The 132,432-nt window shown below is 42.6% G+C and overlaps 2 protein-coding genes across 2 annotated transcripts; one reads left to right on the top strand and one right to left on the bottom strand.

Moving 5' to 3' along the window:
• Positions 1 to 16,719: 16,719 nt before the first annotated feature.
• Positions 16,720 to 87,113, top strand: tmtc2a (transmembrane O-mannosyltransferase targeting cadherins 2a). The gene is made up of 12 exons (XM_083757921.1): positions 16,720 to 17,150; positions 46,230 to 46,917; positions 58,689 to 59,538; positions 60,268 to 60,382; positions 61,349 to 61,434; positions 62,438 to 62,622; positions 63,627 to 63,705; positions 66,644 to 66,765; positions 71,174 to 71,255; positions 76,155 to 76,269; positions 79,514 to 79,577; positions 84,129 to 87,113. Exons 1-12 carry the CDS (start codon positions 17,068 to 17,070, stop codon positions 84,399 to 84,401), a joined length of 2,742 nt encoding a protein of 913 aa, XP_083614047.1. The 5' UTR covers positions 16,720 to 17,067; the 3' UTR covers positions 84,402 to 87,113.
• Positions 74,701 to 75,720, bottom strand: LOC310853554 (L-lactate dehydrogenase B chain-like; the record flags this gene model as incomplete). Its single annotated transcript, XM_083757934.1, has 1 exon — positions 74,701 to 75,720. One exon carries the CDS (start codon positions 75,718 to 75,720, stop codon positions 74,701 to 74,703), a length of 1,020 nt encoding a protein of 339 aa, XP_083614060.1.
• Positions 87,114 to 132,432: the final 45,319 nt, after the last annotated feature.

Here is a 132,432-nt window from a genome sequence, read left to right as displayed (position 1 = left end):
TGAAATACGTATTTGAAATACTTTTTTGTATTTTGTAATTTGTATTTCGATGGGGATGGAAGATGTATTTTGTATTTTGTATTTAGATACATTTTTTGACCCAGTATTTGTATTTTGTATCAAAATACATTTTCAATGTATTTTGCCCATCTCTGCCCTGGCTATGCGTCGCGTACCCCTAGGGGTCCGCGGACCCCACTTTGGGAACCGTGAGTGAGAGAGAGAGAGAGACGCTCTTCTCCTTACAACAGTGTTTCACCGGATTTTACTGTTAAATAAATAAATAATCTCAGCGAAAAGTTCAGACAACTCACTTCGCCGTCTCAGAAAGTGAAGACAACTCACCCCGGTGAGATGTCTTTACTTTTGGTGAGTTGTCTGGACTTTTGGGGTGAGATGTCTTCACTTTCCAGGGTGAGTTCACTTTCCGGGGTGAGTTCTCTCGGAGAACTCACCCCGGAAAGTGAAGGCAACTCACCAAAAGTGAAGGCAACTCACCAAAAGTGAAGACATCTCACCGGGGTGAGATATCCGGTATTCATGCAGACATGTAGGCTACCGTCAATTTAGCTGTAGTTTGTTCTGGAAAAGAGGCTTAATAAATACAATTCACTTACTGATTGGACACACTCCCTGACTTGAGTAAGATTAATTGAGTTTTAGTTTTTAATTGCACTAAATTTGTCTTGCATATTGTGCAATTAAGACCAATTTGTGATATAGTATTGTACATCATTTGATATTTAAAGATGTCCTCTAGTGTGATTTTTGCTCTGCTTGTCTCCTGTGATTTTAACTTTGCTCCAAAGTGCCAATACATTTGTACTTTTACTCGTCCATTTTGAATTCCAGACTTTTACTTGTATTAAACACAGTATTTCTACATTGCAGTACTGATACTTACATAACACAAAGGATGTCATTAAATTGACTGCTGCACTTCCAGTGAAACACCACTAGAGGGCAGTGTCTATACATCTTGTCAAAGGGAGGCACAACATCTACCATACTATACCAACATAAAGTGCTTCATATTGTATCTACAGGTCAGAGTACAGTACAGGCCTTTTTCCATTGCATTTGTTGGGATGCATAGTATGGTAAACACGGGTGTTAATTAACTAATAATTACCAATTAAGGTTGGGTTCCAGTCAGGGCAAGGAGTCGCGTTGCTGCATGTTGGCTGGAAATTACAATAAATGTAACAGAGATGAATTGAGTATGATGATTATTTAATTGTATTTAAATTGGTAATTAAATCGATTAGTTCGGACATGGTGTATAAGTAGCCTAAAAGTATTAAATTGGAAATACTGACATAGCCCTGGTACCAGTGTGCTAACGAGTTCTGGACATGGGCTAATGATCGATGTGTGACAGGGCTACTCAACTTAAGATGACTCAGGGGTCATGCACCAAAATTCCAAAAGTCCAATAAGCTAAAAATGTCAGTATTATTTTGGAAACGTTTAGGTTACGCTTTGTAACAGAGACTACACGACTAGTCAACTAAGGAAACACAGTAAAAGCCTCAATGAACAAGAAACATTGTGATAATGATGAAGTTACAAAACGAGGCTTCATTCACAAAATGTGAACAGAACATGTAATGAACAGATTTTCACAGGTGAATAAATGTAAGTGGTTAATACTCAGCTGACATCAGGCCATCCCACGGGCCGGGGGCTGAGTAGCACTGCAGTCATTGTTCTTGAGTCTAGAAGGACTCCTCGCTCTGGCCCATGTCTGTCTGTCAGCAGAGTGACCTTTGACCTGTGGCGTTTGTTCACACGGCCAGCCGAGAGCCTCATCATGACATCATTGATGACATCATTGACAGCTGATTGAAAACATTCTAGGGGAGCTACTAGTCCCATTGCATGCACCTTGTTCTAGTGCTGTTTTAAAGCTACGGTCTGGGACCATTTTAATGAATAAAATGTTACCGTATTTTAACCTCTATATGGTAGAGTAGGTTTATACAATAATTAACTAGTGCATCTGCAGTGGTCAGATGTGGTCCATTGAGACAATGTAAAATACTTAAAATAAAATGTATTTGTAATAGACGGTGCACCGGATTGAACGCTACATTTATTATAGTATTATAGGTAGCTCTAAAGAGACTTTAAATTGTAGCTTTAAAATAAAGACAAAATGGAACCTCTTTCAATGTTTTCCCGTAGAGAGGCGCTTGCACAAACACACACACAACACACACACACACACACACACACACACACACACACACACACACACACACACACACACACACACACACACACACACACACACACACACATATGCACACGCACACACATTCACACATGCACATGATTTTCTTCCTTCGCTCTTCTTTCTTAGCAATGCATTCTGGGATGCAGGCCAACGGCTGCGGTCGACCACCTCGCCCTGAATGTGAACCAACTCTCCGAAAGAGCTGAAAGGTTTAATTATGAGGAGGAGAAAACATACAGTAATCGGGTAATGACGCTATAGTTCTATGTCATTCGTGAATTAAGGTTTTAATTCATCACACCCATCTGCTGACTTATTTTTCTGTAAAGTTGCTTGTAAATTATTGGTAGTTTCTAAAGTGTAGTTGCTCGTTTGAGCTTGTTTCCTAATGTTTATTATACAAGATTTTCTTTTGAAAGTATCAGATCTACAAGCTCACAACGTGTTGCATCGCAGCGAGTTGTGAGCCTTTGGTCCGGCTATTTTCAAATATCCGATGGATATAGGTCCAAGTGCTCATGTGGCCTAATCACTTCTTTTGGGCTTGTTTTCATAGACCCCGTCACTGATTTCTCTCGCAAAATATGGCAACAGTGCACTTGACACTCGTCTTTGTGAGTATGGCAAGTATAAGCTGACAATGGGTTGCAATGCGACGCATTGTGAGCTTGTAGATCGGCTATTTTTAAAAGGCCGAAATAAAGTCTGTTAATGTATTGTTTTGTAATCAAAATCGAAATCTACCAAGTAACGAGTAACTATACGTTTTCAAATAAATATTAATGTAGTGCAGTACAAGAGTACAATATTTGGATCCGAGATGTAGTTGAGTAAAAGTATTGGAAATTGGAAATACTCTAATGTTACTTCATTAGGTACAGTACAGTACTTGAGTAAATGTTACTCTCCACACCACTGTCTGCTAGCCATGTGCGAAGGCTCAGCGAAGCAGAAGGAGAGCTGATGAGACAACATTAGTCTCGTCCAGAGTTGTTTGACGGGCCTCAGTTGGCTCTTCACATGATATGAGATGAATGGATGCTTCACTCGACAGACTACAGTCCCTTTGGACTTGTTGGGCCGTGATCCTGTCGACTGACCCTTTCAAGAAGGACATGCAACGGGATGGGAAGACTGTCAAGTTGTGTGTGTGTGTGTGTGTGTGTGTGTGTGTGTGTGTGTGTGTGTGTGTGTGTGTGTGTGTGTGTGTGTGTGTGTGTGTGTGTGTGTGTGTGTGTGTGTGTGTGTGTGTGTGTGTGTGTGTGTGTGTGTGTGTGTGTGTGTGTGTGTGTGTGTGTGTACGTGTGTGTACGTGTGAGTGAGTGAGATGAGGGGGGGTGTCTGACATGGAGGGGGATTTGATGTAGAATGATGAAGTTATATCTTAGAATGTGTGTGATCTGGTGATTCTGTATTTTGGGATTTAGATATAGGCTAATCAATGCTTTAGTAGGAGAAAAGCGCTGTTGTGTGTGTGTGTGTATACGCGTGTCATGTCCTCATCAGATGGTGTCAGCGGTGTGTATGGCTTCCCGATGAGTCAGTACCTCAGGGAGCAGTCCTGGTTCTGTGGCAGAAACGCCAGGATGTCAGCATGCTTGGTGAGTACACCATCAGCTGATTCTGCTTAGAATAGAACAAAAGGCCTCGTTGCATCTTGCTATGGAAATAGTATACAATAGTATAATTTCTAACCTCATCTATATCCAACGTTGTTTGGCCACTGGCCAGACAACTCACCACATTTGTGGTGGAAGGAGGGAGGTACAGTACCTGGAACTGCTACGTTAAGCATATAAGGCTGAATTCATTGAACCCCGGCTAGGCCTCCCAAAGCCATTTACTGCCACCCGCGCCACCTACTATGTCCCTCACGGATGTGTGATTCATCCCAATTAATCTGGCGATCATAACTTTGAATGTCATCAGAAGCGTGCGTTACTGTCTCTGCAATTCCGTGCTCTGACAGAAACCGGGATTACGCCAGATAACTCTGCATGCTATACCCTCTGCTTCATATAAATCCCCCCGCCCACATTACATGAGTTCAGTTCATGTCCCCCAAATTGAATTTCCGTGTTTTATAAATCTATCTCACCTTTCTCTTTCCATGTGTGTTAAATGTCATGCTATTTCAATAACACAACCGGTCCATCTCACCTGCATTTGATTGTATTATACATTGGATTTTCCTGCTTACCATAAGGCGCTCCGTATTGTGGCCGAGCTACACCAGGCTATTCAAAGCTACAATCTCATGAGCTTGTAGATCGGCTATTTTCAAATCAGCCAATGTATATACCGGTTGTGTAAATTGCACATGTGGTCTGTAGTCGCTTCTTTTGGGCTTTGTTTTCATAGACCTGGTTGCGTGATTCGGTGTATCTCTCGCAAAACCTGCCAACATACTGCTGGTACTCTTTCAGATAGTCGGAAAGCAGCTGTGTGTTTCCAGTGCTTCAATTAAGAGGTCTAGTCTGGTCTCTGTTGTTGCATCCTTCAGACTGGAGGAGGTCTAGTCTGGTCCTCGTTCAAAATGTTGACAGCCCAGTCCGCATAATGAGAACATCCTCTTCCTGTGACCTTCAGCTGTGTGTGTGTGCGTCTGTGTGTCTGATGTGTCTGCGTGTGTGCGTGCGTGCGTGGGTGCGCATCCACAGTGAGAAGTGAGTGGGGAATGTCTACGAGTTGACTACATTCAAAGAGCTTGATCGGTGTAAAAACTCCCTAATGCCCTACTTTGTCGTACGAGTGTTGTGTAAAATGGCGAGAATTGCAGATCTACAAGCTCACGACAATGAATAGTTAGATTCGAAAAACTGAGATGAACTGTGATGTGTTTCTACTAAACCCAATTTCTTTCTCCACCAGGCCGAAGGCATGGGGAGAGAGTATGTTTTTCACTCCGTCCGTCCGTCCGTCCGTCCGTCTGTGAACAGATAATCTCCGGCACCGTTAACCCGGTCGATGCCAAACTTTGCACACACACTCCCTGGATGCAAACGATGAACCTCTGCCCCAGAACTTCCAGAACGGCCTGTTATAGCGCCACCAGGAGACCGACTTTTGAAAAACAAATGTTTTGATATTACTCCTCCAGATTCTGTCCAAAAATCGTTACACACTATCTCTATAGTCATGTGTTCAAGATGGATATGTCTAATATTTCATATCCCATCCTAATTGGCTAACATTGGCTTTCAAAGTTTGCAGGATTGGCACTTTTGAAACAAAAAAGCCTCAAATCATGAACGCTCTGCCTGCCTGCCTGACTGCAGTAGTGGTGAAATGAAATGTGAGCCTTTAACGTGGTGATTGTGGAAATGAGCATCAATTGAACTGAGGCGTGTGCATGCATATTCTGAGGGGTTTGATGCCCACCACAGGGCTCCGGTTAGAGAGTTGCATGTACTCAAGAAGATGGCACAGTGATGGCAGTTTATGGGTAAATATGCAAAGATGTTGTCACACACCTACATACACTGTGATGAATGGTATTTAGTCGAGAACATATTATAAAGTGCATAATGTTTGTGTGTAGCTGCATAGTCACACCAGCTGGGAGTGCCCAAACAGAAGCCTCAACTAAAGTGCAAATGGGACCTCAGAATCACTAGAGGGTGCCTTGAAGAACACCTGCACTAAATTAATGAAGGCAATAAATGTGGCTATGGAGAAATTGATACAGTGAGTGCATGCTGCCTCTGAATGAAAAGGTATGAAGGTCTATAAGTCATCATTATTATTATGATGTGGTGAATAGGTTATTCAATTGCACTTATCCTGGGTTTAGATTCATGCAGCAGCTACAATAAGTTGTAATGGGCTCTGTATAAACTGCATTTTGCAGCTTCGTAAACCGAGACGTTTAATACGATCTAATTGCAGAGCATTAGAGGTGAGCCAGCCGTGTGTAGGAATACAGGAGTGTACATCAAAGTGAATAGGAAATAATCAGTGGAATTCAGCTCAGACCACTAATTGTGGTGTTACAATACCACTTTTACTTCATGGAATGAAAGTGTAGACCACCCAGGCACCCACTACCCACTCCCTAACCTAACCTACTACCAACTCCCTAATGGAAGACACTACTAACCAGTCTCGCTTTTCCAGTAGCTAAAGTGTGGGTTTTAAAGGTCTACATCGACACGTTGTGAGCTTGTAGTTTGGCTATTTGAGAGCTATTTTAACCATCATCCATATTGTGGGGAAAGCTTTCGCAGAAAAATAGATTAGGGCGGCAGTGGCTCAGGGATAGAGCTGCACTTGGGAACCAAGTTTGATCCCGGGCTCCCCCAGAGTTAGTGTCGAAGTGTCCTTGAGCAAGACGCTGAACCCCTAATTGCCCCCCGATGAGCAGATTGGTGCCTTGCATTGTTTCCTCCACCATCGGTGTATGAATGTGTGTATGAATGTAATGCACAATCTCAAAGATTGGACAAAGGCACTATATAAATGCACCATTTACCATTCATTTACCATTTGTCGATCGGCTAATTACACAGGTTTTCCCACAACAACACCATATGGAGTTTAAAATGGTTCAAAATAGTAAAACACTCCTAAAAGCTTTAAACATAAGGGGCAAGGTTTCTGCCCAAGACAGGGCCCCGGTTTAGTCGCTAAAATATCAACTATATTTTTGGCTAATGTTTCCTTCAGAATAGGGAGAATATGGCTACTTAAGCCTACTCAAGTATCAACAAAAAAGTTCCTGTACAGAACAGCAAGACATTCATATGAAGAATTTAGCAAATCCATTATTACTCAATCATATATTAGAATATTTAGATTTGGGCTCCGTTGGAAAAAAGAGGTCCCCGTTTGAAGTCACGTGAGTTTATCTAACACACAGCTTTGCACGCAGGACACTGCTATAGTTCCCTCTTTCACACGACGCACGTCATCATACTGACTTATGTTTTCAGTGATTTGCTTGTACAGAGCGTTGAAGGGAATTTGAAAGCAGTTTCTCTCGATGACGGATGTGAATCTGAGGGGGGGGTGGGGGGCTGGGGGGGGGAGGGGTGAAGCACCATATTGGTTTTATTATTCAGACCATCTTGAGTGTTGGTGTCGGTGATACTACAGTTGACAAGGAATTGAACACGCTATGCTAGGTTCAGCGGCCAAACATAACAAGCTAATCTGTATAGGCTGAGTGATTGTGATGATGAGATGTAAGATCTGCTGGCTTTGATGTTCTTGATTACATTTGATTATATTGTATATAAAATGGACTTCCTTAAGGATATTATTAAATGAAACACGTGATTGTCATTGGTTAGCCTGTGAGACAGGTCACATGTCCCGCGAGGGGGTAGTGCGCACGCGCGCCCGTGTGTGTGTGTGTGTGTGTGTGTGTGTAGGTGCGTGTGCGTGTGTGTTTACAGTCTATGTCTAAGCGATGATTCTGTGTACGTGTCCCAACTCCCCATACACATGTATTGTGGACAACTGGACATTATAAAACAATTATAACCATATAAAGCAGACTGCTGGTACAACACAACACAGGAACACCATTCTATTCCACCTGACTCAATATTTGCACAGATGTTCACTCTCACGGGGGTTTGTTAGAGAGTCGTTTTACAGCAATGTACTTGTATGCACGTGTGTCTTTGTGTCCATATTCTGGGGGGAGGCATTCGCTGAGAATACCCAGTCTATACAAGCTCACAACGGGGCGCAAACGCGGCACAGTGCGACACGTTGTGAGCTCCCTACAAAGCCAAAGTGCAGTAACTATTATGCACATAATTTAACTGATAAAAGGCTTTAAAGGGTTTCAATTGGCCAGCCAAATATACAATGATACAGTATATGACACAAATTGTATGACTCTGTTCTTGAGGTAATTGTATATCCCTAAAATCACAAAAGGCTAATTTGATCTTTGGGATACACAAATATGTCAGTGCACTGCAACCCCTACCGCGTTTACAACTATGATTCATATAGCTTACATTATTAGACTACAACCTTGACTTTGAAACACAGAAGGAGATGGTGATTTATACTGAGATTACAAAGAGGTCATGGGTTGCTCTTGCCCTCTTCTATCCTGCTCTGTACTTCCTGTGGTTTCAGAGGCTGGTGATGGACTTTCCAGATCTAACCCACCAGTGGGTCTCCCCCCAAAATCCCAAAACACCCCTTAAAAGCCACCCCTTAAAAGCCATTGTTGTCTTAAGAGCCACTCTAAAAGACAGATGGAGATGAATACCACACTCGTTCAAACAATTCAACGTCGACAGATGTTCAGATGTTTTTGAACATGTGTTTTCATGAGACGACGTGGACATTTATGAAGACAAGTCACTGGAACATCTCAATATTAAATTGAATTGTTATGTAACCCTTTAAACCCTGCGCACTTCATTGACGGTGGTTCCCCCAGGGCAATTTACTTTGTGTAGGACAAAAATAAGACGAAAATCTACACTATAGCTGAATATAGCTCAAAACAGTTTATCTATTGTCCTCATCACTGTTGTCACTGTAGCCATGTGGCATCCTGCCCATCTGTCAGCTATCCATTGGACTGTCTACGTCACTGTGGTAAAACCTTGGCCCAATGGTGCTTTCATTTTAACCTCGATAAAGACAGATGGTGAAGCGCACGTCGGTGCGTCTGGGCTGTGTTTGGGAATAGCGTTGTGTACCGAATTGACAGGCCGTTCCAGTGGCCAAACTGGACTGACGCCGCTCAAAGCGCTTCAAGATGTGCATGTGGCGTGTTGTTCTGACTTGCAAATTGCGCTTTGGGTTTGTGTTATGGCACACAGTGAGTCACGTCCTGCTGACCCGTCTCATCCTTGTTGTTTTGCTCGCGTTTTGCATGAACACACGTGTCGTGCACCTCTGGGCCGGACGGCCTACTTTACATTATATCCACTGAGAAAAACAAAACACCTGCCATCCCCAAGGCTACTGAGGACACAACCAAAGGAACCTACACACAGCTTATACTGCAGTGCAGAATGGCCCATTTCACAATTTCAAAAAACTTTTGAAAATAGCAGATATGCATGTACATAGAAATAGTCCTATAGGTCTACTAACACAGTGGTGGAAAAGTGCTATTTTTATTTTTTTACCTATAACTAAAAGCATCAATGCTGCAATGTAGAAACACTGTTACAAGTAAAAGTCTGGTTTTCAAAAATCTACAAACTACAAAATAATTGTAGTGGAGTAAAAAGTACAATATTTGCCTCTGAGATGTAGTGGAGTAGAAGTACTGAAAATTGGAAATACAAAAAACTAAATTTGACTTAAGTAGGCTACAGTTACTTTACACCACTGCAGACAACACAACCAAAGACACACACACCCTCACACACACACACACACACACACACACACACACACACACACACACACACACACACACACACAGCCTACTATGAATGGAATGAAAATGGGTGAGAGCCATCTGAGCAAATGGTGATGCATGCAATTTCCTGTCCTTGCATTTCAAGGAAGAGAGTCAAAAGGGTCAGGATATGATGATGATGGAGGGGGACGTACGTACTGTAGTTGAGAGACAGAAATAGACTGCATTGTGGGTAATCACGCCATGGCCGTCCCTCACAGTCTCTCCGCGGCGAGGTGGGAAAAGGAAACGGTGGGGAGTGAATGTCGGCGATGCATCAAACATGTCAGTCCTTCTCACACGCAGTCAGTCCCACATGCACAGAGTGTTTGGACACGGCAATTAAGCGCTTTCCATTTTAGCCGGCTGGTAAAACAAGCCGACACAATGATGCTGTCCTCCTGCACTTTGAAAGATCATCCCATGGTTCCTTCCTTCCTTCCATCTGCAGTGAGACGCAAGTCCAGACATTTGGATCCCTGTCTCATAAAGTATATAGAGCAAGAAGTATCAGGCGCCTGAATGGATCATAATCTATTCTATACTACTCTATACAATAATGCCAGAGACGGTTGCTGTGATTAGGGAATCTAATAGGCCTAGTAACTTGTATATTTTTGTAGTTTTCTTTTACTAGATTTTCAGGCCTTCAAATCCAGTCCTATATTGCGCCGACAAGAACAATGGTCGCCTAGTTATGGTGATTTGAAGTGTTGTGCTGTGTTCACATGCATGGGCAGATGCAAAAAGATACAACGATGCAACAGCTACACAGTGTATTTGTAGCTGTTGTAGCTTTTGCAGCCGTTACAAAGGTCGGAGGCATCTTTGCATCTTCATGTCGCTGGCTTCCATTAACGAATGGTAGAACGAATGAATGGTAGACTGTAGCTTTGCATCTGCCCGTGTGAATGCAGCATTTGACACTCGTGCCATGTTTGTGAGGATTGGAATAATAGTGTGCCTTACTGCCTGTGGTCCCCGGGGGGCCCAGATGTGGTCCTAGGTGTGACTATTTCCATGGCAGACCGCTGAACAGTGTTTATGTCAAGTTTGGTGTGGATCAGAGCAATGTGCCTGTGGCACCCAGGGCTCACAAGGTCTTGCAATGTTATATAGTACGGATTGCAACCTTTACGGCAAGTTGTGAACATCTTCATTTTATTTGCCAAATTAGCAGCCCTCACATCATGATTCATCATATCAAACAAACATTTCCCCTCACTTAAAATGACACATTCGTTTCACAACCTCACTCACATGGACTCACACATGCGTGTGCATACACACACACACATCCCATAGTGCCTTATGATGTCTTCCATAAGAATACAATGGTCATGCTGTCCGATTTTCATTGTCCGGAGAGCAAATTATTTTTTTGGCAGAGGTTGATGCCAAAATCCACGTCACTAACACCATATTCTGTCACGGGCAGTCCTTCAGTGCAGCGCGCCATGATGCCAGAAGACATGCATGTGTATGGGAGATATTACAACTGTAGCCTACTTCTGGACACTGGTTAATGTAGGCCTATGTTTTGTAATAATAATCTAAATCTACAAATTAACTAACTAACTAAAGTTTTCGAATAATTGTAGTGGAGTAAAAAGATGCTCTGAGATGCAATTTTCAAAAGCATTGGAAATTGGATATACTCCAGTCAATTAAAATGCAGTATACTTGAGTACATGTTAAACCAGATTAAAATAGCAGTCATCAGTGTATAAATGATCTGTTCTTTGTTCTTTGAACCACCACTCAGGCAGAAACGTGTACTTCACACCTGTCATTGATATATCTATGAATGTTTATCGCAGAGCGAAACACGCCATGTCAGGCCAAATAAATGTTTGAATTTGAGTTCCCGCTTAATATCAAATTAGAGCAATGTAAAACATCTGGAAGGAGAAAGGAGGTTATAGGAAATGATGAACATGCTTGCATGTCGCGTGTCTCACAAAATGATCAGTATACAGCAAATGGTATGATAATATTGAATGCATGAAACAATCAAATACACACTATCCTATCCACCTCTGGCGTTATCCACCTGGAAATATATATACTGTATATATTTTCACATTGTGAGTTGTAGATCTGCTATTTCTAAAATATATTTTAAATACATTTTATACATTTGAAAACTTGTGCATGAAAATGGGACATTCTGCATAATGAGTAGCCTACGTTCTACTCTTGGTACTTTAAGTGCATTTCTCAAGTAAAACATGAAATATCCATCATTGGATAATTCATGTTTTTACTATTACTAAATGTTTTACTATTTCTGTGAGGGTGGAGGAGACCCGGGCTGTGATTAAACCTGTTTCCTGTGTGATGTTTATCTGCTGAGGTGAAGACACAGTGGTTCCACAGTAAATAGCTCAGGGAAACTGGTGCCATTAGTCCATTTTGTTTAAAAGCTTAAAAGGGAGAGGAAATATCTCAATAATGAAATTTTGCCCGGAATGGAAATAGCCTTTGTTTGTCTTTGACAGTTTGAAATCTGGTAACAACAGCTGTTATGTTGACCAGCTTGGCTTTATGTATCAAAACACATCAATAATACTATGCAATATTTGTATTTATTAATGAAGTGATATAATTTGCTTACACAACTAAGCCACAGATTGATGCATGATGAATGGTGTGGGTGCAGTAATTTGTTTATAGAGTACTTGGTTTAGACTAGTCATTGGTTAGACCAGTCATTCGTCCTACAACTACAACCTATCTCAAACCCTTACCATAACCCTAACCTCCCACGGGGCAGCACACCTAAACCTAACCGCAACCCATGTTTAACTAATGACTAGTCTAAACTAATGCTTATGACATGCAGTGAAGTGACAATTTAAGGACTTTTAATACCTAAAAATAATAATTAAATTAAATTAATAAAGTCCTGCATCAAATAATGACTGCATCAAAAGTGGTCACCAACCAATACTATAAAAACTAGTCAAACATTGGCCAAATATTGTCAAATATCTGCTCCACAAGCGTTGTGAGCTTGTAGATCTGCTATTTTCACAATATTTATCTGTGGAACAGAGTCATTGAGTCAAACTAAATGAAATGTTCTCCTCTCCTACAATTCCAAGTGCTGGGTCCTCAGTTTAAATAGGATTATTTTAGGGGGTCACGGACTGAAAAGGTTGAAAACCACTGCTCAGCTGACCTGTTACCAACTTACCACAGAGGAGATTTCCCCTTTTAAGGTAAAGATTCTGATAGTAATCATCGCTATAGAGTGTTTGTTCAGTAGGAGTCTCTCTGTCTAACCAGATTTTTAATAAACAGAAAATACATTTGCAGGTATATATAATTTTTCAGGATATCAGCTTCATTTTTATAGTGTTCCAGTTCCAATTGTGTTTGCTCATTTCTTTGTATAATCACTTCCCATTTCGTCCCCCCTTTGCACTTTGTCTTATAGTATGTAGGCAGATGCCAGGTCATTATTGGTCCGGCATCCTAGTGTTTATATGTTCAATGTAAGGATTATCGTTTTTGCTTTCGATATTCTACTGTTAGACAAGAACTCTTGGTTCTTGGTTTACTTGGGAACCTAGATGACTATTTATATGCATTTGTATTGTATTATATGTAACTATCTACAGTATACAGTATAGTCAGAGTTACACCAAGCCAACATTTTCCGATGGGGTCATGTTGACAATATTGCACAATTATTGTGCATCAAATCTTGAAGAAAAACATAAAAAACAGGATCATAGTCGACGTCTCTTACATAAATACCCCTCCCCCACGCGTGCGCACACACACACACACACACACACACACACACACACACACACACACACACACACACACACACACACACACACACACACACACACACACACACACACACACACACACACACACACACACACACACCCACACAACCTACAGTAAACTCCATACAGCTTATCTGGACAAGGGGGATCTGTTTGCCGAGAACGAACAATGCAAGTGTCAAGTGATTAAGGGATTAAGCAGAGAAGAGAAGGGGGTGTAGGGGGTGATCGTGCTCAGAAGGTAAACAGGCCCGGGGGCGAAGCAAACACATTACCACCAGGAAAGTACATGTAGTGTTTCCTCTTTCTGACTGCATGATTACCATGCATACGTTCTCACAGTGTAGAATGAATATTTGACTACCTTTACGTCTAAACTTTCTTTCTTTCTTTCTTTCTACATCTTGTGTAGAGGTACATAAGAGTAAAACTTATTTTTGTTTGGTTTACTTTAGAAAATGCAGCAACAACAACAACAGCAAAAAAGATACTATGATAAAGAGAATGGAAACTATACCTTTAGTGCATTTCCAAAGAGTGTGTTATATCTCTTAGGAGCAGACTCAAATGTAATTATGAGCTCTGCTCACAGGAAATTATTTTATCTATTTAGATTTTTCAGATCACATTGAAACATTGAAACATATTATGTTCTGAAGGTATGTGATCTGAAAAATCGAAATAGATAAAACGTCCACAAATTATGTGGACGGCCCAAATAATGTCACTATTACCCCTGGAGAGGCTTAAATATGAAACGCAGAATAAGGCAGATGTATGGACCCCCTTTTTGGACTATATCTAAGAGAGCAGTTGATTCTGACCGCTTCAGGACAGACCACCCTCACTTGCACACATGCATTTACCACTATACTATAATTACTAATACTATTTTCTTCCGTTGTTTTTCATTTCTTTGTTTTCATTGTTTTTCTTTTTATATATATTGTTGTTAGTATCTTAACTGTATGATTACATGATCAAATTATATATCAAGTCTTGTAGGCTATATGCAAGTCTGTCTAGTGTTGTCCATGTCAGAAAACCCTTAAAATAAATGATGATAAAAAGGGGGGGAAATCATGATTTAACCAGAAATATCACTTTTAACTAGCAAATATCAATTACCCGATATTCCGAAGAAGGGAAAAAAATCTCAAATCTCAGAAGAAATATAAAATACATGAAGTGTGTAATAGCGACAGTTCCTTGGTCTCTTGCGCACATAAAGACATCAAATGGAATGGGAGTGTCTGTCTGTCTACAGTCAGTCAACAGTATAAACACTTGTTTCTGAGCAGGCACAGCACATGAGTCTGTTCCTTCCAACCCAAACAGGGACCCTCATCACTGATCAGTGACACTGAGGAATGCTGGGAAGGAGGAAGCACCACATTAGTCTCCTAAAAATAACACCACCCTCGTCTGTCCCGTTACAACAGTCCCAACAGGTTCTTTCCAATGCCCTGTTGGAGGAGGGTCAAGGAGGAGGCATGTTCAGGGTCAACGGATGATGATGGTTCTTACAAATGACCTTCTAACTTGGCTTTGTAACCTCACCTCTGCTTCTTCACTCCATGCCCTTCATCTCCATCATCTGTTTTTGTCTCCTGTGGTCCGCAGAGCACTGATCCACTGATGGACAGACTTTGGGGCCCAGCTGGTGCTCAGCGGGACCAGGACCAACGCTCTGAAAAAACATACGCCTCGATTATGCATGGATCCTCCTCACCATAGGGTGTTAGAACTCTTCATTAATCACCTCCTCTCTCTCTCTCTCTCTCTCTCTCTCTCCCCCCCCCCCTCTCTCTCAATTCACTTTGCTTTATTGGCATGAGACATATACGTTTACATTGCCAAAGCAAAAGTGGAACATAAGCATCAAAACAAAACAAATCAAAACAATGTAGCCTATGTACAAATACATTTTGAATAAAATAAAGGCGTAAACAGAGCTACATGTGTTACATTGCAGTCTGAAATAGTTATACATCCATATAGGAGGTTAGCTTGCCTTGGTATAAACTTTTGAAAATTGACAGCAGTATTTCAATGTTGTGCATTCACCTGGACGGTATACAACATTTTCGATAAATTGTAACTATACAATATTGATTTAATTCAGTCAGTATGGAGGACTATTTAAGTCACAAATATATAAATAGGCTAAATAAACATTTGTTTTTTTTAATTAAATTGTGAGATAACGATAGCAATAGGCTACATTTATTTTGTATTATGGGGTTGATAATTGGTGAACTACATCCATCAAATCAAGTACTACTGCTGAGTTTATCACAGGAGGAGGAGGTGTTGCCATATCTGCTTATTATAAGCGACTTTGTCGTTCCGGGGGATAGTTGCTTATTTGGGTGACGGCTCATAAATGTTCATGTTGTATTATATGTTTAAAAAAGATCCCACATTTTGCACTTTTCTTTCAAGAAGAAAGAAATGGCAGATCTACAAGCTTGTAAGATATTTTCAAATAACCGATGTAGATTAGGTTTAGAGTGCTCATGTAAGGCTATAGTCCAAACATGGGCAACTGGCGGCCTGGGGACCACCTTCACTTATTGGCCCACAGGTTAATATCCGAATACTGATATATTATTGATTTCAGCTGTTATAGTTCCAAACATGAAAACATAACCGTCTTTAATTACTTCAGTCTATAGTAGATTATAGCCTAGTATTTAAATTATATTGTCTTTTTATGTCCAATGTATAGGCCTATAGGCCTATAGTTGTATTTTAGTTCATAAAGTTAACATAAATATAGCTAAATGTATTTGAAACTAAATTATACTTTTCAGGATTCCAATTAAACAATAGCAAAACAGAGCCTATATGCAATGTGCCACCCTGGAGTGAGTGTGGGAATATATAGTGGCCCTCTTGAGTGAGTGTGGAAATTGTGTCCCGTCCCTTTCCATATTTCAAAGTTGCCCAGTTCGCCCATTCGCCCATTGCCCATTGCCCATTGCCCATTGCCCATTGCCCATTCGCTTCTTTTGGGCTTGTTTTCAAAGACCGCGGTTACTTGCTTCTCTCGCGTATCTGGCAACTCTGGGTGGAGGGGGGAGGTGGGTCTTTTTTGCGCATGCGCAAAATCCTTAACCCACACGCGGCTCTCGCCACAGTGCAATCCAATCTACTGTCAGTACTGTAGTAGTACTGTGTATGTATGCCTCCGCAGCGCGCGTGTCTCTCGCCCTTCTCTCTCACACACTCACGCACGCACGCACACGAACACGTACACACACACACACACACACACACACACACACACACACACAGGACAACAGGAGTCAGGACAGCCCTCCCTGTGCTCTCGCCTCTCAGCAGCAGCATCAGTCTGTCTCTCCACTAGACTCTGGCCGTCATCATGGTGCTCAGCCTCAGAGGGACTGTCGTAGAGACTCCTTATTGATCAACATGGGTTAAAAATTAAGAACATTACGCACGAGAACGATGCGTAAACTTGGACGCGCACTTTGATGCCGACAGAAGAAAATGTCCGTATTGTTGCGGGACGAAGACACGCGGTTTGAGTCGAGGACTACAACAACCCGAGGGAGAGACGACGGGACTTAGTGTTGTTGATTGTAATCTAAGTGACATCAATTTAATGAGAAATGCTTACGGAGCTGGTTTGTACCGCCGCGGCTGTTCTTCTCTACCTCAACACTCTGGACGCAGATTTCTGCTACGATGACAGGTAGGATATGGTCCTCCTCCTCCTGTGGACTGACCTGGGTCCGTTACCTATGGCAACATCATCAGTGTTCATCACTATTAGCCTTGGATCAAGACTACTATCGTATCTATGTATTTGATCAAAATAAATGGTAAAATTAGAAGGTCACCCAGGTCTAATATACAATTGCTACAAATTGCTATAACAAAACCATCCAGTCATTTGGATTTGGGGCATAAAAGGAAGGATAACATTGCATCTGATAATGATGTTTGTAGGCTACTGTGCATGTTCACATCTAGCTCTGGTCCAAACTTATAAGTAGGCTATAGAGTATAGTATATATATATATATATATATATATATATATATATATATATATATATATATATATATATATATATAGCCAATTTTACAGAGGTGCCAGATGCAGTCTGAACTTTTGCTTTCGTATACGTATTGCCCTTGTCCGTCACAAATGTTTGGTTTTCTTATTTTGATCAGAAGACTACATAATATTACTGAATGTCTTCAGAATATACCATGACACTGATTTACTATGCCACTATATGGCACAATAGGAGTCCACTGGTTCACAAACATTTTATTTCCAAGGACCCTAACTCTCCGAGTGTACAAATGGAACAAAATGGACCCACATGGGGTCCATTTGGTTCCATTTGTACACTCTCAGAGTTACAGACCTGCAATGGTCATTTAGGATAAATGGATAAATAAATAAACACAAATTGTCATTTAGCTGTTTGTGTTTATTTATTTGTATTTTTTGGACATTATGTCTATGGCAAAAAAAGACAATAATGTTCACCATGAACAATTATATGTATGGGTAGCCTATCTGCATCTACTAATACTATAGTCTTGATCCAAGGCTAATCAATCATCATTATCGTCTGAGATCATTCACATAGCATTTCTTCTTTAAACCTCAATTTATTACAAACAATATAGTGGCTTGCCGAAAATTACGGCTACATTATGCTACAACGTGTCCCAAGTTCATGTAAGCAACACCATAGTATAGTAGGATACTATTGTTGTTAATTAGTAAGGCTTTTTACACGTGGCGGGAATATTATGGAAAGGGAAGCGCAGGCGTGTGTCCTAGTTCTTCACTGCGTGGTGCCTTTGTTTTGTCTGTACTCTGTATAGCCTAGAATAAGAGTTATTTGTAGAGTAGCCTAGACTATGATCTATTCTAGTCCACCCTAGGGGGAGGCAGTTGCATCAGATGATGACCTGTGAATAAAAAATGTGTGAATTTAAATTCACCTTTCACTGTAAGGTGTTTTATGTTTTATGACTGGCTCTCAACTCACTGAACACTATACCCCAACCCTGGAGCTTTATTTGGATGGTAATCATTGCAGCCTAAGACTATCATAGATTTATTTGATTGATTTTTGACATTTGCATATAGATACGGAAAAAGTCAGACTCGATTAAATAGATCTATGATTGTGTGTTTGTTCAGTAACAGGGGTCTCCAGCTCTCTATTCAACAGAAAAATAGATAAATGTTTAGTTTGGAACACCAATTATATCCATTCAGAGACTAAACAGTAAACACATACCGTATTTATAGTCTGTACGTGGGTAGTCTCTCAAGACAGACTATAAGAGGGCGCTGTTTTTCCTTTGTTTGGCCAATGGGTATTGGGTACCCAGATTGGTACAGTATGTAGGTAAATTACTTTAGAAAATGCAATATGACAATGTCAAGTTAACTAGCTGAGCCACCAGTGTCTTCCAGTGCACAAGCAACAGGCTACATTTTTGCACGATTAAAACATTGTAGGGTTGAACAATACACAATTGTTAGGCTGTCACATCCTCTGCATTTAAAGTTACACTTGCGTATATGCTTAAGTTCAGTTTCAATAAGCTACTTAAGAGTCCTATGCCTGATGTACACGACTACACGTGGTTAAAATGCTTTGTGTGCAGCTTCCAGCATCAGCGTGCTACACTGCACTCTACTCAGGGGGATCAATCTAATTAAACGGCGGAGCATTGCTTTAAATTAGAATAATTTAAAACGCTTGAATGAATACATACATGAATATATCGTCAACAACACCATGCTTCCTATAGGGTCAATTAGGAACTCATTCTGGAGAAAATCTCCCTTCTTTCTGCCAGTGCTGGTTTGGTTGTCCTTAAAAGGATATAAATGACCTAATCGTAAGTCATCTTTATTTAAAAGCACTATACAGTGAAGTGGGGCGGCGGCGACATGTAAAATAAGCAATCGCACAATAACTCATGCACCCTGAGATATGAGCTCATTCCCTTGCTGCTGTGTTGTCGAAATTATCCAAACTGATATGAATTACTCCTTTGAGGTAGGCTAATTCATTGCAATTCTTTATCCCATATGATCTGTGTTAAACCCTGAGCTAATAATAATAGCCTACATTTTATTACAACAATACTACATTTCTGTATGGTTTAATCAGATGCATTGTTCTGCTGACATTGAACAGGTTGCCTTCCCCTTCGGGTTGAAATGGTTGTTGTCTGTCTGGTAGCTACTTAAACAGACATACCAGCGTACACCCTCATCCTCATCCATTTGTCAACGCTGCATTTTGACCTCTGTGAGTTGGATGTGATGTGTGAGTGTGCGAGTGCGCGTGCGTGCGCGTTTCTGTGTGTGTGTGTGGGGGGGGGGGGGAATCAGGGAAAGAAGGAAATGGAAAAGAGAGACTGAGTGCAGCAGGTATTTCAAAAGCTGTTTCGTCCTGCAGAACATTAGGCAGTGTGTCTGGTGGTTGTGCTGTGATGTGCACAGCAGCTCTCCATCCATCAGCATCGTCCGCTTCTCTGACCATGACACAGTGAAGCTGTCACACAGGTCCGCTCCTCTCCGGTGACAGATTGCTGTAGTGGCCTCTGTCCCGGCCGGCTCCAATCCCAGCCTAAGCACTCGATGGCTGCATCCCTACAGCGAGGGGTCACCCTCCACCCACCCAGTGGATCTATCAAAGTCACACTGATCATTTACACTCTGGGGACTCGACTGACGGACTCGGGGGTTGGAGAACTGGAGATGGACGAATACCAATCAGAGGTTTGACCTCGCCAGTCGTCGGTCAAACAAGTCTCTTTCCGGAGGTCAAGAGAGCGGCATGCTCTCTGTCTCTCCCCTCGGGGGTTAGGGTTAGGGTCGTTAGAGAGGGACGTTCTAGTTGGAGGTTTGCAACAAGGGGCTTCAGAAAAGATGTAGTAGCTTCACAGTTATGTGTAGCGTAGCCTATACGTCCTACGAGACTCCTGACACGACCAGCCACCAAAAACATCTCTATGGATCATGGGGTGTGTAATTGATAGAAAACTAGAGCGGTGCCCGTTGGGCACTGGCCTACTTGGAACGATGCAAGTTGGAAATGAATGCCCCACCCAGTTATTATGTCTGTGTCCCTTTTATGCCCATATATATGGAGTTCTTTGTCAGGCACTCAGGCATGCCCAAATATGGAGTCTATGCAGATGTCAGAACATCATTGTGATGAACAGGTCAGCTCCAAACAGTATGGAGATGTAGGGGTGTGGAATTTGAAGTCGGTGGGGCGAACAGTTCTAGAGTTACGTGAATTACAGACGTATACACAGAAGTACACGCACACAGAGGTGCGGTGCATTTATAGATAGATAAATAAGTCATTTTTGGGTGAAGGCTTTGATAGTCTTGTTCCAGGCTAATCTGATGATCTTCCCTGTGTCTGTGCTTGCCCTGACACTACAGCTAGTACTGTATGTTTCATTATTTATTACACGCCTTTTATCACCCTGGACCCTTTGGGCCTTTGAAGCAGAACAATGCCTCCCGTCTGGAGACTCAAAGTTCTGGGGATGTCCTGGCAAAAAGGTCTGCTTTCTCAATCATGTCAAGTGTTTTTCCTGGTCAGACTCAGACGCCGGCCAAGCACTCCATCAGCCAATGGTAATGCGTACCAATAAAAAATCTGTGCGTGAAACGACTGAATTTTACTGATTGTGAGAGAGGAAAGAGGGAAAATCCTGCTTTTATTAGTTTGTTAATAACTGGTGCTTTTAGAGTCATTCCTCTCAACATCATCGCCTGTCCCGTCTTTGTAAGAGTTTATCTCTGATAGAGGCTGTTGAGCTGTTTCTGGCTATGTGTCCATATCAGATACAGACATGGGGGATTAATGACAATAGTTTACACCTGTGTTGGTGACACAGATGTTTATGGGCCCATAAACTAAATGAACAGATGTGTGGGCCCATAAACTAAATGAAAAATAAAATAGTTACACACTCTCCAGCCTCGATGTAGAAATATATTTATTTGGGCTATACTGCCAACGTTTCAACTCATGCCCTGTGTGCGTGTGAGTGCGTGCGTGCAATCATTTTAGTTTTCCTTTTGCTTTTGATAGAATGTGATATAAGAGGGATAGCCCAACGGATATGGTTCTTAATTGATTAGAACATTGATTTGCTGTGAACTCTAAACTCTTGAAACCCTTGAATCCTCATCATCAAGTGTTGTGACAGGTCAACAAATGACCCTCTGAAAGATTGTGATATTTCAACGGCACTGGCTTTTAAACAGCTACGTTGTGACAAATTGATCCAGTGATAGATGTCCCCAACCAGAGGAGTAGGAAACCATTCAGCCAGACACCAATGTTCAGCACAGTAAGGACTCTTTAATCATATTGTCTCTTTATTATAAGCGACTTTGGGCGTGCTTTTCTGTAAAGTAGATGGTAGTTGTTGGATTTTTTGGTCATGTTTCTAAAGTGTAGTTCAATTTTGAATAACCCCCCCATCTAAACATATTCTGTGCCAGGGACCCCCTACCTGCCTACCAGATGTGTCCAAAAATATTCATAATTTGCCACAAATAGAAAAGCACTTGTAGATCGGCTATTCCATTGAAACAGAACACGTCCTAGCAGCACTTTTCAGAGCTGTGCGGATTCCTTAAACATCTTGATGTAACAGCCCAGAATTGCATTATGGATCCTTAGGGGTTCAGCAACGAAACCATCTTTCTTTCATACGTAGGAGAAAAGCTATTCCATCTTTGGGTGGGTGGGTGTCTGGCTATAGTTGAGATGAGGTTGATGTGGTTTGTTGATGACAGCAAGGACGACCACATTTCCTGCATATGCAATTCTGAAATTAATTTCGTATCCATAATCTTCTCCATGCTGCATCTCCTCCCTGTTAAAACCGTTTAAAAGTGTTATTGTCAGATGTGGAATTTAACTAAGTAGTACATGATTTATTCAAGTACTTTTGAGCTTTTGATTGTGAGCTCTCCAAGCTCGCAATGCGTCACTTAACCTGTGAAATGGGACATTCTGCATAATACGTTTGGTACTTTTAAGTATATTTTTATGACAATACTTTTGGTATTCTGAATCCAGGACTTTTACTTGAGTATTTCTACATTGCAGTATTGATACTTTTACTTAAGTAAAAAAAATATGAGTACTCTTACCACCATTGAGCGGGTGGGTGTCTGTCTAGTTGAGAGATGAGGTTGATGTGGTTCGTTGACGACATAAATGATGGCCACATTTCCTGCATATGCAATTATGAAATTGAATTCTGATCCATATTCTCCATGTGTTATCGCCCTCATGTGTGTTGTTTAAAAAACAAAGGCCTATGATGCAGTTAATTGCAGGCCACAAATGGCACAGAGGTGACACAGAGATGTGACTCTAGCTAGTCTAGAGTGTTGAGTCACAGCGGTGCCATCGATGGAGGCAACAAGAGTCACTGGGTTTCAACATCTGGTTCTTCTCTATGGAGGTTTCTGAGGTTGACCGATAAACATATCAATATGGGAGTCGTCTTTCAGGGAAGCGTCCTCTGAGGTCTGACTATCATTTCCCTGACTCAAAAGTGTTAAGGAACCTTCTTGCACACCCATGCATGTATCAATAACATACTCTAACATATTGACTTGAAATGAAACTCCCAGAAATACACAGTTTTCTGTTATTTACCGACTGTTATTTAAATGAAGCAGCGAAAGCCGACCAAGCTCAGCCCCGAGATGGGGGCACCACTGACATAGCAACACAGGTTTTTCAGAAAAATGTTAGGATTTAGAAGACATTTTGTAAAATAGGCCTCAGGGCTTATGGCTTAATGTTACATTTGCGCCATGTAAAACTCATGTTCACACAAAAGGCCCACTTTTCACGACACAACAACAACTTTGAAGAGCTACTGTATACCTGATCTTGGCTTACTATACAGGTTGACACCTCCCAAAGTCATTGTGATCGGTTTCGGGCCATCAGAAAATACATGTTAGTGGGAGTTTCTGAGCCTCCAGTGGAATACTATACTAGCAATTATCTAAAATAAGCAGCCTAGTTTTTCTTTACACTCTTTTAGTCGTATGCCTGGAAAAGATACCAGTAAATACAGTATGAGGGAGAAGTTGGCGACAGTGTTTCCATGTCTGCTTATTATAAGCGACTTCGGGCTTTTTTTCTTTTCCTGTGAAATTGTTTGTAAATTAATGGGGGTTATTATGCTTGTTTGTAAAGTGCAGTTGCTTATGTGGGCTTGTTTCCTAATGTTGTTTAAAAATGGAGTGCCACAATTTTTGTATTTTTGAGTGGTGCAACCACTCCTACAACCAGCAATGTCCGTGTACCTACCTGTTTGTATCAGTGGTCATGAGCACGAGTGGTGTGCGCATGCGTGAAATTGGAACACGGGGTAATGCTGCGTGCATGCATTTATTAATACCAGTAGGGGGTGCCAGAAACTGAGAGAGGGGTAGTGCTGTGAGAGAGAGAGAGAGAGAGAGAGAGAGAGGGGAGTTGCACCACTCGGTTCACACAGGTGTGATTTTTTGTATTTCATATGTGTCTATGAGGTGACAGTACTTCATTAGACACCCTGGAGTCGTTTTTATGTGCAATGATGTATTCCCTTTGTATTTAGGGTTTCTTCCTGGAGGCTGAACCCTTGACAGTCAAACGTGCCAATGAAAAACAGGCAAACCAGGCATACTTAATGAACTGGTGGGGTGCCCACATAAAAATGACATTTTAACAAATACTGTACACTTTTTTGAAAAACTTCTTCCTCCTGGACGAAACCATGCAAGGCACCAACCAACCAAGGACACTTCGACACTAACTCTGTTCAAACTGGGAACCTTGCGGTTCCCATTCGGCTGCTCTACTGGCCACTCACTCTACCTCTAGTCTACTCTAAACCACTGCCGCCACACAAGCTAAAATAGCTCTACAAGCTATTTTCAACTAGCCAATGCATAATAAGTGCTCATGTGGCCTATGGTCACTTCTTTTGGGCTTGCCTTGCTTTCATAGACCTGGTTGCTAAATCATAAATAAATAAATACATAAATCATAAAATCTGGCACCCCTGGTGGGGTGTCTGCCTCTGTCGTGGAGGAATTTTCACCAAGTCTGAGACATAAATCAGCATAAAGACAAGCAAACAAGAGAATTAAATTGAACAATTCGGTGAGAGAAACACTCAAATAAGTGTTTATCAAAAGAAATACGAGACGGCTTTTGAGGTGAGGGAGGAATTTCAGCCATATTTTGGGTACATCAGGGATTCTATGTTTTAGAGGAGAAACAGGCGAGGGCTGAAGAAACGTGTGGTTTGGTGGTGAAAGAGCGTTTTATTTACAGTGAACGGTCGCCATGGATATATTCATCTTAAAGGACCATGTGAAGAGTTGCCATAAATGCTCTAGTATTGAAGTATTAAGCATTAACATGTGTTTTTTACTCACTGCCCATGAAAATAATATTACCATTGATGTCTTCGCATTTGTAGTCCCAAGCTTTGGGAACGGGGGAGAGCAAGACCCATCAGTCAAACAATAGGAGGAGGAGGAGGGAGCAGACTCATCTCATTTTGATTACTAGCAGATTTAACTCTTATAATACTTTGTGGTCAATTTAAAGGAAATGTCAACAATCTACAGATGTTCTGGGACCTAAATGGCTTTCAAGCCACACATGAGTGTCAGTGTGGAGTATTATGTAATTCCTCATTTGATTTACAGTGCATGTCAGTCTCTAATGGTTTAGGGAATACAGGACAGTGTCTGCATGTGTTGAAACTTGTGGATGAAATGTTACAGACTATTAGTTGAGAGTTGTACACATTAAAATCCGGAGTGTTAATTAACTACTCTGTAAATTGACCTGCACGGGTCAGTGTTTACACTCCCTGAGTTCAAGTTTTAAATTGACCTGTGCTAGAGTGCGGTCTAGCCACCACCAACCGGCGGGGACTGAATCGCTGCTCTCCACACTCTCCTACCTAACATCTGAGCTCTCCGGTGATGCTAGCTAAGTGTCGCAGTGCGTCTACATAAGTGGTGGGCCTCTTGCCTTTCCTGGCTCCCACAGTGTCAGTTTACTTGCCACTAGTTCCAGGTGCCTGACGCTGTTCTTGCTCTGACTTTGTCTTTGACCGGTGGCATCCGTGTGAGACCTAGTGCCAATCCGTAGTATTCTTGGGTAGCCTCCATCCAGGGCCCTTTCCTGTTGTGCTGCGAGAGTCCATGTCTCAGCCCCATATAATACAGCAGTACTGACTCCATTGTGAGGGTCCATGTCTCAGCCCCATATAATACAGCAGTACTGACTCCATTGTGAGGGTCCATGTCGCAGCCCCATATAATACAGCAGTACTGACTCCATTGTGAGGGTCCATGTCTCAGCACCATACAGGAGGTACTGACTTCACTGTGAGGGTCCATTTATGTGATTCTTAGAAGTTAAATCTTCCGAAATAGATATTATTGTTAACTCAAATATATTGTAGCTCCATATATCCTGTATGTTCCACAAGGATGGTCAACAATTCTTTGACATGAAACAGCAATACATCTCCATCCAGACTCCCTCACCACAGCTGTCTCTAGTGTCTCCTAAACTCCTTTGGTGAATTATTGGATTCCTCAAACTGTCTGCCCTACATCCCGACCACAAGGACTAGACTATATGGTCAGGCTACTGCAACAGCATCCTCCATGGCATCACCTCCAATGCCCTCAATAAACTCCAATGTGTTCGAAACTGAAGACCCATCTGTCTTTGTTTAGTTTAGTTGTTTTCCCATATATGTTGTTTTCTTTCACCCTCTCCCACTGCATGGCTCCCACACACGCACACACGTGTGAGCATGCGCACGCACGCACAGCGACTTTGAGTACTTGGAGCGCTATCTAAATGGTTATTATCAAGGAAGCTAGCAGGTTAACATGGTGAATATAATGCTTAGTAAAAGTTCATAGCACCCTTATGTCTCAGAGGCCCAAAGATACACACATGGTGGCCTGGGGGGATGAGATGGTCTGTTCTCATCCCAGTGCGTGCTGCCTCCTCTAACCCTTGGCTGGCCTTTCTGCACCGTGAGCACAGACACCACACCGTCGCTCTCAGAATGCAGACCATCTGCACATCGACCCGTAACGCTGGTTACTTTACCACGGGCGATTGCGTTTCTGTGTGCACCGGCAGCGTCGCCAGATTCACATCCTTAAAGGTCACGCATGCTTGGCAGAGTCCAAACATAGATCAGCTGGGGAAACACAGGGAAGCTGTCAGAACCTTCCCTAAAACATGCGGGGGCAGCGCTCCACGCGTCCCAGACTCTTCTCCCTTCTGGCTCCCAAATTGTGGAACGAAACTCCCCATTGCAGTTAGAACTGTCTGCAGACTCACTCCCAAACTTCCACCGTAATCTGAAGACTCACCTCTTCAGACTCCACCTTAGCCCGTAGCACTTGCCCTAGCCTTGCCCTTGACGACCCTGCCTGCATGCTTATGCAAAGGCTAAGATTAATTTGTAGACCTGGTGTGTATAGTTCCAATGTACAGATTATAGATTTTTTTTAATATTATTTTTAGGTTTAGACCGAGGATTCTTGATTGATGATTCTTGGTTTACCTATGATCCTAGATGACTATATGCATGTGAAGTGTTTACCTTGCTTAATGTAAATCGCTCTGGATTAAGAGAGTCTGATAAATGCCTAAATTGTTAATTGTTAATGACATTACCAGATGTTAGATCAAAACCATTCTCTTACTGTACGTGTTGCTTATCTGACTGGCTGCCTGCATGTGATCTTTATGCTGTTCAGCTGGAAGTTGCAGAGTGTGTGTGGGGTTGAGTTTCTGCCACGGAGCATTAAAGTCTCACTCTGTAAGCAAAGCTCACTGTTCTGGTTTTACATTACACTTTGAAGCTGGCATCGTCTTCATCCAGTTCCAGCTACAAGGTGGACTTAAAACAGTCGTAGTGCAATATGACACCAGTCTTGGAATCACAGGGATGCCTGTGCTTTGCCTTTCTACCTCTTCTAGTCAATAGTTGTTGTTGTGTTTTCTGCACTTTTTCTCTGCGCAAAACATCGAACATCATTAAGAAATCAGACATGAGTGCGGCACGGTCACTCTGCACAGCCGTGGTATTATTGCTTTTATACTGTTTGTTTTTTAACATGAGTTGGTAGTGTTCAGTTTTACCGTTATCGCGTTGCTTTCAGCCCATTGTTTACCGTTGCTATTTGCAACTTAACTGCTTAACTTAACTTAACTTAACTTCAAATCCAATCCTCCCTTTAAACCCTGTTCTGTACCCATCATCTTCTCATAGTAGAACACTGAAGCTACTCCCAGACAGTCGCTTCAGGAAGATGCAAGATGCAGCTTACAGCACACGTCTCTTTCAAATTTTCCATGCATACATAGGATTAAAGTGCTCATGTGGGCTATAATAGTCGCATCTTTTGGGTTTGTTTTCATAGACCTGGCTGCTTATTTCTCTCGCAAAATCTGGTCAACAGATGCACTGATCACTGGAAGCAGTGGTAGGGTCTCTGACAGGTACCCAGAGCCAGTTGGAGATAAGAGTATTAGGCATTATAAATAAACATGGCAGTAGTGACCACATCCCACAGTGGAATGCTGCTTTGATAAATGGAATGAATCCACGTTTGATAATGGGGTCGGTTTCCTCCTGCTCCACTCAGTCCCAGATAAAGCAGCTAGCCGCCTTATTTTCACTGCAGAAAGTAATTTATTATTTCACCTCTTTGCTTTAATATTATTCATGGATGAATGGTCATGGCATTTTTTTTGTGATGGATTTATGACATAACTAATTTGTTGTTGTGGGGCCATCCTGTCACACTGTACAGTCTCCAGCAGGGGAGTTTCCCTCCCTTTTCAACTCATGATTTATGATTATCATCTTCTGCCCGCGTGCTTTTCCTCTAAATGTCACTGAATTATGCATTTCTGCCCTGTGATAAATTCGGACCCCGGATTGAAATGCAGGGCACATGGTCGTATATATTTTGTCTCTCAGCCACTGACCTTGTAGGTATATCAGTGTGTCTGGGTGAAGGTCACATAAGAAGTTTAACGTTTAAACAAATGTAAAGAGCACGTGGTACAGTCAGACATAAAGGCTAAAAGGATCATTTGTGGTCCTATGTATTCAGTTAATCAATATGGCATAAGAAATAACAATAATACGTGTCATCAACAAATACAGAACACATACAGTAGTTTATGATAGTAGGATAGTAGTGTAGGATAAAAATGAAAAACGACACCTACTTTCTATGGGAATTTGCATTTACTCCCCTTGTGGTCACCGGCATAGATGTTTTTGTTGTTGTTTTTTAGGCTGGTTTTGAAAGAAACCAGTGATTCATATCTTTGAATGGATGGTGACAGGGCATTCCACATGTTGGTGGTAGATTAGTAGAATGAGAATTGTCCCATGTTTGTTCTGTATTTGGGTGGTACCAGATCAGAGGGAGCGATCCCTCTAGTATTGTGAACAATGCACAGTGAGACATTTCAAGAAGCATGTTTTTTAGCCTGAAAAGGTTGGCAGAAGCTTGTAGCAATGTAGCTTATCCTTTGCTTATTCTTTTGAACAAGAAAGAATTTGGTGCAGAACAATTCAATCATTCTGTTGATTGACCTTCTATTGAAGGTGATACTGATACGGCCAAATAGCCCAACATTTATAATGTGATGACATTTGGGGTATAAGGTTTTCTTGATCTTCCTAAACAAATCCAATAATCCATCCATTGTCATTGATAATACAGCCGTAATACATTATCTACAATAGTTTCATCCATGACTGTGACACAACAATCCGTCCAGTTACATCCATCACTATGATAAGAAATCTAGTTACATCCATTACCTAACAGGACAGAGAAAAGTCCGCTATTGACTGGCCTCCTTATCAGCAGGAGAGTCAAGCAACCATGAGATGTGGAGGAAGGATAGTTAAGGGATTTCCTGGAAGTGTATGTCTCTCTCTCTCTCTCTCTCTCTCTCTCTCTCTCTCTCTCTCTCTCGCACGCACGCACGCACGCACGCACGCACGCACACACACACGCCACACACTCAAATGTATCTATAGTCTATGTATTTGGTTACAGTGTTAACATGTCAGGTTGAATGTATTCACTATTTTGGTTGCATTTCTGTGGCTAGTGTACATGGAGAACTTTGCACAATACATTTTATTACAAAAGCAAAAACCCAGTCGTTCATACATGATGTCATGACGTCTCTCGGCATGACATCACGTCTACTTGTCCCTCCAGTCCATCTCAGAGGGGACACATTGAACTTTATATGATGCGTTTTATGGCGTTCTAATGGAGTTTTCCCTCGGCCTATATATTTGTGGATGCCTGTTGATCGTTTGACAAACTGGGATCATTCCCCCCCTGTGGATTTCCTTTGACTTCCATTACACTGGATTGCATCAGCGATGTCATTTATTGGTTCCAGTCATCACTGGGCCTTTTTGGAGGGATTATTTTACTTAGGCTGAACTATATTTGCTAATTTGTTGAATGACGGCTATAGGGCTTGGCCGATGTGCATGTAAAATGCTTTATTTTAAACCATTGAGACCTGTTACACCGCATCACACAAAAGCAGATCCACAAGCTTGTAGCTCTACTACTTATGGTATTAGTATTTTTATAATTTGAACATTTGGACATACAGCATGAATTTTAGAATTGGCCTCAGGTCTGAGTAATTATGGTCAAATGTGCTATAGATTGTCTCTACTTTAATTGATGATGTATTGATAACTGTTCTACGTTTCTGAGTTACAGTACAGTATGTTTATCAGATCAGACAGCAGTGAGAGTCATTAGTTGGTTAAAGCATAGATATGGTTCGTTTGGGTCAGTTCAGCCGATGTCTCCATATCATGTGACAAGTGGTCTGGGCAGAATAAGAGGGGGTTTTTCACTCAATTGGATACCGTTCCGTATGGTTCATTAGTGCAGCATGCCTGCTGTTTAAACATGGTCCAAACATGACCATTGAAAGAGGGAAGTATCCAGATATTAGGCATATTGTTGTTGTGTTCTATCAATTCCAGGCCATTCCTGTATTGTACAAACTCGCATAAATCCAATTCTATCCACAAATAGCCCACGCTTTTTTTGTAACTTGTGCTCAAATTTCAGATCAATTGCGGTGGAGCAGAGAAACGAGCCTATTTGAACAGAAACAGAACACTGCTTTGTTCTCCAGCTGTTGCCACGGCGATGCCACGTCTTTCGGACCCGCCACTGGCCGTCTGACTGGTCATCAATTAGGACTCGTCCTTCATCTGACCTTCCTAACAGATCAAGCCTTATCTAGGAAATCTGCAAGCTCGACAGTGCGCGACATTGCAAGTCGCAGCACATTGTTTGTAGATCTGCTATTATTAATAGTGCAGCTGAACAATACAATAGGGCTCAAGTATTTAAACTGTTCCTCATTTTGCTGGCGGACCTCAAGGAACCCTGGGGGTCGCTTTGGGAATCACTGATGTAGTGTAGTGAATATAGTGGTCCTGTTGAGAGAGAGGGGGGGGCTCTGATTAATCGGACTACAGGCGGTGGGTGCGTTCTCACATTCATACTCTCTCCCTTGCTTCTCTTTGTGTGTGTGTGTGTGTGCACGTGTGCATATGCGTATGTGGACTATGCGCGCGCGCGTGTGTGTGCGTGCGCACGGTCGCGTGTGTGCGTGTGTGTGTGTGTGTGGATTTACAACTGTTAGACACGGATGGATTGAGGTGAAAAGCGAAGAAAGAACAGTGTTTGTTCACTGCTTCATCAACATGCGCGCACGCCTGCTACATTCTGTGCATGTTAATGATGCACAGTTACATATCTAGATACACGTTACCATACATTTACATATTTGTCAACGTTGTCTCTTCATTTAAATTAAAGCAGTGTGTGTGCGTGTGCGTGTGTGTGTGTGTGTGTGTGTAGGGGGGGGGGGGTAAAGAAGAGTACCTCAAGTTGCCATGTATTGCTGTACTTCTATATACCCGTGTTTAGTGATAGTGTAACAACTAATGTGTTTAGTGTTCTAGGGTTAATCAAGTTGTCATTTATTTCCGTGCATGCAGATTGCAGACGGCTTATAGGTAGTGACTCTAATTACACCTTCCCCCGATACAAAGGAATGTAATTAACTGGAGGAAGGAAGGCACTGGAGCAACTCAGACAGTTTAAGCCCTTTTTAATTCTCAGGGTGCAAGTAAAAATTGACAACGTTTCGATGTATGGGTCACATCTTCGTCAGGTCATAGCCCGAGGGGGCAACACAGTAAGGCTTAAGTATACAGGTGGTACAGGGGCAGTCCCTTCAATTAACCAATGTCACACAGCCAGCAATAATAGGTTCATACTTATTATTCACATGGAGCACTCAGATAAAGAGTGGTCCAGAGATTTAAGGTCTACATTTAAGGCTATACATGAACAATAGGAGGAAATTTGAACTATAAGAAAAATATGAAGATTGAGGCCTCATACACACGTATCAAACACCATCAAACCAAATGTTTTGGTGTGTTTTATTTTAATGGCCGCCACAGTGCTCTTCCAATGGGAGTCACATTGTTTGACCAAACATTTGTGTTTGATGGTTTTCTGTTCCCAATTGGAAAAGCATTGTGGTGGCCAGAAAAACGACCAAACTTTAGTTTGATGGTGTTTGATACGTGTGTATGAGGCGAAGAATAAGATATAAAACAGTACAAAAGTTTAAAAGACGACGATATTATATACGAATGTAATTAACTGCCTCGACCACAATCATTGATTTTTTAGATGGATTGATTTGCTGGTTACGTGTTTCTCGCATTGTGCGAGGAATGCTCAACACAGTATATACAGTATAATGTGTAACATCAATTGCTCCAGATGTCAAAAACACTGGCCTACTATTATGGCAGGTTTCCTGGTGGTCTTTAGTCTTTACTGTGTTATCGGAGGTGGTGGCGGGGGTTATGTGGACTGAAATCTAACACTTCAGCATCCAACCTTCAGAGTGTTTTTTATTTTTCTCGCTTCAATTTATTTCAAATCACGCCCAGAAATAAAATACTCAGGGAAATCTCATACCCCTCTCTGCTGCATGTTGTCGACATCTATATCGTATAATAATTTCTATTAATTTCCCCAAACTCTGCGAGGCGTGACGTGCTGTGTGCCGCCCGCACACATACCGCCCTCCCCGGGGAGAGAAAAGCTCCACTTTTATTAGACATTGATTTTCTATAGGCTCTCCTTGGCGAGGCTAAGGACTCGCCGCAAACACTTATTGGCACCATCACTCAGTGGAGCGGTGGTGTGTGTGTGTGTGTGTGTGTGTGTGTGTGTGTGTGTGTGTGTGCGCGTGTGTGTGTGTGTGTGTGTGTGTGTGTGTGTGTGTGTGTGTGTGTGTGTGCACGCGCGTGTGCATGCGTGAAGTAATTAGCTACATGTTATGATGTACTCAAGTACCGTACGTAAGTACAATATTGAGGCATTATTACTTGACTTAAGCATTTTCAGTACTTTTACTACTCCACTATATATAGCCTTTATATATGTCAAAGGCTAATATTGTACTTCTTACTCCACTATACTTATTTGAAAACTTTTGTTACTTGTTACTTTGTAGATTTTGATTATTATTACAAAACAGTGCGTGCGTGCGTGCGTGCGTGCGTGCGTGCGTGCGTGTGTGTGTGTGTGTGTGTGTGTGTGTACGCACAAGCATGCATGTGTGCATGTGTGTGTGTGTGTGTGTGTCACTAGCTTTATTGTCAGTTAACCTGCATTTTGTCAGACCAGCTAATGTGAGGCGATCAATCTCTCTGATGGAGACGAGGATGCAGAGTTCGATCTAGTGAAAATAGATGATGGGAGTGAGACTCTCCCTGATTGGGTTCATCCATTCCTGGTGATCCATATTCCATATTTCACAGCTGGTGTGGCTGGCTCCATTTAGGTGTCTGTGGCGTGGGCAAATAGCAATCAGTGAGTGATGTATTAATCATGACTTGTTAGAATGCAGTTGTTGGATAAGTAGTATGCCTTCTTTCCGAATAATTATGCGTAGGTATTTCTAACACTGTTCTGAAGCCAGTATTAGAATAGTTATTTATGTACTATATTTGCTTATTATCACAAATTATCACCAGATAACAGAAATGCGTTGGAAATACCCGTGTCAAACAAGTGTGTGAAATGATATCAGTCATATTTGAAATACATTTCATAGTGCCGTACAAGTTAGCCAAACACAGTCAAATCCTGTGGTTTTATATATTTCTAACCCTGACGTTGTGAGTTAAATGAACCAACACACTCACACTGCAAAAAGAAATAGTTAAAACGAGGCCAGGAAAGGCACAGGCGAGCAAGCCGTTCAGCCGTACAGCGAGCGTGTCGCCATGCAAACCTTTGCGACGTCAGCTTCAGCCGGCTCAGCGTTCGAGTTGATGTCTTAATGTACTTATAGGGACATGGTAACTCATATCCTTCCTACTCAACTACTACTACTCATGTGCGGTATCCCCCCGTCTAGTCTAACATTTGATTTCTTGGGATGTTAGTCTCAAGAACTCACCCGTTTGCCATCTTGGTACTGAGAATGGGTTGAATGAACACTGGTGATTTTTGAGCGGTGCCAGTGACTGGCTTTGTGTGTCCCTATTTCCCTGTGTCCCCAATGTATGGCTGTTTGGGGCACGCACCCCTGAGTGACCTTAAGTGTTGAGCAGCCTACAGGCCCATTCACACTGAGCACTATAAGTGTAACTAACGTTAAAACTACCGTAGGGTACAGTACAGAGTACAGTAACTATCACAATAAAAGCATATAGTTGCACCGCTCACATGGGTGTGATTTTTCTTTACTGTGCAGTTTGCTTTAGAGTATAATGCACATCCAGTGCCTGGCCCAAAGCCTGTGTAGAGCTTCTAAACAGGAAACTGGTTTTACTTTGGACATGAAAGCAACTAAACCCGCAGTTTGACAAAGTAGACAGACAGCCAACTTCCTGTGTCAGCCTCTTTGAAGCCCAGAGCCACCGGAAGAAATCTGTTAGTCCTGATTGGCTGTTTAGACAGATTGGTCTACAGGGTCAGGACTGGTCCATTCTGTGGAGTGGAGGGGGGGTGGGTGGCCTTAATCAGGTCAGTGCTGGGCTGCCTGATGAGGTGACATTGGGCTTCAGCGATGGCGAATGATTATCCGGAATTACTTTCTCTTGATTCTCGGAATTGCGTTATTGATATTGATAATGGTTATTAGGTTAGACTTTTTCCGCTGTAGGGCGATGTTGACAGGATTATTCACATAATTCATATTTCTCTTTAACCCATTTAGACCCGGAGGAAAGCCTATAGATATGTTTTTATACATTTCAATCCAGGAAAGTCACCACGGCGCAAAAAAATGACTTGTTTTGAGCTCGTATAGATCTGTAGATCTGAATTCTTGATCTTGAATTTGAATCCTGGAAAGTAATTAACAGTTTTTCAGAAGATCAAGGTGTTTCTTTTAATAATCGACCTCAGGTCTAAATTCTCCCCTTTTTAAAATGCTGCAGTAAAAGTGCATTAACTATGCCACCCTGTGCAATCTGGGACAAGGGACTGTGAGTGTGCATAATTGAGTTTGAGAGAGAGAGAGAGAGAGAGAGTGCATGTGTGTGGGGAGCATCCGTGCATGCGAGCACGTGTGGATGAAACACTGTAATGCATGTGGGCTTTTTGTGCGTGTGTGTTGCTACCAAGTGATGAGTCACCTATAAAGTCCTGTGTTAGCGTGTCATCACAAAGCTGTGCAGGGACCACGCTGTTATTCAGTCGACATAAAGTGTGTCTGTCTGTATAGGATCCATTCTCAACACTCCACATTTGATCTACCTATGTACTTTAATAAACATTTACTTGAATAGCTAAACTCAGTTAAAAGAAATCGCACTGATGAGTAAGCACTATAGCTGAGATAGTCGAACTTAGTCACGTGTATTTGTTGGTCACAAATACACGTATAGGCCTACTGCAGATTTTAGATGGTTGTGTGAGAAACAAACACAATACAAATCTTTACCATTTATTTACTTTCTTATTCATGTATTTATTTATTTTAGTTGACTTGAGACGTAGCGTCCCTATTTTGAGCTGGATATTTGGCAATCGTGTGAAGGTATTTAGTAAAAGGGGGGAAAGTAGTGATCCTTTCCCCCCCTGAGGGACTGGGGGGACTCGGTCAACTTAGTATACAGTCTTTGTCTGTCAAACAAAGAGAGAGGTGTGAAATGTGCTGTACGTATATCCATTGCCTGCATGTGAAAGTAAAACAAGTCAGTTCATTGATCCCATTTTGACCAAAGCTTACGTTGGTCCCATGAGGGAAACACAGGACCTGCAGGATGCTGCTATTTTTAATCAGAGGTATAAGAACAAGAGCGGAACCCAGTGAACCTCTTTGTACTGCCAAACGAGCAGCAGAGACAAAATGTCTTAACACTTTGAATACAGAACAAGCTTCACACACACACACACACACACACACACACACACACACACACACACGCACGCACGCCAATCAGAGATCTCGCCTACCAATCTTTCTTTTTATATATAATTGTCTGGGGACTTCTAGTCTGGCATAGCCAGAAGATCACAGATCTCTGCCGGCTGACTCATCTGGGGAAATAAAAAATTCAGTGAATGGACGTCACGGCAGAGTACAGAAAACCAGCACAGACAAAATGTATAACCGCTGCTTTGAACTGAAAACCAATCCAGATACCGTACCAATATCATATGAAGTGTAAATAGCACAAATAGCCGATCTACTGTACAGTAGCATAAATAGCCGATTGGTCACGTTTTCAGCTTGTAGATTGGCTATTTTTTGCTACTTTGTGTGACACTGTGACGAGTAGGATATAAATTAACCAAATAAAACGAAAAACATAAAAAGTTCAAATATGGACACAAGGGACCTGACAACATGGCAACATGGCAAGTTGGCAACACTCTTTTTTTTTCTTTCTTTGAATTGTTTCCAGTTGAGTCCCACTGTCCTAGAATTTGATTATATCACACACTGGTATCGGATTGGTAGGCCCTACTCTGTATCGACTGCTATGGAAGTTATCGGAATCAGTATCAGGAAGGAAGAAAATGGTATCGGAACATCATCAGCGTTTTCTATCAACACGTCAATGCAGAAAGGTTGAAAGACATCCAAATTACATTTTTTATCACTGTGTTAACACACTCTGTTAACACAGATGATGGAAAGAAACAAACAACAGCAATCTAAAGCTGGCATGATGAATATCAGCATTGTTCATTTCATATCAATCTCATGGCAGGAAGAGGCAAGGCTTATTATTTGCTAATGTAAACATTTAAATCTGTCATCGCCAGCTAGGCTACAGACTGTTATTAAAAACGATCAGATCCTTGCTACTTTTATTCATGGCTGTGTGTGTGTGTGTGTGTGTGTGTGTGTGTGTGTGTGTGTGTGTGTGTGTGTGTGTGTGTGTGTGTGTGTGTGTGTGTGTGTGTGTGTGTGTGTGTGTGTGTGCGTGTGTGCGCGCGTGTGCGTGCGCGGGGGACGCTGAGTGTGGGAAACAGTGTTGCCATGTCTGCTAATAAGCGACTTTGGGCTTATTTTTTGCTTCGTAAATATTGGTAGTTGCGGGTTGAATTTTTTAATATATACAGTATATTTTTTTGTTTAGCGAAAACTAGAGTTCTCAACAGGCCTGAAAATTTAAATCTTACCCCCCATGCCAAAGTGCTAGCGCTCGCCCAGCAGTCTGCTGTCACCAAGGCGGATGCGTGCACCCTCGCCCTCAGGCGTCTTACTGGTATAATAATATTTAATAATCATATTTAAATAAATATTTTCATGTCATGGACCCCCAAATTAATATGTATTTGTCCCCTAACCCCCCATCTGAAAATGTATTGTGCCAGGGAGCTCCCTACCAAATTTGTGTTGTTAGAATGTTTAAAAAAATCTTCCAAATAGTTTATTTTTGTTTTATTTTGACTATTATTATTATTTTAATAGCAGATCTAGAAGCTCACAAAGCGGCACATTGCGATGTGTTGTGCCCTGCCCTAGTTACTTATTTCTCTCTCTCTCTCTCTCTCTCTCTCTCTCTCTCTCTCTCTGGCAACACTGGTGGGAAAGTGACCGTGCCACTGTGTCCAGTCAGTCCAGGGCATTGTTCGGTGCTTTCGATGACGTGATGATGTTTGGACACACCCGCAGCAAAGCGCCGGATTCCTGAGACGCCAGCCAGTCGGTCGGTCCCGACGCAGAACTAAACTAAAAGCAGAACAACTCTGATAGGGATGTGATGTTTGACAGCAGAGATCAAATACTTTATCACAATCTGCCCTCAAATACATTGACATTTTGACGTTTGTTCTCTGTTACTGTGACGCTAGAAATATACAAAATGATGTGATGACAGGTTGTAGGAAAGAGAAAAGTGATGGCGGTCATAAAGAATACGGTGTGGTAATAACGTTGAAGCCAAACTAATAAAGAAGTGTAGAGAGAGTAGAGTGGGAAGTGAAGCATGGTGTGGTCTCTCTCTCTCTCTCTCTCTCTCTCTCTCTTGCTCCTTCATTCTATAGAGCTGAAGTCCTGATGTCACTCGCTCATCCAACCAAGTGTAAAATCAGGCATTGCGACGCCATCAAAGTCTGCAGAAATGCATATGTCGACAAAAACCAACTGTAGATTTAGTCGACTTAAAATCATATGATATTTAGTCGACAACAAAACTAGACTACGACATTTCAGATGAGTTAAAATATGACTAAAACTAAATTAAGTTTCATTCCAAAGTCTATGGCTTTAACTAAGATGTGCTGTCAAATTCAACACTGCTGACTCCACTAGCTATGCGGACAGCCGCCTCAGCAGTGCTGTGTGGACACACACTGGCAGGATTATAGTCAGCTAATAATCCAGCAGTGAATAAATGCACAGCCCTGCAGCCAGTCTTAATGCTTTTCCACATGATGATTCAACCCTGCATGGTGATCAGTGTTGTTTTTGGCAGCAAATTTAGATTTTAGTTTAGTCATAGTCTTTGGAATAAAACTTCATTTCGTTTCAGTCACATTTTAGTCATCTGAAATGTTTTAGTGTTAGTCTAGTTTTAGTCGACTAAATGTCATACGATTTTAGTCGACTAAATCTACAGTTGATTTAGTCGACTAAAATGTATTTCGGTGGGCCTTGATGGTGTCTTAATGGCTGATTTTACACCGGCTATTTTCAGCATGCAAGCAAGTGTAAAATGACTTGTCTTACTTATACTGGATCTCTTGTCCACTAGTCCCTTGCAAACATTTTAGTCACATTTTTATTTGTTTGATGAAATTGTCAATATATTTAGTCTAACTTTTAGTCATCATAGCTTAGTTTTCATGTAGTTTCCATTCAGTTTTCGTCAGTGAAAAAGCATTTTTCGTCATAGTTTTAGTCGAGGAAATCAACAGGTGATGGAGGGATGATCAGATCACATGGAGATGTTTGTCTCCACTGGTTGAGGAGTAGGAGGTTGTGGTTGTTTGTTGTATAGCCATGAGCCATGATGTCACACGTTTTGCACTTTCCCCCGTAATTGTGTGTGCGGCGTGTGTTGCAACACACGCACACACGCACGCACGCATGCACGCACACACACACACACACACACACACACACACACACACACGCTGAGGGAGCTTTAATCAGATTATGTCTTGACCTTTGCCCTCTGTGCAGGTTTCAGAAACACAATGGGGTCTATGATCACTTTCTAATCCCATCTATTAGCGTTGGATTAACACAGAGCACACGTGCATACCATACACACACAAAATGGTCCTCTGAGCCACGTGCTTGAGTTGGTGACACAATAATGAATTACGGTAATAGTTGGTTAAAATCAATCATTTCAAATGGGAAAGGCCCTTGTTGTGCTTGTAAAGGCTTTAATGGGTCTTGTCCCTCTCTTATCAATACATGTATTAACCCATTCTGACCTGAGATCAGATTCTAAAAATGTCTTCTGTCAGTCGTTATTCGATTTTTCAAAAATAGCAGACCTACAAGCTCGTGAGCTTGTAGATCTGCTATTTTTCAATAGCTAAAGCATAACATAATGCTAACACCAAAAGGGGTTCCCACCCAAAATGTAATAATAATACATGATGACCTCATATACTGCATGGTCTTGCATGACAAACTAGTCAATACTAATTGACAGATTCTTGATTAAATTTTTTGTGTACTAGGCCTATAAGGACCACCATAACTCAGAGACCATAAATAATAAATGTACACTTCTTTTGTGCAAAAACAATATTGTACATACAATATTGTGAAAGATTTACAGACCTGTAAGGGTCCATTTGGAACCCCCTCAAGTAACCCAGAGGGTCCCTGGACCTCACCTTCAGAAGAAGAATATGTATGCAATACGAGTATGAATTTGTGTTTATCAAACATTTTAATGAGTGCCAAAATTATATATAGGAGTAGCTTTTTTTGATTGATTGAATGCTTTATTGGACAGAAATGTAAACAGCTGAGCACAGAGGTACATTCAAACATTAAGGCATTCAATTCATCAACATAGCATAACAAAATAACACAATAATACATGTCATCAACAAATACAAAAACACTTCATAGGAAGAAAAAGGAAAACAGTGGCAGTGAATGACACCTCCTTTCGATGCATGAGAATTTCCTTTTTTTCCCCTCCTTTCCTCCTTTTTATTTCTTCCTCTTTTTTTTCCTCCTCTCCCAAAAGGTTTGGGTTGACTCTCAATAGATTGCGTTCATACAGCCGCTCTGCTACTTACAAGACCCTGACCCAGAATCAGGTCGTTTATGAGTCATTTGGCGCCAAGTTGTTCCTCCCCTTGGCTTGTGGTCTCCTGCATAGATGTTCTTTTTAATTAATTTTTTCAAGACAATTTAGAAAGAAACCGGTGATTACAATCTTTTAATGGATGGTCCACATTTTGGTGGCAGAGACAGAGTAGGAGAATCTCCCCGCGTGTGTTCTATAACTGGGGGCTACCAGATCGTTGTCGCTCCCTCTAGTGGGCCTGTTTATTGGCTGCATGCTTTGTGCCTCAGCTATAAATCCTCAGTTTGACTTTTAGGATGCAGTGGACGGTGCAAAGCGGACAGGCCGAAGACAGATATACTGCCACTCGTTTTAAAAAGAAGGACGGCAGCATCCCAGAATGCACTCTGTCTTCGCATTGTTGTTCTCACATCCACGGCAGCCTGAGGAGGAGACCTCACCGCAACACCATCACTGTGATATGGATTCCTTTTGTCAGCTCAATGCGGAGGCTTTTTTCATCGCCAAGGCTGCTAATCACCTGTAACCCCCCCCCCCCCCCCCCCCCCTTACTCCTGCACAAAGCCAGAGGCTGATGTGCATGCGTGCATCTGTGTTGCCATGTCTGCTTATTATAAGCGATCTTGGGCTTGTTTTGTTTTCTGTAAAGTCGCTTGAAAATGTTGGTAGATGCGGGTTGCTTTTTTGGGGAAGGGGTCTTGTTTGTAAAGTGTAGTTGCTTATTTGGCCTTGTTTCTTAATGTTGTTTAAACCAGTGGTTCTCAAACGTATTCAAATCAAGGACGACCCCCATATTGCATTTGCTCACGGACAATTAGGTCTGAAAATATTTTGGATTTGTGTTGTTAAAATGTTTAAACACATATTAAAAAGTTTCGCTTTTGTTTATAAGCTCGTTGTGAGCTTGTAGATCGGGCTATTTTCAAATATCCGGGTTAAACGTGATCATGTGGCCTAGTACAGTCGCTTCTTTTGGGCTGGTTCTCATAGACCTCGTTGCTTATTTCTCTTATATGTCAAAATATGGCTAAACTGCATTTCTTCCTGCACAGGGCCAGAGGCTGATGTGCGCGCGTGCACGTTTTCATCTGCTATCCTTAGATTAGCATTGTGTGAATAATATGCCTGTCCAGTCTGTGTGGTTAATTAGCACTCAGGTTTCTCAATAATAAACATAGCTGTCAATAGCTGTCACCCAGATAAGGGGGGAGGAGAGAGAGGAGGGGGGGGGGGGGGGGGTACAAAGGACTCGATGTTGTCTGGAGACCAGCTAGGAATCACTGAGTGAGATAGTAGGGAAGGGAGGGAGAAACTGTCTGTCTCTGTCTGGGAGGCATAAAGCAAGTAATGATTGAAAAGGTGAAATATGACATGGTGAAATAATTAAAAATATATATATATATATATTGCGACTTCTTGGGACAAATGTGACCAAAAATGTCAAATGTTTGACATATCCCCATTAGTCCACATGTGCCGTTTCAGCTCCCCCTTCTTCCACTGAAACGTTTGACATTTTGGACCGTCCGTCTCAAGATGTCACCCGTTTTGCCGTCTTGGTACTGAGAAGGCGTTGATAGGTCACAGAAGAGTGCCAATAGAACATGAAATAATATCCGGTGGTCCGGCATGTTTTGATGATGATGGTGAGCTATAATCCATCTCATTACCTGTCAGGGTGGAGCGGATGCTCTTTGACATAAAAGTCCATAATTTAGCCGGGGCTGATTACAAAAGTGTAAGCAGTTTATAGAGCTGAACCAGTAAACATGCTCTTCTAGACGGACAGGCTGGCCTGAAGCCCAAATATTTAGAGGACCCAGAAGAGCAACGACGTTCTGCAACGTGATGCTGATTAATGTTCTTGTGGTTTTCAGTAACAATGGAACCCATAAAATCAACGCACATTTCGTTTACAAGATAAGACCACAGAGAGAGAGAGAGAGAGAGAGGCAGCAGCCTAACCATGCATATACAGTACGTGCACAGACTGCACACACATTTCGGGTGGAACACTGTTACTTTTCAGGATTCAAATGCAAAAGCATCAAAAGTCACGCTGTGTTTCAAGAAGAAAAAAAACATCGTAGAATATGGAGATAAGAGGTTTTTGCCCGATAGCTACGATTTACATGGCTTTGGATTCATGAGCTTTATAGGGATGCAATTAAGGAAACAGCTCTTTTATAGGATGCTATAGGACTGTGGAGGTTTTTGACAGTTAAAAGATCTCCGCGTAGCCCTGCGGTCTCATGAGGGCTGATTAGGGTGATTATCACTGGGGCAGAGATGATTGAGTTTAAGACCCTAAATAAGTCCATGCGTTGTTCATGGCTCAGATACTACTGTAGTGTTGTAGAGAGACTCCATTAGCGTTTTAATGGCAGCACACACACACACGCGCACACACGCACGCATTACATGTGCACTTCCAAATTCCAATATAATGAAGATGGAAGAAAAAGGGGGAATTTAATGGGGAAAAAATGCAACCATTTAAATTGTGTATTCTCTCATTGCAGTGAATTGTAAAAAGTACATACGTCAGCACACTAAGTGATATCTGGGAAAGTGTTAGTGTTTTGTGATAGACATTGTTGGGGAACTGTGGAGTAGCACATTTACATTTTGAAAAGACCCCCACTGCCCCCAAAAAAAGAAAAAAAGGAGAAAAGGAAAAAAACAGAATAATCACATTTGGGTCTTAACTAAAAGAAGTGGACAGGTGAAAAGGGGTCTCAGCACACCACAAACGTCTCTCCTAAACCCAGCCCACTAATGTGTCCTTTCAGCCAATGATGGAGCCCCCCCCCATACCCACCCCACCCCACCCCCACACCCACAAGAGTGTGGAAAAGGGAAAAGAAAGGAACAAACCCCTCCTGTACTTAAGTTTTAAGGACAGTGAATAGAGCGAGAGCCCCACTGCCTGCCTGCCTGCCCCACATACGGTGGCTGAATACAAAAGACCCCCCTCACTATAGGAGACCACTCCCCCTCTGTAAGAGCAGTCACTATGGGAGACCACTCTATCTGTCTCTGCTGCAAGCGACAGGCCCCAATGAAGCCATCAGTGTGTGTGCACACACACACACACACACACACACACACACACACACACACACACACACACACACACACCTCCTGGCTAATGCATTCTTTTCACCCCTGCAGTGGTGAGCCGAAACGGGGAGGGAGGAGAGAGAGGTTTGGTTTTTTCGGCCCAATTTGAATATTTCCATTATTTATCAGCGCAGAGGATTGAGACCTTAGACGCGCCAAGTCGCTATATAGGGGATCAGGCTGTGTTTGGATTTGCTCTCTGTGCTGTGAAATTGCCAGAGGAACACGACGTAGATTATGACGCGAACACACGCAGCGGCACCACTGGACGTTGAAGACGGTCATCATTTTCAGTTCAATCATATACCTGTCTCATTCAAATGTCAGGGATTAGGATTGAGTGTATATACAGTATACTAAAGCCAGTATCGTATTGTGCACACACATCACCACCCCATTTCCGTTACGGAATTCAATACAAACATACAGTACATATGTACTATATCTAAAACAAACAATGTAAGTCTTCCTGCATTTAGGTTACACGAGGGAACCCTTGATATGTTTACCACAGTGAATGTGTATTAATAGTTCGTTAAGGAAGTGCAGTACAGCTGCAAGAGGAAGAGACATGATGTAATAGAGTTCCATGTCACTAGAGGGGGCGGGGCGTCTAGCCGAGCCCCCTCTGTCCCAGTGCTGCTGTGTACAGTCTGACTGACAGACACTTTTCCCATGCAGCCACAGAACAATCCTGGGAAATGCTAAGAGTTCAGTCCAGCTCACGCCATGACCCGGTCACTGACACTAGTGGTCACTGGTTGCACGGTGGACGACCTGGTGGTCACTGATTTAAGGCTGTAGGGTGGACGGTGAAGGATTGAAATGTGGAATGATGCACATGCACTGTCAGCACGCACGCAACGCAATGCACGTACGCACGCGCGCGCACACACACACACACACACACAGTGGTATTTTATAGCCTAAATAAATTGCAAATGGACTTTGACAATCAATTGAATTTGCACTCTGCATTGAAGTTATACTTGCCACAGAACTAACATATGTTTGCTTGTGATATTATTTACAGTGTAGTTTACAGTCTAGGCTGTTTGGTTACATTTTGTCCCTCACAGCTTGTTGGTGAATGTCATCAGTGTCAATCTGTCAGTGATGTCAAACCTCGTTCACACGTACCAGACACCAATCAAGCAAATGTTTGGTCGTTTTTTTTATTTTTTTGGGCCACCACAATTATTTTCCAATGGGAGTCACATGGTTTGACCAAACCTTTTTGTTTGATGAGGGGGGAGGGTCAGAACACCACCAGCAATCAGCAATCAAACACAAATGTTTGATCAAACCACGTGACTCCCATTGGAAAAGCATTGTGGTGGCCCAAAAAAAACCAAAAGCGACCAAACATTTGCTTGATTGGTGTCTGGTACGTGTGAATGAGGCCTCAGTCTGTTAGTGAACACTCCTAAAGACCTGCTAATTATGACATGCCACAATCAGCCTCAGGGGGGCAGCAGCACCACCACCACCACCTGGTCATGATGAGTGTGTAAGGATGTGTGTGTGTCATATTTGTCACATTACCCAGACTCGGCCCTATAGTGGACATCCTTTTATCTTATTTCACAGTCAATGGCTGTGGTGTCAGTCTCTGAAAAAGCTATGATCTTGCACATGGTCCACTGTATATACTGTATTCTATACCTTCGCACCTCACGATTGGACACTAAAAAACTTTGGGGAGGGGAAAAACGTTACCGGTAATTGCCCTCTATAATAGTACTCTTCGAACGACACTTTTTTTTTTAAATGTTTTTTTTTGTTGTGGCTTTCGCCTTTATTTTATATTTTTTATGGAGGGACAGACAGTACTGTAGGCTGACAGGAAATGGGGAGAGAGATGGGGGGAAGACATGCAGTAAAGGCCTTCAGGATCGGGAGTCGAACCCGCGGCACACTGCCAGACTGGATTACCAGCAAAGGTGCCTGGACCACTGAGCCATGGCCCAGGCCCGAACGACACTTTTTTACAAAGAATCGTGAGGAATACAGTTAGTGCTGAACAGAAAACACATTTGGCTCCTGGCTCTCCTCCTCATGTGTTTGGCAGGGCCATAAACACACACACGGCAGCTGCCCCGTGGGCTTGGTGACAGCTTTCAACATGGCCGCCTGTCACCCCTCCGTATAGTCCAAATGTTCTGGCAGTGATGCTCTTGGGCATCTATCTCTTCAGCACGGCCCCCTCCGTCTCTCTTGTGTCCACGCACACAACCTCTAGTTTTGTTTATTTATTTTCACAACTGCTTTAGCCCATTCAGGGTGGGAACCCCTTTTTGTGTTTTAAGTATTATGTTAGACTTAAAATCTTGATTATGTTAGACTTAAAATGAAGCGCAAAGCTTTGAATATATATTCTTTCAACGTTTTTAAGTCAAATCTTTTCTTCTGGGTGGTCCCTGGAACAACATATTTTGAGATTGTGGTCCGTGGCCAATTGCATATAATTCTGGGGGTCCTTGACATGAAAAAGGTTGAGCATGAGCACCACTGACATAGAAAAATAGGTTTTTCAGAAAACTGTCATGATTTAGAAGACATTTTGTAGAATAAACCTCAGGTCTAAATGGGTCATTCTGAGTCATTCTTAGTAGCTGTGACAGCGTGGCTGGTAGAGTTTCCATTTCGTCCGGTGTGCATCCATCCCATCACACAATGTGTTCACTGTGGTTTGCCTGTGTGTCTTTGCTCCAGCCGAGCCATCAAGACCAATCAGGACCTTCTCCCCGAGACTCCGTGGTCCAGCATCCTGTACGACGACTTCTGGGGCACCCTGCTCACGCACAGCGGCAGCCACAAGTCCTTCAGGCCTCTCTGCACGCTCTCCTTCCGCCTCAACCACGCCCTGCACGGCCTGCGGCCGCGCGGCTACCACCTGGTCAACGTGGGGCTCCACGCCTCCGTCACCGCCCTCTTCGCCGCCTTCTCTCGCCCGCTGCTGGGCGGAGCGCCGTGGAGCCTGCTGGCGGGCCTGCTGTTCGCCTCGCACCCCGTGCACACGGAGGCGGTGGCCGGCGTGGTGGGCCGGGCCGACGTCGGCGCCGCTGTCTTCTTCCTGCTGTCTCTGTTCTGCTACGCCAGACACTGTGGCCTCCGTGGGGACCCCCGGCGGGCCTTGCACGACGCCGCCGGACACTGTGGCCTCCGTAGGGAGCCCCGAGGGTCCTTCCGCGGCGGGTTGGCGGGCCGGTGCTGGGCCTGGACACTGGGCAGCCTGTGGTGCCGGTGCTGGGTCTGGATGCTGGGCAGCCTGTGCTGTGCAGCAGCCAGTATGCTGTGGAAGGAGCAGGGCGTCACGGTCCTGGCCGTCTCAGCCGCGTACGACCTCTTCATCTTCCAGAGGCTCTGCTTACACCAGACCATCGCCGTTCTGCTGGGGAAGGTAAGATATTATAATAATACATGCAATAATGACTACTGGTATACGGCACATCGGTACAGAAAATGCAGCCCAAAATGCTTCACATAAAAACCAGGGAGTGTGTGTGCAAAATTTGGCATCGACCGGGTTTTAACGGTGCCGGAGATTAGCTGTACACAAACGGACGGACGGACGCACACACACACACGCACACACGGACTGACGGACGGAGTACAAAACATACTCTTTTAAGATTAAAAGAGAAGGATTACACTGAATAAAAACACTAATAACACTAATTACACTAATAAAAACAGAGGATATATATATAATTTATTTAAGAAGCATATACATAAAATGGCACCAGAGCTCACCATTCCGAGTTCAGGTGGTAGGGTGTGCCACAATGTAGGGCCAGGGTTGACTCTCCAGTGTTTTTATTAAGCATTTTTGGAACATCTAAGCTAAGGGGAAGGTGGAGCTAGACCAAAGTGTACTGTACTCTAAATGGCATGCGTAGCCTTATATGGACTAATATGATTCTGAATTACCTGTCATTTTCTTAAAGAATGTTTTCCAGTAGGAGTTACAGTAATGAAAGCATATATTGGCATATTTTTAATGAAACGAAGGTCTGGGAAGATAACAGGCTGTTCTTGTTGTGACCTTGTTAAAATGAGAATTAAAAATTCGATCAGAATCTCAAATCACACCCAAGTCCGCACGCTGCAGGGAAAACTGTGTTGTGTGTATCCAATTATGCCTTCCTGCACAAACCTCTAGCCAGCTGTTAATGGTTCCTGCATGTGCATGGGTTAAATTGTGCACGTGTCAACATTTACATACATGGTTGTGTTTACGCCAATGTTTCTGTGTGTGGCTGCATATAGTTTGCTTTTCATTAAGAGCATGATTTGGAAAACTGTTTGCCTTGCATGGATAAGAGGGGAGCTGAAAACTACTGTGTTCTCATTTATCATTCTGATAAATTGGGAGACAATCTGTTGATATGCAAAGTGGGCAGTGATCCAGTTGCTACTGCATTCCCCACTAGCTGAAATAAATACACATAAACACAAGTAAATCCGGATTAGGCGGAGAAAGTATGGGGAATGTGGGTGATTACTCTTATGTCAAGGCGATGAAGGGTACCCTGCAGAAAAAACACCGGCCAACATCCTTATATATATATATCCAGACATTATCTGGTTATTATCCAGTCATGGTGTCCTCTGTCAACACGCAGTCACGCACGCACACACGTGCGTACGCAGTGCCATAGGGCGGCCAAAAGCTCAATGGTTAGGGAGCACAGCCCGCCAAGGTCCTTACCGATAGAGGGGTTATATACCCCTCTATAGTGTGGACTATTATATTATGGCTTCTCTGCTGTACGTGTCCAGATGCCAGTGTGCCATTCTCCGTCCACACAGTCAGGGTTTGGATGGGGAGCGACAAGTGACAAAGCTGTTCAGTGTTTGATCAGGAAGACGGTTCACACGGGGACATTGGATCGCAAAATGCCGCTCCTTCTTCAAGCCAACCGCCAGCTCTCGTTAAACAGCATTTAACTAGGATAGGTACATAGGTATATAAACTGAATTAAAATATGTTATACAGTATCATTATTTTATTATTTATTGTAAATTGTCAATTGTTTTAAATGTATTTCATCTTGGACTATAGTGATATTAATACTAAATCATGATCAGAGTAATATGTCTCTAATGTCTCTAATTTTTGTAATAATACTTTCACATTTTATATGTAATGTTTAATATGTGCTGTCCCGTCCAGAAAACGTACCGGTATACATTATTCAATTATATATTTCTCTCACAGTGCTTTAATATGAACCAAAATAAATAAAAGCTATAGGCCTAGTCTACCTACGTAATGCGAAAATGTACAAAAATATGTTTTGTTCTACCCAGTAGAACACAAACCACCAAGACACCAAACACAAGTTATTTTTTGCAACCACAAAGTATTGTTTCACAAGTCGAAAAATAAATTGACATTATATTTAAGCCCATACTGTAGCTCTAAAACAACATCACAAAAAGATGGGTTTATGGGTTTATAATTATTTGTGTAATTTGCGTGCATGCGTGCATGCGTGCGTGTGTGTGTGTGTGCGTGCGTGCGTGCGTGTGTGTGTTTTTAATTGCATGCCATGTCTATCTTTGCTGTACCCCTGGGGGGCTGCTTTAGCAGTAGTCTGTCGTCTCTGGCAACAATAACCCAGATCTGTTCTGAGAGACCCCAAGGGATGTGTGTGGGGGAGAGAGAGAGAGAGAGAGAGAGAGAGAGAGACTGGTGTTTTTGTCTGCCATATGTGTTCAACAGCCTCCAGAGTTTAGCAGATGCACACAACACCTGTTTTTTTAATTAGATGACTGCCGCAATGACAAGGCATCCATTAAGCTCTCTACAGCCACAGTGGAGGAATGTGTGTGTCTCGTACAGGGAAACGCAAGAAAGAAACGACGTAGGAGGAACGGAAATAGAGCATCGAAGTCTGACATAATGTACCTCATGTACGCATCCTACCGACATTCACATTACATAAACAGGCTGTATAGGCTACTATCAAATATGAGTTAGTGACAATTGTGCCGCCTCACTTACAATAGCCCTGGGACAATTTTGTTTTATTGTTATTATTATTTTTATTTACCACAATTCTTATATTGATATAAGATGACACAATGTTATTCTCATAGAGAAAGAACTTCCGTGACCCAGGTCAGGGATGAGCGAGGGATGTCAGGACTTTGGCACTCTAGAAAGTATAAAACCATAAAACTACAACCTAAAATGGTCATTGAATATACACTCAATGATACACGCAATTGTTACACAGGGAAGCAGTGATGTAGACACTAGACACATTTGGTGTGGATATCACCGTGCTGTGCCCAGTCAGTCGCAGGGCTATCGCCGCCTAGATAAGGAGCCAGACATGGCGCTACGCTATGAGAACACAGAGGGCGATGGAGATAATGCCCTCACTTCCTCCCTTTATCTGTTGTACCCTGCTTTTATCACCCACTGTGTCTGACCAACACCTCTGGTCTAGAGTGGCAGACATGAGCACACACTATGCTTTATCAGGCACCTTTATCACTGCCAGAAATAAGAGATTGCATACGGCAGGGGTGCCCACACTTTATTGACTTGAGAGCTACTTTCAAAATGACCAGCTCAACAAGATCTACTTGCAGAAAAGAAATATCATACCAATGCTGAAAGTGGTTTAAATAATTATGTACCCGAGGGGGCTTTGGAATAGCGGCGCTGGCGTTACATAAGACAAATGCACTTGAAATGGGAATTGGGGTTTTTTGTATTTAATTTGTAATGCTACCAACCTTTGTGTTTATCTATGCCTAATGTACCACTTAAACCCACATATCTGTTCGTTTCAGGAAGCGACACAATCATACAACAAAATATAATTGAGGCTGTATGCCAGCTACAGTAGGCTACAATTGCAGTATTAAGTATTTTCCATTCAAATAAACCTTCCCCGTGTCATTCTTTGAACAGTGAGCTATTGAAGAGGGGGAGGAAAGTAATTCTCCACATAATCACAAAATCTGACCACCTTCTCACTGCAGCCGTGAACAATGAGGAAATGCAAATCAGCCCCCATGTCGGAGTGGAGGAGACAGATGCGGTTGGACTCGCACTCTATCTCTCATCCTATTAGCTCCCTAATGGGACTGAAATGAGATGGCAAATGGGACAAGGTAGGACAGAGAGAGCTGGACATTGAGAGGCCAGGGGATTTACATTGCATTTACATTCTACTATCAGGAAGAACCCAGTGCAAAGTCAGTGTTAGGATGGCTCCATCTATGATTTGACTGAGAGCCTGCCATCGTGCAACCGCAGCTTGAAACTGCAGAGAAACTGAATTTATTTATTTTTTATCCAAAATGAGTTAATAGCACAGGCAGACTCCTCACATACTAGAGCATGTCTGAAATAAATATCAGAGCTGAAATTGACATGTAAATAGGAAATAAATGCTTAAACATGTAGCTAGGTGTAATGTTAGAGACCACAGAAGTGAACCTTTTCAAGCCTGTTTTCTCAACTCGCTATTTTCTGCAAGACATTATCTCCAAAACTGGTTGGTTTTTGGTCAATTTGAAGCTATGATTCCCTGCTTTCATATGACATTAAAACAATAAAATAAAAATAAAAATCCAATGGCAGTCCCTCAGTCTGTCACTAGACAATTTACAATAGGGATTTTAGCAGACGCTCTTAATTCAGAGTGATAATAATATAGGTCTAAACAGTATAATATCAATAAAATCTATAATCTGTACATTGACACTACACACTATAGGATCATGCCATGTCTACACATTTTGGGGCGTCAAAATTATACGACACAGGGTTAAAGATGTTTGTTTGGATATGAGCTGAGATTTTGTGCAGATGAAAGGACAAGGAATATTTATATAATTATATTTAAGTGTGGGATGATGGAATTGTATATAATGAGTTTTTGGAAAACTTTTTAGAAAAACTGTTTTTCTAAAGATGTTGTTTGTGTTCTTAATATAGGTGGAAACCTCTCATGTACAAAACTGTTACTTTTCAGAATGCAAATTCGAAAGTAGCAAAAGTAGCATAATATCTTCAAGCTCAAACTGTGTCGCAGAGCTTGCAGATCTGCTACTTTTGATGCTTTTGTGTGACGCTGTAGTAGTGTAGTATAATCTATGAATTAGAATGAAATGATTAGAATATGGAGATAGGAGGTTCCTGCCCTACAGTAACGATATCTGCAGTATCTCGTTCTCAAGCCAAATCAAATGTCATTTCACATAACAATTTGCAGTAAATGTCAGGGTTCAATAGTCCTTTGTCAGTGTATAATTAACGCATTTTGGACGGGAACCCCTTTTGGTGTTTTAAAAATGATGTTATAATTTAGCTATTGAAAATAGCAGATCTACAAGCTCACAAGCTTGTAGGTCTGCTATTTTTGAAAAATCGTGAAAATATTTATTTCAGAAAACTGGAGGATTTAGAAGATTTATTTTATTTAGCTCTAGTGCAACTACCCTCTGATTCCCGCCAGATGCATTGAGATTGCATTTTCTCTGAATGTGATTAATGTCTTCACTACACTTTATGACATAGCTGTAGATGTTTTTTCTTATGTTGATAACAAGAATAGCATTGGTTTGCAGTACAGAGGTGCCTTTTAAGTAATTCATGTTCTGAAAAACTCGGGTTTGGTTCTGCTTGCTTTGTAGAGACAAAAAAACAATTTCTCTGCATTTTTTGTTTTAGTTTTCTAAATTTAGAGTAGTAGCCAATTATTTATCCCAGTTTATTATCCGTTATGTCAATTAGCCTTCCCCACTCATTTATTTGTGTTGCAACTGCTATTGTACCCTAGCTACTGGCTTACCTGCCAGTGAGGAGCCCCAAATGTTGATCTGTCATTTGTCCAGCACCCGGACTACAGATTGGGAGATAGATAAATAGATACATTGACAGACAATACTACAAAACTCTACCTCCTGAGCCACTGCGGCACTGCTGAGCCACTGCAGCCCCTAAATACGCAGCTAGGAAAGGGTCATTGAGCAGAACAGATGGCAGAATGCCGAATACATCACATATATTTAAGTATTTAAGATCGCCGGTGAATACTTTCATTTCATTAAATTCCCCTCCGAGACACTGCTGTTATTTCATTATGCTGCTGATGCCAGACAGGAAGCACTCTAAAATGTGGGGCTGAGCAGCACTGGGTCCCTCAGTTTGATCAGCTGTCCTCTGGGATGCGTGGAGGGAGGGCTGGGATTTGAACCTGTGACCCATCTCATTGTAGTAGCAGGCCTTTCATGTAGAGTGGTGTTGGGTATAATTAGGTCACTTCATCAATGTCAGCACATTGAATGCCTGGCATAGTGCTTGTCTTGATGAGCGAGGGGCCAATGTGCCAAGTCAGCGCAATCCACAACACATTAGGTCTGAGAGAGGAGACACTTCCTCATTCTACAACTGTGTATACCTCATCAAACGTTGGCATGTCGACAGTAATGCATCAAATGGGACCTTGTCCCCAACAAACTGCATTGTCCAAGATGTTTTAAAGCTAATTGATTTGGCATCACCGCAGAGTGTGAGATTCAGTGCCCGTTGCTACATAATCACTTAAATGCAATTATTTGATATAATAGCAATTTTTGGAGAAAGTTACAATTATTTATTGTTTCCACCAGCCACGCATAACCGGTTCAAACTACCGGGAAGAGTTATAGATGTAGTGTAAACTGGACACATGACTGCAGGATCTCTCTAAACCCTGCTGGGTTGTGTCAGTCTGGTTTAAAGTGACTTTAATCCTAATGTTTCTACTAGTTTTAAACACTATGTATAATGTGACACTAAACAGACCAGACGACGCAGTGTTATGACTAATGAAATGATGATGACACTGGTTGGAGACCAAAGCTGTAGAGCTTACCATGTTTTATTTGAAGCGCAGCAGCACGAGGAAAATGACATACTTACTGCAACAAAACAATATTGATATGTTTTTCCAGTACAACCCACTGAATAAACCAAATAAAGTAAAGTAAAGCATTGGAGACAGGCATAGAAAATGAGGGTGCATTAACGTCAGTAATCTCACACAGGGTGTGTGACATGCAGTGCAGTACAGTATATCGAAGAGATGGTTTTCAGCTTCGAACTCTTTGAAGCGACTAAGCGAGCAAGATGTAAGCTTCGACAGCCATGGCAGCGATGGATTATAGCTGAGTACTGTTAGGTCTTATGTAGTCTCACGTTGCCTATCGCAATTTTCAAATGCTTCCGTCATACAGTCTGGAGCAATGGAAGTTCTATCATGAGTAAGCGTAAGCGATAAAGCGGAAATGCATAATCCTCCCCACTTCTGAAATGTATCCTAATATAAATAGAAATCACCTAAGCATATATATAGCTGGTTGCTTAGCAGAATTTTGTATAAAAAAATAAAATGTAAAGATACTGTATTTTAAAATATATTTTCTTGAACAGAAATGGCAGCTTCCTTAGTCGGATTTCGGGAGGTGTATTTCCAGACTATATAGCATTCAGAGATTGTGGAATAGTTGTCTGGCTACGCGAGACTAGGGAAAAACCGACACAGTGAAGATTAAGTCTAGACTAGATCAAATGAGAAAGTATCGATGTTTGGCCACAAACGGAGAACTGATCCATACTAAGATGTAAGTATAATGTAAGCAACTCGTCTCTGTCCGGTGGAAACCTCATATGTCCAAAATTGTTACTTTTTCAGGATTCAAATAAAACAAAACAGCAGATCTGCAAGATGACGCTGTAGTATGATCAAGCAGGGCGTTAATTTATGGAAGAAAATGGAGATTAGAGGTTTCTGCCCGACAGTGACGATATGAAGTGTGGAACCATTAAAAGACCCTACAGAAAAATGAATGATCAAGCAATGTGTCTTTACTTGATGGGAATCCTGGTCGTACTGTACATGTACATCACTGGTTCATCCTCCATTTCTGCTACAAAACAGGTCTGACTGATCACACATCTTGAGATTGCTAGGGATCGATTGCGTCTGTGATTGATTGGGAAGTCAATTAAGGAAGGAGTTACAGAGTAGACGGCTAGTGAGAGCTGGAAATTGAGTGATTTTCTGGCTGCAATTGTTGTTCTGCTTCTGCCAGCCTGTGCGCCATTGGATTTATTCGGGACAGTGTCCCTCCTCACTCTCTTGAGGAGGAGGGAGGAGGAGTGCAGTCTCATCCATCAGTAAAGCACACACTCACTCATCCTCACATCTTTCAGCATCCTAATCAATAATAATCCTGTCCTTATCTCACTTCGAGTTCACTAAAATGTTGCACTTAGCTGTAACTCTTATCTGCACCTATCCTGTGTTTCGATCTTTACTGCAATGCTACTTATAACATCTGAATTTACCCACAGGGATCAATAAAAATCTATAAATTGCTTTATTATTTTTTTGCTTTTTTCCCACTTTTTCTCAGAATTTAGTCGTTACGCCGATTCCTCCCCACACATTTCTGTGTCGTCACTGCCTCTGACTCACCTGCCAGTGTGGAGCCCCCACCGGGAGGACAGAGCCTCCGTCCTACTCCTTAGTCCTTACGCCCCAAACTCCTCGCTGACCCGCCCCAGCCCGTAGGATTACATGCAATACAATTATCAGCCTCCTCCCCCGTAGGCGCTCGGCAATGCCGGATGCACCGCGGTGGATTTGAACCGACAATTTCCGTCGTGGTGGAAGACTTAATAGCACTGCTCCACCTGAGTGCAAGTTAATTGCTTCTACTGACCATATTTCACACAACAGCCATGTTGCTCTGACCTCCCACCATGCACCTCTATGGTACACACACACACACACACACACACACACACACACACGGTTAAGATGGAGTTCATGTTGACCTGGTGAGTGGACGGAAAGTGAGAAACAAAAGCTCTTATCGTCTCACAGCTTGTAGAACATCTGGTCTCAGTGTCAGCACTCTCCTTCATAGTTATTATGATTAATACATTCCGAGACAAAAGGTCACCCTTATTGGTTCGTTCTTAGCACTGGACTATCAGCACTGGAAGAAACTCCCACTATACCTTCAACAGGAAGCCTCTGTAGACATTTTTAAATGCGCATCCACTTGCACACACACACACACACACACACAAACATGGGGGCACTAATGCTTTTCATGTAATGCTGCTGCTGTCTTCTCACACACACACACACACACACACACACACACATACACACACACACACACACACACACACACACACACACACACACACACACACACAACACACGGGGGCACTAATGCTTTTCATGTAATGCTGCTGCTGTCTTCTCACACACACACACACACACACACACACACACACACTCCGGCAGAAGCCTCGTTGGAAGCCACCGCCTCTGACCTCAGCCACCGCACTGTGTGATCTCTCGCTCCAGACAAACAGCATTAAAGGAGGAAATGTCACATCACGATTTTGCTTAGTCCTTCTAAATCTCTGTATATAAAATATAGCTTACTCTTAGTTACATCAATATTGTTCTTAGAAAAGAGTTGGTTAAGATTAAGATTATAAAGATCGCACATCGGGACATTCCCAGCCATTTCCCATGATCGCGGTGGTTTGACTCATATGGATATAAAGAATCAACTGACTGAGAGAAAACGCTAATGTTACTGCCGTCCAGATATTCCACATTTCTGAGACAGTTCATTTACAGTTGTGACGACACAAAGACAACTCCCTGACAATATTGCTGAGACAGTTTATTAGTGTGGTTGCCCTAAAGGGCAACTAGACTATAGTACTTGGAACACTTTATTATTCTTTCTAGAGTAACCTTTTTTTGGAAACGCTACTCCTCCCACCGTTTGGACGGCACACACCTGAGCCATATGTCACATAGACTGACTTGTTGTAGAGTTTAATTGATATTAATTATGAATTACTGAATTCATTTCACCCATTCTTGACATTATTCTGGCAGACTGTTTATCGCCTTTAAGGCGTATTACTGGTTATTAATATCACTGATCTGATAATGATTGAAACCATCATCCCTCCTATCCTGCATTTGGAGGTCAACAGGTCAATGATGTAACCACAGAGCACTGCTGTCTTTTGCACTGTAACTCAAAATATAGTCATGCTCCTGCCCTGCTATGGGCCACATGGCTCGGCAAGGCTTACTTTACTTAACCCTTGAACACTAAACCTGCGTGATTTTTACCCAGATAATTATATTTTGGTCATTTTCATGTTGCTGATGTCTGAGGTGGGTGGTACTTTCAGTACCTTCATGATGCTTGGTTTGTTTCCCTACCCACATTCTTGTTTTTTTCTACAGGCAGGTGTTTCAATTTTGCTTTTAGAGTGATAGAGAAAAATCACATTTTCTTTCACTGCACCATTCTCACATGTCCCAGGAATGGGTGGACCAAAGGAGAAATTCACAGCTCCATATTTCATTTTGTTCCTCCTCTTCTCCTTAATCCTCCATTTATAGATATATTTTATTAAATAATACCCACATTTTTCACAGATTTTGGAATCAAATGGACCCGTTAGGGTCCATTTGATACACTCTGTACACTCAGAGTTACAGACCCATAACGGTCCATTTGGTTCCATTTGTACACTCTCAGAGTTACAGACCCATAACGGTCCATTTGGTTCCATTTGTACACTCTCAGAGTTACAGACCCATAACGGTCCATTTGGTTCCATTTGTACACTCTCGGAGTTAAATGAACTTTGATTTTACGATATAAATTGGCGGTCCCAGAGATAGAAATGCCATTAAATGGGAGTCCATAGCCTTGAAATGAATTACTGCTATGCATCCATCCATCCATCTTCAACCGCTTATCAATAGTCGGGTCGCGGGGGCAACAGCTCCACCAGAGTGCTCTAGACTTCCCTCTCCAGAGCAACATTAGTGACTTCCTCCTGGGGGATTCCGAGACGTTCCAAGGCCAGTGAGTCGATGTGTTTCCTCCAACTGCGCCTTGGTCTGCCCCGGGGTCTCCTCCCAGTGGATTATTGCTAGCGCCGTAAAAACCTTCTCTTATGGTGGTCCCTGGCATATCTTTTCAAATGGGGGTCCACAGGCTAATTAGTGTCAGTTTGGGGGACCTTGACATGTAAAAGTTTGGGAACCACTGATTTACGACTGGGTGGAAATGTTTTCGATGCATGAATCAGAACATCAGAACATCGTTGCCTTAGGGCTGTAGCTATGCAGTACCTGATCCATCACTCACTGGGCCAAAAATATGATCTAATGTTCATCTCATATCGTCTCTGTCGGGTGGAAACCTCATTATGATCAAAACTGTTACTTTTAAGGATTAAAATAAAAAAAATAGCAAAATCAGATCTACAAGCTATACAATGTGCAAGCTTGCGGATTTGCTTCTTTTGATGCTTTTGTGTGACGCTGTAGTATGGTCAAGTAGGGCATTAATTTACGAAAGAAAACTCAAAATGTTTGAATATGGAGAGATAAGAGGTTTCTGCCCAACAGCAATGATATGATTATTAACGTTAGTCATATTGTTATTGGCCAGAGTGCATTCTAATTTAAAAGTTGCATAGTGTACTTGGCAGTAACGGCTATAGCTGGAACGCGGCTGAAGCCCCAGGCAGCTTCCAAAAACATTCCAGCAAATTGCTCTCCTGATTCATAAAGTTACTCTTCTTGAACAACCGCGGGGCGGCTAAATATGACAGGTCTTAAATCCCTTCCACCGTGGACTTGCAAATTAAATCGCACATTTCCATGCTGACGCACGATAACAGAAAGACTGATAAGTCTCTCTTTCTCAGCTTGTTGTCTTAGGAGCTCAAAGGAACAGATGTTGATGTATTTATATTAAAACCACTGTTCTGATCCAGCTCTGACCTCAGTATGTTAGGATGAATTGATTGTCAAAGTAAAACAAACTGAGGTGGTTCTGGAGCAAAGACAAAACGGCGGAACAAGAAGATGCTCAGGAACTAAAAATGGAGTGGTGGAAAGTAACTAATGTACTAAAGTAGCCTACATTTACTGTACTTAATTCGAATGTTTCCAATATTCTATACTTTTACTTGTACTCCATAGACTATTGGACTATTGTACGTTTTTTTTTAATGTGAAGAAATGTAGTACTTTTTCCACCACTGTCCAGGAACTAAAATGTTGACGTAGTTTGTTTTTCTGCTTCTTCCAGAAGAAGAACGTCAGTGTGTTGTTAAGCCTCAGCGTGCTGGCGGCATGGGGACTGCTGCTGCTGTCAGCTCGTCTCTACTGGATGGGCAACAAACCACCCAACTTCTCCAACTCTGACAACCCGGCGGCCGACTCACCTCACCTCCTGACTCGAACCCTGACCTTCCTCCACCTGCCCGCCGCCAACGCCTGGCTCCTCCTCTGTCCTGACAAGCTCAGCTTCGATTGGTCCATGGACGCCCTGCCTCTGATCAGGACTGTGGCCGATTGGAGGAACCTTCTCACCGTCGCCTTCTACGGCGGATTCATCGTCCTGCTTTCGTCTTGTCTTCGCGGCCCCGCCTCCAAAGCCAAGGAGGCCAATAACGGCAAAGCCTCGCCGGCTAACGGGAAGGCGAGCACCAATGGGAACGGCTACCACCACGGTCCCGACACGAACCACTACGCAAACTCGGAGCAGCTGGGCTCCCTGAAGACCACCCTGAACGGGTCGGATATAAGTCTCTACCGCCCCCCACAGGCGTCACTGCCGCCTACGAGACACGTAGTGGTGTTTTCTTTAGGTCTTCTAGCGTTACCGTTCCTTCCTGCCACCAACCTGTTCTTCTATGTGGGCTTCGTGGTGGCAGAGAGGGTCCTTTACATCCCCAGCATGGGCTTCTGTTTACTGGTGGCCGTCGGGGCGAGGACGCTGTCCGTCAGGCTGAGGACCAGAGGCCGTAAGCTCTTCCTGTTGAGTGTGTGTGCAGGACTGGTGCTGCTGAACGGCATGAGAACCGCTCTGAGAAACACAGACTGGAGCCACGAGGAGAACCTCTACAGATCTGGAATCAGTGTGAATCCTGCTAAAGGTACGCAGTGACGGTTCACGGTTTACAGAGTTGTTCCCATAACGATACCAGTATCGGAAGAGCTGCCGATAGTGCCTAAAACGCTGGTATATATGTATTGTTTTTTGACTGTATTTTGTGTATTGTAACCTCGGCTACATTGAAAATGAGGGCTTGCCCTCAACTGTATTTCCGAGTATAAATAAAGGTGATGATGATGATGCCATTCCGAGCCAATGCAAATTACCAAATGATATTGGCCATATAGCCTAGGCCCTATGCGGTGAGTGTCACGACGGACGGACTGACTGACAGGTTTTAGCGTGGCTGACAGGTTTTGCAGGTTTTCATAGTAAACTGCAACATACGGTCGCAATTAAATTGCAAAATGTTATATAAAGCTACAGTCCTTGGGAAGGGAACCCCTTTTGGTGTTTTAAGCATTCTGTTCTACTTAAAAAAAAAAAAAAAACTGCAGATCTACAAGCTCATAGCACGGCACCGAGTGCCGCGCTATGAACTTGTAGGGGGGGGGGGGTCCCTGGAACAACATATTTTCAGATGGGGGTCGGCGGCCAAATACAGATAATCTTTGGGGTCCTTGACATGAAATATTGAGAACCACTGATATAGAAACATGAGGTCTAAATGGGTTAAGAGATAAATAAAGAGACAATAAAGATGGAGACCACTGGAGATAGTTAAATTGTATAATATTCATTTGTAATTAATCTCATCTCTCCCATACAGCTTGGGGAAACATGGGAAACGTTCTGAAGAACCAGGGCAAGATGGCGGAGGCCGAGCAGGCGTACAGGAACGCTCTGTACTACCGAAGAAACATGGCCGACATGCTGTACAACCTGTGAGTTCATCCTTCTGACTACAGAAACCTTGACAGGAGGGGGACTGCGCGTTAGTCCGACCTCCCGTTAGTCCGACTACGACACTACGTGGCCGGTTAAGACTCACCCGGTGGCTTCCACATGTGGTTGTCGTTAGTGTTAGGGTTTGGGATAGGGTTAGTAATGGGTCGGGCTAACGAGCGGTCGGACCAGTGACAGGATATCTGACAGGATTGAGCTCTGAGAGAGAGAGAGAGAGAGAGAGAGAGAGAGAGAGAGAGAGAGAGAGGCAGGAACTATTTTATGGCAGCGAAACACAAACATGATCTGACATACGGTGAGGAAAAACCCTTTTCCAGTCAACACAAGTGACAAGACATGAAACAGGACTTGTGATTGGTGGAGAAATAGCTTCCTTTGTCCCCTGTGGCCTTGATCTCTTCCTGCTGCCAGTGATGTGATTTATTGTGATTGGTAGAGCCTCAGGGAGAACCTGAAGCAACTTCAAATTTTCCCACATTAACCCTCATTGTCAAAGGTGGCCACCCCTTATAACAGCCCATGTCTTGTAACTGTAACTGTTTTATAGCCTGTCTTGTTACGGCCATCAGAATGCTGACTGTATAGAATGTGAGGGGAACCAAATGTAGTATCTTTTGTTAGTGTTTGTGGTGTTGTTGAAAACAGAGATGCTGTTTCATGAGGTTATGTAAAATGTGATAATGGGTAAAAAGGGGATTGCATCTGGTGAGAGAAGCTTCTTTGCTGAATATATACACATATTCGGTGCTTGACAGACAGACCATTGTTCTCTCCCCAATTATTATTATTATTATTAGAGTAGGTAATTATTTAGGTATTATTTACAGTAGGTGAAACGGCACCAAACATTCTCCTCAACGTAGTGGCTCTTCTGTGACTTATTAAATGCAGTTGTGTCCAGTTTGTAGACTAGAGGAGTAATGTTGCATCTTTCTGTTCCCCAGGGGCTTGCTGCTTCAGGAGAACCAACGATATTCGGAGGCGCTGCATTATTATAAACTGGCCATTGGGAGTCGACCAACTCTAGCATGTAAGTACTCTTAAGAGACTTCTACTGTAACGTCATACAGTATCGTCTGTCGGGTGGAAACCTCATAATATGAGCTTTCCACCCGACAGACAATACTGTCAATCAGCGTAACACAAAACACCAATCAGTGAACGACACTAGCCCGGAACACGGAACCTGATTGGGTCTAAAATCTGGGCACTGCTAATGCCTGGTTGATTTGTGGGAGTAACAAAAAGGTGACGTCATCTTCAGTCTCCAACCTAATTGTTAATTTGGAGGAGTATGCCATCACTCCTCTCTATATAACATTACCTGTTAGTCAGTCATTGTAGTTATCATGGTATGGAGTATCAAGTAGTATTTTGCTGCTTTATTAGAAGACAGGCATTGCTTATAGCTTTTTTCTTTATTGCTTTATTACTTTTATGGCTTGACCCTGGCTTATCGCTGCTTACAGCTATATTTATATTTGAATTGCATTGTGTACAAAGAGGGTATAGCATAAAAAACATTCTGTACTGCTTTTGTATTGTACTATTATGGAAAGCTATAAGAAGGTCTCATTTTCATTCTGGATCCTGGTTAAATCACCCCTGGCTGCTGGGTCATTTAATCTGGTTAATTTCACCCCCAGCTGGGTCATTTCATCTCCACAGTGAAGCCATACGAGTCAGTCTCCCTCTAGATTATTTATTACTCATATCTGGGCTGAGAAAGTGAGAATCAATCTCTCTGCACTGATAATCTCTCACTCTATCTGACTCAGAAAGACAGGTTGGATGGAAGTTACCAATATTCATGGTCTCAAGACCAGTGGTTCCCAAAACCTTTTAGCTCGAGATCCAAAAGAGAAAAATGTGATTTCTCCCCGGGACCAAAGCTAGTGAAATTAGCAGATCTTCAAGTTGTGAGCTTGTGGATCTGCTATTTTCACCCCTTCTTAAAAGTTTAATTATTTCTTTGTAAAATTCTTCTTCTTTCTACTGTCTCCTCATCTCTCTGTCCCTGTCCTCTTGCACAGCGGCCTACTTGAACACAGGTATTATTCTAATGAACCAGGGCAGCCTGGAGGAGGCCAAGCGCACCTTCCTGACCTGTGCCGAGATCCCAGACGAGAACCTCAAAGACCCACACGCCCACAAGAGCTCCGTCACCAGCTGCCTCTACAACCTGGGGAAGCTGCTGCATGAACAGGGACGACAGGAGGTGAGTGCTGTTATACTGTTGCTATAGTGCTGTTTAGGTTGCACAATAGGTGCATTAATTGAAAATTGTATTAACAGTTTGCAGAATGGGTACAGTTCAAGGAAAGTACAGGTTAGGGCTTTAAGCAACTATTATTATTAGTAAATCCACTAGTTGACCTCGTTGGTACTAGTTGACTATAGTTGATGTCTTTGTAGGCCTCAAGATCAGCTAGAATGCTAGATTATAGTCACCAATGTACACAGTTTTTAAATATACAAATATTATTAAAAAGAAACTAGGCAACTAGTCAACTAGTAAAAATCACTAGAAGTGAATGCCAGGTCAATAGGTCAATACAGGTCAATACAAAATCTGCTTGTTTACATAGGTCCTCCATTTTCAATCAGAAAGTGGCATCATGTAAATTTGTGTGTTGTCGTATCGCGGTAGGTTCTGAATCTCTGCACCAACACAACATCTTAAAATATTATTGTTGCATATTGTTGGCAAGACAATATTTCGAATCACCCACACACTAGAAAGTATGCATGTTGTTTTGTATACGTATGTTTTGTATCTGTAGTGTTTTTTGAAAGACAGAAAATATAGTTCTGGAAAATATAGGCAGAAATGGGCATGGCCGCAACATTCAAAATCGTAGCCGGGTTGTGCTTACAACTATGCCACGCTTCTGTGGCTAACGTGGAAGTGCCTCTCGGCGTCTTTGGAAAGCCTACACAGGTTGTGCAAGGACGTGCTGTACTTGGCCAGTAGCCACTGTGCCGATTTGAACAATTTGGGATAGGGTTTTTTGTCTACTCTGGCAAAATGTCATGTCGATCAGTCCAATGGTTTCTGAGATTAGCTGTACACAGACGGACAGACAGACAGACAGACGGATGGACGGACAGGTGCAAAAACAGAATCTCCGTCTCCTGGCCTTCCGGCCCGGGTGCATGGAGATAATACGGTAAAACTTGAGTTTTAAATTCACCACTGGTTTCTTCTTATTGTCCCAACAGGAGGCGCTGTCAGTCTATAAGGAAGCTGTACAGAAGATGCCCAGACAGTTTGCACCACAGAGTCTGTTCAACATGATGGGTCAGTTACTGATGGAACGCCTCTATCTCCATCTCCATTCATACACTGAGCTGCTGTGTGCACTGAAATGTTCATGTTCTGTGAAGTATCATTTACATACAAAGTGGTATTTTGATGAGGTGAAACCTCTGCATTGAATTGAATTTCCCTCGACTCCAAAAAGTAATTTAATTTCTTATGTGTGTGTGTCTAGGCCAGTGATTATCAACCTTTTTAATTTCCAAGAACCATCCATTTTAGATTCATTGATCGGCCATTGACCCCCATTTGATAGGATTTAGATCTCCGGGACCCCAATCTGAAATGTGTATTTTTAGAAAGAGTTGGTCCATTATGTTCTGTCATTTAGTCCAGAATTCCTTTAATGCCTGTGTACTTAAGTTAAGATAACACTGGAACTCTGATCAAAATAGCCATTCTCGCATGTTCTCCAGTTGTATTTACTTTTAATTTAATAATTATTACATGATGGGGAATATTAAATATAGATCATTTATCTGGTGACACCCTCAAGGACCCGAACCACATGTTGAGAACCACTGGTCTAGGCCATTAACACACGTAACACAGTCCGGAAACTGGGAAGAGCTTTACTGGTTCATCAGCCAGGCTTAATTAAGATGTGAAATAAAGTAAGATTGTGAATCTATGGAATACTTGTTGCTTACTTTAAAGTCATTGAGGCCAATTCTAAATATGTCTTTTTGAAATACAGTTTTGAGGAAAAAAATGTCAAAAGATCTGTCACAAATGTATTTAGGCGCAGACCAAGCAAGCAAGCAAAGATTTGAGTTAAAAATGTTTGCTTTAAAATATGAATTCAAAGATTTGCACACAAAAAAAACATGACAAACACGCACGCACGCACGTTAAAAGCTTTCTTGGATTGAATGGGTTAAATGTATTTCTGACCTTTGAGTTCAACACAATGAGGATCATTTTTGTCAAATATTTTTTTAATACCAATTTCTTCAACAGTCTTGTTGCCATGATGTTTCAGTACTTCAACAAAAACATGTTTAATATACTTGAGCCACCTGTTGGATTCCAACACTAATAATTCCAATAACTCTTAAACATGTGCTCAGTCTTTAGTGTAGATGTAACCGACATGAGCGACATCATCTCCAAGAGAAGCGAAACTAATCCCTGTAATAAATCACATCCCTCGTGTTATTGTATTACTAACTACATCACTGGAAGCACATCATGAGTGCATAGTTGACATTACAGCAAGGCTAAAGCCTGCAGCATTCCTCTGGGCAGCCTGAGCACATTGGGAGAGAAAGAAAGGGGATAATGTGTTTTGCCAGGTGGAGGGAGGGCCGGGGGGGGGGGGGGGGGGGTGTCTGGGGGACACAAGTGATGTCATTAAACCCTCTTTACCACTGGGGACAAAAGTGACAAAATCTTAAGGAGCTTTTTTTTGTCTCTGTGACACATCTAGGGGCCACAATCTGCATTCAAATATTTACCTATAAGCTTTCTCATTGGTCGATTTCCACCGGTTTTGTTTCTACCAATGACAAAGCTTCTAGGAACAACATTGCTGGCTGTCTGAAAAAAAAAAGTTATTAAAATGTCGACATATTATTGCTTATAGCAGCTTTAAAGGACTTGTAATTCCATAAAAAAATGAGAAAAAAAATAAATGGAAAAAGTGCCCCTCGGGGCACAGGTCTCCAGGGCCAGGTCAGGTTATTGTGGCCTCCTGGTGGCGCTATAATAGGCCAATGTGAATAGGGTGCCATTTCTTCTTACGCCTTTGATGGCAATTGGATGATTTTAGGCAATTTGTTACAAAAATGGGTTTTGCAAAAATCCGCCTGTTGGTGGCGCTATAACAGGCCAATGAGAAAAGGGTGGGATTTATTCCTCAGCCTAGTAGGAAAGTGGGTGAAAATGTTCAAAGAAATTGCACGATGCGTTCATGATTTGAGGCTTTTTGTTCAAAACAGGCCAATCCTGCAAACTTTGGAAGCCACTGTGAGCCAATTAGGATGGAATATGAAATATTGGACAAATCCGTCTTGAGCACATGTAGAGATACTGTATAACGATTTGCGCGATTTTTGGACAGAATCTGGAGGAGTAATATAAAAAAAATGTTTTACAAAAGTCTATAAAAGGCAGATATGAAAAATGCAGGGCAAATGTTTTTCCTCTGCCTCTAGGGAGTTCAACGTTTCACACAGATTGGTGCAGTTATACTGTAGGTAATCGGCATCGACCGGGTTAACGGTACGGACGGTACGGTACGGACGGAGTGCAAAACATACTCAAATGCAATCAACACTATACTAAAATTGATCAAACATTGGCTAAATTGTCATATAATGTAAGAAAGAGCCAAACATTTTGAAAATAATTATGATTATTTTGGGGGGTCGCGGCCTGATAAGGTTGAGAACCAGGACCAATGCCCTATCGGGTCGCTGCTTTCACAGATCAAATATGTTGTGATTGAACCAACATTTTGGTTCAATCAACTGCTGCATTGGTTGGGTGAGGAAAAAAAGAAGAAAAAAAGAAAGAAAGAAAAAACATGCATGGATAAGAGAGACAGAGTTCAGACCCTCTTATCTGTCTTATTGCACCTGTTAGGAAATGGAACAGATTGATGCTTATCAAGTTATCGATTGTCTCGACTTTCGCACAATCTACTGCAGACTCTCTCTGGAGGAAGGTTAATGAAACTGTGTTGTAACAACGCAATCATTTCAGTGACAAACTGGCTTCAATCAACCTCTGTTGACTGAAGCAAAAGAAGAAAAGGAAAATAAATGCAAACATCGGCCTCATCGTTCTTCTGATATTTTCTTTGAGCATGAAAGTGTAATGTAACTCATAACCCCCCTCCAAGAATGAGTTCCTTCTTAGTTTAAACATCATCTAAAATAGGTTTTCATGAATATATGACCTTTGCCCTCTGTTCCAGGAGAGGCCTACATGAGGCTGAACAGGCTGAAGGAGGCAGGTCACTGGTACAGAGAGTCTCTGAGGTCCAAACACGACCACATCCCTGCTCACCTGACCTACGGCAAGCTGCTCTCCATCACCGTAAGTCCCTGTTCTCTGGCTGCTGCATGGGAACCGCCGTCAAATTGTATGTACAGTATATATATAATAGAATACATTCTGCCTGTCTCTCTCTCTCTCTCTCTCTCTCTCTCTCTCTTTCTCTCTCTCTCTTTCTCTCTCTCTCACTCACTCACTCACTGGACATTAGCCAGCTTAGACCAGCGATAACTAAGCACACTCCTGGGATGCTTCCATCCATGAGTATTTACTAGAAGAAAGAAGAAAGGTGATTATGGGACGCATCCGGTCCTTTTAGGGACCTTGAAGAAAGAAGAAAGGTGATTATGGGACGCATCCGGTCCTTTTAGGGACCTTGAAGTGATGCTAACCTGACAGTGACGTCGCTGCCAAACACCGTTCAGAGAACGAGAAACAAGGCAGCTGTATTCATCGGCATAATTTCATTTGTGAGTGTGTGATGTCTGAAGGTCAGAGACATGGGGAGTGAGTCTGGTGCAGCACAATGCCAACACTTACAGTAGTCACTGGATAAGCTCCAGGTGTGTGTGTGTGTGTGTGTGTGTGTGTGTGTGTGTGTGTGTGTGTGTGTGTGTGTGTGTGTGTGTGTGTGTGTGTGTGTGTGTGTGTGTGTGTGTGTGTGTGTGTGTGTGTGTGTGTGTGTGTGTGCACACGCGCATGCGTGCAATCGCAGAGTCCAACTGCCTGATTGGCTGACTGCAGATTGGCTAGAAGTGCTTACCTCTCAATCTGTAGATGACAACGCAACGGATGAGCTACATGAGATTGATTTTAGAAGGCATTTGTGGAATGGGCCTCAGTTCTTCATGGGTTAAATAGAATACAAACTAGGAAACCCACTTTATAAACTAAACTGAATTTGAAATGAGAACTAATGAACCATGATGGTGACAACAGATGTGTCACCATGGCAAATGATATGTATAGCTATTAGTTAAGGCAAATATACTCGAGGGCCTCATTCAGTGCTATGCAAGTTCCACATATGTCATACGCTGTCGTGGCAATCAGCTGACCATTTGGGTGGGGTATTCTAGGGCTGCAATCTTTCTGCATTCCTTCTGTTGCATTCCTGGTTGTCGTTATGAGCTGTTTGCTCCCACCGCCACCCCAGCATCACCGTTGGGCTCTGCTATTTTTGTTCCCCTGGGGGGGTTGTTATTGTATATCTATCTCCCTGCTCTTAATGGTTGATGATGGTTGTATAATTGCACTGATCAGGAGAACAGAGCAGAGCCGAACGCAAAGATAGAATATAATATGCACACTTATTTTCTCATTCTATAATAATATTTGTTCAATATATTTGTGAGTAATCTGACTGAACAGATGTTGTGTGAGGTTTGACTGAGGTTTTGGACGAGGAAGTACAAATATCCCATGATGCTATCTGAGTGACCTCTGTGACCTCATCTAGAATGGCTGTCCCCCTCAGGGTGCTGGTGATGCAACACACAACCAGAGGTCATTCCAGCGCTCCGTACAGAAACTTTCCATAAACTATGAATGCATGTGCACAGGCACAGGTGCTGAATTCCTCCAGGCACTAGTCAACAGATCCAGGGCCCTGAGAGACATATAGATTGAGCCCTGTCCCCCACAACTAGGCTTAGGGGACATACAGGAGAGGCTGGACGTTTCTGGGACAATGGGGCCCACAGTCAAGCTTATAATTCAATTACACTACTTCCTAATTAAATCACTCCATCAGATACATGTGTCCATCCAGACCAGTCAGGACCCCATCCATGCTACAACAACAACAACATGGTCAAACTGTAGTCCTGTCACGTGGGAGAGTAAACTTTTATCTTTACCTTCTGGAGTCTTATGATTTCAATATGTTATTTATTAGGATAAACTATTCTGTTTTGAATTTGCTTAATAAACATGATATTGTCTCTGTCGGTAGACAGAGTTCTGAGCTCAGAGTTGAGCCAGAAGGCAAAGCTCTCTATCTACCGAGCAATCTTCGTTCCTACGAGTTTTCTTCAACGGGTGGCTGGCATCTCCCTTAGAGATAGGGTGAAAAGGAGCCAGCTTAGGTGGTTCGGGCATCTGGTTAGGAGGTCCTCGAGGCACGTCCCACTGGGAGGAGACCCCGGGGCAGGCCAAGGTGCAGTTGGAGGAAACACATCGACTCACTGGCCTTGGAACGTCTCAGGATCCCGGAAGGAGAGAGAAGTCTGGAGCTCTCTGGTGGAGCTGTTGCCCCCGCGACCAGGACTACCGACTACGGATACACGGTTGAAGATGGATGGATGGATGTCTCTGTCGGGCAGAAACCTCTTATCTCCATAGTCTAACTTGTTGTGTTTTTTGGTAAATTTACGCCCTACTTGACCATACTACAGCATCACATACAAGTTTTTTTTTCTTTGTTGTGGACATGTAATTTATTTCCACCCGACAGACACAATAGGGAGCCCAAGACATTAAAAAGACAAACCCCCTCATTGCTCCTCCATGTACCCACATTTCTCTCACCTTATACTAAACTTTGTAGCTTCTATACTTCTTCTAGCTGATTCCAGGGCCATACACTGAGTCAGGCTCTGGTCCCAGTCAGAGACCTCTGGGTGGAACAGGAGTGGAGTGGGAGAGAGAGAGCTGTGGTCAGTCAGCGCTGCTGTGATTAATGAGCTACAGATTAAAGCTGTGCTGTTGGATACACTCAGTGGCAATGCTAACCACTAGCTAGCTCCCACTGGGATAGTAGCCTTCACAATGCAAACAGCTCAGGTCTAAATGTAGACGATGCGGGCAATGTCGCACAACTGGCTCTAAATATAGCTTAGCTACAGTATCTCTACAGCACAATCTTGAAGTTAAATTTTAGGCAGAATGGACAAAATATCTGCATGATGGTGGAACAAAAATATGTACTGTCTAATGCAGGGGTCTTCAACAGTGGGTCCAGGACCCCTAGGGGGTCCTCGGAGATACTGCAGTGGGGGCTGCCAGATCTTTGTGTGATCTGCTATATTTTGCGAAGAGGTTTGAGGTAGAATGAAAAAAGAGCAGACCAAGCACAGAGCCAAAGGACAGGTTTACGGAGTATTGAGGGTTTATCTCTATTCTCAGCTAAGGGTCGTGGGTGCTTCGCCTGATAAACGTTGCTATAATGGTTAAGATACTATATGTATTTATAGATACCGGTACTTTTTCCCCACTCTTGAAATCCTTACATTAACTCTGAACTGCTCTCCTTTCAAATAGCGAATGATACAAGGGGGAAGAGAAGTAATTGAATGTGACGTTTGGCTCATTTAGAGCCAGCCATGAGCATATGGTAAGAAGCTAATGAACCCAAACTAATATGAACAGTCTCTCATTTCACGTTGAGTGTAGAATCCATCGGCAATATGGAAGCAATCAGTGCAACAGCGTAGAGGAAAGAAAGGAAGGGAGGCCTTTTTCACAAAGAAAGACGCAATATATTTCTCACACACACCTGCATGCACAGTTGCACACACGCACATACACGCGGACACGCACACACGCACACCCTTTGAGGCCTTGATGTGTTTAAAAGGTGGGGGAGGGGGGCGGCATACCCTTCTCTTTATGAGCTTCAGTTTCCTGGTACTGAACAGCAGTGCTGCCATGTCTCAAGTCATGCATGGCGGCACAATAAAATAATGCATAGCAGACACGATAAACTGCAACTGATGTTGTGATGGCTGTGTGTGTGTGTGTGTGTGTGTGTGTGTGTGTGTGTGTGTGTGTGTGTGTGTGTGTGTGTGTGTGTGTGTGTGTGCGTGTGCGTGTGCGTGTGCGTGTGTTTGCGCATGAGTGGTTGTGGCACAGGATGTACAGCTGTACATTAACCTACTATAGAACAAAGGATGTAGAGCAAGGAAACTACATGCAGGTGTCATGAGCAGAAATGTGTCATGTGTTAAACTGTTACAGCTACTAACTGCCTGCATGGATCCAAGTAGAGATGTTACGATGCCAGCATCACAAAAGCTGAGCTGATATATCGGCTCGGTATGGCTGTCCATGCCATTCCTGTGCGATATCCTTGTCTTTTATCGCATGATGTTTCATCTACAATCATATTCAGTTGATGTTGCACGACCGCTTTATACTCTTAACTGGTTGCACACTGGACGCGTTTTTCGGAAAACCGATGGAGAAACGGCGCTAGAAATCAGAAAAACGCGCTCGGTGTGCGTGGGGAGCTTTACTGTACTATTTACATGATTATTTTTAATAACTTATAGCTGCCCGTTAACTGTTATTAATGGAATTTGTATTCATTCCTAGATCCAAGTAATGATTAGTAAGATCCAGGTTGAATGTAGATGTAGGAGCTGTAGGAGTGGTTGTAATGTATATATTTTGAAAGTTGATGTATACTGTATATCTTGATTTTTTTTTTAATGTGCTTTCTCTCCTCCAGGGGCAGAAGACAGAAGCAGAGAAGTACTACCAGAAAGCCATTCAGCTAGACCCCACCAAAGGAAACTGCTACATGCATTATGGTAAGAAATACACTCCATGACCAGCGTTCAAAAATCTGCATTCAAACTTCATCATCATCATCATCCTCAACTATTTCACTTGAATTTCACATGAACGTTTCTTTTACAAAACCAACCAGGTGGCCCGGGCGGCTAGTGTAGCGGTCCGGGCACCTAGGCTGCTAAGTCAGCCTGACGGCGTGTCGCGGGTTCGACTCCCGATCCCGACGACCGTTGCCGCGTGACACCCCTCATCTCTCTCCCCATTTCATGTCATCATACTGTACACTATCCAATAATTTATTTATACTTTTTATTGTCACAGCTAAAACCATTCACATCAAATCCATGACCAAATTCATTACACATATATGTTAACATTAAATACACATACTGGGCTATTTGGAGCTAGTGTGTTAGAATTGAGTGATAATCGTTTAGATTAGAAGGAGGGAAATATCTCAGTGGTCTGCATGACCTTGTTTCAACAGCACTGTTGAAGCTGATACGGACATGTGAGGTAACACAGACGATAACCGTCCGGAGCGCTCGCCCCCAAAACACACTCGCCCCCATTTATTTTTTCCCGCGGACCGCTCTTGTAATCGTTTTACTGAGGATATGTTTAGAAATAAGGTTATGTTCAGGCATAGTTTTACTGAGGTTTAAGTTTAGGAATACGGTTGGACAGTGTTGTACTCTTAAAGACCTCATTTTGGGCAGAGATTTATAATGTTTCCTAAAATTGAAGCTAAGCTCCTTGACGAGGTACACAAATATGAATGAAGCTCAGCTACTGTAGACTTGGATAGCATTTGATACAGACTTATAGCATGTTATGTAGACAGCACTATAATTGCATTGTATGTAGTCATAGCACGTCATAGTACATATGTATAGCATAGTAGTATATATGTATAGTTTATATGTATAGTTTCATTATATAGATATTCCACTGTTACTCATACTGACAGTAAAAACGTGATACCACATCTCATCCACGCCTCTCTGCCAAAGCAGCATTTCATATCGCTTTGGAAGGGACAGGGTGCTTTTCTCCCCGCATGTCTCTATCTACAGGATATTCATAGGAAATGAAACATGGCCCGTCTGGCCGAAAGAGCAATTGTCTACCGGTCACTCTCTCTGTCGCTATCTCCCTCAATTCCTCCCGCTGCTTTCCCTGTGTGTCTTTTGGGGGTTTGAGTTGTGTTTAGGTTGCTGTCTTTGGAGTGGGGCTGTTTCCTCTTCCTGAGATCCACACGCTCTTTTCTTTCTCTTCCCTCTCAATGTTATCTTGCAGTCTCTTGTTCTGGGTGAGGATTATTTGGAATGGTACCGCTCCCTTATCCTAATGCTGTAAATTGTGTGTGACTGACACACTCACGCACAGGGTGTGATTGACAATCATACACTGGTGTGTATGATTGTCGTGTCTCGTGTGTGTGCGTGTGTGCATACGGACGCACGCACACAGGAGTGCAAGGAAGTGAGAACAGAGATGGTAAAAGCCCACCAGAGGTCAGATAACAGAGATGAGCCTCCTTTCCTGTCATTGTTTTCAGTTAAAACACATGTTTACATGTGGGGAACATGTGTGTATCATCTTATTCAAATAGCAGATCTACATGCTCACAAACGTCAAGTTTACTAAATATTGAGTGTTTTAGGTCGCCTTCACACCAGGATGTTATACTGCAATTAAAACGAATCCTGCTGTGTATTGTCGGAAAGTGTGCTTCGTTTGGCAGGTGTGAAGGCTCATTCGAATTCCGGTGCGGATCAGACAATCGCATTATAGTTCGCCAAAAATCTGGGGTTTCGCTTCGCTTCCGAGAGCACCTGACTTCAATTCACTGCAGGTGTGAATGCAATCAGCATCAAATAAAGTAAACGAAGCAAACAAATATGTCCCTTTACCGTGCGTGGATAGACGAGGTCAAATGAGGAGACCGAAGCCCTCATGGAAATATATTCAGACGAACATGTTAATCAACTGCTTATAAAAACACTGCAGTGTACAGAATATTCTGTGCGTAAACATGGAGCGCTGTCACTGTGTGGGGAGTGGGGACTTTATTCATCTTATAAATACTCCACAATTAAACAGCAGGATCTATAAACTGTATCTAACATGGCGCGCGCGCGCGCACACACACACACACACACACACACACACACACACACACACACACACACACACACACGCAAATGCAGCAAATTAAAAATGCACCCACCAATCGCAAAAAGTCTACCAGAGTAGGCTACAGGTGAGAATGCGACCTAAGTGGTTAAGTCTGAAAACACACATTCACATAAATTCAACACTGATAGTGCCGTCTATGAATCTATGAAAAAGTTGAATCAGCAAAACAATTTTATACAACATGTAGTCGTGTGTGTGTGTGTGTGTGTGTGTGTGTGTGTGTGTGTGTTTGTGGGGGGGGGCGGGGGGGGGGGTTCCTGCTTCTCTCAGCTCTCTCTCAGCTAAGGGGTCCTTGGTCTGAAAAACCTGCTGCACACGATTAAAAGAAACAGTCTTCTGTTTGTCTACATTATAGACACTCTCTGCCAGGTGGCAGCACGGCCTCCCACCGGAAAACACATCAAACACCTCCTATCCTCATCATCTGTGTTTGCACACCTCAACAGGCGGAACAATGACCTCTCTCTCTCTCTCCTCTCGCCCTCTCTCTCCCTCGTTGCATTGTCTGTGGAGGATTCTAACACGCTTCCCTCTTCCTTTGTTTGTTCTACAACATTCTCCATCTCTTCCTTACAAGCTCTCGTGTGTTTTATCATTCCAGCCTGCGGCACGCAATCTTTCACACATCACACCATCGGCTTGTTAAAGTCAGAGTCCTATTGCTCCGACCACTGGGTATTACTTTTATACATGTCTTCTTCCGAATACTAATACATTAAGTGTTAAGCTCTCTTTTCGGGGGACTCGTGCAACCGCTCATTAAAAATACTGGATTTGACTTTGTCACGTCCACTTGTAGTCTTCTTACCAAAGCACTTCTCTCTCTACTGTAACTCTCTGCTTCTTTTGCCAAATGCAATTAGTGATCTTTATAATCACGTTCTATTTGTAAAATCTACAAGATTTGTTTTTACATGCATGGCTTCCGTAAAATAAGTTTATATCACAGGTTGTTTTCTAATCACTTGCTTTTCGATGTGCACAGTACATCATTTTATTGAGGCATCTAAACAGCAGGTATCGTTTATGTCTCGGAGGTATGGTGAGATTTGGTTGCCAGACAGGAAACGATGGACAGTCTCACGATACTTGACATGTTCAGAATCGTACTTTGTGCTCTTTAGATACACATCAAAAAGCAACACAGTAGACAATGATGTGTTGTCTTCTTTTATTTTCCAGAAGCGATTCTTTTACAATGGTCTCAATTTCTTTCTCTTCTAAATTAGGGCTCAAGTATAGTCCCATTTTCTCCAGCCTCTACTCTTTCTCCACGAGGTCCTTTAGCCTCCTCTGGATGTTCCAGAGCGTGTCGGCGCTCTTCCTCAGCCGTGCCGCCTCCTCGCCGGTCAGGCTCACGTTGACCACGGCCGCCACGCCGCCGCCGCTCAGCACGCAGGGCAGCGACAGGAACACCTGCTCCTCGATGCCGTACATGCCCTTGACCATGGTGGAGACGGGGTGAACGCGGGCCAGATTCCTGAGGACGCTCTCGGCCAGGTCGGCCACGCTCAGGCCGATGGCCCAGCTGGTGTAGCCCTTTAGCCTGATCACCTGGTGCGCGCCGTCCACCACCGCCTCGTGCACGGCCGCCCACCGCTCCTCGTCGGTGTGCGTGCCGATCTCGGGGTGCAGCGTCCGCAGGCCGACGCCGCCCGCGCTGGCGCCGCTCCACACGGGCACGCTGGTGTCCCCGTGCTCGCCCAGCACCCAGGCGTCGACGGCCGCGGCGTGGACTCCCAGACGCTCCGCCATCAGGTGGCGGAAGCGCGCCGAGTCCAGGCTGGTGCCGCTGCCGAGCACGCGGCGCTCGGGCAGCCCGCTGAGCTTCCAGGCGACGTAGGTCATGACGTCGACGGGGTTGGTGACCACGATGATGGTGCAGCCGGGGCTGTACCTCACCACCTGCGGCACGATCTCCCGGAAAACCTCCACGTTCCTCTCCACCAGGTCCAGGCGGCTCTCGCCCTCCGCCTGGCGCACGCCTGCCGTCACGATCACCAGCCGGGAGTGGGCCGACGCGGCGTAGTCCTTGCCGCCGACTATCCTGGGGGTCTTGAGGAAGACGATGGCGTGCTGCAGGTCCATGGCCTCGCCCTTGGCGCGGTCCTCCATTGCGTCCACCAGGCACAGCTCGTCGGGCAGGTTGCGGAGCAGGATGCTCACGGCGGAGGCCATGCCCACCTGGCCCACTCCCACCACCGTCACCTTGTTCCTGGGGGGCTCGGGGGGTCCGGCGGCGGCGAGGGGGGTCAGGAGCTTCTGCTGCACTGACGACATGGTCGCAGATCTTTCTAAGATCAATTCATGTTTTGTTCCAGAGGAAAGAAGTGAATATTAAAGCATTGACAGTAAAAAAAAAATGAATACATGCTAATTCTACTTGTCGATTCGGTAAATTAGTCTCTTACTTTGTTTAAGAAGTTAATCTCTTATATAGGCTGCATCGACAGAGTCCTGGTCTGACCTCACCTACATGCAAACTGTCGATTTGTGCCACAAGCCGTTGCACTTCGCCCCCTTTGTATTTGCATTGCTATCTTGCCAATATTTGAAGTTACATCATGGCAAAGTAACTACAGGAACCCACACTGTCGATGCCTATGCAGGGTGCAGGGTTGCAGTGGGCACGTCCAACTCGTTTGCGGTGGTTTTTATCACCGAAAGAGAAAGACCTTTAACTTTATCCCTGGTGGTTCTCTGTCTCCATGCAGGTCAGTTTCTACTGGAACAGTCTCGAGTGGAGGAAGCTGCAGAGATGGCAGAGAAAGCAGCAGAGCTGGACCACTCAGAGTTTGATGTGGTGTTCAGCGCCGCTCACATGCTCAGGTTGGTGTGGTGCGTCGGGATCCCATTCGGAGGTCTCCGTCCTATCAAATAATCCCGCTCGTTGTCCAGGACGGAGATTAATCACAGGACGGAACATTAACCCATTTAGGCCTGACTTCAACATTTCTTTCAAATCTTCTAAATCCTCCAGTTTTCTGAAATAAATATTTTCATGATTTTTCAAAAATAGCAGACCTACAAGCTCGTAGCGCGCCACTCGGTGGCACGCTATGAGTTTGTAGATCTGCTATTTTTCAATAGCTAAATTATAACATAATGTTTAAAACACCAAAAGGGGTTCCCGCCCAACATGGGTTAATGATTTTAGTGGATGACTCTTGATCTAAATCAATCCGTCCAATTCTAACCAAAGATTATGTTTTTGACGGCCCATCGCATTATTTTTTCAACACGCTGGAAATGATTGTACCAATTATACCACCTTGTTTTAAAGATCAATTGCAGGGATTTACCAGCCATGCCACCCGATAACTCTCCATTAATAGGCAATTCACACTGAGACGGACTGAATCCGTTTCATTGGAACCGTTTCCGAATACGGTTGCCTGGTCCCTGATGGCCATGATTCACATTACCCGAGATTCAACAGCGCACCCGGGTACACTTGCATGAATCCAGACACACTGAATTGCATTGCCTCTTTGCCGTTATACTACTATACTGTCAGCTTGCCTGCTATTCACTGTGTCAGTCAGTTCTGTGGTCCAGTGTCGTGTTTGATATTAGTTTGCTATGGATTCTACTTTAGCATTATTATTATTTTGTTTTACTTTGGAAACTATGCCAAGCAAAGCCCAAGAGCCATGTGTAATAAGATCAGCGCGTACTGCGGTGCTGCGCGTATACGCAGATTCAACAGGAGACGGGCGGCGTTGAGAAATGAGCTGGTGTTACGCGTTGTGCAGCACTGCAGCAGCTGTGTGTTTTTTTTTGTTGACGCTTGGCTTGTCGACTAGAGATTATGTCACGTTCTTAAAAAAAAACAGTCCACTTCCTTCTTTAGGTACGCATGCATTCACATTGGAACGATCCGTATCTGAATACACTTCAACGGTCCAGAGACCCTCCCCCCATGCGGTCCCGGGGACGGTTGGGCAATCCGCTCCCGGGAACGGTACGCATCATTCACACTACCACAACATCTGCCAAGTGGTCCCGAGTGCGCACCCGGGACCATAGTGTGAATTGCCCCTAAATCTCGCCAAGCACATTTGCAAACATCATAGAGTTTCTGTCGGGCAGAAACCTTTTATCTCCATCATTTTTAAGTTTCTTTTTTTTTGGTTGTAAATTAACACCCGACTTGATCCTACTACAGCGTCACACAAAAGCATCTAAAAGCAGATCCACAAGCTTGAAATGTGGCGACGCGTTTTGCACATTGTACTATATCTGCTATTTTTTGTTATTTAAACGGTAACAGTTGCAAACGTAGAGAACGTATTGGGAGCTCATTAAACTGCTTCTTGCTCTACATATCTGGGAAAGTCATTAGTGCTCTCCAGTATCTTCAACTGAAACACAGGTCACTACTAAGGATCTGTTAAATGTTTTAAGTGTCTCAGAAGAACTTGGCTGAGGTTTTGCTCTTGAGTTGTCAGAGTAAATCTATGAGGTTAATCATTCTGCTTTGGTTCTGGATCTGGACTGACACATTATTTTCGTCTCAAGCAACTCTGTGACAGATACTCTTAATGCCATTAAGAGAGAGTTACGGCGCTCCCACAGACTTCCGTTGTGTAATATTCAATAATTTAATGCCCAACTTACAGTTGATTTGGTTTGTATTTGTTTTCGGTGCAGTGCTCAGAGTGAGATAAGAACAAGAATAACAGATAGAACCGGACCAAATAGTTTAAAAAAAAAGAAACAAATTGAGAAACAAATAAATTAGTTTCAGACTATGATTCACATAAAAGATCAGCTGGAAACAATGCACTCCTTCATTTAATTAACTTTGGCACACAGCAAGTGTACGTCATGCCCTGTTGGCATACAGAGGTACTGTATGGAGCTGTTTAACTATTGGCACCTCACATACTGAGTTATGCCAGACTGCTCGCTGGTGGTCTGTTTCCTCACAACTCCTGGCCCTCAGTGTTTCACACTGATCAATGATACAAACAACAGGAAGTTCAAGGAAAGGTCATTCATGTTCAGAAAGTACAGTAGCAAGCAACAGATCCAGTCTCTGATCATCCCCGCTATGGGATGTGATTATACCAGCTATTCTAATAAACCATATCCACACGCCGTAAACGCAGCGGCCATTTTGCTTGTATGTCCACTCAACCGCAGTGCATTTGTGGTCACTTTAGATGTTAGCTAGACATCGTCTATGTTGGGTGGAAACCTCATATGTCTAAAACTGTTCAAAAGCTGCAAAAGTAGCAGATCTACAAGAGGTTGTTGATCGGAATGGCATCCTTTGGTTAGACATAGCATTGGTTAGACAAAAGGTTGGTGAGGGCTGCGTTAAGACGACCGGATTAAGGTTGCGTTAAGGGTTGGGAGAGGGTTAAGGTTAGGTTTAGGTGTGCTGCCCCATGGGAGGTTAGGGTTAGGGTGAGGGTTTGAGATAGGTTGTAGGACTAATGTCTGGTCTAACCAATGACTAGTCTGTGGATCTGATACGCTTTTGTCACCAAACTATTAATTTGGTGATGCTTCATTCATCCAGGTTGATGCTTTCATTAGAGGTGCAAAATCATCCTCATCATTACATGGCTGCATTGCCTCGTTATGTCTGCCTTCTGTGTGTGGATGCACTCACGATGACACCACATCGGTTTAATATTCATGTGAATGAATTGCCTGTGTGTACGGATCTTTAGACGTATATATATATATTGTGACAGACATGTGAGTTGAAATACTAGGGGACAGAAGTCCTGAGCTAAGTGTACTCTACTGTCAACTGATTGAGAGAATGAAGTTGAAAGACTATATAGTATATAGTATAGTGAACAGTCTATATAGAAGGCTCTCACAAGGTGTATTGTCTTTGGATTCTTTATTTTTCCCCGCAGCAGTAGTCATGACAAACCAACGCGTTTCAGCTGCTCAGGCCTTCATCATCGCTTTGAAGGCTCAACCGCACCACACCACAATGCAGCAAAATGGATGCCGTTTGGATAATTATGTTTATTGAAAACCACAGCAATCCAGATCCAGGATAATCAAAAAAACGTCAAAAACCTTTCATTGTGTTCTACCTTCACAGACAGGCCAGTCTGAACGACGCAGCAGAGAGGCAATATGAGAGAGCTGCTACCTTAAGACCTGACGTGAGTACCCGGCCTGCTTCTCCTGTTAGCAGTAGCACACACCACGCACGCACGCACACATGCACGCACGCACACACACACACACACACACACACACACACACACACACACACACACACACACTAACACACCAGAAACAGGCACTCCGATGAACGTGTATCTCCACCAGGCTTGGGGGAGAAATTGAAGGCAATTATAGCCAATCAGAACTGTATTATGAATAATCTGAATGATACATGTTCATCACATGAGTGCAGAGATAATGTGTAGCGTTTTTTGTGAGTTTTGTACAAACACACGATCAGAGCCGTAGAAGATGAGAGTGGCGAACTGCTTTGATCTCGCTGCTATGGGCTATAGTTCCAAACATTGGAACTATCCCATTGAGATAGAATGAGCATTTCCGCATTCCATTGTTACAATAGGAGTCAACGCTAGTGTCGTCACTCTCATACAGGGAAATTCTGCATACATAGCCTAGTACTTTCACCTTTGGTACTTTCAGTATATTTGACAATACCTTTGTACTTTTATTCAAGTAAAATGTAAAATAAATACAGGACTTTTACTTGTAACTGTTATTTCTATGTTCTGGTATTGCTTATCCACCACTGCGTGAGACTGTAAGACATCATATTATATTAGTGACGCAAGAGAATACACCCCGATGATCGGCCCTTTCTAGTATCATACTGAAAGTAGGTAGGCCTATATGTGCTATATAATCCCAGTAGAGTTGCAGGCTGAGGCGTATCAGATCTCTCCTGCAGTGGATGTCGGGTTAGGATGTTTGGGTCTGTTCAGGCTTAACGGTATCAATCAGTCACTTCAAAGGAAGCGGGCGCGTGGACTCGTCTGGGAGAGGTAATTCAAAGTCGCGGGAGCCCCTGTGTTTTCAGACGGGCCTACATGGAGCTTCCTGTGGTCATTTGTCATGTGTGTCTGCTTTGGGTGACGGCGTGCTGCGTGACTTATGTGGTCTTGTTGTCGGGGGTGGTGAGAGGCTTTGGCTTTCTTTCATCTCCGTACAAAGTCCAGTGCAGAGAGAAGCAAGCCAGTGTAATCAATCAACGGGACACTGCGGTGATGATATCTATGCATTTTCTTGGGTACGATTTTGAAAGCTGTTGAGATGTGTCGTTGAGATACTACGGAACCACAAGAAGTCACTGCAGTTGCCTGGAAAGTGTTGATCGTGCGTGCGTGCGTGCGTGCGTGCGTGCGTGCGTGCGTGCGTGCGTCTGAAGCTAATCTCTCATACCACTAGCTAAGGTTGTCAAGGAATTTCATGTTTTGAATGGGGAATATAAATTGCTGCCTACAGGATAAATTAGTCCTTTATCCATCAGTCGATTTTGAGGCTTAGTTTAGAGTCTGGCCAGGGGTAGGTTGCTCTTGTCTTCGTGTTATTATGTATGTAATTTATTTTGTTGTGTTTCTGTGTTATGTCAAAATATGTGTTGCATACAGTACATGGCTACTGAGTCGAAAGATACATTTAAGAGTGAGCAGGTAATAAAGAAATGTCGTATTGTATTTCTTCTGCACACTGACAGCAGGCCAAGCAAAGGGCTTCAATTCTCTAATTCCTTTTTTAAAAACAGACTACAACTTAATTTCACGGTGTAGTAGTCTACTTGCCAGCCCATAGAGTCCCATTGTGAACCCGGACATTTTGAGTACCCTAACGTTTTATGTTAGAAATGTTGAGTATGGGTCCCCAGCATCTAGAAACTCCCGGATGCTAACTTGCATATGTTGGGCAATTTTCATAATTAGCATAATAGGCTGGGGTACCATTGACAACCAATATAAGGCAATTTTTTCTAAATTCCATTATGCTTTAAGTAGCATGTGACATGTCAAACTAGGGGGTTTTCATGATTCTGAATCCATTCCAAGCATTGGTTTTGCACGAAAAACACTCCTACGGCCATAGCCGTCATCACAAATGTGATGAGGTCAGCCCATTTGGGCAAGTGCCTATGGCCAAATTTAGGCCAAGGAGTGTGCTAAAAGAATGCTTGCAATGGATTCAGAATCATGAATCATGTCACATGCTACTTAAAGCATAATGAAAATTTGAAATGTTTGCCTTGAATAGGTTGTTAATAGTACCCCAGCTTATTATGCTAATTATGAAAATTGCCCAACATATGCAAGTTAGCATCCGGCAGGGTACTCAAAATGTTCACGTTCACATTCTGGAAAGTGGACTATATATTTGTGGACAGACCAAAGAAAGAACATCACTATCTTCAGTTTGAAGAGACAGGTTGATTTAGTCTGTGGATTCTTCCCTACACACAGACAGGACACATGTAAACAGAGCTCCATGTCTAACAGCCTCTGGTCCCTTTGCTGTGATTAAAGTCCACAGAGTTTATACTGTATTTATCACCCAGTTGTTTACAGTGATGGTGGGCCATCGTTTATCTAGCCTAGCATGTTGCTGCTGCTTACATGTGGTTCCTGTACATTACAGAAAGCAGATCCACGAGATTTAGACCGTCAACACTTTGGTGTGATGCTACAGTACATTTAAAGGTATCTTAAAATCTGCCGATCGAGACTACATTATTCAAATTCCTCGCACGTTGACTCGTTACATTAGGGAGCCATAAACAAACCCTGCTCTTAAAAGCACAGCGTATAAACTCTACTTGAGGAACAGAATGTAAACGTGTTGAAATAGCAGAGGGTGTACCTCAAGCCAAGCCAAGATTGTCGTGTTTGGGGGAAGAAAAAAAGACTGTTGCCAAAGACTGTGCCAAAGACACTAACCATATGTCACACACACTCAGGGTTCCCAGGCCAAGGGAATGAGTCCCATCTGGGGAGGTGAGGCGTAAAAGAGGTGAGGATGAGATTTGGGCGTGTTAACAGTGGCTTGCAGAGAGCTCCGTCCGTGACCTTGGACTCGAGAGATTCCTATATGCGGTCGATACTGTGGTTTCGGCAGCTGCTTTCGATTGGCCACACTTCAAGAAGAGACGATTTGGTTCCAATGTCTCGGCAATAACGCTCTGCTATACATGGGTTTCTTTGTTGATGTCATAAAATATACTCAGATACAGTGGTGGAAGTAAAATAATTAAAAAAGGATTGGCAAGATTAAATATTCTTAAATTATTATGAGTGAAATTACTCATAATCCAAAATGTCCAGTTTCATACTGTATACTGTATATAATGGGTTAAAATATTTTTTAAAGACCAGATCTATAGTACAAGGCAAGCTCACAACATGTCCCATCGCGGATGTGTTGTGAGCTTGTAGATCTGCTATTCTCAAATTGCTTAACTATAGGGCTGAAGTCATTATGTTTTATAATGATTCAAATCCTCAAAGTAACTACCGGTAGTAACAAAAGTATTCAAATAAATGTAAAAAAGAGAGAGAAAATAGGAAATACTCCAGTAAAGTAAAAGTACCTAAAAGTTTTACTTACGTACAGTACTTAAGTAAATGTATTTGGTTAACAGTACTTTCCACAACTGCTTAGACAGGCACGCACGCATGCACGCACACAGTACCAGTATATCATTCACCATTGTTTTTTTTACTCTGTTCTGTGCATTTCTTACGGTCATTTCACGGCACTAACCAAAAGAAAACAAAACACTTTGAAATGTGACCGTGACTGACTGCTACTCTACTGTGAGGACACATTTTGAGGTGTAATTTAATGCATATTTTGATCTACTCAGCTCAGGCAAGCTTCACCCTGAGCCCCTCCTGCCTTAATGTACCACAAAAACCTGGAAGCTTTCCTGAATTGCAGCTCATATATCAGAGCGTGTGTCAAACCTTCAGCACTGAAGCACTGAAGGACACACTTTAAATAGCTTTGCCAAAAGATGAATTCAAGACAATCCAGTACGTGGCTACAGTGCAGCCGCTTAAATACAGAAAAATGAAAAGTGCTGCATTGCTGTAACTCAACATCCTGATATGACACACATTTATCCAATAGAGCATTTTGGACTTGTTTTATACTATTTGATAAATGCATTTCTAAAGGAGCGCCAAGATCTTGTAAAACCTGATCATAACCACAATTTACCCATGTGTAAACTGTTGCCTAAGCACTCCCATTCTGGAGTGAGTGAGTGAGTGAGTGAGTGAGTGAGTGAGTGAGTGAGTGAGTGAGTGTGTGTGTGTGTGTGTGTGTGTGTGTGTGTGTGTGTGTGTGTGTGTGACTGTGTGTGTGTGTGTGTGTGCGTGCGTGCGCCCATGCGTATATATGCCTCACTGTACTGTACTGTACTGTACTGTACTGTACTGTACTGTACTGTACTCTTTAATCTTACTTCGAGCGTGATATTTATAGGCCTAAACAAAATACGTTTTATATTAATATAATCTATGAGAATAATTTGTAGGCTACTTTATGTATGATGTTACCCATGAATATCCACTTCAAATATGGAGCTCTACATCACTTCCCCCATAAATCCTAACTTAATACCTAACTGTCCTCGTCACCGCCGTGCGATGAAGACTAGACGACGCCTAATGCTGTTTGTTTGTTTGCTTCCTTCCTGCCAGTACCCAGCTGCCCTGATGAACCTCGGCGCCATCCTCCACCTCAACGGGAAGCTTCCTCAGGCAGAAGACAACTACCTGCGGGCGCTGCAGCTCAAACCGGACGACCTCATCACACAGTCGAACCTGAGGAAGCTGTGGAACGTCATGGAGAGACAAGGACTCAGCACTACGCCTGTGGAGAGACAAAGACTCAGCAATATGCATGTGGAGAGACAAGGACTCAGCACTACGCCTGTGTCTGGGACCCCGAAGAGAGGAGACCCCCTGAACTGAAAGAGAATACAAGGCTCTCTGTCTGTCCCTTCAATGAAGACTGGGTGTGTCTGTCTGTCCGTCCGTCCGTCCCCCTGGGGTCTGGTATGAACATACTGTATGAAGAAACAAACTTTTAAAAGACTATGAAATGGAAAACCTGTTGTCCTCGTTAGAACAGGATGCAGGGTGGCAGTTTTGGGGTACTGTGTTCAAAATGATGGCATGAGGGTTATGGTCCTGCACTAGCCCAGTGTGGTGGGAGACAAAACAGTCTAATGTCAATTGTTCAATGAAATACAGCCTGTTTTAGCCCATTAAGACCTGAGACCGATTCTACAAATGCCTTCTAAATCTTTTTTCCAAAAAAATCAAAAATGCTTTTTGAATAGCCAAATCTGACAAATAAAAACCACTAATCCTCAGGGTTATGAATAACCCTGGACCTTTCCTGCCCGTGCTCATCATGATATGAAAGGGACAGAAAAAAACGACAGTATTAAAGCATGCCAACGCAAAACATCTCTAGGTCCTGCCCGCGACGATGCATTCAGAAGCCTAAGTGTACATAATCGTTGCATCTTGTTAAAACACCAGGCGGTAAGGTGAGGTTGGTACACAGCTGAATGACACACTATCAACACACTCACTCACTCGCCAAACAGCCTATCGTGCCATTCTCCAAAAAACAGTTAAAGTGATGGACGTGCCATCTAAGGCGGACTTTGAACCACGAGAGGCACCGCCGAGTGTTGGCCTCAGCTGACTCAGCACTGTTCGAGTTCATGTCACGATAGGGACAGAGTGGCAACCCCCCCCCCCCCCCATAGTCCAGTGGTTTTCAACCAATGGTCCTTGAGGGGGTTCCAGGTGGTCCCCAGCTAAATGATGGAGAGAGTATTGTATTGTATAACATCTGCATTACATAATCTACACAATTAGAGAATGTAGAATAATTGTTATTTTGTTCATTTCCCTGTTATCTCTCCTATGGTACCAACATCAATACAGCATGGAATTAATAATGGACCTCTTGATATGACAAGGGCTGAAAACCACTAGTCAACGTGTGCCCCCGCAGGTACCCCGCCAAGTCAAACGTTTTGTCAAATCCGTCCCGCGCTGTCTTGGGAGAATGAGTTGACTGAGAACTGCAGACCTCCTGCATTTGATCTTTTTGATGGCAAAATGTAAAACGGATCGAGGGGAATCTCTTCAACTGTGCCAAAGCCGCCTGTAATAATGAGTCTTCTTAGCGCCTCTCGTGCCGAGCGACGAAAGGTTATCGCTGTTTTGTATTGTGCTGTGTCAAATGGAAATGTTTTATTTGATCTCATCTGATCGGATGAGGATTTTAATTTATGAATTAATATGTGATACTTGTTGTAAAAAGAAATACCAACACTGTGCCCTTCTTTCATTGTCACCTTAACCACTTAAGCCGTACATACTTTGTCAAACAAAGGATAACGAAATTAGCCAATGTGGATCTGCTATTTTCACTATTTATTTAATATTGCAAGATGTTTTTGAAATGTGGGGGGGGGGGGGGGGGGGGGGGGGGTTGAAATGACGTGCCCAAAATAGGGACGCCTGGGTGAAAATGGTTAACTGGTTCAAGAGGTGATGTCATGACCCCGCTTCCTCACTTCCTCAAACAGGTACATCAATGGTTCTCAACCTTTTCAGGCCGGAGCCCCCGAAATATTCATATTTGAACTGGGGACCCTCCAAAATATTCATATTTGAACTGGGGACCCTCCAAAATATTCATATTTAAACTGGGGACCCACAAAATATTCATATTTGAACTGGGGACCCACCCAAAATTATCATATTTAAACTGGGGACCCAACAAAATGATCATATTTGAACTGGGGACCCCACACCCTGACAAGCACTTGGAATTGTAGGCATCACATTTAGTTTGACTCGGTTCAACATAGAAATATTGTGGAAAATAGCAGATCTACAAACTCACAACACCTCGCAAGGCGAGGCGTTGTGAGCTTGTAGTTCAGGTATTTTCACAAATCTTGCCTCTTTCTTTTATTATTTGACAATTTTGGCCAATGTTTGACCAGCTCTTGTAGTAGTTTGTTGATTTCTTTAATGCAATAATGGTATTTTTCATTTCTTTCTTTGAGCTATTAAAAAGGTCTTGAAAGTCCTTAAAGTCACTTCACTGTCATCTGGGACCCCCGAAAAGAATCATGTCGGGACCTCCGAGTCTCCGACCCCACAGGTTGCGAACCACTATGGTAGAGAACATGAAATGGCGTTACGTTGTCTTCCCGTCTCTCTGTTCAGGAACACCAGGTGGTAGTGATGGTCACAGAAGGTCTGTTGACACAGAGAGAGCTAGTTCAACTCACAATAGGGCATTGCAGTGGCGGCCATTTGTTTTTCCCATCGATATTTCCGGGGAAAAAAAGAAAAAAACAATTATTTGACCAAGCCCCCCAGGCTCCTGGTGAATGATGACCATAAAACATTGAATTCTGTGTAAAAATAAATAAATACAAATACAAAAATCTAATATTTTATGGTCATGATTGCACCTGGGTGGATGGCTTGTTTCCAGGCTTAAAATAATTTATATAAATATTTTCGGAAATCTCACCACACAATGGCCACCACTGCTATGCCCTATAGGAGATTGTGTGGTGTGCATTTGTAGCCTTACTGTATGTGTTGTGTTTTGTAAAAGCCAAGTGAACAGTTTTCCACAATAAAAATGATGACTCTTGGCTCAGTGTAGAATTTATGTTCTCCCAGGAGACGTCCTCTCTGCAAAATGATGGCATTTGAAGCTTCCAGAGAGATTATTTCTTGAAGTCTTTGAAAACTGCAAAATGAATATATATTGTTTAATCTTGTCACTCTTCAATAGCCTTTTACTTATTCTTGGTTTCCATGGAGACCTTTTTGGAAGCGGGAGGGATAAAGAAAATGTGTTAATCTGACTTTAAAAGTGTTAATCTGTATTTACAGTTTTGAGTGTAAAAAGTTAAATTAACACACTGGTTAGGACAAATACGCACTCTGACACTCTTTTCAAAGAGAAACAGTAAACCGTTAGACTCGTTCAGATCAACATGGCATTGAGTGAACTGGCTAACAATGATTACACAAAATCTATTCACGGTGATGGAAGTGATATTGTTTTAGTTCAAACCAAAAAAAATATTTTGTTAAAGAATCATCGTTTTTGGGAAGCAATAAAGCACTGCAGTACAGTAACAGTGCTCAAACACTGGAACTCAGGGCTGTATTTTGCACGCCGCCATGTCCGTTATCCCTAAACGTTTTCGCTCAACTTATGTCTTTGGACAGTGGGTGATAAATCCCCTCACATTTGCGTACTGTATAAATGACCTCCATGGACAGAGAACAACACTCATGGTCAATGTTCTGGCTGTGACCCTCGTCTCAGTGTTCCTCTAGATTTCCCAGGTCAGGTCATGCTACTGTAGCTCAACACCCAATGAGGAAGTACTTTGATGCCCTTGCTGGGAGATGGGCCAAGGACGAGAGAACTGATATGACGATAATGTACAGTGTGTAAGCAGGGTTCGCTATGGAGGTGGGGGCTCATGTCTCTGCTTCTGATATCCAATCAGGGTTGAGAACCCACACTATCAACTCAACTTTCCAATTTTGTCTGCTCAGTTTTAGTTTTGTTTGTTTCATCACTTCCAATGTATTTATCCTGTATTGTGTATGTGTTCTCTCTCCTGTCTGGTGAGTATCCAGATCTGAACGTATATTTTACTGCACAAACACTCTAAAAGAAGGAAGCCTATCCGAAAATATAGCTATTTAATACTTTACAAAGTAATTAGTATGTATGTAAGAGTGCTTAAAATACTGTGTATTGTCACAGATAATTCAATAAATAGCTGTATGTTCTACTGTACATCCATACATGCAGAAATGTATTTCAAACTCATCCTAAGGCTAGAGATAAGGCTAATAATAACAACCAGATGCTCACACGAGGTAAAAAAAAATGTAAATGGTGCTCACTATGCTCACAGATAAAAACAACAATCCCGGCACTAAAAAAGAGGGACAGTATTTATTTACTGCCAACATGTTTGATGTTGATTGATGATGTAGTGATGTAGACTACTGTAGGTCATTTGTTGAAATCAAGAATCTCTTTCTCAGTTACTGTGAATATCATATTAAGTAATCTATATATCTGACATTCAAGGACAGGTTAAGACTCGACATGGAGCAGGAAATTGCTATGGAGAGAAGTCTTTCCAAATCACTAGGGAGGGAAAAAACTGTTTACATATAGTACACATAGTACATGCATAACACCTTCCCATATGATTATATCTGGTCTCAGTATTTATTTATGGTGTATTGTCTCTATAATTAAGGTTATTGTAGCAGTCAATTTATATTGGGGATCGGGATTTTTGTTGTTGTCCTTTTTAACACCGGGGTGGGGGTCTCGAGACATTGCCAAAGCATTTCCGGGGGTCCCCGGCAAAAAACTTTGAGAACCCCTGATTGAATCCATTAAATCAGAGCGCCCAGCGATTTATACTACCTGTCAGTGGGGAGTGTTGGCTGATGAATGGATATCAACATCCTAATACATCCTGATACAGGGGGGTCAAACTATGACAGGCAATTCCTCCTGTCAAAATATGACCCCAGTCAAAAAACACTTTGTTTGAAATAGACACTTGTGCTTTCCAAGGTGTGATTTGGGGTCCTAAGGATGAATACAAAATGAATATCAACATCTTAAAACCAAAATGTTGAATTGTGGGTTTGAGTTCACATGCCCTGTCAGTGGGGAGTGTTGGCTGGGAGGAGTAGGACTAAGGCCCTAAACGTCCTCTCTGGGGGGGTGGGGGGATACTACCTGTCAGTGGGGAGTGTTGGCTGATGATTGAATATCAACATCCTAATACATCCTGATACATCTTAAAACCAAAATGTTGATATTCTCGGTCTCATCGGCTAAAATGGGGGGGAACATTTTCGATGACGTCCCACTGGGAAATAACATGTAATGTTGCGCAACAGACACTCCCAGCCTGTGGAGCGATCAGTTTTATATATACCGGTATATGAATAAATCGCCGTCCTTTTATCAATCTCCGTCCTGAGCTCTGGGCGTTACTAATTGATTGAACGGAGAACTCTCGGGGTTGGCTATTCAAAAATAGCAGATCTACAAGCTCACAGTGCATTCACTTTGTGCAGTGCTGCAAGCTTGCTGTTTTGTAATCGCTAATGACCGAGACAGTGGCCTTGTGGTTATCCGCCCTGAAACTGGGAGGTGGGGGTTCAATCACCGGCCGGGTCATACCAAAGACTGTAAAAATGGGACCCAATGCCTCCCAATGGGTTTGATTGGGGGGTCAAATCAATTAATCAAATGATTCCTGGGCGCAGCACGGCTGAAGCTCACCACTCCTTGGCTGCAGCTCACTGCTCGATATGGGACAAACTTGTCTGAACGAGTGTCAATTGAGCCTGTTGCCTGGGTGCAGGGGACAGTTTTGGTGAGTTGTCTGCACTTTTTGGTGAGTTGTCCGGACAACTCACCAAAAAGAGTAAAAGGGGTGAGTCATCTTGTTACCGTGAAGGAAGTCCTAATCAAGAAGAGGGAGAGAAGAGTGAGAACAAATTAACACAGAGGAAAACTGCAGACAGAGTGAAAAGCTAAACTTCTGTTTAAGAAAATATAGAATAATACATTAGGTTGTTGTGAGGAGCAACATTGAGTCATCTAAAGCAGTACTGATGTGTTGATTTCATTTGCAAACCCTGGTGAGTGACAAACAGTGTTTGATGCAGCTGCTATGTGGCTAACATGAGTCAAGTCCCAGCACTGCTGGTGACTAGTGTTTGTTCAAATGAAGAATTGAGTAATGCAACTGTAATTTAAACTTTGTTTAGTGTTCAGCTAAAAACGTTTTTGCACTCAAGTGTATTATTTATTTTGGTAAAAAGAATGTGTATTCAATGTCATTCATTGTATTTGTAGTGTCTCACTTACAATTGCTGGACCCTGCAGTTACTAATTTGAGTGTAAGGAATACAACCACCCTTTCGGAAGTTTGGACCTCGCTTTATGTAGGGTCCCTTATCAGTTTGTAAGAAATCAATAGAACGCAGCTGTACATACGCTCCGTTCAGGCCGTGCTGCGCTCCGCTTAAGTGGTCGTGAGATGTTTCAAAGATGCATAACACTGCTATAGAGATAACGGAAACATGGAAGAATTTTCATTTGGAGCAGATCCCGTTAAGTCTTGTTTGACCGTTTTGGCTGGTCTGAAATTCTCTCTTCCTCACTTCCTTATTGACTTCCCATTGTACCGCCTCCCGCACAGAGAGTGGCTAGCTGAGACAGAGCAGATCAGAGGCAGGAACGTAGGGACCCCAGGGGCACACACCCTGTCTTCATTGAAGGGACATAGTCAGAGACAAGTGTAATTCAACACTGATGAAGGCAGCTTAGCTGTTGTTTTCTTTAAAGTCCTGTCCAGCCATTGCATTGGAGCTACAAGTGTGCGGCTACTTTTATATAATAAGATTGTCTTCGTTGGCCAGACACATCATCAGAGCCATTGACAGGCGAGTTCCGCCAATGAGTGGTTAATGTAACTTGTTTGTTGTCACTCTAAAGCCCATGCATTCTGTAAACTTCCGGTTCAGACTGGCCCCATGGAGAGAACGGGGTTGTCGCAACTCTCTCATCTATACGACTCTGCTCATCATTACAGGTGTGAGATCCATGTACATTTATGTGGTGTTTACGGTAAATAAGTAGCAATGATGTACATTGTCAACAAACCATATGCAAAAGTCAGTAATGTAATGTTAGTCATTCAAGTTTGTATCGGTGTTCATACTGACACACTCGATTTCTTTTAGAATGGGATGAATCTAGAGTTACAATACCCTCCATTGACATCCCATTGATCCAAATTGCATTTCCGATCTGCTTGTATTTAACAATGTTAAACTCACCAACATTGCAGCTGTAGGGAAAACTTGAATTATCCTCTTTCAAACTGCTAACCCGAGGCCGATATGCCAATTCTTCCTTCTCAGTAGTAAAAAATAGATGTACAAGCTGCTGCGCTGTGAGCTTGTAGATCTGCTATTTTTGAATTACGGTTTTAATGGTTGTTACTGTTAAGTCATTACCATTTTTGTGTTGATCCCCGGAGCTGACAGAACGTTGAGGTCCTTTGGTCGTACAGACATGAGCTGACTCCACACTCTTTGCGCCGTTGGCAACAACCAGTGTTACAGACAGGAACTGTTTCCCTTCATCTACTCTTCTCTGCATCCCTGCATGAATCTTTTTACATTAACCACTTGAACCCTTGCATCCCTATTCTGAAGAGAACTTTAGTCAATAGATGATCTGTAGATCGGCTATTTTCCATACATGGATGATGGTGTTGTCAAAGTCTGTCTATGAAATCTATGAAAAGGTTTAATCTGCAACACAATTTTATTATTAACATGTAGTGGGGGTCCCTGCTTCATCTCTCTCTCTGCTAAGGGGTCCTTGGTCTGAAAAACGTCGTTCTAATCTAAATCAACACATAGGATAGGCTGAAGATTTTCAGTAATTTAAGATGATCGGGATTCGGAAACCCCCAGGGATGAAAATAGTGAAGCTCAAGCTTGTAGAGCTGCTATTTTTCACCAAAACGTTTGCCCCAGAATAGAGACGCTGGGGTGCAAGTGATTAATGGAAAACATGGAAAAACATCTCCTATTCTGATTTTAACCAACTCTTCTCTTTTCTCAACAGACCTGCTGTGACCATGGCGACCATGATGTGCCTGGGCAGAGAGAAGGAAAGAAGAGGTAAAACTATTTAATCTACCGTGGCTGGCCAGACTATTTAATGAGTGGGAAGTGGAAACTAGTGAAAATAGCAGATATAGCTCACGATGCACGTTGTGAGCTTTATTGGCTATTTTTGCTATTCTTCCTGCGCCGAAAAGGGCACAGTGCTGTTTTTTTCATACACTTCAAATTCAAATCCAATTCAATGATCAGATGAGATCAAATAACACATTGCCATTTGACACAACACAAATATAACAGCGATAGCCTTTTGTTGCTTGGCGCAAGAGGTGTAAGACTCTTTCTTGTTATAGGCCATCGCCGTAATCTCCCATCTTACATCTGTTCAAAATCTGAAGCTGGAAAAGGAAACCTTGCATATTTCCGGCCCTGCATGTATGCGTGGAACGACCTGCAGACCAGATCCCTCTGGTGAGTTTTAATGACCACACTTCCAAGACATTGCTCCTGCTTTGTTGTTGCTCTTAGTTTTATATTGGTCACTTTGTAGATTTTATTTTTCTTTTTTAATAACCTTAAGCTTCCTAGGTAGTGGGTATTGTTTTTACAGATGTTATATGTCTGTCATTGCTATTGTCCTGTATGTTTTGTTACTGGCAAAGCTGTGTAACATTTATGCCTCTTGGCCAGTTCACACTCGTAAAAGAGACTCTAAATAAATAAAATGCAATACAATATTACATGCTTTGGCACAGCTGAAGAGATGGGCCTCTCCATCTGTTTTCCATTTTGCCACCAATAAACAGATGAAATGCTGGAGGTCTGACGCACTTCTCAGTGTGTCAGTCAGCTGTTTGTACTGATATGTAAGCTTATGAATACATGGTCGGGGAGGGTCCCGGGGGGCAGTACCTCTAGATGTGCTATGTCGGCAAGCTTTGATATTGTTCATTCCTTGTTTTCTGTCCTTTTCAAATCACGATGAGCATAGGAAGGAAGGAAGGGTCCAGGGTTATTGATATCCCTGAGGATTAGTGGTTTTTATTTGCCACCAAAAAATACTTTCTTATGATGATACAGTAGGTAACTTCATTGAAGGGACAGACAGACGGAGAGCCTTGTATTCTCTTTCAGTTCAGGGGGTCTCCTCTCTTCGGGGTCCCAGACACAGGCGTAGATAGATAAGATAGATAAGTGCTGAGTCCTAGTCCGTTCCACAGCTTCCTCGGGTTGGACTGTGTGATGAGGTCGTCTGGTTTGAACTGCAGGTCCAAGTCCAAAATGCTCTATTGGATAAATGTGTGTCATATCCGGGTGTTGAGTTACAGCAATGCAGCACTTTTCATTCTTCTGTATTTAAGCGGCTTCTTGCACTGCAGCCACGTACTGGCTTGAATTGTCTTGAATTCATCTTTTGGCAAAGCTATTTAAAGTGTGTCCTTCAGTGCTGAAGGTTTGACACACGCTCTGATATACGAGCTGCATTTCAGGAAAGCCGGCAGTTTTTAGTGGTACATTAAGGCAGGAGGGGCTCAGGGTGAAGCTTGCTTTAGCCGAGTAGATCAAAATATGCATTAAATTATACCTCAAAACTAAATGTGTCCTCACAGTAGAGTAGCAGTCAGTGTTTTGTTTTCTTTCGGTTAGTGCTGTGAAATTACATCACTTATCTTCATATAATTGGTCCTCATTGCTCATTGCTGTGACTGTCGGAAAGAAACCTTATCTCAATATTTGCTTTCTTTGTAATGAATGCCCTACTTGCCCTACACAAGTATTGAAAATATCTGATCTACAAGCTTGAAATGACGCACAAAGCGACGCGTCTTGAGCTTGTCGATCTTCTACTTTTTACAGAGCCTAGTCCCTCCACATGCCAGAATTGTACCTCTCAGACCCGACATAGTAGTTCCGGAGTGGTTCCAACGGATCCGTTCCAACGGATTGTGGGTCCGATCGAGTGTAGCTACTGGGACGTAAGTCCCCGGCTGGGTCACCCGAGTGAGGGTATGATGTTCGCGAGACCCGAAACCCTGATGATCTTGGGATACTGTACATCACTGAGGATACGTCCCAGTTGGATCCATGCAATGTATTTTCGTTCCGTTTTGAATTTGAATCCTGAAAAGTAACAGCTTTGGACATTCCACATCCACACCCTAAAATCCCCAGAGTTGGTGTGCTTGCGAACGGGCCCATTCATTTGCTTAAATTTGTACCCTTGTACAACCAACCATTTTGTAATTTGTATGTTTGTATCTGAATTATTTTCCGCGTTTAATCTTCTTGTTTTGTGTCGTTTACTTTTGTTGTTTCTTTTGTAAAGCAATTTGTAACCCAGTTTTGGAAGGTGCTATATAAATACATTTTTATCAGAGTTAAATGAACACTTATCTTCTAGATAAGGAATTGAGCTAAATAATGCATTCAAGGAGATGGACTATGTCTATGCCGACATACCTGGACAGCATAGAACATAAACGATTATTATATTCATCTTTTTCAAATGGGACTCCTTCCCTGAACTCAGGTTCACTTCTCTTCAGTCTTTACCTGCTAGTTCAACAAGTTTACATTCTGTTTCTCAAGTAGAGTTACGCTGGCTTTTAAGAGCAGGGTTTGTTTATCTCTCCTAATGTAAAGATTCAATGTGTGAGGAATGTCTCAAGCAGCAAATTTTAAGATACCTTGAAATGACTCATGTACTGTAGCATCAGGCCAAAGTGGTGACGGTCTAAATCTCGTGGATCTGCTTTCTGTAATGTACAGGAACCACATGTAAGCAGCAGCAACATGCTAGGCTAGATAAACGATGGTCCACCATCACTGTAAATAACTGGGTTATAAATACAGTATAAACTCTGTGGACTTTAATCACAGCAAAGGGACCAGAGGCTTTTAGACATGGAGCTCTGTTTACATGTGTCCCTGTGGGCAGGAAAGAATCCACAGACTAAAATCAACGATTCCTGTCTTCGGCTTAAAGGCAGTGATGTATATTCTAGACAGAGCTGGTCGGTCAACAACATAAACAGACAGTGGGAATTTGTTTACTTCTTGAATCTTAAATCCAACATTTAGTCAGTGGGATAGCCAATGCAGAGGTTAAAAGTGGTACCATTATCACACTGTGCTGAACTAAAATGTGTTCCTTAAAATGGTAATGCTTATATTGTTTGTGTTCATGAAGAAGCTGCTTATATCGTTTTTGCTCCGTGGATGGGACATTTACATTTAAAAGCTATCGGATGGACTCGTGGATAACAGCATGGTTGTGTGCAATATCGGAGGGAAAGGTTCCATAATCCATATGTTTGACTGACTGACGAATTGTAAAACGCAGCCGATCGATTGATAGAATTGTAAAACTAGGCCGTTCAACTGATATTGTAAAACTAGGCTGTTCCACTGATAGAATTGTAAAACGCAGCCGTTCGACTGATAGAATTGTAAAACTACGCCGTTCGATTGATAAAATTGTAAAACTAGAATCCTTTTCCAAAATCCTCATTGATTAATGAAATATACTCTCACTGTTTTCCCACAATTGTTAAAACTATTGATGTGGTAATGAATAGTGCTGCTCACCAACCTGAGCATGTGAGCAGCGCTGAACACCACATCAAACTTTGAGTGGTCCAGCTCTGCTGCTTTCTCTGCCATCTCTGCAGCTTCCTCCACTTATAAAACCCTTGAGAGCTTGTAAGGATGAGATATGGAGAACGTTGTCGACAAACAAAGGAAGAGGGGACAGAAAAAGTCAATCAAAGAGACAAACGTGGAAGTATCCTCCACAGACAAAGAGACAATGGAGAGAAAGGTTTTTGTTCCGCCCCGCTGATGATGTGCAAACACATAGTCGATGAGGATAGGAGGTGTTTGATGTGTTTTCCGGTGGGAGGCCGTGCCGCCGCCACCTGGCGCAGACACTACTGCTGCTCAGTCAGCAGACACAAATTAACTCCAGGGTCTGACCACAGATGTACTGTAGGAGAGAGGAGGAAAATGTGTTCCTTAAAATGGTAATGCTTCGATTGTTTGTTCATGAAGATGTACAGATGTACTGTAGGAGAGAGGAGGAAGTATGGAGGGTTGAGACAGAGAGAGAATGTAATGAAGAACGGGCGTCTTCAACGTTTTTGAGGCCAAGGGACCCTTATCTGAGAAAGAGGTGAAGCCGGGACCCCCACTACATTGTGTTTCAATGTATGTAACGTTTTCATAGATTTGATACATTATTGCCTCATAGACTTGTTTGAAAGTGTAGCCGATCTGCAAGCTCACAACATGCTTGTAGATCTGCTATTGTTGGTGCTGCTATCACACAAAGATTGTTACTGTCGTAACTCTGAGGACCACCTAGGAGTCCCGGACCCCCGTTGAAGACCCCTGGTCTATAAGGTAGACGAACAGAGTGTTTCTGTACAGTATGTTTGGTAAAAATGCATGAATATTAGCTCCAGGCTGTGAATGAGATGATACGATACACACATGTTCCCTGCATGTAAACTGCATGTAAACATCTGTTTTAACTGTGAACAATGACAGGAAAGGAGGCTCATCTCTGTTATCTGACCTCTGGTGGGCTTTTCACCCCCTCTCGTGTGTGTGTGTGTGTGTGTGTGTGGTGTGTGGTGTGTGTGGTGTGTGTGGTGTGTGTGTGTGTGTGTGTGTGTGTGTGACCCTACAGAAACATGATGACACAAAATAACATGCGCATGTATGTACATCCACCCCGAATGAGGAATGTCCAGCAAGCATAGGAGCCCAAATAATCCTCACCCAGAACCAGAGACTGCAAGATAACATTGAGAGGGAAGAGAAAGAAAAGTGTGTGGCTCTCAGGAAAAGGAAACAGCCCCAGTCCAAAGACAGCAACCTACGCGCAAAACCCAAACACAACTCGAAGTCGAACCCCCAAAAGACACACTGGGAAAGCCGCGGGAGGAATTGAGGGAGATAGCGACAGAGAGGGTGACCGCAGACAAATTGCTCTTTCGGCCAGACGGGCCACGTTTCATTTCCTATGAATATCCTGTAGATAGAGACATGCGGGGAGAAAAGCACCCCGTCCCTTCCAAAGCGATATGAAATGCTGCTTTGGCAGAGAGGCGTGGATGAGATGTGATATCATGTTTTTACTGTCGGTATGAGTATGTTTTGTAGTCAAACTGTTTATTTAGTGTGAAGTTGTGATTCTCAGTGGGGTCCAGTACTGAGAATCACATCCATCAAAAACATATATGATTAGTGTCCACACAGTAACCCAATCCCAAGTCAAACTACTGTATATAGTAATAATAGGTATATGAATAACATTGTGCGTTTGTATACAAAATCAAGCAACGCAGATTGATATGAGCCAGGTGTCATTGATGGAGTTCAGCGGTCATTATTAAAAAATAGAGGCTATACACATGACATCATCTTCGTACCCGGAAGTGTGTGTGTGCAATTAACATGAAAAGTTTAGTTAATTTGTAGATTATGATTATTATAAACCATACTAAACACTTATTTCGGCCATTTGAAAATAGGAGATCTACAAGCTCACAATGCGTCACATCGCTTGTGGATCGTCTATTTTCAAAATATGTAGAAACTGAACTTGTGAAATGGGACATTCTGCACAATGAGTACTTGTGATATTGTCTTTAAGTATATTTTGATGTTGATAATTTTGTTCTTTTACTCAATTTCTACATTGCAGTATTGATACTTTTACTTAAGTAAAACATGTGAGTACTTCCATCACTGCCTGGATACTGTCATTACTTTGATCCATTCAGGCAGTTTGTAGCCACAACACATGACACATTCCTGCTCATGACACCTGTATGTAGTTTATGTTGCTCTACATCAATTATACAGTAGGCTAATGTACAGCTGTACATCCTGTGCCACAATCGTACACACACACACAGCCATCACAACACCAGTTGCAGTTTATCGCGTCTGCTACGCATTATTTTATTGTGCCGCCATGCATGACTTGAGACATGGCAGCACTGCTGTTCAGTACCAGGAAAATGAAGCTCATAAAGAGAAGGCCCAGAAGGGGATGCCCCCCCCACACACACACCCCACCTTTTAAACACAAGACCTCAAAGGGTGTGTGTATCTGCGTGCATGCAGGTGCGTGTCCGCGTGTAAGTGCATGTGTGCATGCAGGTGTGTGTGTGAGAAAGATATTGCATCTTTCTTTGTGAACAAGGCCTCCCTTCCTTTCTTTCCTCTACGCTGTTGCACTGATTGCTTCCATATTGCCGATGGAACTCAACGTGAAATGAGAGACTGTTCATATTAGTTTGGGTTCATTAGCTTCGTCCCATATGCTCACGCTGGCTCGATCTAAATAAGCCAACTTCACATTAAATTAATTCTCTATCATTCATCAATATACTGTACACCACAATTACCAACCGACCAAGACAAGAAGTACTGGCTCAGGGGTAGAGTGCCTGGATGGTAACCGTAAGGTTGCCAGTTCGAACCCGGGCTCCCCCAGAGTTACTGTCGAAGTGTCCTTGAGCAAGACACTGAACCCCTAATTGCTCCCGATGTGCTAGTTGGTGCCTTGCATGGTTTCTGCTGCCATTGGTGTATGAATGTGTGTGTGAATGGGTGAATGTAATGCACAATCTCTGTAAAGCGCCTTGGATAAAGGCGCTATATAAATGCACCATTTACCATAATGTGTGTGTGTGTGTGTGTGCGTGTGCGTGTGCGTGTGCGTGTGCGTGTGCGTGTGCGTGTGCGTGTGTGTGTGTGTGTGTGTGTGTGTGTGTGTGTGTGTGTGTGTGTGTGTGTGTGTGTGTGTGTGTGTGTGTGTGTGTGTGTGTGTGTGTGTGTGTGCGTGTGCGTGTGCGTGTGTGTGTGTGAAACAAATAATATATATATATATCGTCCCACCCCTAGTATGTATGTCCATAGAAGCTAGTATTAGCACACAGAGACAGAGTCCAGCTCATCCCGCCTTTGTGTGTGTGTGTGACAGTGTATTCATGAGGTGGCACGAGTTTGCTGCCATCATGCAGATCACATTCTGACTCAAAATGGGCATTTACAGAGCTCAGAATTGTGCTGTGTAGATTTAGACCCAGTTGTGTGACTCGGAGCCATTGCCAGCATAGTCTACAATCTACATTGAAACTAAACTATAGCTGTTTGCATTTTGAAGGCTACTATCACAGTGGGAGCTAGCTAGTGGTTAGCATTGCCACTGAGTGTATCCAACAGCACAGCTTTAATCTGTAGCTCATTAATCACAGCAGCGCTGACTGACCACAGCTCTCTCTCTTCCACTCCACTCCTGTTCCACCCAGAGGTCTCTGACTGGGACCAGAGCCTGACGGAAGAATACCAGTATTCAGTGCAAAGTCCTGGAACCTGCTAAGACGTTGTATTGCATTGAGGAAAATGTCTTCTTTTGAATGAGCCACCACAGACCACCAGTCGTTGATCTGATGGCGAATGGCAGGCCCGAGCCATGGGCCACGCCTCACATAGCCGCAGGAAAAACATTTCCCCAAATGAATTACATAGTTAAATCATTCCTGGTTTTAAGGCTAAATTAAAGTTTCCAGCATGACACAACTTCAGTTTGACCTTTCTTTTGTCTGTAGTATGGATGTAGGTCCTCGGGGCTGATAGAGTGATTAGTTTAATAAGGAAGTGGTGTAATTGAAATATAAGCCCCATTGTCTCTCCTGTATGTGTCCCCTATGCCTTGTTGTGGACAGACAGTCCTGCATGTGTATGTCCCCTAAGTGTGGTTGTGGACAGACGGGGGGGGGGGGGGGGGGGGGGGACTTAAGTTGTGCTTGAAGGAACCCAGCAGATGTTAAGACTCAATTGTCTTGTGTGTTGCATCACCAGACAGTCATTCTAGATGAGGTCACAGAGGTCACTCAGAGAGCATCATGGGACATTTTCACTTCCTCGTCCCAAGCCTCACATCTGTTGTCACCATATCATGGTTCATTAAACTATAACCATATAAAATGGGTTTCCTAGTAGTTGGAGGTCAAGCCCGAAGGGCATATACCCGATTTTTCGCAGTTTTGGCAGTTCTGTGCTATTGTTTTCCACGAAATTCAGCAATATGATAGAGAGGCGTGAGAATCGCTCAAGAACTCTGAGGTCACACAATACTAATTAATTAAATGTTATTTCACTTAAAAAAAAAAAAAAAAAAAAAAAAATCATACACAGTTTTAGTTTCCATTATTTTGTTTTCGTTAACTATAATAACCTTGTAGGACATGCACACACACGCAACAGGCACTCGCTCGCATGCATGCATGCATGTACGCACACGGGTACACACGCATGCAAACACACACATGCATACACACACACACACACACACCTGGAGCTCATCCAGTGAATTAAGTGCTGGCATCCATTGTGCTGCACCAGACTCACTCCCCATCATGTCTCTGACCTTCAGACATATAGATCACACAGATATTAAATTATATTATGCAGATTCCTTTTTGAAAGAAAAAAGAAACAGCTGCCTTGTTTCTTGTACTCTGAAAGGTGTTTGGCAGCGACATCACTTGCAGGTTAGCATCACTCCAAGGTCCCCGAAGTACTGTACTTAAGTGCAATTTTGAGGTACTTTAAGGACTGGAATTTGTACCAGTCCTTCTCGACCTCCACTGGCTCCCCGTCAAACAACGAATCGACTTCAAATTAACTCCTCACCACCTACAAGGCACTGACTGCACAACCTAGCTCCCCCCTAGCTCCCCGCTCCCCTCGAGCCACACGGCCCATCCCGCTCCCTCAGGCCTCCTTGAGGTTCCCCAAAAACTCTTAACGCAAAACCTGGGACTACAGGGCCTTCTCTGTGTCCGCCCATATCCTCTGGAATGCTCCCCAAACACATCCGAGACGCCCCCTCACTTCCTACCTTCAAATCCGCACTGAAAACCCACCTGTTCAGAATTGCATTTCCAAGCTGATGTGTTTTTAAACTTGTTATATATGCACTGTTTTATTGGTTTTATTCTTTTTAATAGTTTTTTCCTAATAGTTGTCCTATTTCTTGTCCCTCCCCTGGCCCCCACACATAATTATGTAGCCTCTTTGAGTGTCATGAAAGCGCTATATAAGTCCCAGATATTATTATTGAGTATTTCCGATTTCCAATACTTTTACTTCTGCTCCACTACATTTCAGAGCCAATTTTTTTTTGTAGTGGAGTAAAACTCCACTACAATCATTTTAAAACTTTAGTTACTAGTTACTTTGAAGATTTTAATTTTGATTAGAAAACGTATATTAACCACTTCAGCTCTATATACATTTTGGCCGTTTGAAAATAGCAGATCTACAAGCTCACAATGCGTCGCAATGCGACGCATTGTGAGCTCGTACGCGACGCATTGTGAGCTCGTAGATCGGCTATTTTCAAAAGATTTTGTACACATTTTGAACTTGTGAAATGGGACATTCTGCAATAGGAGTACTTTTACTTTTAGTGCTTTAAGTACATTTTGATGCTGATACTTTTGTACTTTTACTTGAGTATACTTTGAATACGGTATTTGTACTTGTAGAAGTAGTACTTCTCGGAGTAGAGTCGCTGCTTCTTCGCCTGGAAAGGAGCCAGCTTAGGTGGTTCAGGCATCTGATTAGGATGCCTCTCGGGCGTTTCCCTAGGGAGGTCCTTGAGGCACGTCCCACTGGGAGGAGACCCCAGGGCAGACCAAGGCGCAGTTGGAGAAAACACATCGACTCGCTGGCCTTGGAATGTCTCAGTGTCCCCCAGGAGGAAGTTGCTAATGTTGCTCTAGAGGGGGAAGTCTGGAACACTCTGGTGGAGCTGTAGCTTGAGGTAGGTTGTCGTTTGTCGGACCAATGACTGAACAATAGTCTGAACTAAGTACTGCACCCACTTTTTCCACCACTACTGAAAGGACCAGATGTGTCCCGTCATCATCATCTTTTGTAACAACAATTAAATGTACTGTAGTTGTTCCAATTAGTTCCTCCCCACACACTTTTCTGTGTTGTGTCCCATAAACTCACCTCCCAGTGAGGAGCCCCCACTGGGAGGACGTAGAGCATTCATCCTACTCCTCCCGCCCAACACTCCCTGCTGAAAGGGGCCGCCCCAAACCCGTAGGAATGCACGCAGTGACACTTTTCACCATCACCTCTTGGCTTCGCTCCCCAGAACACGGGCCAATTGTGTTCCCGTTTTGGCCTTGACAAAGCCGGATGCACCATGGACGGTGGATTCGAACCCACAACCTCCACGGTGGTGGGCAGGCACTTAGGAAATGTGCAGAGGAAATGTATTCTTAATAGTTAACGGTGGTTCCCATGCAGCAGTCAGAGAACAGGGACTTGCCGTAGTGAGCAGGGATGTGGTCGTGTTTGGACCTTAGAACATTTTTTAAAAGGAACTCATTCTTGGACTCATACGCGTGTGGGGTAAATATGGCCTCAAGAGTTATGAGTTACAAACTTACAATAGTTTCACACATGCACAGGAATTGCTGACGGGGGAGAATTCAAGCTCAAAGTAAATATCAGAAGAACGATGAAGTCGGTGTTTGCATTTCATTTATTTTGCTTCGGTCAACAGAGGTTGACTGAAGCAAAAGTACTGAAGCCAGTTTGGCACTCAGAGGTTGACTGAAGCCAGTTTGACACTGAACTGATTGAATTGTTAGAACCCAGTTTCATTAACCTTCCTCCAGAGAGAGTCTGCAGTAGATTGTGTGAAGGTTATGTGACGTCGATAAGCATCAATCTGTTCCAGGTGCAACAAGGCTGATAAGACACACTGATTAAGTCCTCCCACACACATTTCTCAGTTATCACTTCAGATCGGTTGAAAGTAACTAAGTACATTTACTAAGTACTGTACTTGAGTACAATTTTGAGGTATTTGTAGCCGATCTACAAGCTCACAATGTGTCACGATGCTTCCCCTCTTCTGTTTGGTCGATCTGCAATTGCCGATCTACAACTCACAAGCACACAATCTACAATAGCCGACCTACAAGCTCACATTCGCGAAAAATGCATCTCGCATTATGAGAAAGCAGCGAGCTGATAGACACCAGTGGTAAAGAAATCATGGTCTGATGACATCACTTGTAACAAAGTGACATTGCATAACACAACCCCCCCCTCTGCTTCCTCCACCTGGCAAAACACATGTTCTTTCTTTCTTTCTTTCTTTCTTTCTTTCTTTCTGTCTTTCTGTCTTTCTTTCTGTCTTTCTTTCTTTCTTTCTCCCTCAATGTGCTGAGGCTGCCCAGCGAAATGTTGCAGGCTTTAGCCTCGCTGTAATATCAACATGATGGGCTTCCAGTGATGTAGTTAGTAATACAATAACACAACGAGGGATGTGATTTATTACAGGGATTAGTTTTGCTTCTCTTGGAGATGATGTCGGTTACATCTACACTAAGACTGAGCACATGTTAAAGAGTTATGGTGTTGGAATCCAACAGGTGGCTCAGGTACAGTATATTAAACAGGTTTTTATTGAAGTACTGAAACATCATGGCAACCCATTTTAATAAGGTTTATTTAAATGGTTGAGAGAGCAGGACTGTTGAAGAAAGGTATTCAAAAATATTTGACAAATGATTCTCATTTTGTGCCATGGTTTGTTTTTTAATTGCAGATATACAAGCTCATAGCATGTCACTTTGTGCTGCACTATGAGCTTGTAGATGCTATATATTTTTTTCTGAAATAAGAGTTGCAGAGAAGCTTGTACGTTAAAATAAATAGCTGCAAGCTTCGATAACGGGCACTTTGAACAGGCATAATTCATGTCTGTCTGTCTGTCTGTCTGTTTGGGGTACAAACAGCTGCAATACTGCTGGCGCTGGGTGACCTAAAATGGCACTGTTGGGCAGCCTAAAAGGGCCATTCACACTGAGCACTATAACTGCAGCCAGCCAGAGTGGTTTTGAATTTGTGTAAATCTTTGAATTCATATTTTAAAGCAAAGTTTTTCTGAAAACTGTTTTTCTAAAAAGACATATTTAGAATCAGCCTCAATGACATAGATTCACAAATACAAGATTTCAGATTGTCGTCCCGGAGATCAAAATCCTATCAAATGGGGGTCAATGGCCTATGCATATCAAATTGACGGTTCTTGAAATTAAAAAGGTTGATAATTACTGGCCTTAGTGGCCTAGACACACAAAAAATGAAATTACTTTTTTGGAGTCGAGGGAAATTCAATTCAATGCAGAGGTTTCACCTCATCAAAATACCACTTTGTATGTAAATGATACTTCACAGAACATGAACATTTCAGTGCACACAGCAGCTCAGTGTATGAATGGAGATGGAGATAGAGGTGTTCCATCAGTAACTGACCCATCATGTTGAACAGACTCTGTGGTGCAAACTGTCTGGGCATCTTCTGTACAGCTTAGACTGACATCAAGCAATAGATGCAATAGTTTACCCTTTAACTGACCTGTAGAAACGGAGAGATGCAACACTTTTAATCCTCTAGAAACTGGACACAACTGCATTCATGTCACAGAAGAGAAGAATGTTTGGTGCCGTTTTACCTACTGTGATCAATTTGATCTTGTAATGTAAAAATCTAATTGGGGAGACAAAAATGTCTTGTCAAGCACGGAATACATTTAAAAATAAACTTCTCTCATCGGATGTGACCCTGCCGCCCCTTTTTACCCATTAATTAAGTTAAGTAACATAAAAGGAAATTTTTACTTTAATAGATCTGAGGCTGTTTTAATTTGAAAACGCATCGAACCTACAGTATAGGTCGTTTGACAAACTATAAATGATGTTTAATGGCGTTACAGAGACAAGGTAATGTCTGTATTCTTGATGTAATGTACCAACCATCCATCATGTTGAAACAGCTTCTCGGTTTTCAACAACACCACAAACACTAACAAAAGATAATAACTTTGGTTTCCCTCACATTCTATACAGTCAGCATTCTGATGGCCGTAACAAGTTTGTTAAAACACAGTTACAGTTACAAGACATGTTATAAGGCTGTTAGCACAGCCAGAGACATGGGCTGTTATAAGTCTGTTAGCACAGCCAGAGACATGGGCTGTTATAAGGCTGTTAGCACAGCCAGAGACATGGTCTGTTATAAGGGGTGGCCACCTTTGACAATGAGGGTTAATGTGGGAATTAGAAGTGACTTCAGGTTCTCCCTGAGGCTCTACCAATCACAATTAATCACATCACTGGCAGCAGGAACAGATCAAGGCCACAGGGGACAAAGGAAGCTATAAGTCCTGTCCTGTTTCATGTCTTGTGTTGACTGGAAAAGGGTTTTTCCTCATCGTATGTCAGATCATGTTTGTGTTTCGCTGCCATGAAATACTTCCTGCCTTCTCTCTCTCTGTCTCTCTCTCTCTCTCTCTCTCTCTCTCTCTCTCTCTGTCTCTCTCCTGTCAAGGTTTCTGTTGGCTGAGGTAGAGATGTACCAATAACATTTTCTCCTCCCCGATACCAATTCTGATGCCCATAACTTCGATACTGAGTACCGAACCGATTGCAGAGCTGCCAACCTGCACACATTTTGTGTACCAACCACGCAATTCTAGGTGTCTATACACCTATAATTGCGTGGTTGGTACACAAAATGTGTGCAGGTTGGCAGCTCTGCGATTGTGTAATACTGTAATTAAATCAAATCTAGGACAGTGGTTCTCAAAGTGGGGTCCAGGGTTCCTTGAGGGGGTAACAAATGGACTCTTAACAAGTCTTACATGGTATCCGAATGGCATAGACTGGCATACTCACCAATAACGATACAAAAGAATTTTAGGCAGCATCGGCAGCTTTTCAGATACTGTTATTGGTATGGGAACAACTCTATGTAGAAGGATGAACTCACAGGTTGTACTGTTGTACAACTGTGAGTTCTGTTGTACAATCTTTGGTAGTACAGAGCCTTCCTGTACGCCTGCTCGGCCTCCGCCATTTTGTCCTGGTTCTTCAGAACGTTTCTCAAGTTTCCCCAAGCTGTATGGGAGGCGAGGAGGGAATCTTCCGCGGATTCCGCTGTTCTTCCAGGTTCTTGGAAACGCCCCCAGCCACTGCATTTAGTTTTACTGAGGTTAGGTTTAGGTATAGTTTACTGAGGTTATGTTTAGGTATAGTTTTACTGAGGTTAAGGTTAGGGTTAGGTTTAGGTGTAGGCTGGCCAGTCACAGCGCACCCTCTACGTCACTCTGTACTCAACCCGCGGAAGGAACCATGCTTGCGTATGGGAGAGATGAATCATTCAACAAGCTGCATGGGAGAGATGTGTCATTCAAGGTTAATCAAGTTTGAAATAGCAAGGTGACATTCTTAATGTAAGATGAAAAAGAAGTGCTGACTCCTACTGTGAGGAACAAACTGCTAAGGTCTGATCCTCTCCCAGTCGTAAGTGTCCGAACCTCTGCACCTGTTACTAGAATGTCATGTGTTGGCAATTTCTTTTGTTGCAAATACTCCTTTAAAAGTAGTCATATAATTGTCTCCACCAGGCCGAAGGCATTTGGGGAGAGTATGTTTTGCACTCCGTCCGTCCGTGTGTCCGTCCGTGTGTCCGTCCGTCCGTGTGTCCGTGAGCAGCTAATCTCGGCCACCGTTAACCCGGTCGATGCCAAATTTTGCACACACACTCCCTGGATGCCAACGATGAACCTCTGCCCCAAACTTTCCAGAACGGCCTGTTATAGCGCCACCAGGAGGCCGCTTTGTGCAAAACAAGTTTTTGCACAGTACACCTACAGATTTTGTCCAAACATCACGCAAATTGGTACACAGTCTCTCTACAGCCATTCAACGAAACCGGTCTTTCAGATTTCTCACACTCCATCCTGATTGGTTAAGATTGGCTTCCAAAGTTCACAGGAGTGCTCAGTTTCAAACAAAATGCTGCAAATCATGAACACATCACGTGATTTCCGTGAAATTGTGCACCCACATTCCCACTAGGCCGAGGACGAAATGCCACATGAACAATTTCAACTCAGACTCAAGGTGGCGCTATAACTGGCCGGATCTGTGGATAACTTTGTATGCCAACTCCCTAGAGGCCAAGGAAAAACCTTTGCCTGGAATTTTTCACATCTGCTCTTTATAGCGCCACCAGGAGGCCGACATATGTAAAACACATTTTCTATTATTACTCCTTCAGATTTTATCCAAATTTCACACAAATCGGTATACACTATCTCCATAGTCATGTGATCAACACGGAGCGGCACCATTTCCCATCTTCCATCCTGATTGGCTAAGATTAGCTTCCAAAAAAGGCCACAAATCACAAACACAGTGTGCAATTTCCGTTAAATTATACACGCACATTTTCACTAGGCCGAGGACGACATGCCACAATTTTTTCCTCAAAATCAGCCTCACGGTGGCGCTATAACAGGCCAATTCCAGTTTTTAGCTATAACTGCATCGATCTGTATACAACTTATGTATGCACACATGGAAAAACATTGTACCTGCATCCCTCCAACACGAACCTCCGGCCCAAATCTTCCTCAACAGCCTGTTATAGCGCCACCATGAGGCCACAACCTGACCTGCCCTGGTGGAGACCTGTGCCGATTGGCACTTTGTCTAGTTGTATCTATTTTGTTTGCCCTCATTTTGTATAAGAGGGGTTGGAGAAATGTACTTGGGAGATTGTGTCTGCGTGGTGCAATCTCTGGGATTGCTCCTAATAAAACTTTGATTGTGTTCACTTCAATACGTACTGTACCTTTAGCAGGATTCAAAGTTTGGGAGCCGGAAGAGAGAACATAGTCTGGGACGTGTGGAACGTTATGCCGGAAGCTTTAGGGAAAGTTCTGACAGCTTCCCTGCGTCAACATTTTAGTCCTAAGCATTCCAGGAACAGTGTTTTATTGTCTTTGCTCCAGAACAACCTATGTTTGTTTTACTTTGACAATCAATTCATCCGATTCCTAACATACTGAGGTCAGAGCTGGATCAGAACAGTGGTTTTAATATAAATAAACATCTGTTCCTTTGAGTTGCGAAATTAGACTTATTGGTCTTTCTGATATTGTGCGTCAGTGTGGAAATGTGGTATTTCATTTGTAAGTCCACAGTGGAAAAGATTTAAGACCTGTCATATTTAGCTCCCTGTTTTTATTCAAGAAGAGTAACTTTATGAATGAGGAGAGCAATTTGCAGATTTGCTGGAATGTTTTTGGAAGCTAGCTGGGGCTTTATAGCCGTGTACAGTTACAGCCATGTATACTTTTGATTTGTAAAGAATGTTAACCAAAATTCTTCCTCCTACTAGACTAGTTCAAACGCTTTTGTTCCAAAGACCCCCAAAACAATTATTTATTTGTGCCAAAAGAGAGCATTTGTGTTCAAAATAATTCAACATTCTAAAATGTTCAAAAATAGCAGATATGTACAAGCTTGTTATGCGCTATGAGCTTGTGCTATCTTTTGGAACTGCCAATGCTAAAATGTAAAACGACACAGATGCTTTCCCAATTTAATGGGTTAATTGCTTTGTGAAAGGCTTAAAAATAAAAAGGGATAAAAAAATACTTGGTGTTTAGCGCATTAGCCTTGTAAATCCAATCTACCTCTAATGTCATTATATCAATAAGTTAGTCATACCTTAGATCAATATAACTTTAAGATGTTTTTTTAATAAGCTTGTGCCAAGCTAATTCATGAAGTCACATCAAATAAACATTGTTTATAGATCTAGTTCCAACCCGGCATTGTGATTGGCTGGCTAAGCAAAGAATTCAAGCCGTGCCAATAACCACAATACACAACGGGTAAAATCACAGTTTGTGGCCCAGTCCAGCTGGCATTAAGTTGCCTATAGCAACAGTAAACAATGGGGAACTGTATTGGCTTGCGAAGGGTTGAAAGCAATGCACTATAGTGAAATTGAACACCACTAACCAGTATAAAAATATTTAACGACAGTTGTGTAACAAGAGTTGATGTTGTATAAAAGCAATAAAACACTCAAACTTGTGCTTGTAAAAATAATCTAACACTTTTTACTTTTACTTTAAAGTTCGCTGATTTGCATACACGCCATACTCATATATGGGCTACTGGATAATGACTTAGCTTAACCACTTGCACCCCACAGCATCCATAATTTCCTGGGGGGAATGTTAGCCAAAAATAGCAGATCTAAGCTCAGTTTGTGACGAGAGATTTGGTGGGGGGGGGGGGGGGGGATAAAAGTATTTAGAGACACCTTAGGTCTAGTTGCAGTGTACTTACTGTACTTACAGTAAGTATACCATTTTGAGGTATTTGTACTTTACTTGAGTGTTTCCAATACTTTTACTTCTACTCCACTACATTTCAATATTTGTACTTTTACTCCACTTTACAATTATTTGAAAACGTTAGTTACTATATAAGTTACTTTGGAGATTTACATTTTGATTAGAAAACATGATTTTTATACATGAAATGAGACATTCTGCATAATGAGTACTTTCTACTACCGAAGTACAAAGTAATTTTTAATTACCATAATTTTACTTGTAACAGAGTAGTTCTACATTACAGTATTGACTTTTTCCCCGTTCATTTTCCTCATAGAGTTTTCAAAAAGTATTTATTTAAAGACGTTTTTACGACGCGGACAAAATCATGTGACAAATCATGACAATAAACACAATGTTTTGGGCCGATCAAATAATTAGTAATAAGAAAAACAAGTGTTGCACCCTGCCTTTTTCTTCTTCTTTCTAATTATTGTATCGGCCCAAAGCATTGTGTTTATTGCCATGATTTGTCATGAGCCGAGTTGGCTTTGTCCGCAGCGTAAACGTCTTAAAATAAATACTTTTTGAAAAGTCAATGGGGAATTATTTTCCGGGCCTCTTGTCGGGGGGCGGGACTGCAACGCTCTATTTGGATGTAGTGGAGTAGAAGTAAAAGTATTGGAAATGGAAATACTCAAATACAGTATAAATACCTCAAAATTGTACTTTAAAGTACAGTACTTAAGTAAAAGTACTTGATTACTTTCCACCACTGCTCTTTTGACTGAACTGTCACACAACAGGATAGGACAACGGATACAGTCAGTGACGATGTTTGATGTCATTTTCCTTCTCTTGTATAGCAAATTGTCCACCTTGGATGTAAGCCAGACTATTATTTTGAGTTACAGTGGATGAACAACAGCAAGGTTCTGTGGTGTTATGTTTGTTCACTTACATAAACAGCAAATGAAAGACTCAAACAACGTTTACTGTATATCCATTGTTTAACTTAAACCAGCGCACTTTTTCATACAGTGTTCATACTGTCGACATGCCAACGTTTGATGAGGTATACACAGTGTACAATGAGGAAGTGTCTCCTCTCTCAGACCTAATGTGTTGTGGATTGCGCCGACTTGGCACATTGGCCCCACGCTCATCAAGACAAGCACTATGCCAGGCATTCAATGTGCTGACATTGATGAAGTGACCTGATAATACCCAACACCACTCTACATGAAAGGCCTGCTACTGCAATGAGATGGGTCACAGGTTCAAATCCCAGCCCTCCCTCCACGCATCCCAGAGGGCAGCTGATCAAACTGAGGGACCCAGTGCTGCTCAGCCCCACATTTTAGAGTGCTTCCTGTCTGGCATCAGCAGCATAATGAAATAACAGCAGTGTCTCGGAGGGGAATTTAATGAAATGAAAGTCTTCACTGACCATCTTAAATACTTAAATATATGTGATGTATTCAGCATTCTGCCATCTGTTCAACCACCCTTTTCTAGCTGCGTATTTAGCTAGGTGGAGCAGCTGTCATCATGCAGCCAATCGGGGAGTTTCCCCAGAGAAATCCCCGGCTCCTCCAGACATTGTGTAAAAAAAGATAGTCCAGGGGCGCCGATGGCCAAGTGGTTAACCACTTAAAACCTGGCATCTGCTGTGACGCGTTGTGAGCTTGTCGATTGACTATTTTCAGCAAAACCTGAACATAAAATAGATACGAGTATAGAGCCCTGAGGGACTCCCGTCAACCATAGATTGGGTTTAAGTGGTTAATTATATGCCAGCTACGCTTATAAGCGTAGACAACCGTTTAATCCATATATGAACGCGTCGTCGGTCTGTTTACCTTTTAGCATTGCTCTGGCTAGTATAGCCCTCCTCCGTCCTTATCAGCGATGCGATTTCTAAATCCAGCTCCGTTTAGCCCCCTTATAACCCGACGATCGTAAATCATTTGTGATTTTGTATTGCATCGCTGAGAAAATGTAGCTGTGGAAGTACCAGCATGCTAACACCATGGGGCAATAAAGGAGTTAGTAGTGTAATGTTCACAGACATCGTTTTTGTCTGGTGACAGACTGGTTGGGGACAGATCGTGGTTACGATGGTGCCATCATCACACTCACTTTGAACTGGGTTCTTCCCGATATTAGAATGCAATAATAATAATAATAATAATAATCTTTATTGTCCCGAAGGATATTCATCTTCACAGGTCTGTTCAACACCAACAACAACGTAAATCCCCTCTCAATGTCCTGCTCTCTCTGTCCTACCTTGTCCCATTTGCCATCTCATTTCAGACCCATTAGGGAGCTAATCAGTAATCGGATGAGAAATGGAGTGCGAGTCCAACCACATCTGTCTCCTCCACTCCGACATGGGAGCTGATTTGCATTTCCTCATTGTTCAGGTGAGAAGGTGGTCGGATTTTGTGATTATGAGGAGAATAACTTTCCTCCCCATGCCCCATACCTTACTGTTCAAAGAATGGGGGAAGGTTAATTTAAAGGGAAAATACTGGATGTGTTGTGAAATACTGCTGTGCTCTTCTTCAATGCAACTGTAGTTTACTGTAGCTACTAGCTAGCATATATATCATCATCGTCTCTGCCAGGCTGATGGGCATGGCAAAGACTGTTTTGCCCATGTCCGTCTGTCCATGTGTCCGTGTGTCCATCCGTCTGTTACCACCTAATCTCTGGCACCTTTGTCCCGGTCACTACGAAGCTGTTCATCTCTATAGTCTTGTGAGCAACCCGGATCTGTCCCATTTTCCATATTCCACCCTGATTGGCTAAGATTGGCTTCCCAAAGTTTGCAGGATTGGTCAGTTTTGAACGAAATGCCTCAAAACATGAACGCGGCGTGACATTTTGCACATGCATTCCTAGTCCCAAGGACAAAATGCCACTTCAGCCACAACGTATGATCACATCAGCCTCAACGTATAACAGACCGAGTTGCATTTTTACCTATATCCACATTCCACACCATTCTGCGTGAAACTTTGCATGCACACTCCCTAGAGGCCACGAAAAACTTTACACGCACAGCACAACACAGCACAAGGCTGAGAGACACCTAATCTGGATTTACTTGTGTTATATATTTACTACATATAGTGGGAATACAGTAGCAACTGGATCACTGCCCACTTTTCATACCAACAGATTGTCTCCCAATTTATCAGAATGATAAATGAGAACACAGTAGTTTTCAGCTCCTCTCTTAACCCCCCAACCATGCATTGTGCAAAGGCAAACAGTTTTCCAAATCATGCTCTTAATGAAAAGCAAACAATATACACTAACACACAGAAATATCAGCGTAAACACAACCATATTGTAAATGCTCACACGTGCACAATTTCACCCTCATGCAGGAACCATTAACAGCTGGCTGAGGTTTCCCTCTGAGAGCAGGAAGGTGTAATTGGATACACACAATGCAGTTTCTTTTGCAGCATGCAGTCAGACCTGGGTGTGATTTGAGATTCTGATCAAAAATGTAATGGTGCAGTCTCACAAAAAGCATGCAGTAATCCTGGTCTCTATACTGCCTCCCCCTGTCCAGCCGGGGCGCCTGGTGGAGGGGAAAGGAACTGGTTGGAATAACGGGTCACGTGCACCTGTCACATGCTACGTCCAACCGGGGAAACTACCCCCTATCAGGTGAAAAGAAGTGGCCTGAACTCTGCATGCATAGAAGGAAGCATGAGGTCAGTCCGTTGCCCTCCCCAGGTTGGCAGAGGGAGTGTAGCGCCCAGGATTACGATTCGGTAATTGACACTGGGTGGAAAAAATGGGTTTCCAAATCCTTGGATAAAAAAGAATCCTGTAGGATTACGTGAAGTGACTAATCACCTTCAATTAAGTAATGAATCATTTTACAGCTTGGCAAAGCTGTCAATAAACAGATGATGCAACTACTAGTCTCTCGTTACTTTCTCACTTTCTCCGTTACTTTCATTGGCTAAATGCCAGCCAATGAGGGGTCGCCAATGGCTTCCCTACTCTGAACCAAGCCCCTAGAACTGCAATATATGGTGAAGCTGGCATTGCCTGGTCGTCAAATAGGATTGCATCATTTTCTGCATTTAAAACCCTACTATGGGTGCTTCTGTCATCTGAAACCCAGACAGAGACAGATGCATTTGTTTTCTTTATGTCGGTAGTCAAGCTGTAAATTACATTTCATGTCAGTCTTGTTTTTCCAACTAACTGCACTAACAAATAGTGTACAATAAAAAAGGAATCGCAAAGTTTTTTAGGATCCAATCTTGGACTACAAAGCTTTACATCTTGTATACAGTACATACAGTAGACCATATAATAGCTTCTTCAGAGACTGAGACCGCATCCATTGACTGTGAAATATGATAAAGGGATGTCCACTGAAGTATTTGGGAACTGTGACAAATATGGCACGCACGCACGCACGCACACACACACACACACGCACACACGTCACTCTCCTGTCCTTACACACTTCAAAATAACATTGTCAATAATATCACTGCAGTGCATTCCTTGGTGCCGATCTTACACGAGATAAAATTAAGAAATTACAGGTTTGATTTGTATACTGTAACACTGATATAAATTAATGCAAAATAAACACAAACAGAACTGTTTCCCGACAGGTCAATTAGACTGAGAGACACACAATACAATAATTATGTGGTAAATCAGACCCAGACTCTGCATAATGTAGGTGTGAATGAATGTGTGTGATCACAGTGATAAATCTCTGTACTCAGACTTTGTTTGAAAAGTCAACCATTATGTTTGAGAAGAGAGAACTTTGACACTGGGCCAGCAGCCAGGCTTTCTTTGTCTGCAACACTTTGGAACTCACATGGGGGAGGGAGAGAGAGAGAGAAAAAAAGATCTGTCTATAGTCAGAAAAGGCTGACTGTGAAATACATTATTCTTCATTTCAATCCTTCACCGTCCACCCTACAGCCTTAAAGGTATATTCAGTGATTTCACTCAAAAAACCTTAGGTTTCGTTTTTGGCTGTGGGACCCAGCCTTTCGTCCAATCAGGATAGAGAGTCAAAAACGAAACCTAAGGTTTTTTGACCCCCAGGGGTTAACTGGGGACAGGGAGGAACTCCTTATATGGCCAGCACACTCTATAGTAGGGAGGATTATCACAAAAAAAGTGATATTTGAATTAAGTGAAATCACTGAATATACCTTTAAATCAGTGACCACCAGGTCGTCCACCGTGTAACCAGTGACCACTAGTATCAGTGACCGGGTCATGGTGTGAGCTGGACTGAACTCTTAGCATTTCCCAGGATTGTTCTGTGGCTGCATGGGAAAAGTGTCTGTCAGTCAGACTGTACACAGCAGCACTGGGACAGAGGGGGCTCGGCTAGACGCCCCGCCCCACTCTATTACATCATGTCTCTTCCTCTTGCAGCTGTACTGCACTTCCTTAACAAACTATTATTACACAAACATATCAAGAGTTCCCCCGTGTAACCTAACTGCAGGAAGACTGGTGATACAGCATAAGTCAACCCATACAGTACAATATTTCTATGAATATTTGTTTGTGTTCATACTAGAGGCTATGCGGCCCTCACATCTAGCAACCTAGGCCGGCACATCCACGCTATGCATCCTCTCACTATCTCTCTCCCCCCTCTCTCTCGCTCCCTTTCTCTCCCTCCCCCACTCTCTCCCCCTTCTCTCTATCTCCTGCCCCACCCTTCTCCCTCCACCCTACCCTCTCCCTTTCCTCGGGCAAATAGCGGCACAGAAGCAAATCCAAACACAGCCCGATTCCCTGGTCGCCCGATTCCCTAACGACTTGGCACATCTGCAGTAAGGTCTCAATCCTGTGTGTGTGTGTGTGTGTGTGTGTGTGTGTGTGTGTGTGTGTGTGTGTGTGTGCACGCGCGCGCTGATGGCTTCATTGGGGCCTGTCGCTTGCAGCAGAGACAGATAGAGTGGTCTCCCATAGTGACTGCTCTTACAGAGGGGGAGTGGTCTCCTATAGTGAGGGGGGTCTTTTGTATTCAGCCACCGTATGTGGGGCAGGCAGGCAGGCTGTGGGGCTCTCGCTCTATTCACTGTCCTTAAAAGTACAGGAGGGGTTTGTTCCTTTCTTTTCCCTTTTCCACACTCTTGTGGGGATGGGGGGGGGGGGCTCCATCATTGGCTGACAGGACACATTACTGGGCGGGATTTATATAGGGAGATTTATTTTGTGGTGTAAATGGTAAATGGTGCATTTATATAGCGCCTTTATCCAAGGCGCTTTACAGAGATTGGTCATTACATTTACCCATTCACACACATATTCACGCACCGATGCTGGAGGAAACCATGCAAGGCACCAACCTCCACATCGGGAGCGATTATGGGTTCAGTGTCTTGCTCAAGGACACTAACTCTGGGGGAGCCCGGGTTCCAACTGGGAAACTTGCGGTTGCCATCCGGTCACTCTACCCCTGAGCCACAGCCTCCCTCAGTGTGTGTGTGCTGCTGCCCTCAGTGTGTGCTGAGACCTCATTTCCTTCACCTGTCCACTTATTTTAGTTAAGACCCAGATGCTGTGATTTTATTCTGATGTAGCCTCTGATGTTGCTGGTGGTGGTCTTTACTAGGATTCACTAGGGTGAACGTTCGGCAAAATGATCTAATGATGTAAATCGGCCATTTTGGGCGAATCGATGCCAATTTGTGTAGTGTGAAATAAGAGCGTATACCAATTATTACCACTATTTACAGGTCTGTTTCATCAAGTATATAGAAGAGGGTTTGAATTTGCAGACAATTCATCCTAGCATAAAATGGAGGACAATTTGACAAAATAAAATCTCTGCAATACGATTGTCAAATAATCCCTAAAATTTGCTACTCCACAACTCCCCAAACAACGTCTATTACTGCATACCTCATCAGGCTTCTTTTGCAGATATAATAAGTATACGCTGACCACATTTCATTTTTACAATCCACTGCAACGAGAAAAAAAAACATACTCCACGTAATTTAAATGATTGCATTATTACTGGGTGTCATTAAGTAGCCTGGCTAATAAGCTCAAAATCAAATTACGCATTATTTTTTTGCCAACGGCTGATTCGGTCTGGCTTATTAGCCAGGCTAGTCATTAAGTGCCCCGTTTTCCTCCATCTTCATTATATTGCAAGAAGTGCAAGTGTAATTCACGTGTTCACTGTGCATGTGTGTTTGCGCGCGCGTGGTGGGTGTGGGTGTGTGTGATCGCTACAGAGATAAGTATAGCCTACTCATAACATGTGCCACGGGTGTTGGACATTTGCTGCGATTACAGCGATTAGGACTTATCCGAGACGTTTTTTGCCATAGGCTTTCAATTCTACGCGCCCTTATCAGTCGGGAGGTGTGTTGCACTCTGATGTTCAATATAGGCACGCTGACCACACTGCCAATACAAACTAATAGGCAAGTGCACTCCCGGTGTGCAACGGTAAGTGTGAGAACGCACCCCGTTCGGATAAAAATGCCTTTTATTAAACAATGCAGAATGTAAATGTAGCGATCACACAAAACAGGTGGAAGTTAAGTCATGATTATGACAGTCATGTTTAGGGATGGAGCTCGTTAATTTTTATTGTTAACGAGCACCTTATCGATCAGGTTTATCGATCCGGGTTCTTTTTTATTTAGTGGAAAGACGGGAGACAATAAATCCTGAACAAAACCAGTATCTTTTACTATAGGGCCTTCAAATACAATAGGCTACTTATACAGACGGAAGGCAATTGACCTTTTTACCAATAAAATAATATTAAAGAAACTTTTTACTTAAGTAAAAAAGTGTGAGTACTTTTTGTTTATCCGGGCAGCGCTGGTTGTCAAGTATCAATACACTTTTAGACTGATATGTCTGTGCCAGCATGGATGATTACATTTATTTCTTGATCACCACTTGATTGTTTAAACATGACGTCATGGGCCGCTATGCTCTAGTCTAGAACAACAGCTTGATAAGCCCAAAGCTTATTGATACAGGGTGCTCAATACGCTTGTTATCGGGTTTTTCCGGGTATCGGTTATCGAGCTCCATCCCTAGTCATGTTCAAGTATCTGAGCCATGAACCACATGGACGTATTTACGATTTTGTCTTAATGGAGTCTCTCTACAACAATACACTATCTGAGCCAACCGCATTGTTTACCATCTTAACTCAATCATCTCTGCCCCAGTGATAATCACCCTAATCAGCTCTCATGAGACTGCAGGGCTACGCAGAGAAGGTCTTAACTGTCAAAAACCTCCAGTGTTCATAGCATCCTATAAGAGCTCTTTCCTTAATTGCATGCTTATAAAGTCCCCTTTATAGCTATTAAATCACACACGCATGTAAAAAGTGTGTGTCTGCGAACACATGGTTATTCTAGTACCTCTCTCTCACTCTCAGTCAGTGTTGCCAGATTTCGCAAGAGGAATAAGCAACTAGGTTGATGAAAACAAGACAGTATAGGAAACAAGCCCAAATAAGTAACTATATCTATTATAACAAGTGTAAACATGTCACGTGCGAAAAAGATGTGCGCACAAGCCAATGAAAAGATGTGCCCATAAGATGTGGCCACAAGCCAATGAAACACAACCAAAGCCAACATGTGCGCACCCGTCACTAGCTCTCAGCCCCTCCCCCTCGGCCTCCTGGGATATCATCTCCCTCTCCAAGTCCGCACTCCGCAGGAGAAGAAAAAACACGGAAGGAGAGGAATTGTCGCCTCACGATTTTGCTTATTCCTTCTAAATCTCTGTATATAAAATATAGCTTGAGTTTCATTAAATAACTGTCTTTCTCCGCACGCGCACGCGTGCACACAACATTATTCAAGTGAAATGCGTAACGCCAATATTGGGCTAATAGGCTACCAATATGTGAGTAGCCTACAGGGATTTACAGACGGAATGAATATATATATATATATATATATATATAATATCATCTATACCAGGGGTGCCCACACTTTTTGAGTGGTGCAACCACTCCTACAACCAGCTTGCAATGTCCTCGTACGTGTTTGTGTGTCTGTGTGTCTGTGTGTGTGTGTGTCTGTGTGTGTGAGCATGAGTATGTGACTTAAAAATAGCAGTAGGGGGCGCCAGAAACAGTGAGAGGGGTAGTGACTCTAATGAGAGAGAGTGAGAGAGGTAGTGACTCTAATGAGAGAGAGAGATAGAGAGAGAGAGGGGGGGGGGGGGGGGGGGGGAATTGCACCACTCAGTTCACACGTGTGTGATTTTTTTACTTGAGAGCTACTTTCAAAACGACCAGCTCAACATACCCACCAAATAAAACTATCATCCCATTGCTGAAAATAGTTAAAAAATGTAATTGAGGGGCCTTTCATAGGCTACATATAAGACAAACGCACATGGAATGGGAAATAGAGGGGGAAAATGGAAATGGTAGGGTTTTATTTTTGTTGGTATTTGACTTTGCTACTGATGATTGTAAGCAACAACAAGTATTGCATTGTGTGTTTGAGCTGACAGGCCCTTTTTGATGTCAATCAATCAAGTCATCTCAGGTCATCTAAAGCGGCAGATGCAAAAATCGTTTTTTATATTAAAAAAATATATATTTTTAGGGGCATGTCATGTGGTCTACCTGCAAAGCCTTTGTAGATCGTGATCTACCATTTGGGCACCGCTTAACGTCAGATCATGGGTTTTGTCGGCGAGCGCCAAAAATGCTCCCAGACAGCATAATCGGAGCAAATACCGGGCAGTGTGTACGAGCCATAACGTGTTGACTACACTACACTACACTAATAAGGACACATAATAATAACTAATAACCTTCTTCCCATAGTGCGCTGCAACGTAACTAGGATGAGCGGCCCGTCAGGGCCACGAAATTCTAGTACTTTACAAACAAGCTAAAGAAGCTGCCAATATCACTGCTTTATAATGATGTTTTAATGTTACGCTATTATTGATTTTTGCTTGGATTTTGATGTTTTATGTTTGAGCTTTACTTTATTTGTTCTCTAAAGCACTTTGCGCTGCATTTTGATGTCATGAAAGGTGCTCTATAAATAACGTTTATTATTATAATTATTAAAACATATTTAAAAGCGACTTTACAGAAAAACAAGCCCAAAGTCTCTTATAATAAGCAGACATGGCAACACTGCTCTCTCTCTGTGGTCTTATCTTGTAAATGAAACGTGCCTTCATTTTATGGGTTCCATTTTTATTGAAAACCACAAGAACATTAATCAGCATCACGTTGCAGAACGTCGTTGCTCTTCAGGGTCTTCTAAATATTTGGGCTTCAGGCCAGCCTGTCCATCTGTGGTGGAAAAAGTACTCACACTTTTTTACTTAAGTAAAAGTATCAATACCGCAATATATAGAAATTAGGGATGCACGATTAATCGGTTGCATGATCAGAATAGGCCATATCGGCCATAAAAATGCCATATCTGTATCAGAACGGTCTCAAAATAATACATATTATTTAATCGGTTTTCACCAGCTTAAACATTTTAAAGGAAAAAGATAAATAAAAAGTGTCTAGTACCTCTAGTCTACAACAAAAGCCAATATATTAAGTAAAGTAAATAAACTTTTCTTTTTCTACATTTAATTTGTGTACTCATCTCATTCATTCAGTTGTGAAAACTTGAAAAAGGCTGTTTATTGATTGATTTAATACTTAAAATGCTTTGGGCCAAGCCCCTAGGCTATAGGTCCTAGGCTTGTTTGCATTGTGGTCCTCTGTATAATATCGGTATCGGCAGATTAGCCTGGCTCCAGCCCTGAATCGCTATAAGAAACTAAATGAGATTCATACTGAGTGTCAGGCTATCGGCAGACATGACCCTGCGTATAATCGGTGATCGGATATCTGTCATAATTTCATAATCGTGCACCCCTGATAGAAATGCTTTGTTGCAAGTAAGTCAGGAATTCAACATTTACTTGAGTAAAAGTACAGAAGTCTTGTTATAACAGTAGGGGAGAGCCGCCAAGGATGTAACACTTTGCACGTTTCATTTTTTTACTCAGAGATCCGTTTATCTATTTTCAGGCAACGGACCTACACATGTCTGCTACCATAAACCACTTCAAGTTTTTTTTGTTGATAAAACAGGTCGGGAGTTATTAAACCGAACCGTTCCAGTGTTACATTTGCTGCGCATATCGGATTAATTGTAACGGCATGCATGATAAATTTAACAACGCTAAAAAACACCATTAAACATATCGTTTTCAGCTTAAAGCAATTATATTTCATTAAAGCAACTCCTTAGCATTGTTTTCATACCATGGATGTGATAAGAAAATGTATCAAACATAAGGGAAATATTAAATAGTATCGGGTGTACCAGTTTGGGCGTTTGAGTCAGTTCAATGGGAAAATACATTGATTAAACAAACGTTTGATTGATTGAGTTGTACAATGTTATACAACCCTAAACTAATTTTAGAATACACTCTGTAATGAAGACAGCTGACTGAACATATAATATTGGCCAATATGTCAAATATGTAAATATTACATATAATGGTATTGAATGGAAAGTGGAACATGGAACATGTTACAAATGGCCCACTTTAGCAAGTTGTTGTTTGGCGTTGCTTACAGACCAGAATGAACGTGTATTCCGTCTAAACATGATGCAAACTAATGAAGAACATAAGCATGACATCCATGTGGAGTTTTATTCACCAACATCAAAGAAAAAAATTGTAGCACACATATACTGCAGGTGTAAAATGTTACGCTTTTTGAGAAAAGTCAGTTTTTCGCCAATAACTCCCCGTAGGATGAAGGTAAACACTTCAAACTTCCTGGGCACGTAGAGTACGTTGCTGTACACATACTGACGCGATGGCGTCATGATGGCGTTGACCAATCAAGAGATAACGTTTATGTTACAACCATGACGCGTTACAATCGTGGCGGCTCTCCCCTACAGAAGTATTGGTATCAAAATGTACTTGAAGTACCAAAAGTAGAAAGTACTCATTATGCACAATGTCCAATTTCAAATGTATAATAATGTATTAAAAAAATCTTTTGAAAATAGCAGATCCAAAAGCTCACAACGCGTCAATTCGCGACAGATTATGAATTTTGAGATCTGCTATTTTCAAATGGCCATATATAGGGCTGAAGTGGTTAATGTATGCTTTGTAATGATAATCAACATCTAAAGTAATTTAGGTGTGTGTGTGTGTGTGTGTGTGTGTGTGTGTGTGTGTGTGTGTGTGTGTGTGTGTGTGTGTGTGTGTGTGTGTGTGTGTGTGTGTGTGTGTGTGTGTGTGTGTGTGTGTGTGTGTGTAATATCTTCTGTGTTAATGCAGGATTAGAAAGTGACCATAGACCACATTGGGTTTCTGAAACCTGTCCTGAATCCATGTCAAAGTTCAACACATAATCTGATTAAAGCTCCCTCAGTGTGTGTCCCTTTGCGCTATACATATAAAACTATAATTATAATATAATTATTTGCTAACAATCCTTTGCTTTTATGAAATATCCGAGACCGCTAGGGTTTTATGGAAGATTCTTCTGAACATAATTGCTAGTTTGACCACGTCAACTGCTGCAATCTTAAAATAGGCCTAATAACCAAAAATAGCCCATCTACAAACTTGCACAAACAAACTTTCAATATGTCGCAGAGACGCAGAAGCATTGAGAGCTTGTAGATCAGCTATTTTTTTGCTGCGCAGCATGCTTCCATATAGAAGACATGGCTTCATATGGAATCCAAATGACTGAAATCAGTGGTGGCGACAGAAAACTTTAATCCATGACTGCATATGCTATACTCCCTGGGGTCTCCTAACCCAGAGCGTCTCTCTCCAGCTAGAAAACGTGCGTTGTGGGCCGGTGGGCGCCGAGCCCACTGCCCAGCGTACACCACGGCGGGTTGGGGCCACATCGCCCCATAGGACACACTGAGCAGCACGTTGTAAAGGGTTGGGGTAGACGCCTCCTCCTCAACCAGGGGAGATGAACATATGGTTGTGATCTGGTCGTCCATCCATCACCATGCAGGGTTGAATCATCATGTGGAAAAGCATTAAGACTGGCTGCATGGCTGAGACATTTATTCACTGCTGGATTATTAGCTGACTATAATCCTGCCAGCGTGTGTCCACAGCAATGATGTTATTGGAAATGAGAGATGGAAGGCGAGAGAGAGACTTAAAAAAAATCATAAATTGCTATTTGTGCACAACCTTACAAAAGCTTATCCTGAGCTAACCTTTCCGATATAGCCTATAAGCCAACACATTCTGACAGCAAATGCACATTTATGGTTTTGTAAGTTAGTTAGATTTCTCTCAGTTCCTATTCTCTTAGGCCTATTTCAATTTTATTATTTTGTTATTTTTCCACTTTTGCATTGGCAATGTTGACGTATGTTTTCTCATGCCAATAAAAAGCCCTTTGAGTTGAATTTAATTCATGGTGTGACAGACAGAGAGAGATAGACAGATAGACCGAGAGAGATGGTCAGACAGACAGACAGACAGACAGACAGACAGACAGACCACACCATGCTTCACTCCCCACTCTACTCTCTCTACACTTCTTTATTAGTTTGGCTTCAACATTAATTACCACACCGTATTCTTTATGACCGCCATCACTTTTCACTTTCCTACAATCTGTCATCACATCATTTTGTACATTTCTAGCGACAGTAACTGAGAACATCATCACATTTTAGTAGCCTATAGATTGTAATAAAGTTTTTGATTTTTGCTGTCAAACATCACATTCCTATCAGAGTTGTTTTAGTTTTAGCTTTTAGTTTAGTTCTGCGTCGGGACCGACCGACTGCCTGGCGTCTCAGGAATCCGGCGCTTTGCTGCGGGTGTGTCCAAACATCATCACGTCATCGAAAGCACCGAACAATGCCCTGGACTGACTGGACACAGTGGCACGGTCACTTTCCCACACTCAGACCCCCAGACAAGTGTGCGCAACTGCACACACACACACACACACACACACACACACACACACACACACACACACACACACACACACACACACACAGTCACAGTCAGTCACACAGACACACACTCATGCATGCACACACGCACGCACACTTCCATGAATGAATAAGGAAGGTGCAAAAACATCATTTCTACAACGTAATCTGATAGTGTACCACTAAAATAGTGGACCATCAAAACGAACTTGGCCTATTATGTTCTTTTTGAATATCCAAAGTATAAAATAATGCTTTGTAGCTAAAAATCTAAAATGACACCGATACTTTCCTGGTTTTAATGGGTTAATACCAGCCTGTCGGTCGCCTGGGGATGATGACTTTACGTTTGTGTGAACTATTGCATTTTAACGATGTTTTTTCATCATGCCAGCTTAGATTACAGTTGTTTGTTTCTTTCCATCATCTGGAGTGTGTCAACATAAAATGTCGTTGAATGGCTGTCAGCGTTTCTGGGTTGACACGTGGATAGAAAACTTCTTCGATATGAACTATATCTGACATGCATATATCATCTTGCAGTTAAACATTGACAACCAACATTGTTGAGTATGCACAACACATACGTATGCATCATAGCATTCATTGTCCCATACTCATGATATCATCAGTACACGATAGTATCAACACAAATCATTTGTGTGAAAGCACTCCACAGTAGTTGTGCAATACATGCACGCGTGCACACTCTCTCTCAAGCTCAACGGTCAATATCCACAATGTCATTCTCCGGAATAGATCAAAAATAATTTAAAGCAATTTCCGATAATCGGTCTCGATCGCTGAAGCCCAGATGTTCCTTTTTTCCATCAGGCAGCTCAACACTGACCTGAATAAGACCACCCACATCCACAGACTGGAGCAGTCCTCCTGGCCTCCAGATAGGTCAATCTGTCTAAACAGCCAATCAGGACTAACAGATTTCTTCCGGTGGCTCTGGGCTTCAAAGAGGCTGACACAGGAAGTTGGCTGTCTGTCTCCTCTTTGTCAAACCGGGGGTTTAGTTGCTTTCATGTCCCCAAAACCAGGTTCCTGATTAGAAGCTCTACAGGCTCTGGGCCCGGCACTGAATGCGCATTCTTATAGTCAAAATAAATATTTGGATAAAATAAGTGTTAAATAGCTCTATATTCTGCTAGTACTCCATTGCTATAGTATAAAGTGTTTGTTGAGTAACAGGAGTCTCCATGTCTCTCCAGCACTCAAGTGTTATTCATATTAAACAAGTAAAATTGGAAGTGATGACACAAAGAAATGAGCACATTTAGAACTGGAACACTATAAAAATGTAGCTGATAAATGGGTACCTTTTCTTTTATATATATATATTTTTATCCCACAATTTTGCAACCCATTTTTTCACCCAGTGTCAATTATCTAATGTAATCCTGGGCGCTACACTTCCTCTGCCAACCTGAGGGGGCAGCGGACTGACCTCATGCTTCCTTCTATGCATGAGGAGTCCAAGCTGCTATCCGCCATCTTTGAGCCAGTCTGGAGCTCCTTTGGTGCTGCTAGAAGCGCTAATATGCTAACTGCGGGGTATCGAAGATTTTTAATTGAGGTCCAAATATCGGTCAATCCTGGTGCGGATGGAGAAAAGATTCCGAGAAAAACGCAGCTAAAGATCGTGGTTATAACAGCAGTGAATGGAGCCTCCATTCATGGAGGGGGCATTTTTGGATCGCCCTCCTTCGTGTGGAATGAACACGTCTCAAAACAACACCCGCCTACGGTGTCGGTTAGTATAATCGAGGGTCGTCTGTACCAAAATGAATCACAAAAAGTTGTGAAAGTCGTCAAGGGTACAGACTGAAACGTTTTTTTTTTTTTACCAAAATAACTTTGGTACGGATGCCCCTGTACCCCCAGATGTCCTGACTATCCGGACAGTATCAGGACAGCCCATCTGAAACGGACGTTTTTTCTTCTTTTTTTTCTCTTTATTCTTCAGACTTCAGAAGGAGCATGTGTTGACCTTAACAAGTCATCACTTGCCACACCTAAATGGAACCAGACCAGTGGTGAAATATGGAGATCAGAAATGTATGAACCCAGTCGGGGAGAGTTTCACTCCCATCATCTATTTCTTAGTAAATCGATCTCCGTGTCCTCGTCCTCGTCTCCATCAGAGAGAGAGATCGATCGCCTCACATTAGCTTATCTGACAAAATGGAGGTGAACTGACAATAATGCGCGCACGCACCCATGCACACAGACACACACACACACACCCTCCACCGCTCCACTGAGTGATGATGTCAATAAGTGTTCGTGGCGAGTCCTTAGCCTCGCCAAGGAGAGCCTATAGAAAATCAATGTCTAATAAAAGTGGAGGTTTTCTCTCCCCGGGGAGGGAGGTATGTGTGCGGGCGGAACACAGCACGTCACGCCTCGCAGAGTTTGGGGAAATTAATAGAAATTGTTATGCGATAAAGATGTCGACAACATGCAGCAGAGAGGTGTACGAGATTTCCCTGAACAATTATCGTAAAAAAGTGAATGAGCAAATCAGTGTGTTTGTAATTCAACCCATTAATCTGCCTAAATGGATTAAGACCTGTGGCTGATTCTAATGCCTTTTGCGAGCTTGTCTTTCAAATATCTTGAATAGCTTGAATGCTGAAAATATTAACTGCTGTGTGTATGCTGCTAACAGTATATGACTCGACAGCCTGGGCAGTACTTCTCTGTGGCCCCTGGTGTGACTATTGTCATGGCTGACACATGAACAATGTTTGTGGCACGTTTGGTCCGGGTCGGAGCAACGGAGCAGGTCTGAATGTTATGTTATATGACGTACACCGTGTACGTCGTTGACCCATGCACCCTCTCTAGGCTTTTATAATATATTATATCAGGTTTTAAGTGTTAAATATACTTGTGTATTCTGGACTACAATCATTACTATACTCTACCTGCAGCAATCATGGTACTTTTACTCCTGAATCACGTGACCCCTCTCTCTACTTGGTCCTTCTGTTCTTCCATTATACCTCCTTACCTCATAATCTCATATCCTCGCATTGTTCAGAATGGCCTAGTTAGACTTGACACAATAACCTATGAAACCATGCACCTGGAGCCTGGGTCTTGGATCTGGGGAAGTGGTGGGAGGGAGGGGGGTATGTCTGCTTGTTGTACATCTGACCCCGAAAACCATACCAAGTGTCCTAGACTCCACCTCCGTTTGTTCCACTATAAAGTAGCACATTGTGAGGTCTTCGCTGTTGCTTCAGTCGAGACCTTGCTGTTGGCCAGGGTCATTGGATAGATACGGTTTGATCTGTTGGAAAGGTTAGACGAGTCCTATTATTATTTATTTATTTAATTTTATGTTTTGCTTTTGAACTCCTTTTTCTTGTTGTGTCAATTGATTTGTTCTGTTCAAATAGGCTTGAGGAAAAATAAACGTGGGTATTCCTGGATAGAATTTATTCGAATTTGATTTTAGAAAAATCTGTGAAAAAGAAATGCACTGATTGGAAGGCATTTGTAGAATCGACCTCATGGATCTTAATGGGTTGAACACAGCAGGCATGCTGCACTAATGAACCATTATACGGAACGGTATCCGACTGTGCGAAGTGCAGTATCTCTCTCTGACCAGACCAGTATCTCTCTCTGCCCAGACCAGTATCTCTCTCTGCCCAGACCAGTATCTCTCTCTGCCCAGACCAGTATCTCTCTCTGCCCAGACCAGTATCTCTTTCTGCCCAGACCACCTTTCTGCCCAGAGGTCACATGATATGGAGACATCGCCTGGCCCTGGACCGACCCAAACAAACCATATCTACCCTGCTGTAACCAACTAATGACTCTTGCTGCTCTCTGATCTGATAAACATACTGTACTGTAACTCAGAACCGTAGAACAGTTACAACATCAATACATCATCAATTAAAGCAGCACTGTGTCACTTTTAAACAACTATTTTACATATTATGTCCCACACAAATATACAGTTAAATGTTTAAGCAATAACAATCATCCTTCTATAAATGTACAGTATAGACTCAGGGGGTTCTGTAGGGGAGAAATTAGTTTCATTCAAGGCAGAACTGCCAGTCAAAGCAAAGACTTGCCAATCACAGCGCATCCTCGCCAGCCATGCTTGCAGAGACTCTTGGGTAATGAAGTCAAAGACATTGGCTCCCATGTTATTTGTGTCCACAAGTGGCCACTGACACTACATAGTGTTGCTTTAACTGAAGTTTCCTCCTGGCATAGACTAACCAATGAACTACAACTTATAGTAGTCATTTGACCAAAGCAACGGCTCACATTAATTCAATAATATTGAAGCAGTATCTACGCACATTGGGCAGGCTCAGATAGTCATCATTGAGAAAACAAACAAAACATACTGTATATAATTCAATCTGTGTCCAAAGGGCCACTGTAAGCAGTGATGAGTTGTTATTGTAACAATTACAGTCCAGTGTTATGGAAGTTAAATGAACTTCATAGGGGGCTTAATATGATCCCACTTTGGATTCAACAGGGATTCACAAATATTTAGGCCGGTTTTAAACGTTGCAGGGATCTCCATTGGAGAACCATGAAACGCATCATATAACACATACTAAAAGTTCAATGTTCCTCTGAGATGGACTGGAGGTACTGTAGATGCATGCAGTATAGACGTGATGTCATGCAAAAGTGTCATAACATCATGTATTGTTATTTTCGTTGTGTGGCCACTAGTCTTGTGTAGCCAGACAACTATTCCACAATAGGCGGCAGTGGCTTAGGTGTACTAGAGGCTGCTTGTTCGATCCCAAGCGCCCCCCAGAGTTAAGAGTCGAAGTGTCCTTGAGCAAGACGTTGAACCCCTAATTGCTCCCGAGGTTAATGATAATGAATTTTATTTATATAGCACCTTTTCAAAACAATGTTCCAAAGTGCTGCTAAGGTTAAAAACAACAGACAACACATAATATCAAAAACAGTTATAAAAGACAAAAAACAAATAGAAGCATTTAGATTTAAGTATGTACAATCTCCTAAGGAACAGATTAGGAAAAACAGGTAGGTAGGTCTTCAACTGTAAACACATGCGGTATAAATGCACAATTTACCACAATTTAGAGCAGCGGTCTTCAACGTTTTTCAGCCCAAGGACTCCCTACCTGAGAGATGAAGTGGGGACCCCACAGTAGTACGTATATTGTGTATAAAATTGTGTTGTCATACAGATTCATAGACTAAAAAAAAATATTCTATCACGCAAACATTTGGCAGTCCCCCAGTAGTAACTCTGAGGACACCTTATATTTGACTTTTTTTCCATTTTTATTTTATTTTAATTTGTTCATTTCTGCTATGGTATATTATACTTAGGCCTAGATGATTTTGAGAACAAATTGCGCGACTGTAAAGACAAAAACTGGGTCCAGACTAATCACAAAGCAGAAATACATAATTCAGAGACATTTGGAAAAAGAAGATGAGAATCATGAATTGAAACGGGGGGGACTCCACAGTGGAAAGCATGACAGAACATAGGATTAGTTACTGTGTGTCACTCATAACCCGCCTTGGAAATGTGGATTCATTCCATTTATCAAAGCTACATTCCACTGCGGGATGTTGTCACTCACTACTGCCATGTTTATTTATAATGCCTAATCCTCTTATCTCCAACTGGCTCTGGGTACCTGTAGAGACCCTACCACTGCTTACAGTGATCAGGGCAGAGTTGACCAGATAAATAAGCAGCCAGAAATAAGCAGCCAGGTCTATGAAAATGTACAAGAAACTTTACAGAAAAATAACAAAGTCACTTAGAATTAGCACGCATGGCTACACTGACCTCTACAATAAAAATGCCTTCTAAGTTTTCTAAAAGACGTCAAATACTTATTCAAAATTTTAAAAAATGTTATGTGGCTATATACTGTACATGGCAACAAGAACCCATAAATGGGTTCCCATCTTGAAGTTGAATGCTAAATGTTTTCTCGTCTTCACCTAAAGTACATTAGCGAAAGGGTCAGAATAAAACTTTGACTTAAACTGCTATTCGTCTATAGTACTCAATTGAGGGAGACAATTTGTCTGGTGTTTTAGCATTGTAAAAGAAGAATAAGGATCTGTAAATTGTTACTTTCAGTTAGGTAGAAAATATGTTATAGCACAAAAAGAAGTAGTGATGCAGCTGTGAATCAAGAAATTCAAATCTTTATTATATTCCAAAGCGGTTTTGTTTTGTCTTCTTGAGTAAAAGCTTCATTTATCATCCCAGGGGGTCCCAAACCCATTAGCCCCAAAATAACAAATCTGCAAGCTAACAATGCACTGCATCATAAATTATATCAGTTAGGTTTTGCCCTTGCTCTCTCATAAGATAAGCTCTGTCATCACTCCCCAAACAGCCATCCATTGAGCTGCAGCCAGGGAGTCCATCTCTTACTTAGCAGTCATGCTTGTCTTATCTGTGCTATATCTGGTGTTGTGTGTCAGTGTGGTGGGGGGGTCCCTTGTTAGAGGCTTATCAGAGGGAACCAGGAAGTGGAGAAAGGCTATCCTTCCTCCTCCAGAGCATAAATCTTCTGGATGGGAATTAAACATGAACATAGAGATCTTTTTACATATATGCTGCATGTGAGAATTAAATATAATTTATGGAAAATAGGAGTGTAACGATGGGGATGAATTTATTAAACCTATACATTGGCTATTTGAGAATTGCCGATCTAGATTTTCAAAAGAAAACGCGAGCCCACAAACTATACCAATATGTACAAGCGACTTTACAGAAAAAACAAGCCCATTGTCACTTGACTCACTTATAAGCAGACATGGCAACACTGATTGTCATCCTTTTGACTGAAGCATGTTTGGACTCTCCCTGCCAAACGTTTTGCGAGTCCCTCGGGATGTGAACCTGGCAACGCGGTCGGTACAACGTGGAAGCTCCAATGGGCCGGCGTTAACCGGCGTTACGGGACGGTCTGCATTCTGAGAGCGACGGTGGGACTGAGGTTTGGCTGTGGCGTCTGTCGGGGCAGACGGGGCTCACGGAGCAGAAAGGCCAGCCAAGGGTTAGAGGAGGCTTTGCCCATATCCCTACTGAGATTCCATGGGATGAGAATTTATCTCTGGGCCTCTGAGATACAAGGGTGCTATATATGACCTTAGCATTATACTCACCACTAGACCTTACTTCCTACTTGGGAACGATGCAACTTGAGAACTTTCAACCTAGTATGCAATACCCATTGTCATCATAGCACCCGTTTTAACCGTCTGTGTCCCATGTGGATCTCTGTCTGTCTGCCTGTGTCTGAAGAGTGCAAACACTGCGAAAAGTGGACTGGTTAAGTAATCAAATGACAGGTGTGGGGTTGCCATGGCAATCAATTGGCTGCGGCAGAAGCTGAAAACTCTACAGGTGACCTACCTAATGAGCCTAAGTCCCCTTATAAGCATTAGGTCCACTGGCAAAGCCATGACCAGAGCCTTTTGGGCATGGTGGTTCTGGACAACGGTGTATCGCACTGACTCAAGGCCAGACACTGCACTCCCTGAGGTGGTGTGGATTGTGAAACGTGTGTGTGTCAAATTTGAAGTCGGGGGGCAAACGGTTCTCGAGTTAGACGCCGTAAACACGTACGTACATACGTATACAGATATGTGGTGCATTTATAGTAGGAATGTTAACCTGCTAGCCACCTTGTGGTAAGGAGGATGTAGGGTTTGAGGACATGAAACGATAATCCAATAATGCACCTGTGGCATAAAGTATCGTGCGTACATGTACTCAATTTTGAGGTGATTTTACTATTTCCAATTTTTGAGGGGCACTATAGCCCCTTCTATACCCAGCTTTGTCTGTTTGTGTGAATTTCAGCGATGATTTGATTGGCTGATCACCCCATAGCGATGATTTGATTGGCTGAGCAAAGTACATATTGAGGATAAAAAGTGAGGGCAGAAAATTGAAGACGCCAATAATTGTGACAATGGAAATGATTTGATTGGCCGAGCACTACTCTCACTACTATCTCAGATATTAGAAATATTGTAAATTTTACTCCACTGCAATTATTTACTATATAGTTACTTTTTGTAGATTTGGAATATTATTTCAAAACACTTCATCACAAACACAATACCTATTAATATACTATACTTATAATTTGAAAATAGCTGATCTACAAGCTCACAATGCATCGCCTTGCCATGTGTTGTGATCTTGCAGATCTGCTCCTCTTCTGCTAGAAGATCTCAAACTGAAGTATCCTTCAACGGAGCTTCAGTAGACTATACTGACTCTATTGGTGGGTCATAACTTTGTACTGGACCCGTCCCACACTCATGTGTGGCTTGAAATCCATTTAGGTCTCAAAGCATCTGTAGTTTGTTGACATTTCCTTTAAATTGACCACAAAGTATTATGAGTTAAATCTGCTAGTAATCAAAATGAGATGAGTCTGTTCCCTCCTCCTATTGTTTGACTGATGGGTCTTGCTCTCCCCCGTTCCCAAAGCTTGGGACTACAAATGGTAATATTATTTTCATGGGCAGTGAGTAACACATGTTAATGCTTAATACTTCAATACTAGAGCATTCATGGCAACTCTTCACATGGTCCTTTAAGATGACTACATCCATGGCGACAGATCACTGTAAATAAAACGCTCTTTCACCACCAAACCACACGTTTCTTCAGCCCTCGCCTGTTTCTCCTCTAAAACATAGAATCTCTGATGTACCCAAAATGTGGCTGAAATTCCTCCCTCGCCTCAAAAGCCGCCTCGTATTTCTTTTGATAAACACGTATTTGAGCGTTTCTCTCACCAGATTGTTAATTTTAATAATTCTTTGCTTGTCTTCATGCTGATTTATTTCTCAGACTTTGTGAAAATTCTTCAGAGCAGACACCCCACTTGGTTGGCTCAGCCAGCCTCCTATATTCATTGCAAACCCACTTCCCCCAATAATATTGATATTTGCAGGCATATG

Source organism: Protomyctophum parallelum (assembly GCF_964188405.1).
Source record: "Protomyctophum parallelum genome assembly, chromosome: 22".
NCBI lineage: Eukaryota > Metazoa > Chordata > Actinopteri > Myctophiformes > Myctophidae > Protomyctophum > Protomyctophum parallelum.
This window is presented reverse-complemented; position numbering and strand designations above follow the sequence as displayed.

Coding starts and splice junctions, on each gene's coding strand:
- tmtc2a (XM_083757921.1), top strand. CDS start 17,068: ATGCTTACGGAGCTGGTTTGTACCGCCGCGGCTGTTCTTCTCTACCTC. Junction 59,539..60,267: donor CAGTGTGAATCCTGCTAAAG/GTACGCAGTGAC, acceptor TCTCCCATACAG/CTTGGGGAAACATGGGAAAC. Junction 76,270..79,513: donor AGCGCCGCTCACATGCTCAG/GTTGGTGTGGTG, acceptor CTACCTTCACAG/ACAGGCCAGTCTGAACGACG.